This window comes from Grampus griseus (assembly GCF_964374135.1).
Source record: "Grampus griseus genome assembly, chromosome: 10".
NCBI lineage: Eukaryota > Metazoa > Chordata > Mammalia > Artiodactyla > Delphinidae > Grampus > Grampus griseus.
In genome coordinates, this window is record NC_139004.1 from 44,086,609 (window position 1) to 44,230,787 (window position 144,179).

The 144,179-nt window shown below is 38.7% G+C and overlaps 1 long non-coding RNA gene across 1 annotated transcript; it reads left to right on the plus strand.

Annotated features, from left to right (window-relative positions):
• Positions 1 to 41,855: 41,855 nt before the first annotated feature.
• Positions 41,856 to 115,715, plus strand: LOC309828960. Its single transcript, XR_014297373.1, has 5 exons — positions 41,856 to 42,067; positions 105,453 to 105,633; positions 107,347 to 107,497; positions 111,450 to 111,515; positions 115,591 to 115,715. It is a non-coding gene; the product is annotated as an uncharacterized lncRNA (long non-coding RNA).
• Positions 115,716 to 144,179: the final 28,464 nt, after the last annotated feature.

Here is a 144,179-nt window from a genome sequence, read left to right on the forward strand (position 1 = left end):
CCTTCTCCATGTTGGGTGGGTGTACCTTTCTCCACCTTATCTGCAGGGTGAACCTTAGGCATCTCCATGTGTGTGAATTCTTCAGATGGAACAAATCATTCTGGACTTCATGCATGTTTTTAGTATAATCACATTGCATTATTATAATTTATCCCCCACTATGCAGTGACTTTATGAAAATAAGTGTTGTGACTTGCAGGATCCCCAATGTTAAGTACAGAGTGTGCCTAGTACTTAGGTATGTTCAGGTAATATTGGTTGAACTAAACAGAATGATTTTAAAGAAATGTAGGGTTCAGACCTTCCATTCCATTTACAAGGGGTTAGCCGAGTGCCCTTTTATTTCTGTATGGCAGAGAGAAACACTCTTCATCCTCAGAGTAGCCTGAAACAGGATGCTTGTGGAGAGTTTGGCAAAACGCTGTTATTTATTTAAAAAATTTTTAAATTTTATATTGGAGTATAGGTGATTTAAAATGTGTTAGTTTCATGTGTACAACAAAGTGATTTAGTTATATGTGTTCATTTATCTATCCTTTTTCAGATTCTTTTCCCATATAGGTTATTACAGAGGGATAAATTAGGAGGTTGGGAATAACATATACACACTACTATTTTTTGTTCTTATCCCAAGTAATTCCAGCTGAAGTCAAAGGGGGCCTTGCTGACGTGCACCGCAAGGGACCTGCCTAGTCTAGTGTCTTCCGTGTACTCCATCATGGTGATTTGTGGTGGTGCTGGAGTGGGTGACCCTGGAAGGTGCCTTCCTCATGCACCATTAGGCCAAACTGAGCACTCCGTTAGCTTTTCACTCAAGCAACTGTATTATCCTAATGTGCCTTCACCAAGCACTGATGTAATTTCATTCCCAGAATCATTTCAATTAGATTCCAAGTAGTCTTTTATTGCACTTTGGAAGGTTTTTGAAATGACAAATTATTTCTACATTCAATCTGCTTTTTTTTTCTTTTGTCTGATTCCTCATGGCTGAAAGCCCCTGGGTACTTTGTTTTGTGTGTTTTTTGGCCAACTGAGAGTTGTCTAAAATATAGCTGGACACCACTCCTAAAGAATATTCTCCTTTTGCATTTACTCTCTATGTTTATTCTTTGGTTTCTACTATTAATTAGCACATTCATTTCCGGATAGCCACAATGAGGTTAAAATAAATGTATCGAGTTAGGTATCCAGCAAAGCCCAATGTATTCAGAGTGGTAACAAGAGACAAATTCTAGTCTGATAAACACCATTAAATGGAAAAGATAAATCAAATCTTATTGCCTTAGTCAGCAAGTTTTATTCTACAAAAGGAATCCAAGCTGAACCACAGCTGTAATTTGGAGGCTTAGCTCAAAGTGACTGCTTTGTACTTTTTTCTCAAGGATCAGAAAATCAAATCTGTATTCTGCTGGTCAGACACACCGTAAAGGGTGCCACATTCACCTGGGTTGTTCAGAACTCCCATGAGTCTTGGTAACTTGGTGTATTTCAATGCACAGCCATGAGTTCCACACGGCATTAATTCTGCTCTGTTGCTTGTCCATTTGAAATAAAAAGTGTCGTTGAATACATTATACGTGGGGACCTCTAAATCCCATTTTAGTTTGCTGTCATTCTCAAGGTCCCCCATCTCCTTTGCTATCCTTATTTCAGTAACCAGAGCACCTTTAAAGTTTGCTCCTATTCTGTCCTTTTCTCTTTTATCTTTGACAACTGCCTCAGCTCCTACTCTTGAGGAAATTAACATTCTCTTTTATTCACAAAGCAAGATTATTTGCAAAGGTCAATAGATATAGCACATCACTCTGGTATATTTCTAGAGAGACATGCCTGCTATATTTCAGTGATGGCCTGGGTTAAAGGTCCAGCTTATTAATGGTGAATAGCTATGTAGAAACAATCATTGTAAATTCATCTGTTATTTGAAAGAAACTAATTCCATTTAGAAGATTTTATGAGTGGCTCTATTAGAAGAAAGAGATACAGAGCTGGCACTATGGGGACTGTGGAAGGTATGCCTATTTTCATCCAGCTACCCTCACGAAGACTTCGGTTAAACCATGGTGAATCCACTCTATTTCCTCTTACTTTTTGTAATAGTGGATATTGTCTTATGCTATTGATTCTACCAATGTTTAAGACAGAATACAAATTGTAAAGGGTGGAATTTTTAACCAGGAAAAGTGAAAAACATATGTCAGTAACTCCTGAGGGTAAACACTGTAGAGGTAGATAGGTGTAAAGGGTACATGCATGCTTTACTGAGAGCAGTGGTGGGTCAAGAGGGTCCAGGCTTGTCATATGAATGACAGATAGAAATCAAATGTATAGGCATTATTAACACTTACTCTTTTTTATTTTAAACATCTTTATTGGGGTATAATTGCTTTACAATGGTGTGTTAGTTTCTGCTTTATAACAAAGTGAATCAGTCATACATATACATATGTTCCCATATCTCTTCCCTATTGTGTCTCCCTCCCTCCCACCCTCCCTATCCCACCCCTCCAGGCGGTCACAAAGCACCGAGCTGATTTCCCTGTGCTATGTGGCTGTTTCCCACTAGTTATCTACCTTACGTTTGGTAGTGTATATATGTCCATGCCTCTCCCTCGCTTTGTCACAGCTCAGCCTTCCCCCTACCCATATCCTCAAGTCCATTCTCTAGTAGGTCTGTGTCTTTATTCCTGTCTTACCCCTAGGTTCTTCATGACTTTTTTTCCCTTAAATTCCATATATATGTGTTAGCATACGGTATTTGTCTTTCTCTTTCTGACTTATTTCACTCTGTATGACAGACTCTAGGTCTATCCACCTCATTACAAATAGCTCAATTTCGTTTCTTTTTATGGCTGAGTAATATTCCATTGTATATATGTGCCACATCTTCTTTATCCATTCATCCGCAGATGGGCACTTAGGTTGTTTCCATCTCCGGGCTATTGTAAATAGAGCTGCAATGAACATTTTGGTACATGACTCTTTTTGAATTTTGGTTTCTCAGGGTATATGCCCAGTAGTGGGATTGCTGGGTCATATGGTAGTTTTATTTGTGGTTTTTTAAGGAACCTCCATACTGTTCTCCATAGTGGCTGTACCAATTCACATTCCCACCAGCAGTGCAAGAGGGTTCCCTTTTCTCCACACCCTTCCCAGCATTTATTGTTTCTAGATTTTTTGATGATGACCATTCTGACTGGTGTGAGATGATATCTCATTGTAGTTTTGATTTGCATTTCTCTAATGATTAATGATGTTGAGCATTCTTTCATGTGTTTGTTGGCAGTCTGTATATCTTCTTTGGAGAAATGTCTATTTAGGTCTTCTGCCCATTTTTGGATTGGGTTGTTTGTTTTTTTGTTATTGAGCTGCATGAGCTGCTTGTAAATTTTGGAAATTAATCCTTTGTCAGTTGCTTCATTTGAAAATATTTTCTCCCATTCTGAGGGTTGTCTTTTGGTCTTGTTTATGGTTTCCTTTGCTGTGCAAAAGCTTTGAAGTTTCATTAGGACCCATTTATTTATTTTTGTTTTTATTTCCATTTCTCTAGGAGGTGGGTCAAAAAGGATCTTGCTGTGATTTATGTCATAGAGTGTCCTGCCTATGTTTTCCTCTAAGAGTTTGATAGTTTCTGGCCTTACATTTAGGTCTTTAATCCATTTTGAGCTTATTTTTGTGTATGGTGTTAGGGAGTGATCTAATCTCATACTTTTACATGTACCTGTCCAGTATTCCCAGCACCACTTATTGAAGAGGCTGTCCCTTCTCCACTGTACCTTCCTGCCTCCTTTATCAAAGATAAGGTGACCACATGTGCGTGGGTTTATCTCTGGGCTTTCTATCCTGTTCCATTGATCTATCTTTCTGTTTTTGTGCCAGTACCATACTGTCTTGATTACTGTAGCTTTGTAGTATAGTCTCAGGTCAGGAGGCTGATTCCTACAGCTCTGTTTTTCGTTCTCAAGATTGCTTTGGCTATTCGCGGTCTTTCGTGTTTCCATACAAATTGTGAAATTTTTTGTTCTAGTTCTGTGAAAAATGCCAGTGGTAGTTTGATAAGGATTGCATTGAATCTGTAGGTTGCTTTGGGTAGTAGAGTCATTTTCACAATGTTGATTCTTCCAATCTAAGAACATGGTATATCTCTCCATCTATTTGTATCATCTTTAATTTCTTTCATCAATGTCTTATAATTTTCTGCATACAGATCTTTTGTCTCCTTAGGTAGGTTTATTCCTAGATATTTTATTCTTTTTGTGGCAATGGTAAATGGGAGTGTTTTACTGATTTCACTTTCAGGTTTTTCATCATTAGTGTTTAGGAATGTCAGAGATTTCTGTGCATTAATTTTGTATCCTGCAACTTTACCAACTTCATTGATTAGCTCTAGTAGTTTTCTGGTAGCATCTTTAGGATTCTCTATGTATAGTATCATGTCATCTGCAAATAGTGACAGCTTTACTTCTTCTTTTCTGACTTGGATTCCTTTTATTTCCTTTTCTTCTCTGATTGCTGTGGCTAAAACTTCCAAAACTATGTTGAATAAGAGTGGTGAGAGTGGGCAACCTTGTCTTGTTCCTGATCTTACTGGAAATGCTTTCAGTATTTCACCATTGAGGATGATGTTGGCTGTTGGTTTGTCATATATGGCCTTTATTATGTTGAGGTAAGTTTCCTCTATGCCTACTTTCTGCAGGGTTTTTACCATAAATAGGTGTTGAATTTTGTCGAAAGCTTTCTCTGCATCTATTGAGATGACCATATGGTTTTTCTCCTTCAATTTGTTAATATGGTTTATCACGTTGATTGATTTGTGTATATTGAAGAATCCTTGCATTCCTGGAATAAACCCCACTTCATCATGATATATGATCCTTTTATTGTGCTGTTGGATTCTGTTTGCTAGTATTTTGTTGAGGATTTTTGCATCTATGTTCATCAGTGATATTGGTGTGTAGTTTTCTTTCTTTGTGACATCCTTGTCTGGTTTTGGTATCAAGGTGATGGTGGCCTCGTACAATGAATTTGGGAGTGTTCTTCTGCTATATTTTGGAAGGGTTTGAGAAGGATAGGTGTTAGCTCTTCTCTAAATGTTTGATAGAATACACCTGTGAAGCTATCTGGTCCTGGGCTTTTGATTGTTGGAAGATTTTTAATCACAGTTTCAATTTTAGTGCTTGTGATTGGTCTGTTCATATTTTCTATTTTTTCCTGATTCAGTCTTGGCAGGTGTGCCTTTCTAAGAATTTGTCCATTTCTTCCAGGTTGTCCATTTTATTGGCACAGAGAGACTTGTAGTAATCTCTCATGATCTTTTGTATTTCTGTAGTGTCAGTTTTTACTTCTCCTTTTTCATTTCTAATTCTATTGATTTGAGTCTTCTCCCTTTTTTTTGATGAGTCTGGTTAATGGTTTATCTATTTTGTTTATCTTCTCAAAGAACCACCTTTTAGTTTTATTGATCTTTACAATCGTTTCCTTCATTTCTTTTTCATTTATTTCTGATCTGATTTTTATGATTTCTTTCCTCCTGCTAACTTTCGGGTTTTTTTGTTCTTCTTTCTGTAATTGCTTTAGGTGCAAGGTTAGGTTGATTCGAGATGTTTCCTGTTTCTTAATGTGGGCTTGTATTGCTATAAACTTCCCTCCTAAACTGCTCTTGCTGCATCCCATCTGTTTTGTGTCGTCCTGTCTCCATTGTCATTTGTTTCTAGTTATTTTTTGATTTCCAGTTTGATTTCTTCAGTGATCACTTCGTTATTAAGTAGTGTATTGTTTAGCCTCCATGTGTTTGTATTTTTTACAGATCTTTTCCTGTAACTGATATCTAGTCTCATAGCATTGTTGTCGGAAAAGCTACTTGATACAATTTCAATTTTCTTAAATTTACCAAGACTTGATTAGTGACCCAAGATATGATCTATCCTGGAGAATGTTCCATGAGCACTTGAGAAAAATATGTATTCTGTTGTTTTTGGATGGAATGTCCTATAAATATCAATTAAGTCCATTTGTTTAATGTATCATTTAAAGCTTGTGTTTCCTTATTGATTTTCATTTTGGATGATTTGTCCATTGGTGAAAGTGGGGTGTTAAATTCCCCTACTATGAATGTGTTACTGTCGATTTTCCCTTTTATGGTTGTTAGTATTTGCCTTATGTATTGAGGTGCTCCTATGTTGGGTGCATAAATATTTCCAATTTTTATATCGTCTTTTTGGATCAATCCTTTGATCATTATGTAGTGTCCTTCTTTGTCTCTTCTAATAGCCTTTATTTTAAATTCTATTTTATCTGATATGAGAATTGCTACCCCAGCTTTCTTTTGGTTTCCATTTGTATGGAATATCTTTTTCCATCCCCTTACTTTCAGTCTGTATGTGTCTCTAGGTCTGAAGTGGGTCTCTTGTAGACAGCACATATAAGGGTCTTGTTTTTGTATCCATTCAGCCAATCTGTGTCTTTTGGTGGGAGCATTTAGTCCATTTACATTTAAGGTAATTATCGATATGTATGTTCCTATTCCCATTTTCTAAGTTGTTTTGGGTTCATTATTGTAGGTTTTTTCCTTCTCTTGTGTTGCTTGCCTAGAGAAGTTCCTCTAGCATTTGTTGTAAAGCTGGTTTGGTGGTGCTGAACTCTCAACTTTTGCTTGTCTGTAAAGGTTTTAATTTCTCCATCAAATCTGAATGAGATCCTTGCTGGGTAGAGTAATCTTGGTTGTCGGTTTTTCTCCTTCATCACTTTAAATATGTCCCTCCAGTTCCTTCTGGCTTGCAGAGTTTCTGCTGAAAGATCAGCTGTTAACCTTATGGGGATTCCCTTGTGTGTTATTTGTTGTTTTTCCCTTGCTGCTTTTAATATGCTTTCTTTGTATTTAATTTTTGACAGGTTGATTAATATGTGTCTTTGTGTGTTTCTCCTTGAATTTATTCTGTATGGGACTCTCTGTGCTTCCTGGACTTGATTTACTATTTCCTTTCCCATATTAGGGAAGTTTTCAACTATAATCTCTTCAAATATTTTCTCAGTCCCTTTCTTTTTCTCTTCTTCTTCTGGAACCCCTATAATTCGAATGTTGGTGCATTTAATATTGTCCCAGAGGTCTCTGAGACTGTCCTCAGTTCTTTTCATTCTTTTTTCTTTATTCTGTTCTGCAGTAATTATTTCCACTATTTTATCTTCCAGGTCACTTATCCGTTCTTCTGTCTCAGTTATTCTACTATTCATCCCATCTAGAGTAGTTTTCATTTCATTTATTGTGTTGTTCATCATTGTTTGTTTCATCTTTAGTTCTTCTAGGTCCTGTTAAATGTTTCTGCATTTTGTCTATTCTATTTCCAAGATTTTGGATCATCTTTACTATCATTATTCTGAATTCTTTTCAGGAAGACTGCCTATTTCCTCTTCATTTGTTAGGTCTGGTGGGTTTTTATCTTGCTCCTTCATCTGTGTTGTGTTTTTCTGTCTTCTCATTTTGCTTATCTTAACACTTACTCTTATTTTCATTTTGTCAACAAACCTCCATAATACCCCAGTTATATGACACGATTTTAGGAGAATCAAATGTAACAGCTCAGACTTATAGAATTAATTGCTTTTAGTCTTAGTTCTAATTACTGGGGCTGTAACAGTTTGGCCTTTTCACGGGTTGTGGTACCAGTCCCAGGGAGGATGGTTAGGCTGTGTGAATCAGCTCGTTCATGAGTGCTGGCTATGTGGGAAAATTCCTCTTTGTCACTGGTGAAAACTGGTCTTCATTTGGTCTACAAACAAGGTAAACATAATTTATCCAAAGTAGGAGGGTTTTGAAAGTAAGCAGGGGTGCTATTAAGAAATAAGGTAGGACACAGATAACTCCATATTGTCAGAGATTTTATTAGAAATGAAATGGATTTAAAATATTTCTGTTGTTGTGAAATACTTTCTTCTTGTATAGATTATAACAGAGTATTGAATTCACCTAACATAGACTTGACCCCCAGAAAAGTACTTTTATTGTGGAAATTACTGGAAAAGGAATTTTGCCTAGGAACAATAAATGTTAGGCTATGAAAAGAAATATTTACTTTGGTTTTATATTAATAGGCTTAAGTCTAAGCCTATTAAGCCAGGTTGGAAGAAAGAGACCTGTTTTTCCCTGCTAACAGGTCAGTGACTCAGAATATGTCACCTAGTGGATGGGAAAGAGAAGCTCTTGAAGGACTGATGACAGAGAGTTAGGAGTCTGTCAACTCAGCAAAGGAAGAACCTATAGGAGAAAAGCAAACTTGAACACAGGAAAAGCAGTCAAGATGGCAGCACAGAGATAAAAAGACCTACCATTTCTCCCCTTTGTTTTCTCTGGAAGACACAGAACCATACACAAGACTGACTTACTTGTGGGTTCTGGAGGATCCAAAATGTTGCCCTCAGGAGAGGCCAAGGAGTTTCTTCAGCCCAATGGGTGAAGCAAACAACCTTAAACTGTGATTTTGATGGCAGATGAAGTGTGAAATTGTTCACTTGATATTCCTCATATGGCTTTCCCTGTTCATTATATTTCTTTTTATTTAACTGATGGAAAACATGCCTGACCTGTATGTCAACTATTTTCAGCAGGGCAGGTTGGAGATTGGAAATGGGCTGGGATTTAAGGGGTGAAGTTAGGCAGCTGGTTTGAGCCCTACCTATATATTAGAATCACCTGAAGAGCCAGGCCCCTCTCATTGTCTTACTTAATTGCTCTGGCTGGGACATGGATAACTCTAATTTTAAAAATGTTCTCAGATAGTTCTACTGTGTAGTCGAGCTTGAGAGCCACTAAGTCAGAGTATCTGACACAGAGTATCAGATATCACAAAGTATCTGACACATGAAATTAATTCACTGAACGAATTGAGTTTTAAGATTTCATAGATTTACCTGCAGGTATGTAGTTCATTACTCTGGGTGCTCAGGTACAGGGGTGCTGGTGAGATTTTCTCAGTTTTTGTTGATCTGAACAAGGCTTCATTTGCTTTCACTTTTAGAGGTTAGTTTCATTGAGTATAGCATTGTATGTTGACAAGTTTTTCTTTCATTACTTTAAAGATATCATTCCATTGTCTTCAGGCCAGCAGGGTTTCTGTCTAGAAGTCAGCTGTCATAATTATCTTTTCTAAAAATAAATAATGTGCTAATTTCCCCCTCTTTAGCCTTAAGATTTTCTCTTTATCATTTATTTTAAGCAATTTGATTATTGTGTACCTCTTTATGTTTCTTCTTGGAGTCTGTTGAGCATCTTGGATCTGCTGCTTTATAGTTTTCATCAAATTTCAACCACTATTTCCTCAAATATATTTTTCCCTGCCACTCCTCTTTTATGGGACTCTAATTACATGTATATTAGACTAATTAATTTTACTAATTTATTAACTTAGTTTTTAGTAGACTTTATTTTTCAGGGTAGTTTTAGATGCACATAAAACTGAGGGTACATAGAATACCCATACACCCTTGTACCCACATGTACACAACCTCCCCCACTATCAACATCTCAACGAGAGTTGTTGCTCATTTCAATGGATAGCTATTAACACACCATTTTCATCCAAAGTCTATTGTTTACATTAGGATTCCCTCTTGATGTTGCACATTTTATGGGTTTTGACAAATGAATACTCTGTAACATGACATGTATCCAACATTATTCTATTATACAAAATAGTTTCATGGTCCTAAAAATCTTCTGTGCTTGCCTATGTATCCATCCCTCCCCAAAACCTCTGGCAAGCACTGATCTTTTAACTGTATCCATAGTTTTACCTTTTCTATAATGTTGTACAGTTGGCATCATACAGTATGTAGCCTTTTCAAATGGTCTTCTTTTACTTAGTAATATACACTTAAGTTTCCTCCAGGTCTTTTCATGGCTTGATAGCTCATTCCTTTTTAGCACTAAATAATATTCCATTGTCTGGCTGTACCACCTTATTGAGGGACATCTTGGTTACTTCCAATTTTTGACAATTATGGATAAAACTGCTATACACAGCCATGTGCAGGGTTTTGTGTAGACATAAGTTTTCAGCTCATTTGGGTAAATACCAAGGAGTGCGATTGTTGGGTCTTAGCTAAGACTATGTTTAGTTTTATAAGAAACTGCCAAAGTGTCCCACAAAATGGGTGTACCATTTTGCATTCTTACCAGCAATGAACGAGAACTCCTCTTGCTCCATATTGTCACCAGCATTTGGTGTTGTCAGTGTTTTGGATTTTGGACATTCCAATAGGTATGTGGTGTACTATTTTTCAACTACTTTATTTTTCTTCTGGCTTTTCTTAGAAACTATATATTAGGGATATCAGCTCTGCTGTGATATAAATTGCAAATATTTTTTCATGATTTATCATTTTCATTTGATTTTGCTTATAGTGTTATTATTATTTTTGCCTTACGTTACGAAGATTGTTTATTTTTAACTTTTCAAAATTATCCATTTTTATTTTATTGCTTCTGGACATTGAGTCATGGTTAGGAATTTCTTCCCCTCTCCCAGGTAGCAGAGGAATTTACTCACATCTTATTATAGTACTTCTGTCATTTTCTTCCTTCCTTCCTTCCTACCTCCCTTTTCTTTCTTTCTTTCTTTCTTTCTTTCTTTCTTTCTTTCTTTCTTTCTTTCTTTCTTTCTTTCTTTCTTTCTTTCTTTCTTTCTTTCTTTCTTTCTTTCTTTCTCTCTTTCTCTCTTTCTCTCTTTCTTTCTTTTTCTTTCTTTTCTTTCTTCTTTCTCCCCTCCCACTTCCCTACCTTCCTTTCCATCCATCTACATTTAGATATCTAACTCATTGGAGTTGATCCTGGTGTATGTTGTGACATATAGATCCAATGACACATTCTTCCAAATGACTATTCAGTTTTCTCAATACCATTTATTAATATTTTCATATTTTCCCCCACTGATTTGAGATACCATATTTAATACATAATAAATTTACATATGCACTTGGGTCTATTTCTAGATAGTCTTTTTTAACCCATTGTTTTTCTGATACTACCCATTGATTTCCTGAATAGCACACAATTTTAAATATGGAGGTTTTATAATAATATTTTAGTATCTATTTGAATTAGCCTTTCTCATTTTTTCATCTTTTTTTTTAGGTTTTCTTGTTCACCTTTTTTTTTGAAATGCATATAGATTTATTGATAACAACACATTTACAGGGAAAGTAGGAGGTTACCTATGATTTATATTTATTGATCACTCACTTTGTGCTAAGCACAGTTGTATCACTTGAGAAGAAATGTATTAAAGTTCAGTGTGATCAGTATTTCTAGTTTGCTAGATAAATACTCTTAAAGAAGAGGCTTTATCTGTAATGTCAGATGAGAATGCTGAGTGGCAATCAGGATGAAGGTGTTTTTATCCTGTTTTTAAAAAAATTGCAGTGAAAAACATATAAAATTTACTGACTTAACTAGTTCTTAAGTGTGCAATACAGTGATGTTAATTATATTCACATTGAGGTGCAATGGATTTTCAGAACTTTCCCATCTTGCCTGTTTATTTTTAAATATTAATTAATTAATTAAACATCTTTATTGGAGTATAATTTCTTTACCATGGTGTGTTAGTTTCTGTCTTTTAACAAAGTGAATCAGCTATACATATACATATATCCCCATATCTCCTCCCTCTTGCATCTCCCTCCCTCCATTCCTCCCTATCTCACCCCTCTAGCTGGTCACAAAACACTGAGCTGATCTCCCTGAGCTATGCAGCTGCTTCCCACTAGCTATATATTTTACATTTGGTAGTATATATTACTCCATGCTACTCTTTCACTTAATCCCAGCTTCCCCTTCCCCCTCCCCGTGTCCCTAAGTCCATTCTTGACATCTGCATCTTTATTCCTGTTGTGCCCCAAAGTTTTTCATAGACTTTTTTTTTTGTTTTTTAGATTCCATATATATGTGTTAGCATACAGTATTTGTTTTTCTCTTTCTGACTTACTTCACTCTGTATGACAGACTCTAGGTCCATCCACCTCACTACAAATAACTCAATTTTGTTTCTTTCTATGGCTAATATTCCATTGTATATATGAGCCACATCTTCTTTACCCATTCATTTGTCGATGGACACTTAGGTTGCTTCCATGTCCTGGCTATTGTAAATATAGCTGCAAAGAAAATTGTGGTAGATGACTCTTTGAATTATGGTTTTCTCAGGGTATATGCCCAGTAGAGGGATTGCTGGGTCACATGGTAGTCTTATTTTTAGTTTTCTAAGGAACTTCCATACTGTTCTCCATAGTGGCTGTATCAATTTACATTCCCACGAACAGTGTAAGAGTGTTCCCTTTTCTCCACACCCTCTCCAGCATTTATTGTTTGTAGATTTTTTGATGATGGCCATTCTGACTGGTGTGAGGTGATACCTCATTGTAGTTTTGATTTGCATTTCTCTAATGATTAGTGATGTTGAGCATCCTTTCATGTGTTTGTTGACAATCTGTATATCTTCTTTGAAGAAATGTCTGTTTACGTCTTCTACCCATTTTTGGATTGGGTTGTTTGTTGTTTTCATATGAGACTGCATAGGCTGCTTGTAAATTTTGGAGATTAATCCTTTGTCAGTTGCTTCATTTGCAAATATTTTCTCCCATTCTGAGGGTTCTTTTCATCTTGTTTATGGTTTCGTTTGCTGTGCAAAAGCTTTTAAGTTTCATTAGGTCACATTTGTTTATATTTGTTTTTATTTTCAGTTCTCTAGGATGTGGGTCATAAAGGATCTTTCTGTGATTTATGTCATAGAGTGTTCTAACTATGTTTTCCTCTAAGAGTTTGATAGTGTCTAGCCTTACATTTAGGTCTTTAATCCATTTTGAGTTTATTTTTGTGTATGGCGTTAGGAAGTGTTCTAATTTCATTCTTTTACATGTACTACTTTTCCCAGTACTACTTATTGAAGAGGCTGTCTTTTCTCCATTGTTTATTCTTGCCTCCTTTATCAAAATCAAGGTGACTATATGTGCGTGGGTTTATCTCTGCGCTTTCTATCCTGTTCCATTGATGTATATGTCTGTTTTTGTGCCAATACCATACTGTCTTGATTACTGTAGCTTTATAGTATAGTCTGCAGTCAGGGAGACTGATTCCTCCAGCTTTGTTTTTCTTTCATTGCTTTGGTTATTTGGGGTCTTTTGTGTTTCCATACAAATTGTGATTTTTTTTGTTCTAGTTCCATGAAAAATGCCATTGGTAGTTTGACAGGGATTGCATTGAATCTGTAGATTGCTTTTGGTGGTATAGTCATTTTCACAATATTGATTCTTCCAATCCAATCCAAGAACATGGTATATCTCTCCATTTGTTTGTGTCATCTTTAATTTCTTTCATCAGTGTCTTATAGTTTTCTGCATATAGGTCTTTCATCTCCTTAGGTAGGTTTATTCCTAGGTATTTTATACTTTTTGTTGCAATGGTAAATGGTAGTGTTTCCTTCATTTCTCTTTCAGATTTTTCATTGTTAGTGTATAGGAATGCAAGAGATTTCTGTGCATTAATTTTGTATCCTGCTGCTTTACCAGATTGATTGTTTAGCTCCAGCAGTTTTCTGGTAGCACCTTAAGGATTCTCTAGTATAGTATCATGTCATCTGCAAACAGTGACAGTTCTACTTCTTTTTCAATTTGTATTTCTTTTAATTCTTTTTCTTCTCTGATTGCTGTGGCTAAAACTTCCAAAACTATGTTGAATAATAGTGGTGGGAGTGGCAGCCTTGTCTTGTTCCTGATCTTAGTGGAAATGGTTTCAGTTTTTCACCACTGAGAATGATGTCGGCTGTTGGTTTGTCATATATGGCCTTTATTATGTTGAGGTAAGTTCCCCCTATGCCTACTTTCTGCAGGGTTTTTATCATAAATGGGTGTTGAATTTTGTCAAAAGCTTTCTCTGCATCTATTGAGATGATCATATGGTTTTTCTCCTTCAATTTGTTAATATGGTGTATCACGTTGATTGATTTGCGTTTACTGAAGAATCCTTGCATTCCTGGGATAAACCCCACTTGATCATGGTGTATGATTCTTTTAATGTGCTGTTGGACTCTGTTTGCTAGTATTTTGTTAAGGATTTTTGCATCTCTGTTCATCAGTGATATTGGCCTGTAGTTTTCTTTCTTTGTGACATCCTTTTCTGGTTTTGGTATCAAGGTGATGGTGGCCTCGTAGAAGGAATTTGGGAGTGTTCCTCCCTCTGCTATATTTTGGAAGAGTTTGAGGATAGGTGTTAGCTTTTCTCTAAATGTTTGACAGAATTCGCCTGTGAAGCCATCTGGTCCTGGGCTTTTGATTGTTGGAAGATTTTTAATCACAGTCTCAATTTCAGTGCTTGTGATGTTCTGTTTATATTTTCTATTTCTTCCTGGTTCAGTCTTGGAAGGTTGTGATTTTCTAAGAATGTGTCTATTTCTTCTAGGATGTCCATTTTATTGGCATGTAGTTGTTTGTAGTAATCTCTCATGATCCTTTGTGTTTCTGCAGTGTCAGTTGTTACTTCTCCTTTTTCATTTCAATTGTATTGATTTGAGTCTTCTCCCTTTTTTCTTGATGAGTCTGGCTAATGGTTTACCAATTTTGTTTATCTTCTCAAATAAACAACTGTTAGTTTTATTGACCTTTGCTCTTTTCCCTTCATTCCTTTTTTATTTATTTCTGATCTGAAATTTATATCTTTCCTTTTGCTAACTTTGGTGTTTTTTGTTCTTCTTTCTCTAATTGCTTTAGGTGTAAGGTTAGGTTGTTTACTTGAGATGTGTCTTGTTTCTTGAGGTAGGATTGTGTTGCTCTAAACTTCCCTCTTAGAACTGCTTTCACTGCATCCCATAGGTTTTGGGTCATCATGTTTTCACTGCCATTTGTTTCTAAGTATTTTTTGATTTCCCCTTTGATTTCTTCAGTGATCTCTTGGTTATTAAGTAGTGTATTGTTTAGCTTCTATGTGTTTGTATATTTTACAGAGTTTTTCCTGTAATTGGTATCTAGTCTCATAGCATTTTGGGCAGGAAAGATACTTGTTATGATTTTAATTTTCTGAATTTACCAAGGCTTGATTTGTGACCAAAGATATGATCTATCCTGGAGAACGTTCCATGAGCATTTGAGAAGAAAGTGTATTCTGTTGTTTTTGGATGGAATGTCCTGTAAATATCAATTAAGTCCATCTTGTTTAATGTGTCATTGAAAGCTTGTGTTTCCTTATTTATTTTCGTTTTGGATGATCTGTCCATAGGTGAATGTGGGGTGTTAAAGTCCTGTATTATGATTGTGTTACTGTCGATTTCCCCTTTTATGGTTGCTAGCGTTTGCTTTATGTATTGAGGTGTTCCTATGTTGGGTGCATAAATATTTAAAATTGCTTTATCTTCCTCTTGGATTAATCCCTTCATCATTATGTAGTGTTCTTCTTTGCCTCTTGCAATAGTCCTTATGTTAAAGTCTATTTTGTCTGGTATGAGAATTGCTACTCCAGCTTTCTTTTGGTTTCCATTTGCATGGAATATCTTTTCCAGCCCTTCACTTTCAGTCTGTACGTGTCTCTAGGTCTGAAGTGGGTCTCTAGTAGACAACGTATATAACAAGTCTTGTTTTTGTATCTATTCAGCCAGTGTATGTCTTTTGGTTGGAGCATTTAATCCATTTATATTGAAGGTAATTATCCGTATGTATGTTCCTATTACCAGTTTCTTATTTATTTTGGGTTTGTTATTTTAGATCTTTTCCTTCTCTTGTGTTTCTTGCCTAGAGAAGTTCCTTTAGCATTTGCTGTAGAGCTGGTTTGATGGTGCTGAATTCTCTTAGTTTTTGCTTGTCTGTAAAGATTTTAATTTCCCCGTCAAATCTGAATGAGATCCTTGCTGGGTAGAGTAATCTTTGTTGTAGATTTTTCCCTTTCATCCATTTAAATGTGTCCTGCCACTCCCTCCTGGCTTGCAGAGTTTCTGCTGAAAGATCAGCTGTTAACCTTATGGGGATTCCCTTTTATTTTTATTTGTGTTTTTTCCTTGCTGCTTTGGATTTTTTTTGTATTTAATATTTGATAATTGATTAATATGTGTCTTGGTGTGTTTCTCTTTGGATTTATCCTGTGTGGGACTCTCTGTAATTCCTGGAGTTGATTAACTTTTTCCTTTCCCATATTAGGGAAGTTTTCATCTGTAATCTATTCAAATATTTTCTCAGTACTTTTCTTTTTCTCTTTTTCTCCTGGGACCCCTATAATTGAAATGTTGGTGCGCTTAATGTTGTCTCAGAAGTCTCTGAGACTGTCCTCAGTTCTTTTCATTTTTTTTTCTTTATTCTGCTCTGCAGTAGTTATTTCCACTATTTTATCTTCCAGGTCACTTATGTGTTCTTCTGCCTCAGTTATTCTACTATTGATTCCTTCTAGAGAATTTTAAATTTAATTTATTGTGCTGTTCATCATTGTTTGTTTGCTCTTTAGTTCCTCTAGGGCCTTGTTAAACGTTTCTTGTATTTTCTCCATTCTATTTCCTAGATTTTGGATCATCTTTACTATCATTACTCTGAATTCTTTTTCAGGTAGACTGCCTATTTCCTCTTCATTTGTTTGGTCTGGTGGGTTTTTATCTTGCTCCTTCATCTGCTGTTTGTTTCTCTGTCTTCTCATTTGCTTAACTTACTGTGTTTGGGGTCTCCTTTTCTCAGGCTACTGGTTCTTAGTTCCCATTGTTTTTGGTGTCTGCCCCAAGGGGCTAAGGTTGGTTCAGTGGGTTGTGTAGGCTTCCTGGTGAAGGGGTCTGGTGCTTTTTTCTGTTGGAGGAGGTTGGATCTTTTCTTTCTGGTGGGCAGGACCACGTCCAGTGGTGTGTTTTGGGGTGTCTGTGACCTTATTATGATTTTAGGCAGCCTCTCTGCTAATGGGTGGGGTTGTGTTCCTGTCTTGCTAGTTGTTTGACATAGGGTGTACAGCACTGTAGCTTGCTGGTCATTGAGTCGAGTTGGGTCTTAGCACTGAGATGGAGATCTCTGGGAGAGCTTTCGCCATTTGATTTTACATGGAGCCAGGAGGTCTCTTGTGGACCAATGTCTTGAATTCAGCTCTCCCACCTCAGAGGCACAGGCCTGACACCCGCCCAGAGCACCACAACCCTGTTAGTCACATGGCTCAGAAGAAAAGGGAGAAAAGAAAGAAAGAAAGAAAGAAAAAATAATAAAGTTATTAAAATAAAAAATATTTATTAAAAATTAAAAAATTAAAAAGTAATTAAAAAAAGAAAGAAGAAGAAAAATATCAGACAGAACGCTAGGACAAATGATAAAAGCAAAGGTATACAGACAAAATCACACAAAGAAGCATACACATAAAGAGAAAAAGGAGAAACATATATATATCATTGCTCCTAAAGTCCACCAACTTAATTTTGGGATGATTCGTTGTCTATTCGGGTATTTCACAGATGCAGGGTACATCAAGTTGATTGTGGAGATTTAATTGGCTGCTCCTGAGGCTGCTGGGAGAGATTTCCCTTTCTCTTCTTTGTTCACACAGCTCCTGGGGTTCAAGTTTGGATTAGGTCCTGCCTCTGCATGTTGGTCTCCTGAGGGCATCTGTTCTTCTCTCAGACAGGATGGGGTTAAAGTAACAGCTGATTAGGGGGCTTTGCCTCAGTCAGGCCACAGGGAGGGATGGGTACGGAATGCAGGGGGAGGCGAGCCTGCGGCAGCAGAGGCCAGCGTGACGTTGCAACAGCTTGAGGCATGCCGTGTGTTCTCCCAGGGAAGTTGTCCCTGGATCACGGGACCCTGGTAGTGGCAGGCTGCACAGCCTCCTGGGAGGGGAGGTGTGGATAGTGACCTGTGCTTGCACACAGGCTTCTCGGTGGCTGCAGCAGCAGCCTTAGTGTTTCATGCCCATCTCTGTTGTCCACGTTGATAGCCGTGGCTCATGCCCATCCCTGGAGCTTGTTTAGGTGGTACTCTGAATCCCCTCTCCTCACGAACCCTGAAACAATGGTCTCTTGCCTCTTAGGCAGGTCCGGACTTTTTCCTGGACTCCCTCCTGGCTAGCTGTGGCGCACTAGCCCCCTTCAGGCTGTGTTCACGCCGCCAACCCCATTCCTCTCCCTGTGATCTGACCTCTGAAGCTGGAGCCTCAGCTCCCAGCCCCCCACCCACCCTGGCAGGTGAGCAGAGAAACCTCTCAGGCTGGTGAGGGCTGGTTGGCATGGATCCTCTGTGTGGGAATCTCTTCGCTTTGCCCTCTGCACCCATGTTGCTGTGCTCTCCTCTGTGGCTCTGAAGCTTCCCGCCCACGCCCCGTCAACCTCCTCTCTTCCAGTAAAGGGGCTTCCTAGTGTGTGGAAACTTTTCCTCCTTCACAGCTCTCTCCCAGTGGTGCAGGTCCCATCCCTATTCTTTTGTCTCTGTTTTTTCTTTTTTCTTTTGCCTTACCCAGGTACGTGGGGAGTTTTTTGCCTTTTGGGAGGTCTGAGGTCTTCTGCCAGCGTTCAGTAGGTGTTCTGTAGGAGTTGTTCACATGTAGATGTATTTCTCATGTATTAGTGGGGATGAAGGCAATCTCCACATCTCACTCCTCTACCATCTTGAAGGTTTCTCCTAAATATTAACTTTAAAATCAACTTATCTGTATCTGCGGAAAAACTTACTGGCATTATTTTGTGATTGAAGTAAATTTACAGATTAATTTAGGGAGAATTGATATCTTTATGTTTAGTCTTCCTATTCAAAAACATTGTGTCTTTTCATTTGTTCAAGTCTACTGTTTTATATTTCAGAAATAATATAAAAATTTCCTCATATAAGTGTGCATATCTCTTTTTATCTTATAACAAGGTATTTTTCTTTGCTATTTTTCTGTAAATTGCCTTTTCTTTCATTATATATTCTAACTAGCTATTGTTTGTACATTAGAGAGCTATTGGTTTCTGTATATTAAAATTAGGGTTTCATTGCTAAATTCTGTAATTGTTTGTATTGCTTTTCCATTGATTCTCTTGGTTTTTCTAGATATGTCTCTCATCTGCAAATAGAAATAGTTTTATTTCTGTCTTTGAAAGTTTTCTGCCTTTACTTGCTTCCTTTTGCCTATTGTATCTTGTATCTAATTACTGTCAAATATTTTAGGTCTATCTTATTTTTAGTCTCCACAAATTAGATATTAGTATTATATTATACCATCCCTTCAAAACAACATTAAGTAAGATTTATTATTTTATTTTTAAAAAACTAGTTAGGATAAATTCTTATTTCAGTGTGTTTTAAACTTTCTTTTAAAAATTTAAGTATTTAAGTTTAGAAATTCCTCTCTAAGAACTATTTGAACAACATTTTCCAAGTTTGGATGTGTAGTATTTTCCTTATTACTTAGTTCTATTTTCTAACTACCATTATTATATCTTATTTGATTAATAAATTATATAAAATTTATAAAAATTATATAAAGTTTTAAAATGACCAAATACATCATTTTAAAAATATATTTTTGTTTTTTATTTCCAACTTAATTTTATTTTGATAAGAGGATATCATCTATATAGTAACACAGTTTTGTTTGTGTTTTGTTGAGACTTGGTTTAAAGTCAAGATAATAAATATTGTAAATATTCCATGTGCTTTCTTTACGTAGTTGCTAATTACTGAGTGTTGGATTCTAGGTATATCAGTAGTTCAAATTTGCTAAGTATGTTACTTATCCCTCTATTTTTCCCTACTTGAGCTCTCTTTTACTAAGAATAGTGTTTAAAATCTTATAGTATGAATATTCTTCCGAATTTACCAATTATTTCTTTACCCATATTTTGAAGTTGTATCATTATTTACATACTGACTTAGGATTTTAATTTCTTCCTGGTTAAAGATTTGTATTAACATATATTTATTAATATATTGTGAATCTCTTCATCCCTAAAAATGCTTTTTGCCTGAAAGTAGAAGTTTATGATCCTTATCTGACATAATAATCACTTAGGGAACTTTTAAAAACATCCATGCTCAGTTCCAAACTCTAGAAATTCTGAGTTAATTGGTGTGAGAGATTGGTAATTTAAAAAATTTCTCCAAATTATTCCAACATGCAACTAGGTTTCAGAGCTACTAGGTTTTTTTTTTTTTTTTTTTTTTTAATTAATAGAGAGTTACACTGGTTTTAGTTTGGTTAATTTTTACCCGGATAGTTTCTCCATGCTTTAACTTTCTAACTTTCTCTGTCCTTGGTGTTTTAACATTTGTCTTTCTTAAGTTGCATAGAGCTGGATTGTTTTTTTTAATTACCAGCTTTAAATTGTCTATCTTTTCACTGGCTGGTTTTGTCCATTTACTTTTACTGTCATTCCTAATATTTTGGATTTATTTCTATGACCTTACTGAGTACTTTCACTGGACACTGCTTTTTTTTATGTCCCCTTTTCCTTCCACTCTAATTTTCTGTCTTCCAAAATTATTGCAGTTAAAATTTTAATTATTTATTTATTTTTTATTTATTAAATATAATTGATAAATAAAAATTGTGTATTTTTACAGTGTACAACACGATGTTTTGCTATATGTATCAAATATAATCACAATGTAATTATTCTAAAATGATGTAACAAGCTAATTAACATATCCATCACCTCATATACATATATATGAATATATATATATATTTTTGTAGTGAAGACATTTCAGATCCACTCTCTTAACATATTTTAAGATTATAATACAGTATTACTAACTAGAGTCACCACTCTGTGGATTAGAACTCCAGCACTTATTCACCTTGCATAACTGAAACTTTTTACCCTCTGACCAATATCTCTCCATTCCCCTCTCCTGCCAGCCCCTGGCAACTACTGTGCTGCTCTCTGCTTCTGTGAGTGAGACTTTTTTAGATTCCACATATAAGAGGTCATACAGTATTTATCTTTCTCTGTCTGACTTGTTTCACTTAGCATAATGTCTTTCAGGTTTATCCATGTTGTAAATGACAGAATTTCTTTAAAAAAAAAACTGAATAAGATTCCATTATATGTATACCACATTTTCTTTATCCATTCATCTGTTGATGGACATTTAGATTGATTCTATGTCTTGGCTATTAAGGGATTCCCTGTGTTTCCTGGACCTGGATGTCTGTTTCCTTTTCCAGATTAGAGGAGTTTTCAGCTATTATGGCTTCAATTATGTTCTCTGCCCCCTTCTCTTTATCTTCTCCTTTTAGGACCCCTATAATGCGAATGTTAGTACACTTGATGTTGTCCCAGAGGTCTCTTAAATTGTCTTCCTTTCTTTTTATTCTTTATTCCTTTTTTCTGTTCAGCTTTAAGATTTCCACTACTCTGTCTTCCAGCTCACTGTGAGTCATATCTGTAATTTAAACTTTTCTCATAGACACATTAAAAAAGTAAAAATAAATAGGTAAAACTAATTGTAATAATATATTTTTATTGAACCTAATATATCCAAAATGTCATTTCAACATGTAGTCAATATAAAAAATTATCAATATTTTACATTCTTCTTTTCATACTAGGACTTCAAAATCTGGTATATATTTTACACTTACAGCACATATCAACTTGGAAGCTAATTTTCATCAGAAATTCTTGATCTGTATTTAGATTTCATAAAGTTTATAGTTGAAAAATAACTGAATTAAGTATTAGTCTTTAAAATTAAATTAAATTATAGGTTTCATTTCTTAGTTGCATTAGTCAAATTCCAAATGCCCAGTGGTCACACATGCTGCTGGACAGTGTAGCCCTAGAGTCTGATTTTCATCACCTGTCTACATCTACCACTTGCTAGTTATTTGGGCTTGTTAGTTAACTTGTCTAAGTCTTGGTTTCCTTATTTGTAAAATAGTCTAATAATATAACCTAGTTTATAGGAATATTTTGAACATTAAATCAGATAATCTGTGTAACACACTTAATGCAGTGCCTCCCACATATATGTGCTCATTGATGGTTATTATTGATATTTAGGAATCTAGGAATGGGAACTAGAATGGGGTTGGGAAGAATGGCAAAATCTGTTCTGAGCACCCTGATTTTGAAGTGAAGATGGGAGATCTTAACGGGTTAGAAGAAACAGATTAGGATTCAGGTGAAAGACTTGGGCCCAGAGAAATCACAGGGGAATGAAGGCTTGTGGACACTCTCATGATCACTATCACCCACTTTTCTCTCTTTCCTGGAAGACTGTGAACTATTTCATGTCTCTTAGATGCAATTTGAGAAACTTAATTTTTTAATTTAGTTTTAAGTACTGGAAATTGTGCCTGCACATAGTAGGCATTTAAGAAATGTCTATTGAATTGAACAAATTGAACTCAACAAGAGACTAAATGAAACAAGAGAATAGAGAATTGAATACCTAATCATATGTTCTAAGGTAATGTCATAGTTCAAATTAATATTTTGGCATACTCTCAGATATACCTTAGAAATGAATAAAAAGCATCAATTTTGTGGTAAAAGTTTGGTGTATAGAAGGTACTCCAAGATGTTAGAAAATAATATCATTCTCAAAAGGGCACTGTGTTTTAATTCAAAATAATACAGTCTTTTAAAAAAATCTCTTCTCATTATTTGCATTTTTAAGGCAATCTCTATGCCTTTGAGAGTTTGAAGACTGTGAAAGTCATATAAAATGTACAAAAGAAATTACCCAACACACCTCCCTCCTAGCAAATCTTTCTCTCAAGAGGTACACATCAGAGAATTTTATTAGTGGACGACAAGGAGGCAGTCTCATTAGTGTGACGTCACGTCCCCATTTGGTGACACTTTTCTGCAGCATTCTTCAGGCCATCTCGTTTGACACTTTGGAACGGCTGCCAAGTCCTTCCCTGCTCTCTATAAAAAAGGCTGTCAGTCACAGGGCATCCCTCACTTCAGGTAGGGAACAGAGATTAATGACTTTGGAATGGAAAAGAGAACAACCATCAAAAGGACTTTTAATACCAGGAGAATTATAGGAGAATAATTAAATCAAATAAAATAAGACTATAAATAGACCGTATTACAAGCTGCATTTGTGAAAAGGGTTCATATCAGTTGAAGTTTTTGTTACCTGGGAAGGGTAATAAAAAGAAATAAAATAGACTAAAAATGGTCACCCTTGGGCTTCCCTGGTGGCGCAGTGGTTGAGAGTCCACCTGCCGATGCAGGGGACACGGGTTCGTGTCCTGGTCCGGGAAGATCTCACATGCCGCGGAGCGGCTAGGCCCGTGAGCCACGGCCGCTGAGCCTGCGCATCCGGAACCTGTGTTCCGCAACGGGAGAGGCCACGACAGTGAGAGGCCCGCGTACCGCCCCCCCTCAAAAACAAAACAAAGGTCACCCTCGAGAATCTATTTTCAACTTTTTGGCAGGATTCCCCTGTGGCTGCTGATGCCTGTATAATGTGTCTCATTCTGCCTCTTTTTTCAACTTCAATTCTGCTTTACAAGTAAGACTTCTGATAGTCCTTCCCCCAACCTTAGAGCAGCTTTCATTTATCATTTAATTTAGTGGTTAAAGAAATGAGACAAGCAAGCCTCTGTATCTGGGGCTGATATTTTTAGGCTTCTGATAGGTGGCCTTTTAAGGTCAAATACTCTAAGATGAATCAAGAGTGTTTGAAGGGACAGATCCCATTTAATCTAAATTAGAAGGTGCTGGAAACAGGAATTAGAATTGTAGAAAAGGACTTTTAAGAAATAAACATAACCTTGTACCCACACATTCACAAATATGTGGCTGGTGGCAATGGGAATGTAGTAATTTTGCATTATTGTGTTTCATAAACTTCTTAAGTGCAAGGCATACTGATAACATATGTATCTTTTGCAAAAGAATGACCAGTTTGCTTATAAAGGTCTTTTGAATTTACAGTTCTTAAACGGAATATTTTTGATTCTATGAATCTCATATTGCTTTACCATTATTGTTAATTCAACAAATATTAATAAGGGCTTAATATATTCAGAGCACTGTTCTAGGCACTGAGTTTAGAATGAATAAAAGTGACATGGTGATCTGCTATGGGGTTAAGAGTCTAGTAGGGGCAGATGTGCAATAGACAAGTAAATAAACTATAAAGAACTTATAAAAAGAAAGAATAAGAGACCTGAGATGTGCTCAGAAAATTAGAGACATTTAATCTAAAATATATAAGATAATAAGAAACTAATCAGGTAAAGAGCCTGGTGGATGGGACAGGGGTGAGAGCTCACTTTAGAGAGAATGACATTGGGGACATTTGTTACATAGCAATAGATAATTAATACACCATTATGCTCTTCCCACTCAACAAGTGGCCTCCCCTCTGGGATTTGTTCAATGATTTATGATTTATAATGGTAATTGTGGAGCTCCCAGACAGGAGAGACCATGATTTACTCCAGGAAATAAAAGTTCATGTGATCATAGTTCACAAGTGAGGAGAGTGGCATAGGTGAGGTTGGAGATGTGGGTAGAGAGTTATGAGTTTGTTATTGAGATTGTTAAGTGTCATGTTCCTGGATGATTTTTCTGGCGACTGTATAGGGAATAGAGTGGAGGGAAAAAATCTGAAAAAGGGACATGTTGCAGTATTACAGGTGGGTGGAATTTGACACAAAGTGCATGGATTCAAGACATATTTTGGAGGTAGGCTCTAGAGGACTTGCTGTTGAATTGCATGTGGATGGAGGTTCAGGGAGAGGGAGAAATTACAGAGAACATCCCAGTTAGTTTCAGGCTTGAGTATCTAGGTAGATGGGAATGCCTGAGACAGTAATTTGTTTGAAAATTAAGAGTTATTCCTTAGACATGTGAAGTTTAATATATATGTATGACAAGTAGAGCTCTCAAGCTGACAGTTGGGTATTTGAATCTGGAGGAATAAGTATGAGATTCTTTGGCATTTATAGGTATTTTCATATGTTGGGAGTAGATGAGTGATTTTCAGGAGAGAGAAGAGATGTCCTTGGGCCCTGATAAATGACAATATTTAGAAAGCAGGTAGAAGAGAAGGAGTCAGGAAAGGAGACTGAGGGGAAGTGGCCTGAATGGTAGGAGGAAGAGTGTGATGGTGTGGTGTCCTAGGAAGCAAGGGAGGAGAGGATTTTGATAAGGAGAGAGTGATTACCAGATTGAATATGAGATGGAGTAAGATGAGGATAGGAAAATGTCCAGTGGAAATGACAAAACATGTGGTATTTAGTATTAATTGCTAAAAGTAATATCAATGGAATAATAGAGTCAAAACTTAACTACAGATCTTCCTCAAGAAGATGGATTTACACCCCAATAAACCCATCATAAGTTGAAAATACTGTAAGTCAAAAATGCATCTAATCTACCTACTGAACGTCACAGCTTAGCCCAGCCTACCTAAAATGTACACAGCACAATGACATTAACCTACAGTTGGGCAAAATCACCTAACACAAAGCTTATTTTATAATGAAGTGTTGAAACTCTCATGTAATTTATTGAATAATGTACTGAAGGTGAAAAACAGAATGTTTGTGAGGGTACAGAGTGGTTGTAAGTGTACCAGTTGTTCACCCTCATAGTGGTGTGGCTGACAGGAAGCTGCTGCATTGTACTGCATATCACTAGCCTTGGGAAAGATCAAAATTCAAAGTACAGTTTCTACTGAATGCATATCACTTTCACACCATTGTAAAGCTGAAAAATGATGAGTTGAACCATTGTAGGTTAGGGACCGAGTGTAGGCGGGTTAAGGCAAAAATGAAACATGGCAAAACAGGGACACCAAGAATCAACATCTGCTTTGAGGGCTTTTGGCCAGGAAGGAAATCATAGGCATGTACTAGCAGCCAGAGGTGGTTATGGGGTTAAGAGAGAGTATTTTCAGAGACGTGATAAAAAGACATATTGATATACTTCTGGGTTTAATATAAAGAGAGGGAGAAATTGCAGACCCAGTAAAATCCTTTAGTATTTAAGAGGAGATGAAGTGTGAAGCACACGTGGAGATCTTGACCACAGATTGGAGCATGGGTGGGAGTCCCCTTGTGGATACAGAAGCTGGTGGGTTGGAGGTTTGGTGGAAGGAGAGACAGGAAATCCTTGCCTGGTAGCGTCTATGTTTTTAGTGAAGTCACTGAGAAGGATGATACGGACAGAGGGAAAAAGGAGACCAAGGCAGTGCTGGAGTCTCCAGTAAGTGAGGGTCTCCCCTCACTTACATCACGGCCAGGAGGGCTGTGATGTAAGTAGTAGTGAACTTTACTGGGAACACATTTCTCCCCTTGTAGGTTTTGCTTCCACAATGTGGAGGATAAAATATACTGACTTCTTCCCATATTTTTCCTTCTGTCTGGCTCTTGGTTTGTTAGTAATATTGGGTGGCTCTTGGGAAATTCCATCAGAGTGGATTTAGAAACATGGGTGGAATTGCTAACAGACAGCACAGAGAGCAGGAGGCAGTGTACACAGCACCAGGCTGTTTCAATGAATATTTGGAGGCTCCACCAGAAGGGACATATATGATTTGATTTAATTACCTTGGCAACAAAAGCAGAAACAATTTACCTGAGAAGTTGTCCTACTTTAAAATGCAGTGCCTTGCTCTCATTGAATAGCAAAAATCTCCTAGACAGATTGAAAAAATTGCTCAAATATTGTGATATTTAATTTTCCTCTCCTTAAATGGAGAAATGTAAATCAAAGTCCTACCCAAACAGAGTGACTAGGGTTTGGATTTTAACTCATGCAGCCTGAAAAATCATTGTAAATATTTAACAGTTCCCAGATAAGAAGTAGCTTCCAGGGTGGAAACAGCATAAATGGTATATAGTTATCTGTTACTGTGTAATAAACTTCCCCCGAACCTGGTATCTTACACCCATTTATTATTTCACTATTTTTGTGGGGCAGGAGTTCAGAGTGGTTTGCTGGATGGTTCTGGCTCATGGCCTCATGAGGCTGCAATCAACCTTTCAGCTGGGGCTGTAGTCTCATCTGAAAGCTCAACTGGGAGAGGGTATGCATCCAAGCCCCACTCATGTGGTCATCAGCAAGGTTCAGTTCCATGACACGTGGACCTCCCCATAGGTAGCTTGAGTGCCATCACGACATCCAGTGAGCTTCCCCCGGAATGAGTGATGGGAAAGAGAGGAGGGGCTACCTAAGTTGTAAGTGCCAGGAGGCGAGGATTACTGGGAGCCACCATGGAAGCTGGCTACCACAGATGCTATGTTATGCCTCCACAGTACACAATGCCTTCATCATTTGGCTGTGTGACCTTGGAAAATCTAGTTAACATTTTTGAGGTGCAATTTCCTCATTTAGATGGTCTCTATTAACCTTCTTTCTCTAAAAGAAATCTTCAGTCTAGTCCCCAAATCTTGTTTACCCAGATGGTTAAAAAGTGAAATTGCAGTTCTCACCTACCTTCTTAACTGCTGTGTTTTTCACTGTTGCCATCAATAACAACTTTGACAAGATTATAGGGGATTTATAAGGGAATATATACTAATCAATCAGCCATAGAGAGGGCTTTCCAAATTTTGTTAAGATATTTTAAAGTAAAAGATTCAAATAGATATTTGAGAATGGTTAAACCACTTGCATCAGTCATATTCAGGCTACTCATTACCTTTTTTTTAAAAAAATAAGAACTTTGTATCTCAATAAATCACATACCATGTAATTCACCCATTTAAAGTGTACAACTTAATGGTTTTTAATACATTCACAGAGTTCTGCAGTCATCTTGACAATCGATTTTAAAGCATTTCCATCCTCCAAATAGAAACTTCATGACCATTAGCAGTCCCTCCTCACACTCCCCCACCCCCTGCCATAGGCAGCCAATAATCTATTTTCTGTCTGTACAGATTTTCCTGTTCTGGATATTTCTTATAAATTGAATTATACAGTAGGTTCTCTGTGACTAGCTTCTTTCAGTTAGCACGTTTTCAAAGTTCATCCATGTTGGAGTATCGATAATTTATTCTTTTTATTGCCAAATAATATTCCATTGCATGAAAAAACCACATTTTATTTATCTATTAAACAGTTGATGGACATGTGGGTTGCTTCTACTTTTTGGCTGTTACAAATAATGCTGCTATGTACATTCATGTACAAATTTTTGTGTGGAAATATGTTTTCATTTCTGCTGGGTATATACTTAGGAGTGAAATTGCTGTTTCATAGGTAACTCTATGTTTAACATTTTGATGAACTGCCAAACTATTTTCCAAAGCAGCTGCATCATTTTGCATTCCTCTCAGCAATGTATGAGGGCTCCAATTTCTCTACTTCCTTGCCGACTATGTGTGTGTGTGTGTGTGTGTGTGTGTGTGTGTTTTATTACAGTCAACCTAGTAGGCATGAAGTGATATCTCATTGCATTTTCCTAATGGCTAATAATGTTGAGCATCTTTTCACATGCTTATCAGCCACTTGTGTATCTTCTTTGGAGAAATGTTTATTGAAATCCTGTACCCATTTTTAAACTGAGTTATTTGTATTTTTATTGTTCAGTTGTAAGAGTTCTTTATATATCCTGGATACAAGTCCCTTGTAAGACTTGGTGCCTTCTGGTGGTGTAAGACGTGAAACTAAGGTTCAATATCATATGCTGTCTCGAACCCTGGAAAAATTAAAAGGGCCTTGAATGCCCTAACTCTGCTCCATGTGTCAGATCCCATAACCAAATAACCCTTCTTGTCAAATGGACCAAATGTGGTGCCTGCTTATGCTTGGGTAGCAGGTTTCAATTTCCTGCCGGCCCATGGAATTATTCAAATAAACCAATCACATCCTTTCTTCGAAACCAGAAAACATCCACCCTCTTGATGGCACAAAGTTAAGCTCCAGAGCTCCTGATGGTTCCCTCTGCTCCTCTGTGCAACGCTGTGTGGCCCTACAGGGCAAGTGTCCTCCTCCCTGGGCTGTGAGTGTATGTGGCTCATCAGCTGCTGTTTATCTCATCTGCTCTGTGTTGGGTGTTGCATGTTCTGCCATCCACGTAACTCTAGGGTGGGAATCCTTCCCTTACCACCAGGCAAAGAGGAAACAATCAAGATATATATATGATTTGTAAGTTCTTTTTCTTCTTCTGTGTGTCATCTTTCACTTTCTTTTTTTAAAATTTATTTTTTCCAAGAATAGTTGATTTACAATTTTGTGTTAATTTTTGTTGTACAGCAAAGTGATTCAGTTATGCATATGTATACATTCTTTTTCATATTCTTTTCCACTATGGTTTATCTTAGGATATTGAATATAGTTCCCTGTGCTATACAGTAGGACCTTGTTGTTTATCCATCCTACATATAATAGTTTACATCTGCTAATCCCAAACTCCCAGTCCTTCCTTCCCCCACCCCCCTCCCCTTTGGCAACCACTAGTCTGTTCTCTATGACTGTGAGTCTGTTTCTCTTTCATAGATAAGTTCATTTATGTCCTATTTTACATTCCACGTATAAGTGATATCATATGATATTTGTCTATGTCTGACTTACTTCACTCACTATGATAATCTCTAGGTGCATCCATGTTGCTTCAATGGCATTATTTCATTCTTTCTTATGGCTGAGTAGTATTCCATTATATATATATATATATATCACATCTTCTTTATCCATTCATCTGTTGATGGACTTTAGGTTGCTTCCAAGTCCTGGTTATTGTGAATAGTGCTACAATGAATATTGGGGTGCACGCATCTTTTTGAATTAGTTTTGTCTGAATATATGCCCAGGAGTGAGATTGTTGGATCCCATGGTAGTTCTATTTTTAGTTTTTTAAGGAACCTCCACACTGTTTTCCATAGTGGCTGCACCAATTGACATTCCCGTCAACAGTGTAAGAGGGTTCCCTTTTCTCCACACCCTCTCTAGTATTTGTTATTTGTAGACTTTTTAATGATGGCCATTCTGACAGGTGTGAGATGATACTTCATTGCAGTTTTGATTTGCATTTCTCTAATAATTAGCAATGCTGAGCATCTTTTAATTTTCACTTTCTTTATGGTATGATTTGAAAGACAAAAGTTTTTAATTTGATGAAATCCTATTTATTGTTTTGTTTTGTTTTTTGGTACTTATGCTTTTGGTGCCATATCCAAGAAGGCTCTGCTTAACCCAAGGTCACAAAGATTTGCTCCTTTGTTTTCTTCAAGAGTTTTATGGTTTTAGCTCTTACATTTAGACTTACGCTCCACTTGGAGTAAAGGTTTGCCTGTGGAGTAAGGTACGATTCCAACTTCATTCTTTTGCACGTGGATGTCCAGTTGTTCAGCACCATTTGCTGAAAAGAGTATTTTTCCCCATTGAATTATCTTGGTACCCCTGTCAAAATTGCCCATTACCTTCTGAATTGTTTTTTCTGTATTTGGGGAAGTTTCTATTTTTGAGTCCTACATCCTTAGTGTAGAGTCAAACTTCAAGTTTACAGCCTCTTTTGCAGGTAAAGTGTAGCATGTGTCCTAGGATTCAGCCATCAGAAATACCTATGAGAGAAGCTGTTCCAGAGGGAGAAGTGTGAGCACACAGGCCCAGGTGCAGCTTCTCGCTGACTGGTGCAGAGGTGGCAGTGGCCACAGCAGGCTCCTCTAGTCTTTGGTAGGACCATATTAGTAGGCCATCTGCGCCATGGTTTTTGACATTGTGCCCAAGCTCCTCCTTGGGCCTTGGTTTCAAGGCCTCCCAACCAACATTTCTGTGGATTATCACAATGTTTTTGCTTTAGCAGCCAGTGTCTACTTCTGTTGCTTACAACCAAGAGTCTGACTGATACACATGGTAAGTAGAGAAAAAGTAGAGTTCCGGGGAAATAACTGCACTTTAATTTTGCATAGAACATGGATCTAACAATTCCTACTGGCTTTTGAGATGAAGCTGTAGAGGACATTCTTAAAAACAGTAGAATCTGTTTTAAGCCTGTCAGGTGCAACCCTGGGTATTCTGTCCACTGCTAAAGTAAAGACAAGCAATGGACTCCCCGATCCAAAGTTGCACAGACACTTTATATGCTCATCTCTGACCAGCTGTTCTCCATTCTTCTCCTGCCCCTGATTCTTAGCTCCATCCCATAGTCAGGCCTGTAGGATGTTCTTGGACCTATTTGCATATTGGTCTTGCATCTCATCCTTGAGGAGTGGGATGTGCTGAACATCTCTGACTTATCACATCTGAATTAGCCTGTTGATTTGCTCCTTAGGACCTAATCCCTGGCTCCAGGTAGCCTGGCAGGTGGAAGGTCGCACCAGCTCAATCCATCTTACTCTAGTTCTCTGGATTCGGGGCAGGTCAGTTGCCACATGAAGTAGAGACAAATTCTATCTCATGGGAACAATGACCTGGAGGAGGGGGACACCCACGTTTGAGGAGTGATGGCAACTCTAATGAGAGGGGGTGACAGAGCAGCTGTAAATCACTTACAGATCCCTTTCCTACATTTCTCCTTGAGGGGGACCCCAATTCTACTCCAACTCCTCTCTCCTGGAAAAATTATTATGTAAACTAGACAAATGGTTTTACTTTTCCATGGAAATACAAATCCTTAAGAAGCAAAGCCCACCACCTGTTAATGAGGTCAAAGTTCTGTCTTTTTAAATGTTCTGTCTGTGAGGAGATTAGACTAAATATATGTTACCAGAATTCTCTATCCTCTAGAAATTCCATATTTCCTATTTCTCTTCACCACAAAATTCACACTTCAGGGCTTTGGAACCACTTATATTGACAACTTTAAGAGCTACAAAAAATGGTCTGGAGATTAGTTGGGGTGGAGTGGGTGTGGAGGAGGAGAGAGGTTACTCCAAGGACCTCGTGAGACTGTCAGCATTGTCCCCTTTAGCTGTCATAGTTGTTGCTGGGTAATGCAGTCCTGATGGTTCCTAATATGGAGATGTATTGCATATTTTCTGTCTATCCCAGAGAATTGAATTCTACTGTCATTTTCTTTTCGCCTCATAGATGATCAGCTTAAATCTTTGCCTATGTTGTTAAAAACTAATCAGTGTGAACAGTGTCACTGGGGAAAGTTAGACATTTTTGAGAGCATGAACCAAGAAAAATAGATTGGTAAAAGTAATGTGAAATGGTCTCTATCAAAGTCATTACGTTTGATTGGTTTTTCTAAGGCATTAACCTCAGAGGTGTCTTCAAGAGATGCTTTCAAGATACAGCACTCTTATAAAAGACAGCAAAGTCAGTGGGCTAAAAAATAGACTCAGACCTGGAGGACCCCATCTGAAATTCCATTTTCCTACTGAATCTCTGAGGTACAATGGGCAAGTCACTCAAGCCATCACTGCTTCAGTTTTGCTACCTGTAAATGGGAACAATAATTCTTATATAGTTTAAGAGCTGATCATTTCTTCATATTACAGAAGCATTATACATTTATTCAGGGAAAAATGCAGATGGGCAAGAAGAATGCAAAATACATCCTCAAGCCTCCTTTCTCAGCCCAGAGGAAATCATTACTTCTCTTCGGTGTGTATCCTTTGCAATCTCCAAGTTATCTTCTTTGCATCCTAAGTTTTGGGAGCCATTCTTTAGCAATGACTGATGAGCATTGAAAATTCAATCAAATTTCACCCCATTTAAATCTGTCACCCTTCTTGTTGAAGTAAGGTAAGGTCAATAATACCAAACAATAAAATTGGTGTAAGAAATAGTCTTCATTTTACATCACAAAATTGTGAATTTGTACCACAAGAAGTAGGTAAAATGTCAAACATGGATACATATGCCCAGGGCAACCATATTGACAAACACTGATCTTGTGGAAACTTGTGGACTCTATACAACTTGTTCTTAGTCAACAGTGGTGGGAGAGTAACGCTTCTTAATGGGACAACACAGGGATGAATACAGCAAACTCCTTTGCTGATGGAAAAACCTTCCTAAGGTGGGTTTAAGGATTCAGAAAGACCCTGACCCCTGTGTGATGCTGCATAATCCAGTCCGTGATGACCGCACTGACCCAGTGACCACACTGGGCTGGTCAGTTCATTTAAACCTTGTTGCTCTCATGAAATGGTGCGTCTCCCAACATGCCCAGCGACATTGAGGGCCTCTCTGAGTTTGTTTGTAAGGGTCTTTATGGAGAAGCAAGTGAGGTCCTCCAATATTATTATCTCAGAGTGCAGAGGGGGAGACTGAGATCTGGACTTCTGAGATGGCCTCTCAGTTACACAGACGGCTCATGGATTGGGAACCAGTTGCTGAGAAAGAGGCCTGGGAGGGAAATTTTACACAGAACACCTTGTGCATTTGAGTTTTATACCATGTACAAATATTATCTATTCCAAAATCAAATGAAATTTAACATTTAAAAAAATTTAAAAAGACAAATGACAGTAAATAAAATTCTGGCATTTCAGGTGGCAGTTAAATTGCTATACAACATTTAAAAATCCTGAATGCAATTTAGTTCTCTTGGAAGGATCAAAGGAGTATGACAAAATATTCACTTGTGAAAAATTCTACTTCCTAAGATATCTTGGATTAATGAAACAAATGTAGAGATGTTGCTTTTAGAGCAGAGTGTGTTCCAGTTTGGTGCTATGGCCACAGGACTTAAACCACCCTAAGCCCACCAAGGAATACAGAAGGATATTTCCCAACTCAGCTATGAACTAAGGCTTCCTCCACTGAGTGAAATGTGTTCTATGTTATCTTCTCCACAACAGAGAAGCTTTAATAATCCTGACCATGTTTTGTTATTTTTAAACTTTATAACAAGTTTTTAGGCCAATAGACAATTTTTGAGACTCTCCGAGAGATGGTGTTTGTCTCTTGGTTTATTAGGCTATGCACAATAGTATTTGGAATGTCACTTACTACACTAGTAGGTTATTTATGTAATCTGTCCACATGATTTGAATACATGTAGCTAGTGGTACTAGATTAGAGCCTGTAATTCTTCTCCACAGTAGATTACACCATGACTTAACAAGGCATTAATGTGACTGCACTGAAATAGTCCACGTTCATCCCATGACCTATATTTATTTTCCCAATATGTTGCATTTTATGTTTAATTTGGGCAAGGAACGAGCTTGCCTGTAGCAAACACACTTAACATAGATGGTATTCTGATAACTTTTCTTTGTTTAGAAATTTCTTTTATGGTTCTGGGCAAGTAAATGTTTTGAATTTTCTACGTACCTATCAATTATTGAGATATTGTGAGGATTATCCAGAAGTTAATAACTGAAAGTGAAATTGTTTCCATGTTAATAACGCAAGGCCAGATGTAAGCATACATTTGTTGTGTACCCTTTTGCATCCACATGCCTTTGCAATACTAAACTTGGTTTTGTGTATTTCTGAAATCTCTTTTTAGCTTCCGTTTTCATGGTCACTATGCCCTCTTGCTCAATCACTCCATCTCTTTCTCTGTGTTCTCACCTTTCCTTCTATTCTCTGGGCCAACGAGATCACCTACAGGCCTGTAAACTGATATTCCTGGTTCAATCTCACTATAATTAGAGGAAACAGTTTTCAACAGTCTGGATTTCTGCTTTTCTCTCCAAACTGTATGAGGTTGATTAAATTATACACTTGACATCTGTGTTCTTAAAACAGAAGCTCATCTAATGGGATGTGGCAGTCAAGTAAAATTTCCCCCTTACTTTATTTTTCTCTGATCTGTTTTTATCATGAACAATGGCAAGCACACTGTAAAAATACATGAAGCATAAATGTACAGCTTAATAAATTATTATAAAGCAAAGAATACTGAACCATCACCCAGATAGACAGGACATTGCCAGCACCCCAGAATGCCCTCCCTTCCCATAAATTAACCACTCTCCTGACTTTCATGCCAATTTCTTCCTTCTTTTTCTCTATAATTTCACCACCTATGTATGCATTCCCTTGAGCTGTAGTTTAGTTTTGTCTCTTTTTATATCAGTGTAGTTTGTAAGCATTTGGGTCTGGCTTTGCATGGGTCAGATTCCTGGCAGGAAACAACATATCCAAAAGGAGGATTTAGAAGAGTTTGATAAAGAGACTATATACAAGGTTTGTGCATGATTAAAGGAAATCAACAAGGTGGGGGTTACAGCATTGATACCAACAATGGGGGAGTGGGGAGACTTCCCGAGCCACTGGTCTGAGGGGCGGGCAGTCACACGGACCCTGAGCCCTGTCTCTGTGTTGAGCTGCTCTGCAGCAAACATGGGACTGGCCACCCATGCCCTCCACGCCCACCACGCCCGGGCAGAGGGAGACAAAGGAACGGACATCCTCTCCTCTGTCCTCCTGCCCTCTCTCCTGCTTCTTATAGGTGGGATCCGACCGGAAGCCAGAGAACAAGAGATCCTTTTGGAGAAATCTGTGCTGGTCGGGCTCCCAGCACAGAGATGAGCAGAGAGGGGTGGAGATTGGATCTTCTGGGCAAGTGAAGCATGTCCAGAACAGTCTTCTTTTGCTTGACATTATTTTGAGAGATTTATTCACATTGTGTTATGTAGCTGTGTTTTGTTTATTTTTCACTGTTATGTACTGCTCTATTGTGTAAGTTTATCGTTATTTATCCTTTTACTGTTGGACATTTGGGCTGAACCATGTCTTTGGCAATCATAACTGATGTCTGTCTACTGAGGCACACATATATGTTTTCTATTGTTAGAAATCATAGAATATATCCAGGAGCAGAATTGCTGGGAAATGTGGCATGGATATATTCAGCTTCAGGAAATAATGACGAAATGTTTTCTAGAGTTGTTGCACTGATTTATACTCCCACCAGCAGTTCATGAGATAGAGTTGCAAATCTTAGGTATTGTCAATCTTTTAAATTTTAGCCATACTGTGTGTGGTATAGTGTTATTCAATTTGGATTTCTTTCATCAGAAATGAGGCCACCCACTGTACATATTCATTGACTCTTTGGGTAGCTTTATGTTCTAGTTTCTTGTTCATTTTTCTTTTCTTTTCTTTCTTTCTTTTAAAAAAACAATACTTCTGTAATTCTCTTTCTCTTTGATGATTAATACGAAGACATTTTTGCCTGAAAGTTTTCTAATATGCATATTTTTACCTACTAATATGGAACTCCACTCAACATAATTTCTATGTATGTGTTAAAAATTTTGTTCAGATATTCATTTTCCTCTTAGAAATACTACAGTATGTTTCCTTTAAGCTTTAGCAGTCTGTTTGCTTTTAAAATATTTTATGACTTTCCCCTTTTACTTCTTGAAGTTTGGATCTTGTCCTTTTTTCTACTGCATTATGTATTGTCTGTCTTTTCCTTATTTTTATATAATATTCCTTATTACAATCATATATATATATATATATATATATATATATATAATGTCTTCCTATCTTATGGTTTGTTTTTTTCCCTGTCTTAATCATGTATTTTTATGGCTAGAAGCTTTAAAATTTAATACAGTCTAGTTTATCAATATTTTCTTTTGTAATTAGTACCTATATGTTCTATATAAAAATAATTCCCTCTTTATTTAGATTTTTTTCCAATGTCTCTTAATAGTGTTTTATAGTTTTCTGTGTGGAAGACTTGCATATCTTTCATTATTTTTATTCCTAGGTATTTTATATTTTTGACACTATTGCAAATAGTATCTTTTTAAAACTTCATTTTCTAATTGTTTGTTGCTGTTACAGAGAGGCAAAATTAATTTTTGTATATTGATTTTGTATTACATAGCACCTTGTTTTCCAACCACAAAAACAGAAACTATTTTAAGTATTTTATATGGAAAGAACTTAATATAAGAGACTTTTAACAGGTGAAAGAGGAATTGAAAATTGAAAGAGGAGAGGTAATGGGGCATCCAAATTATAAAAAAAAACAGTAAGTTGCTTCCATTTCTAAACTGGAGGAATTAAAAAAGAAGGTAGCATTACTGAAGCCCAGAGACCAGTATCACTCAGCAAAAGTGGAACCATAGACAGCCGTGCTGCAGGAGCTAGAAAGAATCAGTATTTCCCTGAGATGCCACAGAAATCAGAGAGAAAAACACCCTGGATCCACTCCCACCCCCACTACTATTCAGCCAGGCCCTTCCATTGGCTGAATGAGTGTAGATAGAAGCCAGGGGACAAAAGTAGTATTGTAAAAAGTTGTTCCCTTCAATACAGTACAGGACAAGGGAGAAATGGAATAGATGGGGGATGAATAGATAACTGACCAGCTTATTTGTTACTTATTCTGATAATTTCTCTCTCTCTCTCTCTCTCTCCTTGAATACACGCAATCATATCTTCCACAAATGAAACAGTTTTATTACCTACTTTTCAATTCTTAGAATGTCTATTTATTTTTCTTGCCTTATTGCACTGCCAGATGTGGGTGGATTTTTAGGCTCAGAGACCATCAAGTCGTCCTCATTTTCTGGGTCTATCTGCTGTTTCTTCCTGGGCATGGCAAACCCATCTGCTAAGACTAACTGCCTACCTCAATTTTAGAATCAAAGGTTCATGGGATTTCAGAGCTGGAAAGGATATAAAAAGTCATCTTGTCCAGGCATTGGCAAACTACAGCCTAACAGCCCTTGGGCCACATTCAGCCTACTATTTGTTTTGTAAATAAAGTTTTATTGGAACATAGCCACACTTTGATTATGTATATCTGTGGTTACTTTTGTGCTACAATGGCAGAGTTGAGTAGTTGGACAAAGACCATGTGGCCCTCAAAGTCCCAAATATTTATTAATTTGACTCTTTACAGAATAAGTCTGTAGACCCCTGATCTAGTGCATCCTCTTCATTTGAGAGATGAGGAAATTGGTTACCACCCATGGCCACGCAGCTGTTATTAGGGGGGTATGGATTAGATCACAGACCTCCAGACTCTTAGACTAGTGTTCTTTTCACTGCGCCATATAATTAAATGCTTCTCTGGATCCAACATGAAAGTCTGTGTTGTAAGATGGGGCAGGGTGGAGGTCCTAACATGGTGATGGTCCGTGGCCTGGCCAGTCAGATGAGAGGCCAGCACAGACTCAGTGGGTGTGACCCTCCCATCTGTCTGCTTCTCTCTCTCATGGATAAGACCCTGGTAATAACAGCTGTCTTTTGCCCTTGAGCAATAAACACAGGGAAAAATGTAAAGAATGAGTCTCTTCTCCTCTTGTCCAAAACCCTCTCCCCCACATTCAGTACCACGACGATGTTAGTACGCTTACTGAAAGTCGTAGACAATTTAAATTTGTTAATTTCAACTTGGAAAGTATTGTGAATGTTACTGTTTGCTTGAAAGTTAAGATTTGCAAAGGACCTTGAATTATTATTTACTCTCCTTGTTGCCATTATTCACAGCTCCCTAGACGTAGAAAATATTCAATTAAATTTTCAAGCAGTGCTGTTCGGTGATGGATACAGGGAGAATTTATGTTGGAAAAGGAATGCCCTCACATTTACTTTTCTCAATATCGAGGCCTCAGCTTTCTTCTATTTGAAAAGGCATAATTATTAAAGAACATGTTAAATTATTTTACATTTCTTTCTTTCTCATGTCTTTAATCTCTCACATCCTCACTGTTTCTTATAAAACACAGGAGACTTCAGATGGAAAGACTGATTCTGGGCTTCAAGTTTGTCCTTGTCCTCTGTTGTCTACCACTGCATTGTTTGGGGTTTAAATGCCAATTATCAAAAAAGAGTATTTACTTAACTAGATATCCCAGAGAGAGGACATTACCGTAAGAGTGATAAAGAACTTAATTTGATTTCTATTAACCTAAACTTATTCTTTTTTACTCTCTGTAGGAGAATTCTCTTTGTTAAAGTTCACTTCAAGTCCTTCCTACTTGGATATTTTGCAAAGCTATGACTTCAGCTGGAAAATTTTAGAACCCAAATGTTAGATTAATTAAAAAAATTATTTATACAGTTAAGGGAATGGTTGTTTTCTTACTATACAGGAGCACCTTCTTTCAGCTTTGATCTCATATCCTTTTCCCCTGGACAAACCATGGGGAGGTGTCTTAGTAACATGGAGGCAGGTATGGACTGACACTGCATCATTTCACAGAACTCCAGTCACCTGGCTTCATCGTCCTCTGAACCATTTTCCTCAGTTATATCTCTTGAGGAAGATTTGCCATGTTATGGTTTTCTAAGCCCTGGAGCGAGCAGTTCTATTGATACATTTTTTTCTTCTTCTTTTATTATTATTATTTTTTAACATCTTTATTGGTGTATAATTGCTTTACAATGGTGTGTTAGTTTCTGCTGTATAACAAAGTGAATCAGCTATACATAAACCTATATCCCCATATCTCCTCCCTCTTGAGTCTCCCTCCCACACTCCCTATCTCACCCCTCTAGTTGGTCACAAAGCACCTAGCTGATCTCCCTGTGCTATGCGGTTGTTTCCCACTAGCTATCTATTTTACATTTCGTAGTGTATATATGTCCATGCCACTCTCTCACTTCATCCCAGCTTACCCTTCCCCCTCCCCATGTCCTCAAGTCCATTCTCTACGTCTGTGTCTTTATTCCTGTCCTGCCCCTAGGTTCTTTGTGTAAGATTTTTCATGATGCCACGGTTCCAAAAAGGCTGGATGCTTCACCTCAAAAGTGGAGAGCGGGGAACAGGTAATATTAAGCTGAGCATGAAATCTAGCATCCTCTTTTCCCTCTTTGACTTGGGTCCCAAGAGCCAACAACCTGAACATTTGATTCCCTGTTGACTGTGTAATGGAAAAGTCATAGGTTTTGCCCACCTATTACTAAAATGAGGCCAGTTACAGTAATACATAAATTTCTATCTCTTCAGATTCCCACTCCTTGACCAAAGACAATTTAGTTGGTTTTTTCCCCCATAGCTCCTCCTTGTCAGTTTCTGAGAATCCTCAGTGGCTTGTATGTCTTAGTTCTGGCTGTCTCCCACAGTTGTGTCGGCAGAAGAAGGGTGTCACAGCATCTCCTCTGCAGAACTCACAGGTACCCTTAGCCCTACAGCCCTGCCTCACTCAGAGGTTCCCTTTCTTCCCAGCACAGGTTCTGCTGGTCAGTTAATCACTGGTGAAGCCAGCTTCAAAGAACCCAATGCCATATGCCACTCTGCTGCAGGACTGCGGTACCTGCAGTGATCAAAGTGGACCATGTGAAGGGAAAAGGACAAGTTCCTTTTATGCTGTGCACCCACACCAGTGCCCCCCACCTCTCTACCCCCAGTATTATAGTTCTCTCAACCTGCTTAATCCAGCAATTCAATTTGGGGCGAGCAGCTCTAATTAAGATCTTGCTGCCTTTATGGAAGATTTCAGCCAATTTGTCTACAAGATCATGATATTATGAGTTGAGAGAACATTCCTTCTCTCTGAATGATGTTTGGTCAGAGCCTATAAGTGTCAGAGTTCTCAATGGTCTAGCTCTTTCCATTCATAAGCTGCCACCCCTACACCCTGCCATTCTCAGTGCCCCTCCCCATAGGGTTTCACATGTGTCCAGAGCAGTTGGACAGAAGCAAGTACAAAAATTAGTTATGTCAGACATGTACCCAGGTGAAGCCTGGGTCTGGACTGAGCCAGGAGGCAGGGCTAGGACCTTTGACTCAGAGAGAAGCAAATACTTTAAAAGATGCTACCTTTGTTTGTTTTTAAAAAAATTTTATCGAAGTATGGTTGGTTTACAATGTTGTGTTAATTTCTTCTGTGCAGAAAAGTGACTCAGTTATATATATATATTCTTTTCTATTACAGTTTGTCACAGGATACTGAATATAGTTCCCTGTGTTATACATTAGGAACTTGTTGTTTATCCATCCTATATATAATAGTTTGCCTCTGCTAATCCCAAACTTGGCAGATGAATGGATGAAGAAGATGTGGTGTATATATATACAATGGAATATAATTCAGTCATCAAAAAGAATGAAATAATGCTATTTGCAGCAACATGGATGGATCTAGAGATTATCATACTAAGTCAGAAAGAGAAAGACAAATATCATAACATATCACTTACATGTGGAATCTAAAATGTCATACAAATCAACATATCTATGAAATAAAAAGACTCACAGATATAGAAAACAGACTTAGGATTGCCAAGGGGGTGGGGGGATAAGAGAGGGAAGGAATGGGAGTTTAAGATGCTACCTTTGATTGCCTTCTCTTGGTATCTTATGATCCTGTATTTCTATTGATCCCTTCATCACAGTCTTAGAAAGGAGTGCATCATATGTTAACTTAAAAAATAGTGTCGCTTTTAGAGAATGTGCCTAGAGGACAACTGTCGCCCTTTCTCACCAGTTACCTTCTGAACTACTTCACTGTATTCAGAACAATGTCCCCTCTATTCATCAGATTTGATGCTGAGTCTGACTTTTAGATCAATTCCTTATTCCTTTATGACCAGCGGCTCTGAATTTTTAGTGCCATGGACCTCTTTGGCAGTCGGGAACCTGTGGACTTTTCTTAGGGTAATGTATTTAAATGCATAACATTAAATACATAGGATTATAAAAGAGCCTAATTGTAATGAAATGCAGTTAACCAAATATTTTAAAAATTTTCCTGCTTCTTTTTTTTACACATTTAATAACAAGATCCAGTGATGAGTCTAATAATGAATTTTGAAATGACGATAAAATATTTTGAATTAACAGTAATAATTGTAATATGATATGAAAATATCTGTGTTTTCTGTTGGTGACAAAGTCATGGGTACTGTTAACACTGCTCTCGTTTGTAATAGAAGGAAATGCTGTGTTGCAGTTAAAGATTAACGAAAATAAAGATGCATTTTTTTTTTCTATTCAAGTTCACAGGCTTGGGGTTTATAGATCTCTGGTTAATGTGTGACCTCTGGGCAGGGTTCCCTGGGCTATTTCTGTGGTTTGGTCTTGGTCAAGGTCACTGCAGTCCATTTAAGATTGCTGTGGTATCTTTGGCCCTTGCAGGGAATCAGAGTTTCTGGCTCCCTGGTTCAAGCAGAATTTTTAGGAAATTAAAAGTACTAATCGATACCTAGAAAGGGGTGCTGCTTGGCTACCTAGCTGAGAAGAACCCAGCCCTCAAGAACAGATGGGCCTGGAGCAAGTTGGGAGCAGGGATGTCCAACTCGTCTCTCTCTGGCAGCATCTTAACCCAGCTGTGGCCCCTGGGAGGATTTCAGGTCTCCTGGTGCATATCTCAGGTCTGTAGGGTGGACAGAGACCGTTCCAGCCTCCCTTTTGTAACCCCTGCATCCCAGCAAATCTGGCTCTATTGTTGTTTTCTCATGTCTCCTTGTGCCTTCCCACTTCTGTGCCTTGTTGTGTATGTGTCCCTCCTCACGAAGGGACCTCCCTCCCATCATGCTCTGTCAGAGGAGCTGGAATCTGGTGGGACTGTGGGTGATTTGCTTTATTCTTTCACTTGATTAAAATATCCCCCCTAGAATGGCTACCATTTATGTTGTGAGTGTACACTAATCCTATGGGGAAATATGTAATATTTATTTTAGACTATTTACCAATCTTTTCAGGGCCCATTCAAATCCAGCTACCTCCTTGACACCTCCTCTGATATTTTTCAGCCCCAGAGGGCTCCTGACCTGGGTTCTCAGGTCTCCACTGTTCTCATCACATTCCATGTTGAATAGATGGATTCTCTTGTCTGTTCTTCCAGATCGTAAGTCCTCTGAAGAGAGTACTTACGTGACTATTTATTGATGTACTCTCCCCAGTACCCAGCCCAGTATCTTGCATGTATATCCTATTTTGTCATATTCTCATTAGTTAATTACTTAATATGCCACATGGTAAGCACTTAAGAAAAACACTTGTGGCAACATTTTGACTGTAAATGATGATTGATAACACTTTGGTTGAATTAATATACATTTTTCTTGAAAAAGCCTCTCTTCACTCTAATAAGAGCTATCTATTGGGAGGGAGGTTTCTACCCATCTTTCTGCAGCAAACTGGCCTCAGCCTAGACCTCTCCTGACTTTATACAACCAAAGGAGAGTTTTTTGTTAACCAAATTGGTCAGGCCATTTGTTGGGCTACATGTTAGGAAGGAAGACACCTTCTCTCTGCGTGCAGGTAAGGCTGTCATCCATCCCTGCTCTGGGGACTCCAACCATCCTAGACCATGGTGGGGACGTGTGAGTGGTGGTGGGGAAACTAGGAGCTCTCTTGGGTCTTTGAGCCTAAACTGTGTTTTCCCATCTAACTTTTACCAAAAAGTCATTGCACTGGGGCTATTGGATGTTTTCCCAGCTATTATTTAGGTTTTACTTTTATTCCCTGTCATCTGTTTTGCACATAACTCACTTAGTCCAGATTTTCTCAGGGAGGTTGGGTGAACAAGGCAGGAACTGGTTATTTCTGGGTCTCTGTCAATGATGCCATCAGAATTTTGCCAAAATCTCACCTCTAACTTAAACATCACAGAGAATTGCTACAAAAGGAAGTTGAGCCCATCCTGTTTATTACACAGGTAGTTGTGTTTTCTGTTTATTTTGGATTTTAGAACATCATGAAAAATCACCCAATTTCATAATATGGATGGTAGGAAGTACTGTTTGTAGGCTTTAGACCTTCATGGCAGGTTTGGGCCAGATTTGGAGATTTGTGAAGTGGAAGGAGATCCAGATGACATAGGCTTTTCATGGTGGCATTTCTCCCTGTGTCAGTAATGAGGAGAGCAGATGGGCTTACCAGGGTGGGCTTGCTCTCCCCGATGAGGTGATGGGAAAAATCCTCGAGCTGAGCTGCAGGTTCCATATCCAGATCCACAGCTGGCAGCCGTGGGATCGCTGTGGCATTTCTAGGTGACTCGCTCTTGGTATACTTTGCTTATGTGTTATTTATCAGCTTATATTTCCTTTTGCTAGAGCTGTGACCTGGTTTTACAGCTTATCCCACTGTGATATAAGTGATATGGTTGAAAATCCATCAACATCACAGAAAAAAATGCATGTACAGAGTATCCATGGCATGGTTCTGTAATATCTCAAATGTTTAGAACTTAAACTTTTTACACAATAAGCCATATTTTGGGTCTCCCCTCCCCACTTTGGAACATTGTCCCTTCAGCAGTAGGTATTAGTCATGGAATCTGGGGACTAGGTTAACCAGTTGGCAATATCTAGGGATTAACTCAGCAGTTTTTCAAGTGAAACTTTCTTAGAATTTCTTAGAATTCAGAAATTTCTTAGAATTCTTAGAATTCTTAAAAATTTTATAAGCCAATGTTTTGGTACAAATCAGGTGAAACAGAAAGGAGATTGTGGTCAGTAGAAAATGAGACATTGATCTCCAAAGACATAATTTTCTTCACCTGTAATAACTTGTTTTAAAGTCAGAGAGTTTTAAAATCAGTCCATGGGCCTTAACTACTCCTAGGGCCAAATAGAGTTCTAGAAATAAACAGGCTTGGTCCTGTAAGCTATTTGTCCATATGGAAATGGCTAAAAGGGAAAATAATGCACTTCCACACTGGGGCCTACAGAAAGTTAGCCAGAGAGCTCTGGACTTCTAATTGCCTTTTTGTGTGTCTCCTGCTGGATATCTCAAAGGCAGCCAGAAACCATACTTGGGGTCTTCTGTCTCAAACTGAGTCATCTTTTTATATTCTTTACCCCAGGGAGTGGTAAGATCAGTGTCTTTTCTCCTCATGCTTTTCCTATCATATCATTTAAAAAAGGTGTGACTTGTCACACAGTGAGAGTCTCAGTGTGAATCCAAGCCTCAGGGATCCTGGCTGGGCCTGAAGCAGAGTGGCTGGGGTCTAAGGCTGGTCTTTGGAAATGGCTTCAGCCAGTTGCAGATGGAGGAGCTGAGGAGGGGAATGGTTTTGAGGACCAGGAGAGAGGATCTCAGCAGGAGACCTGGGTGGCACTTCCAGGCTGCGTCCCTAGGCTGTGATGTCCCTCAGGGGAAAGACTTCGTGTCCCTAGGGAGGCTGGATTTAGCCCCATCAGAGACGCCTTTGAGATGGAAGTAGTAACACTGAAGGAGCCAAAAGGATGAAGAGGACCAGGACCATGGACAGCGACATGGTAACCATGTGGATGGACCACCACGGAACCAGGGAGGATTGCTGGCACAGCCTTGGAGAAAAGTCCCTGTGGCCGAGAGAGGAGAGATGGTGGAGGGTGAGGCAAAGTACGTGTAGAGGGAAACTCTTGGTACCCAGGCCTGCCCTGATGATCTGCTCAGCATGCAGGTTTCTTGAAACAAGAATGCTAGGTTGGTCTCCTCCAACACCCCTCAGGGAAACGGTCCTCTTCCTGAGGGTGAAAGCATGGGGGTCTCATCTCCTCCTGTTCCATCTCCTCGCCTTTCTTTCCCAGCCTTTCTTCCTTCCCCTTTCGTGAAGTAAGCCCAGAACACGTATGTATTGAGGTCTGCCTGAGAAACAGGAGAATCAAGACTCTATCACTCAACAATCGTGCGACTTTGGGTAAGTCACCCAATCAAGCTAAGCCTCACTTTCCTTATTAAAAAAGGGAATAATAGCAGTTTCCGAAGAGGACTGTTTGCAGTCCTCTGGTGGCTGCCAGAGGTGGAGAATACAAAATATGAAATAAAAAATACACTAGAATGAATCAACAATAGATTATATGATAGAGGAATGGATCAATGATCTGGAAGACAAAGTAGTGGAAATCACCCAAGACAAACAGAAAAAAGAATTTTTTTAAAAAGAGGATATTTTAAAAGCTCTCTGGGACAACGTCAAGTCTTATAAGGATCCCAGAAGGAAGAGAGAGAGAAAGAGGCACAGAACTTATTTGAAGAAATAATAGCAGAAAAATTCCCTAACCTGGGAAAGAAAACAGGCATCCATGTCCAGGAATCACAGAGTTAAAAAAGAATGATGTAGATCTATATGCACTGGAAAGATATCCTAGATAAACTGTTAAATTAAAATTTTTTCAAAGAAATACACATAGCATAATTGTTTTTTTTTAATTTTTTTATTTTTTTTGGACAGAGGGATCTTTTATTTATTTTTTTAATTAATTTATTTTTTTAACATCTTTATTGGGGTATAATTGCTTTACAATGGTGTGTTAGTTTCTGCTTTATAACAAAGTGAATCAGTCATACATATACATATGTTCCCATATCTCTTCCCTCTTGCATCTCCCTCCCTCCCACCCTCCCTATCCTACCCCTCCAGGCGGTCACAAAGCACCAAGCCGATATCCCTGTGCTATGTGGCTGCTTACACTAGCTATCTACCTTACGTTTGTTACTGTGTATATGTCCATGACTCTCTCTCGCCCTGTCACAGCTCACCCTTCCTCCTCCCCATATCCTCAAGTCCATTCTCCAGTAGGTCTGTGTCTTTATTCCTGTCTTATCCCTAGGTTCTTCATGACATTTTTTTTCCTTCTTAAATTCCATATATATGTGTTAGCATATGGTATTTGTCTTTTTCTTTCTGACTTACTTCACTCTGTATGACAGACTCTAGGTCTATCCACCTCATTAAAAATAGCTCAATTTCGTTTCTTTTTATGGCTGAGTAATATTCCATTGTATATATGTGCCACATCTTCTTTATCCATTCATCCGATGATGGGCACTTAGGTTGTTTCCATCTCCGGTTTATTGTAAATAGAGCTGCAATGAACATTTTGGTACATGACTCTTTTTGAATTTTGGTTTTCTCAGGGTATATGCCCAGTAGTGGGAATGCTGGGTCATATGGTAGTTCTATTTGTAGTTTTTTAAGGAACTTCCATACTGTTCTCCATAGTGGCTGAACCAATTCACATTCCCATCAGCAGTGCAAGAGTGTTCCCTTTTCTCCACACCCTCTCCAGCATTTATTGTTTCTAGATTTTTTGATGATGGCCATTCTGACTGGTGTGAGATGATATCTCATTGTAGTTTTGATTTGCATTTCTCTAATGATTGATGATGTTGAGCATTCTTTCATGTGTTTGTTGGCAGTCTGTATATCTTCTTTGGAGAAATGTCTATTTAGGTCTTCTACCCATTTTTGGATTGGGTTGTTTGTTTTTCTGTTATTGAGCTGCATGAGCTGCTTGTAAATTTTGGAGATTAATCCTTTGTCGGTTGCTTCATTTGCAAATATTTTCTCCCATTCTGAGGGTTGTCTTTTGGTGTTGTTTATGGTTTCCTTTGCTGTGCAAAAGCTTTGAAGTTTCATTAGGTCCCATTTGTTTATTTTTGTTTTTATTTCCATTACTCTAGGAGGTGGGTCAGAAAGGATCTTGCTGTGATTTATGTCATAGAGTGTCCTGCCTATGTTTTCCTCTAAGAGTTTGATAGTTTCTGGCCTTACATTTAGGTCTTTAATCCATTTTGAGCTTATTTTTATGTATGGTGTTAGGGAGTGATCTAATCTCATACTTTTACATGTACCTGTCCAGTTTTCCCAGCACCACTTATTGAAGAGGCTGTCCTTTCTCCACTGTACATTCCTGCCACCTTTATCAAAGATAAGGTGTCCATATGTGCGTGGGTTTATCTCTGGGCTTCCTATCCTGTTCCATTGATCTATCTTTCTGTTTTTGTGCCAGTACCATACTGTCTTGATTACTGTAGCTTTGTAGTATAGTCTGAAGTCAGGGAGCCTGATTCCTCAAGCTCTGTTTTTCGTTCTCAAGATTGCTTTGGCTATTCGGGATCTTTTGTGTTTCCATACAAATTGTGATTTTTTTTGTTCTAGTTCTGTGAAAAATGCCAGTGGTAGTTTGATAGGGATTGCATTGAATCTATAGATTGCTTTGGGTAGTAGAGTCATTTTCACAATGTTGATTCTTCCAATCCAAGAACATGGTATATCTCTCTATCTATTTGTATCATCTTTAATTTCTTTCATCAGTGTCTTATAATTTTCTGCATACAGGTCTTTTGTCTCCTTAGGTAGGTTTATTCCTAGATATTTTTTTTCTTTCTGTTGCAATGGTAAATGGGAGTGTTTTATTGATTTCACTTTCAGATTTTTCATCATTAGTGTATAGGAATGCCAGAGATTTCTGTGCATTAATTTTGTATCCTGCTACTTTACCAAATTCATTGATTAGCTCTAGTAGTTTTCCGGGTAGCATCTTTAGGATTCTCTATGTATAGTATCATGTCATCTGCAAACATTGACAGATTTACTTCTTCTTTTCCGATTTGGATTCCTTTTATTTCCTTTTCTTCTCTGATTGCTGTGGCTAAAACTTCGAAAACTATGTTGAATAAGAGTGGTGAGAGTGGGCAACCTTGTCTTGTTCCTGATCTTACTGGAAATGCTTTCAGTTTTTCACCATTGAGGATGATGTTGGCTGTGGGCTTGTCATATATGGCCTTTATTATGTTGAGGAAAGTTCCCTCTATGCCCACTTTCTGCAGGGTTTTTATCATAAATGGGTGTTGAATTTTGTCGAAAGATTTCTCTGCATCTATTGAGATGATCATATGGTTTTTCTCCTTCAATTTGTTAATAAGGTTTATCACATTGATAGATTTGCATATATTGAAGAATCCTTGCATTCCTGGAATAAACCCCACTTCATCATGGTGTATGCTCCTTTTAATGTGCTGTTGGATTCTGTTTGCTAGTATTTTGTTGAGAATTTTTGCATCTATGTTCATCAGTGATATTGGCGTGTAGTTTTCTTTCTTTGTGACATCCTTGTCTGGTTTTGGTATCAAGGTGATGGTGGCCTCGTAGAAGGAATTTGGGAGTGTTCCTCCCTCTGCTATATTTTGGAAGAGTTTGAGAAGGATAGGTGTTAGCTCTTCTCTAAACGTTTGATAGAATTCGCCTGTGAAGCCATCTGGTCCTGGGCTTTTGTTTGTTGGAAGAGTTTTAATCACAGTTTCAATTTCAGTGCTTGTGATTGGTCTGTTCATATTTTCTATTTCTTCCTGATTCAGTCTTGGCAGGTTATGCATTTCTAAGAATTTGTCCATTTCTTCCAGATTGTCCATTTTATTGGCATAGAGTTGCTTGTAGTAATCTCTCATGATCTTTTATATTTCTGCAGTGTCAGTTGTTACCTCTCCTTTTTCATTTCTAATTCTATTGATTTGAGTCTTCTCCCTTTTTTTCTTGATGAGTCTGGCTAGTGGTTTATCTATTTTGTTTATCTTCTCAAAGAACCAGCTTTTAGTTTTATTGATCTTTGCTATTGTTTCCTTCATTTCTTTTTCATTTATTTCTGATCTGATTTTTATGATTTCTTTCCTTCTGCTAGCTTTGGGGTTTTTTTGTTCTTCTTTCTCTAATTGCTTTAGGTGCAAGGTTAGGTTGTTTATTCGAGATGTTTCCTGCTTCTTAAGGTGGGCTTGTATTGCTATAAACTTCCCCCTTAGAACTTCTTTTGCTGCATCCCATAGGTTTTGGGTCGTTGCATCTCCATTGTCATTTGTTTCTAGGTATTTTTTTATTTTCTCTTTGATTTCTTCAGTGATCACTTCATTATTAAGTAGTGTATTGTTTAGCCTCCATGTGTTTGTATTTTTTGCAGATCTTTTCCTGTAATTGATATCTAGTCTCTTGCGTGTGGTCGGAAAAGATACTTGATACAATTTCAATTTTCTTATATTTACCAAGGTTTGATTTGTGACCCAAGACATGATCTATCCTGGAGAATGTTCCATGAGCACTTGAGAAAAATATGTATTCTGTTGTTTTTGGATGGAGTGTCCTATAAATATCAATTAAGTCCATCTTGTTTAATGTATCATTTAAAGCTTGTGTTTCCTTATTGATTTTCATTTTGGATGATCTGTCCATGGGGGAAAGTGGGGTGTTAAAGTCCCCTACTATGAATGTGTTACTGTTGATTTCCACTTTTATGGTTGTTAGTATTTGCCTTATGTATTGAGGTGCTCCTATGTTGGGTGCATAAATATTTACAACTGTTATATCTTCTTCTTGGATCGATCCCTTGATCATTATGTAGTGTCCTTCCTCATCTCTTCTAATAGTCCTTATTTTAAAGTCTATTTTGTCTGATATGAGAATTGCTACTCCAGCTTTCTTTTGGTTTCCATTTGCATGGAATATCTTTTTCCATCCCCTTACTTTCAGTCTGTATGTGTCTCTAGGTCTGAAGTGGGTCTCTTGTAGACAGCACATATAAGGGTCTTGTTTTTGTATCCATTCAGCCAATCTGTGTCTTTTGGTGGGATCATTTAGTCCATTTACATTTAAGGTAATTATCGATATGTATGTTCCTATTCCCATTTTCTAAGTTGTTTTGGGTTCATTATTGTAGGTCTTTTCCTTCTTTTGTGTTGCTTGCCTAGAGAAGTTCCTCTAGCATTTGTTGTAAAGCTGGTTTGGTGGTGCTGAACTCTCAACTTTTGCTTGTCTGTAAAGGTTTTAATTTCTCCATCAAATCTGAATGAGATCCTTGCTGGGTAGAGTAGTCTTGGTTGCAGGTTTTTCTCCTTCATCACTTTAAATATGTCCTGCCACTCCCTTCTGGCTTGTAGGGTTTCTGCTGAGAGATCAGCTGTTAACTTTATGGGGATTCCCTTGTGTGTTATTTGTTGTTTTTCCCTTGCTGCTTTTAATATGCTTTCTTTGTATTTAATTTTTGACAGTTTGATTAATATGTGTCTTGGCGTATTTCTCCTTGGATTTATCCTGTATGGGACTCTCTGTGCTTCCTGGACTTGATTAACTATTTCCTTTCCCATATTAGGGAAGTTTTCAACTATAATCTCTTCAAATATTTTCTCAGTCCCTTTCTTTTTCTCTTCTTCTTCTGGAACCCCTATAATTCCAATGTTGGTGTGTTTAATGTTGTCCCAGAGGTCTCTGAGACTGTCCTCAGTTCTTTTCGTTCTTTTTTCTTTATTCTGCTCTGCAGTAGTTATTTCCACTATTTTATCTTCCAGGTCACTTATCCGTTCTTCTGCCTCAGTTATTCTGCTATTGATCCCATCTAGAGTACTTTTAATTTCATTTATTGTGTTGTTCATCATTGCTTGGTTCATCTTTATTTCTTCTAGGTCCTTGTTAACTGTTTCTTGCATTTTGTCCATTGTCTTTCCAAGGTTTCGGATCATCCTTACTAGCATTATTCTGAATTCTTTTTCAGGTAGACTGCCTATTTCCTCTTCATTTGTTAGGTGTGGTGCATTTTTGTCTTGCTCCTTTATCTGCTGTGTGTTTTTCTGTCTTCTCATTTTGCTTATCTTACTGTGTTTGGGGTCTCCTTTTTGCAGGCTGCAGGTTCGTAGTTCCTCCTATTTTTGATGTCTGTCTCCAGTGGCTATGGTTGGTTCAGTTGGTTGTGTAGGCTTCCTGGTGGAGGGGACTAGAGTCTGTGTTGTGGTGGATGAGGCTGGATCTTGTCTCTCTAGTGGGCAGGTTCACGTCTGGTGGTGTGTTTTGGCATGTCTGTGGCTTTATTATGATTTTAGGCAGTCCTTCTGCTAATGGGTGGGGTTGTGTTCCTGTTTTGCTAGTTGTTTGGCATAGGTTGTCCAGCACTGCAGCTTGCTGGTCGTTGAGTGAAGCTGGGTGCTGGTGTTAAGATGGAGGTCTCTGGGAGATTTTCGCCATTTGATATTATGTGGAGCTGGGACGTCTCTTGTTGACCAGTGTCCTGAAGTTGGCTCTCCTACCTCAGAGGCAGAGCCCTGACTCCTGGCTGGAGCACCAAGAGCCTTTTATCCACACGGCTCAGAATAAAAGGGAGAAAAAGTAGAGAGAATTAGTAGAAGTATGAAGAAAGAAAGAAAGAAAGAAATAAAGAAAGAAAGAAAGAAAGAAAGAAAGAAAGAAAGAAAGAAAGAAAGGAGGGAAGGAAGGAAGAAAGAAAGAAGCAAAGAAGGAAAGAAGGCAAGAAGGAAAGAAAGGAGGGAGGGAGGGAGGGAGGAAGGAAGGAAGGAGGGAAAGAAGGAAAAAAGACAGAAAGAAAGAAGATACAGTAAAATAAAATAAAGTATAATAAAGTTATTGAATTAAAAAATACTTATTTAGAAAAAAAAAAGGGACCGATAGAACTTTAGGACAAATGTTGGAAGCAAAGCTATACAGACAAAATCTTACACAGAAGCATACACATACAGCCTCACAAAAAGAGGTAAAGGGGAAAAAATCATAAATCTTGCTTTCAGAGACCACCTCCTCAATTTGGGATGACTCGTTGTCTATTCATGTATTCCACAGATGCAGGGTACATCAAGTTGATTGTGGAGCTTTAATCCGCTGTTCCTGAGGCTACTGGGAGAGATTTCCCTTTCTCTTCTTTGTTCTCACAGCTCACAGGGGCTCAGCTTTGGATTTGGCCCTGCCTCTGAGTGTAGGTCGCTGGAGGGCGTCTGTTTTTTGCTCAGACAGGACGGGGTTAAAGGAGCCGCTGATTCGGGGGCTCTGGCGCACTCAGGCCGGGGAGGGGGGGGGGGGGAAGGGAGGGGCACTGCGTGCGGTGCGGGCCTGCGGCGGCAGAGGCCGGCGTGACGTTGCACCAGCCTGAGGCCCGCCGTGCGTTCTCCCGGGGAAGTTGTCCCTGGATCCCGGGAACCTGGCAGTGGCGGGCTGCACAGGCTCCGCGGAAGAGGGGTGTGGATAGTGACCTGTGCTCGCACACAGGCCCCTTGGTGGCGGCAGCAGCAGCCTTAGCGTCTCCCGCCCGTCCCTGGGGTCCGTGCTTTTAGCCGTGGCTCAGGCCCGTCTCTGGGGTCCGCGCTTTTAGCCGCAGCTCGCGCCCGTCTCTGGGCTTCGCGCTTTTAGCCGCGGCTCGCGCCAGTCTCTGGAGTTCCTTTAAGCAGCGCTCTTAAACCCCTCTCCTCGCGCACCAGGAAACAAAGAGGGAAGAAAAAGTCTCTTGCCTCTTCGGCAGGTGCAGACCTTTCCCCGGACTCCCTCCCGGCTAGCCGTGGTGCACTAACCATTCAGGCTATGTTCAAGCCGCCAACCCCAGTCCTCTCCCTGCTCTCCAACCGAAACCGAAACCCGAGCCTCAGCTCGCAGCCCCGCCCGTCCCGGCGGGTGAGCAGACAAGCCTCTCGGGCTGGTGAGTGCCGGTCGGCACCGATCCTCTGTGCGGGAATCTCCCCGCTTTGCCCTCCGCACCCCTGTTGCTGTGCTCTCCTCCCCGGCTCCGAAGCTCCCTGCTCCGCCTCCCGTAGTCTCCGCCCGTGAAGGGGCTTCCTAGTGTGGAAACTTTTCCTCCTTCACAGCTCCCTCCCACTGGTGCAGGTGCCGTCCCTATTCTTTTGTCTCCGTTTTTTCTTTTTTTCTTTTGCCCTACCCAGGTACGTGGGGAGTTTCTTGCCTTTTGGGAGGTCTGAGGTCTTCTGCCAGCCTTCAGTAGGTGTTCTGTAGGAGTTGTTCCACGTGTAGATGTATTTCTGATGTATCTGTGGGGAGGAAGGTGATCTCCGCGTCTTACTCTTCCGCCATCTTCCCATCCTACCTAGCATAATTGTTTATTAACAGAATATTAGTTTAAAATGTTTTAAGTATTCATGTATGCAAATGCAGAGAAAGATCTGGAAAGATGGACACAAATGATGAACAGTGACTCCCTTTGGAGAATAGAATAGGATGAGAGGGAGACCTGTCAGGCTCATTACTACATAATTTAAACAACAAAAATATTTTCAAGAATTGCTTGCATCTGATTTGTAAAGACTAGTTTTGTCCTCACAGGGAAAGCCACAGAGGAAGGAGCAGTGAAAGGGAAAGCCTCTGGCTGCAGGAGGAGGGGGACCAACAGTGACAAGAGCCCCAAGCTCACCCCAGAGGAAACACAGTAAGAATGGCCCCACCTCTCACCAAGGGGAAAAAAGCCCTTCTAAGGAACCGGGAACAGCTCCAGCTTTTGTGGAGTCTGAACTGAAGTAATTTTTTTTAAGAAAAATAATACAAATTACAATAACAAAATTAAGAACAGGATTTTAAAAGAGCCAGTGCAGGTGGGGGCCCTAGAGATTAAATTTTATTAGCTTCATGGTAAACTTACCTGTATGTGGAATGTAATTAACTATCACAGAGATTTTGGATGAAATAATGTAAGAATGCCCAAATGGAGAAGACAGAGTAATATAACCAATAAATAATCAAGTGTCATCTGTTAGAGGACTCTGTGTTGCCAGTGATTATATTTTAACTTAGAGCCTAAAAAATTTATATATATTCAAGCCATAAACTATTTAAAGTTCACATCCATGTCTTGTTGTTAACTTCAGGAGCAACAAAAAGAACACAGCAAATATTTTTGTCAACTAATTTTTTCAATTGAAATTTCCCTCCTGTTTTAATAAACTTCCTTATGGTAGACTCATTTTTATTTAAGCCTTTGAAAATTACTTGTCATTCTTGAGAGACTCTATTGTAGGAGTATAAGAACATGCTCACTCATGGTTCTTTATATTTTCTAACTCTTTGTTAAACTTCTCACTGTGTTCATCTATTTTTCTCTAGAGTTCATGGAGCATACTTATGCTCCTTACCTTGAACTCTTTATTGGGTAGATTACTTAACTCTACCTCGCTTAGTTTTTCTTCTGGGGTTTTGTCTAGTTTCTTCACTTGGAACATAGTTATTTGTGTCCTCATTTTCTTAATTGTCTATGTTTATTTCTATGTATTAGGTATGTTGCTTATGTTTCCTGATCTTGTAGAAATAGCCTTATGTAGGAGGCATCCAGTGGGGCCCTGTAGCACACTCCCCTCTGGTCAGCAGATTTGCATGTGTTAGGGGTGCCCCCGATGTGGGATGCATGTGCCCTTCTGTTGTTGCCAGGCCAACTACTGTGGGGTGCTGTAGACAGGACTAGCCCCTGCCCAGTAGATGCCAGGTCCTGCCTCATGTGGTGGCTGCCAGCCTGCTGGTGGGCAGGGTCATGTCATGGAGCAGCTGGCTGTGGAATCTGGGGGTCCTCAGGCTGGTGTTGGCCTGCTGGTGGGCTGGGCTGGATGCCCACATATATGTGCGCGTCCTGAGGATGCCAGCCTGCTGGTGGATGGGTAAGCCCCTGACAGTAATAGGCTAGAGGGAGGACTCCAAAGTGGAATTTGCCAGCACTTGTGTCCTCGTGGTAGATTGAGCTCTCAGAAATACCTTCTGCCAGCATCTGTGTCTCCTGGGAGAGTCCGAGTTGCCTCCTGGCTCTCTGGAGACTCTCCAAGAGCAGCAATTGTGTCTGATCCAGGCTCCTTTTAAATTACTGCCTCTGTGCTGGGACTTGGAGTATGTGAGATTTTGCATATGCTTTTAAGAGCAAAGCCTCTGTTTCCCTCAGCCCTCTGGCTCTCTCATACACAAATTTCTCTGGCCTTCAAAGCCAGGCTCTTTGGGGGCTCATCTTCCCGGGCAATGCCCCTAGCCTGGGAGTCTTGCTCCTTGGGGAGAGCCTCTGCAATTGTGATTATTCTCTTATTTGTCTTTCACCTACCTGGGGATGTAGGTCTTGACTATGCTCTGTCTCCGCCCCTCCTACCCATCTTGTTGTGGCTCCTTCTTTATATCTTTAGTTGTAGAAAATCTTTTCTGCTAGTCTTTAGCTTGTTCTCATAGATAGTTGCTCTCTAAATAATTGTAATTTTACTGTGCCCATGGGAGGAGGTGAGCCCAGGGTCTTCCTGCTCTGCCATCTTGGCGAGCTAGGTCCTCCAATTTTGCTTTTCAAAATTGTCTGATCTATACTTGACACTTTGCATTTTTCATATAAATTTTGGAAACAGCCTTTAATTTTCCCCAAAAGCTGTTGGAATTTTTAACAATGTTATTGAAGTATAATCAACATATAATAGACTACACATATTTAAGTGTAATTATATAAGTTTTGACATATAAACACCCATGCAACCATTACCACAATCAAGATAGTGAAGATATCTATCACACCCAAAACTTTCCCTGTACCCCTTTGTAATCCCTCCATTCCATTCCTCCCAGACTCCCCAATCAACTGACAACCACTGATAACATAGATTATATAGATTTGCTTGCATTTTCTAGATTATTATATAAATAGAATCATACAGTATTTACTTTTTTCTTGGCTTTTCTTTCACTCAGGATACTTATTTTAAGATTCATCTATCGTGGTGTTGTTTATTAATAGTACATCCCTTTTTATTGTTCAATAGCATTCATTGTATGGATTTTTTAATTTATTCACCTTTGATGGACATTACGTTGTCTCCAGTTTGGGGCTATTACGAATAAAGCTACTAGGAATGTTCATGTACAAGTCTTTGTATGGAGATATGCTTTATTTCTCCTGAGTAAATTACCTGGTATTGGAATGGTTAGGTCACTAGTAATTTTACTTTGAACTTTTTAGGAAACTGCCAAACTGTTTTTCAAAGTCGTTAACCATTTTCCATCTCCACCAAAAATGCAGAAGAATCCCAACTGCTCCATATCCTCAACTGGAACTTGGTATGATCTGTATTTTTAATTTTACACATTCTACTAGAGGTGAAGTGAATTTAGCTTGCATTTTCCTAATGACCAATGATGTTGAGCATCTATCTTTTTATGTGTTTATATGCCATTTTAATATCTTATTTGCTTAAGTGTCTATTCAAAGGCTTTGTTTAGTTTTTATTGGCTTGTTTCTTTTCTTACTGTTGAGTTTTGAGAATTCTTTGTATATATTGTGGATAAAATGCCTTATAAGATATGTGCTTTTCAGTTATTTTCTCCCTGTTTGTGGCTTGTTTATTTGCTTAAGAATATCTTTTTAAGAGCAGAACTTTCTTAATTTTGGCGAAATCTAATTTATCATTTTTTTTCTATTGTCATTCATACTTTCTTGTTGTATCTAAGAACTTGTTGCCCAATCCAAAGTCACCAAGATTTTCTTCTATACCTTTCATAGTTTTCAGTTTTACATTTAGGTCTATTATCCTTTTGAGATAATATTTGTATATGGTGTGGGGTATGAATCAAATTTGATTTTCTGTGAAGATGCTTATCCAGTTTGTCTATTTTTTTTTTTGCGGTACGTGGGCCTTTCACTGTTGTGGCCTCTCCTGTTGCAGAGCACAGGCTCCGGACGCGCAGGCTCAGCGACCATGGCTCACGGGCCCAGCCGCTCCGCGGCATGTGAGATCTTCCTGGACCGGGGCACGAACCCACGTCCTCTGCATCGGCAGGCAGACTCTCAACCACTGTGCCACCAGGGAAGCCCTTGTTTATCTATCTTGATACCAATTTCAGACTCTCTTGATTACTGTAGATTTTTAAAAATTCTGAAGTCACGTTAGCCCTCCAACTTCGTTCTTTCTCAAATTCATTTTGGCTATTCTATACCCTTTACATTCCCACATGGATTTTAGAATAAACTTGTAAATTTTCAGCAAAAAAAAACCCTGCTGGAATTATAACTGTGATTACACTGAGCCTATAGAGCAATTTAGAGAGAATTGACATTTAAAAAATTGAATCTCCTGATCCATAAACATGCTATATCTCTCCATATGTTTACCTTTTAATGTATTTTAACAATATTTTGTCATTTTCAGTGTACAAGTCTTACATACCTTTTGACAGATTTATCCCTAATTATTTCATATTTTGATGTTACAGTAAATGGTATTTTTTGTTAATTACAATTTCAGTTTGTTCATTGCTAGTATAGTAGAAATATAATTGATTTTTTGTATTTACTCTTTTTTTCCTGTAACAATGCTAAACATTATTAGTTTTGATTACTTTTCTATAGATTCCTTGGGACTTCCTACATAGACAATCAGGTAGTCTGCAAATACAAAGAGTTTCACTTCTTTTAAAATCTAGATGCCTTTTTCTTGCCTCATTGCACTGGCTGGATTCTCCACTACAGCTTTGAATAGAAGTGATGAGAATGAACATCTCTTCTTGTTCATGGTGTTAGAAGAAAAGTATTTAGTCTTTCACCATTAAGAGTGATGTTAGTGGTAGGTATTTATAGATGCCTTTTATTGGGCTGAGGAGATTCTCTTCTCTTCCTAATTTTCTGAGAGATTTTTAAAAAATCAGGAATGGATGTTGGATTTTATCAAATGTTTTTGCTGTGTCTACTGAGATAAACATATGGTTTTTCTTTTTTAGTGTGTTATGTGGTCAATTACACTGATTTTTGCTTGCTGGGATTTTGATTGGTATTTTATTAAATATTGAAAAAAGAAGGGTTAATATCTTTCCAATAATGATTTCTCCAATTTATGAATCTTGATAATGTTTTGTAGTTTTCTGTGTAGAGGTCTGACACATCTTTTGTCCTTTCCCTTCCTCCCTCCCTCTCTCCATCCCTCCCTCCCACTTCTCTCTCTCTCTTTCTTTTTTCTTTGGAACTCTAAGAGTAGATCATCTACATACTCGTTTTAAAATATGTCCACATGTTTTTGACACTCCTTCCATCAAAGATAGTTTCAAGCCCCCTTCTCTTGAATCTGGGCTGGTCTTAGTGACTTGGTTGTAACAATGGAATGCAGCAGTACTGATGCTGTGTGGCTTTTCAGGCTAGGTCAGAGAAAACCAGATCTCATCATGGACATTCTCTTAAATTTTGACATTATATTATCTTTAGTGATTCAGCCTTTACCCTGGTGCCTGGCACTAGACTCTATAAATATACTTAAAATAATTTAAAAAATGGTGACTTGTTCTACCTCTAGGGACTTGACAAAGCTGGAAGTGGTGGGATGGGGATGGGAGTAGGTGGGGAAGAGGGAGTGGAAGCAAACCTCATGAAGGAAATATTTTTATTATAATTCTACACATGGGAAAACTAAGACCTAGAGAGGTTAAGTTACTTGCCCATGTAAAGGTAGTCCCCAAAGTGAAGCCCCCAGGCCATCCCTGGGGATGGCCAGTGTTCTTGGTCCTTCCTCACTATGCCTCACCAAGGAGTATAGGATTAATATGTCATATCTCCCTGGAGGACTTTTTATTGAAAAGTATTTTAAATATTAAAATATGCATGATATATTGTGGAGAATAACAGATAACTTGCCATCTTTTAAAAAGATGAAACAGGAGAATTCAAAGAAAAATCATTCTTGCAGCAGCTTATTTTGGGCTATAACTCCAAAATCATCAAGTTACCTCTTCTCTTTTGGAAGGAATTTTTAAGATACTTCTGATCCAGGGAAACAATGAAGTGTTTTGTGCCATGATTTGCAGGGAACTGATTACACAATTCTAAAAATTACTGACACTCTTTTGTTTGTCAGTACATGCCAAACACTGTGCTTATCATTCTTCCTCATTTGTACTTACTGCATTCCTGAAAAGTAGGCAATATTACATCCTATTTTAGGTGACATACCTGAGTCTTAGGCTAAGTAATTTGCCTACATCTTCACAGAGAGAGCAGGGATTCAACGTCAGGTCTGTCTCTAAGGACTGTGCTCATAACCCCTAAAATTGTTTAACCAAAGGATTTCTTGAACTGGAGCTCCCTGTATGATGCTTAGGGGTGGGAATATTAGTTGCAGATATGGACAATACTTTATTAACTCAAAGAGAGCCTAATTCTGCATTCCAACATGGTTGACAGTGGGACAATTCTGTGCAAGTTGGATCTCTGATCTCCCTGTAGAGAACTCGTCTTTGCTTCAGAATGCAGTTCTCAGCTCCTCTCTGATTGGCCAGCCAATTTGCAGTGAGGTCTCATACCTGGGTGCACATCTGCTCAGCCATCTGTAGTGTAAGATGTCAATCATTCTTACCTCAGGGACAGCATGTGATTTTAGTTTTGGGAAATTATGGTCCTGCAGAAGGATAAAGCAGGATGCCAGTGCTAAAGATATTTTAACAACACATCTTACTTTAGATGAATTCCTGTGTATATGGATTGTAAACTTAGAATTTTAAAGTACACGAATAATCTCCCAGCCTCTGAAAGCAGTTTATTTCATGCCTACTGGCTCACTGGTTTGTATGTTCTCCTTCATAGGACAGACTGTATTATCAAGTCTGGCAGTCAAGGTTCTCAGGCGAGATGAAACCAAAGTGCCATTGGGATAGAATAAATTGTTCAAATCAGCAGCTTCAAATCAGTCACTCTGTGAGCTGTCTATTTTTGGTCGCTGTGGTTGTGGCAGAGAGTGGGTAATGGTGAAAAGGGGTACGATGAGCCATAACCTGGCTGGTAATTCAGCAGTTTCTCAATAAGGACAACAGTTTGGTGAGGTGATAACTCTTCTAGTTGGTGTTTTATATTTTTCAAAAGACCTGAAACTTGTACATGTACCACTCCCTCACGGCCTCTCCTAGGACCAAACCAATTCGCTTTCAACAGCTTTATCTCCCATATAAGTCCAACCAACACAGACGGACTTTTCAGATTTATTTGTGTCCTACATCACAAATGTTGAGGGACAGTGTCCATAGCAAGGTTTTATTTTTTAACGTTTTGCGAGGTTTTATTTTAACGTCTAGTGATGACTTTCAAAGCTGAGGGAACTCGACAAGGTCAGGAGACCTAGGGCTACTTCTTGTTCCAGATTTGCAGTTTGGGCTCATTTGGATGTATTTTCATTATTTCCTGCTACCTCTGTAGACAGAATTCACAGCCTGTGGTTATATAAATGGAAACTATGTCTGGTGACATGATGTGACCTTCCTCCTCACAGCTTGCCCTTCTCTCCCAGTCTCAGTGAATGGGGCTGTCCTCTGCCCAGTGGCTCATGCCAGAAACCTAGGAGCTATCCTGGCACCTTCTGATCCCCTTGGCTGTATTCAATCCATCACCATGTCCTTCTCTTTAGTTCTGAAATAGCCCCTTCCTTGGCCTCCCTGGCACCCTCTTGGTCCCCACTCCCATTAGCATTTTCCACACTGAAGCCAGAGTGATATTCTCAAAAGTTATCTATGAATGTATTAGTTCATCTCATAAATATGTTTTTAGTGCCTACTATGTGTAAGGAATACAGTGGGGAGTAAGATAAATCTCTTCCCTCATGAAAGTGCACAATGAATTATGTCGGGCTCCCAGCTCCTCCTCCTTCACTCCCCACCACCTCATATTAAAACACTTCCACAGATTTCTAGTTGTTCTTAGGTGAAAACCCAATGTCTTTCCAATGGACTTCATAACCAGGTCCCCATTCCTCTGGCCTTATCTTTTGTCAACATCCACTTTGCTCTAACCACACAGTCTTGTCTCTGTTCCTTAATTATGCCACCCTCCTGCTACTTCTGGGCCTTTGCACGTGCTGTGCTTCTTGCCCGAATACTTTCAGCCTCTGCTACTCATCATCAGCCCTTAGGTCTTAGTTCAAATGTCTCTTCCAAAGGGAAGTCTTCCCAGATCCACCAGGCTAGGCCACATTCTTGAATACTATGCTTTCATGGTAACATAAAAACCTATTTTGTGGCAGTCATCACAGTTATTCTTGGCGTTAGTTGATTTGTACTTGACTCCCACAAGTCTTTAAGCTTCATGAATTTTTTTAAATGGAAGTATTGTTGATTTACAATGTTGTGTTAGTTTCTGGTGTACAGCAAAGTGATTCAGTTATATATATATATATATATATATATATATATATATATATATATATATATATATATATATATATATTCTCTTTCAGATTCTTTTCCCATATAGGTTATTACAAAATATTGAGTATAGTTCCTTGTGCTAAATAGTAGGTCCTCATTGGTTATCTATTTTATATACAGTAGTGTGTATATGTTAATCCCAAACTCCTAATTTATTTCTCCCCCCCTTTCCCTTTGGTAACCACAAGTTTGTTTTCTACATCTGTGAGTCAGTTTCTGTTTTGTACATAAGTTTTTTGCCCACCTATTTTAGTCCCAGAGGTCAGTATACATCATGGGTAATAAGTGCTTAAAATGATATTTTAAAAAATAAATCATCATTTGAACAAATGGACAGACTGCATCTTATAGAGTGGGTCTCCACTTGCTAATCCAGTCTTGGGTTGGCCACATATACTGATGGTGTGTGAGAGTACAGGCTCTTGCAATGCATATACCTAAGAAGCCAATTCATTTTCTCTAATTATTAGCAAGTTATTCACCCTCTGGGGGACTCAGTTTTTGCACCAATATCATAGGGCTGTTATAAGGATTAAATGGAATAATGACAAAAACTACTCAGCATAGTGACTGGAATGTGGTAAGCAGTCAATGTGATAGTCAAAATGATAACAACAAATCATTATCACTTAACATGGCTTCTGTCTACATGCTTAAGTAGTAGCCATGGCCTTTACTGCTGTCAGTGAGTTATACGTGAACGAAGTATCTCTTGGGGGAGAAAGCCTTCAGAAATCTCGTGTCATCCTTCTTAGTATTTTGGACTCCACGTCCATGCAGGAGGATTTGCTAACCCTAACTCTAAATACTATTATCCCCCAATGTCCATTCCCTCCTTCTGTTGTCATAAAAGAACTTTTAAGGACCCACACTGCCCAGAAAAAGTCCGCGTTTACTAGTCTTCCTTGCATCTGGGTGTGTCCATTTGACTAAGTTCTGGCCAATGGGATAATGTTTGTGGCAGTTCTAGGAATGTTCCCCAAGAGACAGCTGGTGTATATCCCTATCCTTCTTATTATTCTCCCTTTCTGGTTGGAATGCTGGGATGATGGCTGGACCAAGAGCTGCCATCTGTGACTATAATGTGCCTCTGGGCATGGAGACCATGCAAAGCAGGGCTGCAGGGCAGAGCCTGGATTCCCAGGGCCTTTGAGGTTAAAGACTTGTTCTGTGGAGCAGATCCACCACATAACTCTGAATTCTCTCCCTCCCAAGTTTTAAATCAGAGAGAAACAAACTTTTGTTTTGCTCAAGTCACTGTCATAGGAAGTTTTATCCACAGCCCAAAATGAATCTTAGTCAACACAGTTCTGTACATGGAAGGAACGAGAGTGTCCTTGCCTCCTTCCCAGCCCTGTAAAGTACTGATTCTGACTTCTGTTTTCCTCTGAGACTCCTGAGCACAATGCAATGACCAGGCTTCAGCTTTGTAGAGGCCACAAGTCTTTCTATGCCTTTCCACACCAAGCCCATGTCAGAGTCCCAGTACATCATCTGGCTTGTTCACTCATTCGTTCAGACCTCAAATAGTTTTCCATTATGCACCATGGAGAAGATACTGTCCTAGGTACTTGGGGTTCATCAGTAGGTTAAGCAGCTGAACTGGGCTGTATTTGAATTGATTTCTCTTGTTTAGGTCCTAGTCTTCTCCTAATGACCTTGCGCAGAATGTCCACAGAAGAGAACCTCGCTTCCTCTTGCTTAGCCCTGGCCACTCCACGCCAGCACGAAAGAGGCCATGCTTATCACAACATCTTGGTACTCAGGGTCAGTCTAGGTAATTTTAATGGAGCCAAACTTTCTCCCTTTTTAATGCCCTGAATTGTTGTTTATCTAGTGACTCAGATTCAAGTGGGGCTGCACAAGAGTCTCAAATATTTCTTTATGTTTTCTTTTCTAATTCAAGCAGATAGTACACTTTGTTTTTCCTTGCCTTGGAAAAGTTAGTTTCAGAGGACTCCGGTTCTGTTTTTCAAAAGCGTAAACTATTGCGTGGGACAGGATTGCCAGAGGAAGAAATGTTGTAAGAATACCCTCTGCTTTGATCATACTCAAGATCTGGGAAGACTCAGGGAGACTGCCTTGTGGAGCACCCTGGAGGCTGTGTCCAAGCTCTCCCTTTCCTCAAGTGGCCCAAAAGCAGCAGACCAGGGAACCTGATAGGACCACACAGGTAGGTGCAGGGTAATTTAGAAGTGACCCCTGTGGAGGGATGTCCAGTGACAGGAGGCATCCCCAGTGCTGGGCGCCGTTGTGATCATAGGATTCACGGTGTTAGAGCGAGTGCACAGGGGAAGCCCCAAGAAGGAGCCTGTCAGGATGGAAGCTTGCCATTGAAATGAAGGTGGACTATAGAAAATCAAAGCATGTGTTATTTACTGCATGCCTGTTTGTGCCCCAGAGTGGAGGGGAGTGGAGAAGAGCTGGGCTCAGAACTGGCTCTGCTGCTCACAGGCTCTGTGACTTGGTGCAAATTAGTTAATAATGCTAACTGGGCCACAGTGATCTCATCTGGACAATGGGCAGTTATGGCATTCACTTCAGACCTTTGTTGTAAGAATTAGATTAATCTATATAGTTCTTGGCCCATAGTAAGCATTCTATGTGTTAGTAGTTTTTATGATCACCTGTTTATGGAGGATATGCTTTTGTCTATTAGTTATATTCTTTTTATAGATTCTTCAATAACTCTCAGAGGAAGATACTTTGGAAAAGAAATGTAAAGCTACAGTATAAGGAAAACATTGATCACTGAAAAGCAGTGGAAGTAATAATTTTTAAAGTGATTTTAAAAATCCTTAAGAAATGTTATTGAGTTCACAGAAATTTGACATTTTCTGAAAAACACTTTATTTGGAACAGTAAGAAGTACTTGTAGTAAAGAATTCTGTGTGTTGTAACATCCACTTTAATCTACGGCCAAATATTGTAGAAGCTGCTCCTTCCTCCCCTTGCAAAACAATTCAGGAAAGACACCCTCATGACCCGTCTTCCGTGGGCACCCCTGCCCTCTGGCCTTGGGGACTTTTAGTCAGAACCCGGTGTCTATGCTTGAGTAGCACAGAATAAACATCAATGAATCTTTGTGACTTGGCTGATTATTCCTAAAATCTCTAATGGAGTCGGGAGAAAACTTCAGTTATGTTCTGAATTTTGGTCTGGTGCTTACAAAGTCTAGTTCATGACTTGTAAACCCTTGTGTCCTATTTAGATCCTTAGCCCGATGTACTAGGGCAGAGCGTCTCAAACTGTAATGTGCAGTTGAACCACCTGGGGCCTTGTTAAAATGCAGGTTCTGATGCAGTTCGACTGGGTGGCCAAGATTCTGCATTTTAGACAAGCCCCCAGGTGATTCTCATGGTCAAGAACCACACTTTGAATAGCCAGGACCTAGGTTCTGACTGGAGGAATACACCAGCAGTATGTTGTCAGAGATGGGACCTGTTACCAAGGGAACTTATTGTTTCTTCCTGGAGAACTTAGCATTGAATATGTAACAGTGTGACGGGAATTTCTCTGGAGGCTGCACTCTGACAGTTACTACCCTCTCTGCAGCTTTATGATTAGATTATAGAATCCTGTTGTGTGATATTCAGTTCCATAAACATTCATGTGCCCACCTGTTACCCAGCATCCTACCAGGTGAATAAATTTCAAATCAATAGATTTCCAATATTCTAACATTTTTTATTTTGCTCTGAGTTCACTTATAATATTAACTGATTGAGTGGAAGGTAAAAGTACTGTCATCTGTTTCTTTTTCATTTTATTTGACATTATTCTATAGTATTGAGTAAAATATATTTTTAGATGTAAAGTATGCATGACATGTAAGAATATTAATGCATATCTGTTAGCATTGAAATTGACAGAGAAGCAGAATATCCAGAGGAGACTTTTGAAAGTATCAAATGGAAAATAGCATAAATGTATACAAGTATACTGTAGAATTAATAATTGGGGGGTATATAGCACTCACCACAAGGTACTTCTCTTGGCACCCTAAATTAGGTACATTTGTCCTCCCCTACCCTAAATTATCAAGAATCATGGAATTGCAAAGAACTGATACAAGAGAATTCCAGTTTTCATAATTCATGGGTGATACTGAGGATGGAGGGGTGTGGTGGGATAGGAATAAGGTCTTTTTCCTCCTTAGGACTTTAAAATCATGTTGGAGAGAACACGCACTCGTATGGAACCTCCAGTGAACAGTTTAAGATACCATAGTACAGTGGCTCTCAGACGTTGGTCAGTGTCATAATCCCCCGGGGAACGTGGTAGAAATACAAATACAGAAATACAAATACAAATACAAATACTGCCCTTCACCAGTTTGCCGTCTTGGCTAGCCCTCCAGGTGAGATTCTGATGCCACCACAGTGTGAACCCCAATACAGTAAGCGCTTGAGTGCTCATTCACGTGGCGGTTGAGGTTCCAGAGGAGAGATGGGGTGGGGTGGGGATGGGGGCTTCGGAGAGACACACGGTGAGTGTGAGGAAGGGCCGGGAGTCAGGGATGGAGGCACCCGAGCTTGGACGGACGGGACTGCAGGGATTATCCACATGAAGTGAGGAGATGAGGTGAGACGGACTGTTTAGGGCTCAGCCCGGGTGAGGCAGGGAGACGAGAGAAGCCCAGCTTGGTGGGAAAGTAAGAACAGACTGAAATGTCTGGGGTGGGGGGGAGGTGCGAGGTCAGAGGCTCGGACTTCCTCCTGGATTATGTGGAGTTACTGAAATCTTTAAGCAGAGGAATGGCACGATCCCACTTGCAAGTTAGAAGGATTGCTGTGTAATTCTGTGGCTAGAAAGAGGGGTCTGGGTGAAAATGCTGTGGATACTGCATGGGCAAAAAAGGATGAAATCCTGAACCAAGGCTGTGAGCGTGGAGAGGAGGCGTCAGGAGATGAAAACGCGTCCACGTAGTCTGACCAGAAAGTCAACAGAGCTGGATCAGAGCCTTTTCTTGTTAACAGTTAGCTGTGTGGCCTTGGGCAAGTTACTGAGCCCCTCTGAAGCTGTTTCTTCATATTGAGAATGGCAATCACCACTACATTCCTAGATGTAGGAAATCATGGGACAACGTGCGTAAAAGACCAACGCAGTGTCCAGCAAGGAGGGTGGTATCTATTATTATTACAAAAAACACAACTGGGCCTCCTTGATGGGAAAGGGGCATAAATGAGACAGAAGTGGTTCAACTTCCTGCTTTTCTTCTTTGATGTGGTCTCAACTGGGTTGGCTCCTGGCCCTGTGATGTCAATCTTCATAGCCTTCTGTTGAGCAGTTAGGAGATTTTCAAGTTTTTGAATTTAAGTCCTAAATTGGCTTTCTAGACCTGATCTCTGATTTGAGCTCCATTTTAAAGAGATTTATTGAGCACTTATTATATACTGAAGGCTGTGTTTTACATGCAAAATTTTGCTTAATCCTAATTATACAATATGTATCTCATTTGATTCCCATCATAAACCACCTACTTTTTCTAGCTGTTTAGTTGTGTGTATCTATCCAACAAGTATAGAAAATCTTTTAGAGCTCTGAGAAAATTCTCCTCACCTGGAGCCTAATTTTCTGGCCAAATGTTTGCTGATCTTCTTATAACTTAACCTGATTCTAAATCAGAGGAAATAAGAGAGAGATGAAGGAACAGAGGTGGAAAGTATATTTAGCTTCTATAAATGAGTCTCAGCTAAGTGCCTTATTTTATTTTTTAAAAACACAGATATTCGAGTAACTGTGCAAACAATTCCTTTCCTTCTCCTCCCCCTTCCCAGTTTCTCTTAATACCAAAAATAAGGGAAGTGCTTTAAGTATTTCATTCAAGGTTAAAGTGCTATTACATTTAAAAAATTTGTCCTCTTCTCCCTGTTTACAGAAATCACAGCAGTACAGTTTTAGACAATAAAATGAATTGCAGGGATTTCAGTGGATTGCAAAGCTGGAAAAAATTCATTAACATCTCCTTTATCCAGTAAAAAGCATGTTTGTAGTCACTGGAGAATTTAAGGGTAAAGAAAAAACTTTGAGGGAAAGCCTATTGATTTTTGCTTAATGATACAAGAAAAATGAGGTAGAATGACAAGTTCAAATTTCTCCTGTAATTTTGAAGGGATTAAAAGAATCATATCAGCACAATATTGAAACATATCCAGTAGCTGTTATTGATTGCAAAATGCAAACACAAATCAAAACTATTATAAAATATGATTATTTCCTGACAATTTTTTCACACATATTAAACAACAAACAAACAATATTTCACTTAGTCTGGAAAGATTTGTTTTAAAGCAGCTGTTGGCCTTGCTATAGTAACTCTTGCTTTTTCCCAATGTTCTAGATGGATTATTGCTTTTATAAAACTGAAAAATATATGATTTGTGCATTAGTCAGGTTTAGGCAGAAACATGTACAACCAGCTTTCAGGGCCAAGTTTTTATTCCAACAAAAGTCTAAGAGATGATCGTTGAAGGCTTTGTATTATTTTTCTATGAAATTGAGTTTTTATGAAGGATGTTTTTATTTGATGGAACATGCAAGCTTTTTGAGAGTTATGTGGTACAAAAAGAGAGACCGTGATATGAGATACTGACCCAAAAATGCACATGCCGAACTGATTTAGGAAGTCAGTGGAGAACGTAAGCAAACATAAGTCATGCGTTCTGTATCAGTTTAATATAAAGAAAGATTAATGTTTAGTCCATCTGCAATGCTGTCAATTTGGTCTATTCAGTGTTTAGAATTTAAAAGAATCAAGAAAAAGAAAACCTAAGGAATTCAATGCAAACAGTAAGTTAATCCAAGTCTTTGACCAACTTTTAAAAATAAGCTGTCCAATTAAAATAATCAACTTGGTTGCAATATGTTGACAGAATTGAAATAAAGTCTTCAAGTTTCTATAATGAGAAAACTAGGTTAAATATGCCAGTTTTCTATTTTTTCTTTACCCACACATCTCCCACTGACTGTGTTAACTGCTAGGCTGACGTTTCTGTTATCTATAAAACTATGATGAAACTTTATATATTTGCTTCTCTTGAGTAAGTCACTTATCATTGATCAAATTTGGACTACTATTTAGTGTTTTCCTAATCCAAACTCTCTTTTTTTGGAATTTAGACCTTTTATTACCTAATTACACAAATAGTGGAGTTTTCCTTTATTCTCATATTTCAATTTCATAATTATTTTCGTAATGGAATTTCCACATAGTCACAAAAGCATAGAGAAAAGTATAACAAATTCCATGTGCTTTTCACTCAGCTTCAATAATTATTGAATTATTTCCATTCGTTTTACCTCTATCTCTTCATTTCTCCATCCCTCCCACTTGTCATTGGACATTTTAAAGCATTTTAGGGGTCAATAATTGTGAATGTTCTCTTAAAAAGAAGTTGTCCATTATTTTAGTTCCATCTTATTTGCATTCCCTCGTGTTAGTTATTGTTATTGTTGTTTGCACAGAAATACATCAACCAGTTTTATTACTCTTCTTTGCATTTTGCACCCTGTTCATTCATTTTGGCTTTCATTCCCTTCTTTCTAAACTACATTTTTTAGTAGTTCTTTCAGCAAAAGTGAGTGGTTGTGACTCTGAATTCTCTGAGTCTTCATCTCAATTTTGTGTGTGTGCTCCCTGTTGAATAATATTTATCTGGAAATAAAATACTTGGCTGACAGTTATTTTTCATAACATTTTAAAGTTATTTCCCCATTGCCTTCCAAATTCTACGATTGCTTTTGTGAAATCAGCTATCAATCTAGTTGCTGTTGTATCTTTCATATTCTGTCAGTTCCCTGCGATGTGTACGGCTGTGGATTTTTAGCTGGTTTATCTTGAGCTTCTTGAGTCTGAGAATTCATAGATATAATCAATTTGGAAAAATTCTTAGCTCTTACCTCTTTAAATATTGCCTCTCTCCCATTCTTTCAATTCTCTTTTTCTGGAAGCTCCTGTTTAAAAAATATTGGACTTTCTTAGTTGGTTTTTCATAATTTTTAACTTGTCTTTTATGATTTCCATCTCTGGGCTGCAGTAACTTTTTTCAGATCTATCTTCTAGGTCTCTAATTTTCTTTTCAACTATAGATTTTATTTCCTGAAGTGCCATTTGATTTTTACCAGAACATTACTTATTACCTATTTGTTTTCACAGTTTAACCCCCTGCGGCAGGGCAGTTAATTTCTTGTCTTATCATCATCTTCATCGTGCTGTTTTCACATTCTCTGTCAGGTTGTTTTTTAGTGACTGCATGGTCTTCCAGCTCTAACCTCTTGTTTTTGTTTTTTGACTCCCATGGTGGGTTTGTCCCCAAGTGATTGTGACTCAGTTTAGGGGATATTTGTTTGTTACTTTTGTTTTGTGGTAGAACTCTCCCCTGGAAGCCTGGGTTGTGGGAGAATTCCTCCAGAGCAGTCTTGCATTTCCATTTATTAAGTGATCTGGGGGCAGTACTGATCCAAGACTGACTTTTGTGGTAATTTCTCAGTTTAGAGGTCCCAGACCACAAAAGTAGAAACAATTAAAATTACAAACCTGTGTGATTTACAAATCTGGAGTTTAAATTTCTCAGGGGATACTTTTGTTTCCTTTTTTCTTATCTTGAATTCAGAGTTAGACAAGTTTCCCTGTTGTCTTACAATGTAGATTTAAAATAAATGAATGCCTAGAATTCCTAGGCTGTCAAACATTCTACAGAAGAAATTTATGTTTATTGGAATGAATGTGGAAAATCTAGAAAATACACAAAGAAGAAAACAAAAATTACCTGTTACCTTACCACCAGCTGACCACTTTAACATTTCAATGTTCTTAAAGTTCTATTTTTTGTATACATTTATATATTTTTTCAAAAAATAAAACTAGATCATATATTGCACTTTATTTTATAAACATTTTCACTTAAAAATAATATACTATAATACTTCTTCTTGTCTCTAAGTATTTTTCTACAGCAGGTTTTCAACTAGAGTGATTTTGCTCTCCTAGGGGACATTTGACAATAACTGGGGACAGTTTTGATTGTCATGAATGGGGAGTCCTGCTGGCATCGAATGTAAAATGTAAACATTTTACAATGTGCAGGACAGACACTCCCCAACCCCCACTAAAGAATTGTGGGACCCAAAATGTCAGTGGTGTTGAGGTTAAGAAACTTCTACAACATCATTTTAATGGGTGCTAATAAAATTGTCCTTTTTTAAATTTAACTTTTTAATTGAAGTATAGTTGATTTACAATGTTGTTAGTTTCTCATGCACTGCAAAGTGATTGTTATACGTAAATATATATATTCTTTTTCAGATTCCTTCCCATTATACATTATTACAAGATACTGAATATAGTTATTACAAGATATTGAATATAGTTTCCTGTGCTATACAGTAGGAAAAGATTGTCTTTTTAATTTCTTTTATTCTGATCTTCAGAGTTCTTATTGATCAAAAACTTTTGGAGCCCTTATTGTTCGTCTTGTTACTTAAGCAGTAATATATGTTGTCTTGAACTATCGATCATCTCTTTATGATACCTAACTAGTCTGTGTTCTCTCTAAGGAGCTACTTCCCTGTGCTGTGTTTGTTGATGACAAATAGGCCCATAATTCTTGTCTGACAATAATGGTGAAGGTGATTAGCAGTATAAATAATTAGAGTGCAAGACCACCTTTGTAGATCAGCAAAGTAGTGTGTTGGAACATGCTTGGACCTGTCATCAAATTCAAGCTCTGTTTCTTAACAATTTTGCAGTCTGGACTTACACTTTTCTACCTTTGATTTCAATTGCAAATCAAATATATAATAATACTATATAATAATAATATATAATACTATAAATAATACTATAAATAATAATACTATAAATAGTATTATAAATATACTTTATATATATTTATATATATTTTTATATTTATATATAAAGTATATAAATATACTTTATATATATATTTATATTACTTTATATATATATAAAGAAATATAAATATAAATATAAATATACTATAAATAATAATATATAATAATACAATAATATTATACTGGGTATAATAATACTTAGCTTGCACGTTTTTGTTAGAATTTGACAGCATGTGGGTAAAATGCCTGCTATAGTAGGAAATTAACAGTTGTTTTAAAAGTGATAGAACATGTGTCTTTTTTGGGACCCGTATGAGAAACATCTAGACTAAGATTGAGCTTCCAGTGGGCCGGTAAAAGTCAGACATTACAGAGTCAGACTCTACGCGGGTGTAAAACAATTCCTTTGGAATGAGCCATGCTCTTCACATAGTCAGTAGAGGGAACTGTGGTCCCTCCTTCAGGTCAACTGGGACACCATTCAGGGCACTGAAGCAGTAATTGACTAGCAGCCTGAAAGCAGTATGAATGAGTATTACAGAGCCGAGGGTCATAGGATTTGACATTGTCAGGCAAGATATCTTTATGATAAGATCATTTAACAGAGCTGGCCTTGGGCAATATTGTGAAATAGGCAAGGTTGGTCTTTATTTCTCTCTCCACACCACTCAGCATCAGGCTTTACGGTCACCCCAGGGCAGTAGTCCTGCATTTGCTCCTGGAGAGTGTTATTCTTTGCCAGCTGTCACAGCAGAAATGCTGACACACATTCTCTCTACCCATCAGCCAATAGAGGCCCCAGTGGTATGTGCATTTTAATAGGAATCTTCTAAAGACCAAAAAGGCTTTAGAACTCAAAGGAATGAGTCTTTAGGGGGAATTAAAGGTAATGGAGGAAATAGTAAGAGGTGGGGAACCTTTCCAACACCGCCAAAGTCATATTTAATTAAACTGTTGCTTTTTCATAAGGCTGATTAGGCTTTTGAGGTATATGCAGAAATTCTGATGATCACTTGGAAGGAATGTATTGTACTTGCAGGTACTGTATCTTTATTGAGCATCCCTCCTGTCTGAGATACTGTCACTTTTGCATACATTAGCACCTCAGAGAAGGCTCATATTTATTCTCTGACATAAATAATCTCACTTAGAGATGAGATGGAGGAGGTTGAATGAATACATCACAGGAGTTGTGAAGGAACACATTTTTATACAATTCATAGGAGAAGAGTCACCAGGGGTTCCCTACTGGTCCTGAAAAATGCCAATGGCATTTCTGGGGTAGATCTTTGTGATGAACTAGGAATTTAGGACTTCTGTACCAAGGGATTCTGCCAAGATAAACAGCTTGGTGGTGGGGGAGAAGTTATGGTGGATCATTTCATGTATTTCCTTTCATCTCTATTGCTGGCTGTGGCTAGTCTAGTTCTGAAAAGGATGGGTTGTAAATACATGTATGTGTGTAGGCACATGCACGGGTGTATGTGTGTATGGGCATGTATGGATAGATATACAAATTTTTGAATTGGTTTTTGGAGCGTCCTGCCAATTGACCATACTGAGTTTCACAGTGTCCCAAGTAGTTTTAGAAATGGTTGGTATTGCCTAACTGTACAAAGCATCTGGTCCATTTTTTAAAAATCAACTGTAACTCTAAAGTTGGTGTTCTTCCACTGCTTTCCCTTCCACTTGGTGAGGTTCAGGACATTCTACCCCCAAATATGGCACCTTGGCATATTGAATATTTAAAGCTACAGGAGTTTGAGAAAATAGCAGATGCAGGAAGGTTACTCTGCCCTTCTCTCCTGAAACAGGTCATAAGCCCACATGTGAGAGGTGCTCTCCCTACAGCTGGAGGAAAGCAGCATCCTTATCTCAGAAGAATCTCAACAACCAGGCCTTGCTAAGTTTCCCCTGTGTATTGCACTTACCTCACACGCCTTAACCTGCTTCATTCTTCCAAGACTGCCTCCTCTTCATCAAACCCCACAAAAAATTATCAGGTCTAACTATTTCTCCAGGTCTTCATTTCCTTAGGAAGCCTCTTGTATCATGAAAAACTTATATTGCATAAATCTGTATGTTTTTCTCCTGTGAATCTGTCTTTGCTAGTTTAATTTTCAGAACCAGTGGCCCTAAGAGAGTCAAAGAGAACTTTTTCTCCGCTGCACACTTGGTAAATTTTGTTAGGTTTGCAGGACCTCCTCTGATGGACTTGGAAGAGACTTCTAGATGGGTATCTGGGCACTCATTTCTGCTGGCCACACCCTGCCTCATGCTACTTATATATGGAGAAACAGCAAGAGCTTGGGTCATAGCATAGAGTTTTAACGTTGCAACATACTGACCATGGGACCTTTCAGGTTCCCATCGGTAAAACGGGGAACATAATATCTACCTCTCAGTAATGCTGGGGAATTGGAAATCATACAGTTAAAGCACATAAAACAGTACCTGGCACATAGTAAGAACTTGGAAAAAGGCTTATATTTGTTTGTGTATTGATCTTAAGAATAAACTACTACATGTTGAAAGCATGGAGCATACTGTCTTGCATATAGTGCTCCAAAATTATTTTTGTGGACAGATATGAATATTGTATGTTAGTCACTTTCTGCGTATGGCATACATCCTTTCATGGCATATGACAGAGAGCTGTGGATAGTTGGCCTTAAAGAAGAGAAGTTCACAAGGGTCCATCAAGAAAGGTTGCTGCTTTTAGAACTTCTTCATGAAGCAAGGACACAAAAAGTCTCTCAATTAAAAGTTCCTTTCAGTGTGTGTAGTATTAGAGAGAAGAAAATGTTTGTCTTGGTGTTCACAAATTGATATGCTTTCATATCTTGAAAATTGGAATCAGACGTTAGAGAAGAGATTCTCAAATTTCACAAATATTGGCACAAGCCTCTTAGTTAGCCTCATCCACCAGAGGGCAGACAGCAGAAGCAAGAACTACAATTCTGCATCCTGTGGAACAAAAACCACATTCACAGAAAGATAGACAAGATTAAAAGGCAGAGAGCTATGTACCAGATGAAGGAACAAGATAGAGCCCTAGAAAAACAACTAAATGAAGTGGAAATAGGCAACCTTCCAGAAAAAGAATTCAGAATAATGATAGTGAAGATGATCCAGGACCTTGGAAAAAGAATGGAGGCAAAGATCAAGAAGATGCAAGAAATGTTTAATGAAGACCTAGAAGAATTAAAGGACAAACAGAGATGAACAATACAATAACTGAAATGAAAAATAAGCCAGAAGGAATCAATAGCAGAATAACTGAGGCAGAAGAATGGATAAGTGACCTGGAAGACAGAATGGTGGAATTCACTACTGCGGAACAGAATAAAGAAAAAAGAATGAAAAGAAATGAAGACAGACTAAGAGACCTCTGGGACAACATTAAATACAACAACATTCACATTATAGGGGTCCCGGAAGGAGAAGAGGGAGAGAAAAGACCAGAGGAAATATTTGAAGAGATTATAGTTGAAAACTTCTCTAATATGGGAAAGGAAATTACCACCCAAGTCCAGGAAGTGCAGAGAGTCCGATACAGGATAAACCCAAGGAGGAACGTGATGAGACACATAGTAATTAAATTGGCAAAAATTAAAGACAAAGAAAAATTATTGAAAGCAGCAAGGGAAAAATGACAAATAATATACAAGGGAACTCCCATAAGGTTAACAGCTGATTTCTCAGCAGAAACTCTACAGGTCAGAAGGGAGTGGTATGATATACTTAAAGTGATGAAAGAGAAGAACCTACAACTAAGATTACTCTACCCAGCAAGGATTTCATTCAGATTCGAGGGAGAAATCAAAATCTTTACAGACAAGTAAAAGCTAAGAGAATTCAGCACCACCAAACCAGCTCTACAACAAATGCTAAAGGAACTTCTCTAAGTGGGAAACACAAGAGAAGAAAAGGACCTACAAAAAAACCTCCAAAAGAATAAAGAAAATGGTCATAGGAACATACATATCGATAGTTACCTTAAACGTGAATGTATTACATGCTACAACCAAAAGACACAGGTTTGCTGAATGGATATAAAAACAAGACCCATATATATGCTGTCTACAGGACACCCACTTCAGACCTAGGGACACATACAGACTGAAAGTGAGGGGATGGAAAAAGATATTCCATGCAAATGGAAATCAAAAGAAAGCTGGAGTAGCAATACTCATATCAGATAAAATACACTTTAAAATAGAGAATGTTATCAGAGACAAAGAAGGACACTACATAATGATCAAGGGATCAATCCAAGAAGAAGATATAACAATTATAAACATATATGCACCCAACATAGGAGCACCTCAATACATAAGGCAACTGCTAACAGCTATAAAAGAGAAAATCGACAGTAACACAATAATAGTGGGGAACTTTAACATCTCACTTACACCAATGGACAGATCATCCAAAATGAAAATAAATAAGGAAAAAGAAGCTTTAAATGACACAATAGACCAGATAGATTTAATTGATATTTATAGGACATTTCATCCCAAAACAGCAGATTACACTTCCTTCTCAAGTGCTCATGGAACATTCTCCAGGATAGATCACATCTTGGGTCACAAATCAAGCCTCAGTAAGTTTAAGAAAATTGAAATCACATCAAGCAACTTTTCTGACCACAACGCTATGAGATTAGAAATGAATTACAGGGAAAAAATGTAAAAAACACAAACACATGGAGGCTAAACAATAGGATACTAAATAACCAAGAGATCACTGAAGAAACCAAAGAGGAAATCAAAAAATACATAGAGGCAAATGACAATGGAAACACAACAATCCAAAACCTATGGGATGCAGCAAAAGCAGTTCTAAGAGGGAAGTTTATAGCTATACAAGCCTAACTCAAGAAATAAGAAAAATCTCAAATAAACCATCTAACCTTACACGTAAAGGAACTAGAGAAAGAAGAACAAACAAAACCCAAAGTTAGCAGAAGGAAAGAAATCATAAAGATCAGAGCAGAAATAAATGAAATAGAAACAAAGAAAACAGTAGCAAAGATCAATAAAACTAAAAGCTGGTTCTTTGAGAAGATAAACAAAATTGATAAACCACTAGCCAGATTCATCAAGAAAAAGAGGGAGAGGACTCAAATCAATAAAATTAGAAATGAAAAAGGAGAAGTTACAACAGACACTGCAGAAATACAAAGCATCCTAAGAGACTACTACAAGCAACTCTATGCCAGTAAAATGGACAACCTGGAAGAAATGGGCAAATTCTTAGAAAGGTATAACCTTCCAAGACTGAACCAGGAAGAAATACAAATTATGAACAGACCAACCACAAGTAATGAAATTGAAACTGTGATTAAAAATGTTCATAAGGTAAATAGCTAGAGAGAAGCAGCCGCATAGCACAGGGATATCAGCTCGGTGCTTTGTGACCACCTGGAGGGGTGGGATAGGGAGGGTGGGAGGGAGGAAGACGCAAGAGGGAAGAGATATGGGAACATATGTATATGTATAACTGATTCACTTTGTTATAAAGTAGAAACTAACACACCATTGTAAAACAATTATACCCCAATAAAGATGTTAAAAAAAAAATATTCCAACAAACAAAAGTCCAGGACAAGATGGCTTCACAGGTGAATTCTATCAAACATTTAGAGAAGAGCTAACACCCATCTTTCTCAAACTCTTCCAAAAAATTGCAGAGGAAGGAACACTGCCATACTCATTCTATGAGGCCACCATCACCTTGATACCAAAACCAGACAAAGATACTACAAAAAAAGAAAATTACAGACCAGTATCACTGATGAATATAGATGCAAAAATCCTCAATAAAATACTGGCAAACAGAATCCAACAACACATTAAAAGTATCATACACCATGACCAAGTGGGATTTATTCCAGGCATGCAAGGATTCTTCGATATATGCAAATCAATCAATGTGATACACCATATAAACAAATTGAAGAATGAAAACCTTACGATCATCTCAATAGATGCAGAAAAAGCGTTTGACAAAATTCAACACCCATTTGTGATAAAAACTCTCCAGAAAGTGGGCATAGAGGTAACCTACCTCAACATAATAAAGGCCATATATGACAAACCCACAGCAAACATCATTCTCAATGGTGAAAAACTGAAAGCATTTCCTCTAAGATCAGGAGCAAGACAAGGATGTCCACTCTCACCAATATTAATCAACGTAGTTTTGGAAGTCCTAGCCACAGCAATCAGAGAAGAAAAAGAAATAAGAGGACTACAAATTGGAAAGGAAGAAGTAAAACTATCACTGTTTGCAGATGACATGATACTATGCATAGAAAATCCTAAAGATGACACCAGGGAACTGCCAGAACTGATCAATGAATTTGGTAAAGTTGCAGGATACATAATTAATGCACAGAAATCTCTTGCATTCCTATATATTAATGATGAAAAATCTGAAAGAGAAATTAAGGAAACACTCCCACTTACCACTGCAACAAAAAGAATAAAATATCTAGGAATATACCTACCTAGGGAGACAAAAGACCTGTATGCAGAAAACTATAGGACACTGATGAAAGAAATTAAAGATGATACCAACAGATGGAGAGATATACCATGTTCTTGGATTGGAAGAATCAATATTGTGAAAATGACTATACTACCCAAAGCAATGTACAGATTCAATGCAATCCGTATCAAATTACCAATGGCATTTTTTTTACAGAACTAGAACAAAAAGTCTTAAAATTGTATGGAGATGCAAAAAACCCCAAATAGCCAAAGCAGTCTTGAGGGAGAAAATGGAGCTGGAGGAATCAGACTCCCTGACTTCAGACGATACTACAAAGCTACAGTAATCAAGACAATATGGTACTGGCACAAAAACAGAAATATAGATCAATGGAACAAGATGGAAAGCCCAGAGATAAACCCACACACCTATGGTCAACTAAGCTATGACAAAGGAGGCAAGGATATACAATGGAGAAAAGACAGTCTCTTCAATAAGTAGTGCTGGGAAAACCGGAAAGCTACATGTAAAAGAATGAAATTAGAACATTACCGGGAACACCATACACAAAAATAAACTCAAAATGGATTAGAGACCTAAATGTAAGACTGGACACTATAAAACTCTTAGAGGAAAACATAGGAAGAACACTCTTTGACATAAATCACAGCAAGATCTTTTTTGATCCACTTTCTAGAGTAATGGAAATAAAAACAAAAATAAACAAATGGGACCTAATGAAACTTCAAAGCTTTTGCTCAGCAAAGGAAACCATAAACAAGACTAAAAGACAACCCTCAGAATGGGAGAAAATATTTGCAAATGAATCAATGGACAAAGGATTAATCTCCAATATAAACAGCTCATGCAGCTCAATATTAAAAAAACAAAGAACCCAATCTAAATATCGGCAGAAGACCTAAATAGACATTTCTCCAAAGAAGACATACAGATGGCCAAGAAGCACATGAAAAGCTGCTCAACATCACTAATTATTATAGAAATACAAATCAAAACTACAATGAGGTATCACCTCACACCAGTTAGAATGGGCATCATCATAAAATCTACAAACGACAAATGCTGGAGCGGGTGTGGAGGAAAGGGAACCCTCTTGCACTGTTGGTGGGAATGTAAATTTATACAGCCACTGTGGAGAAAAGTATGGAGGTTCCTTAAAAAACTGAAAATAGAATTACCATATGATCCAGCAATCCCAGTACTGGGCATATACCCAGAGAAAACCATAATTCAAAAAGACACATGCACCCCAATGTTCATTGCAGCACTATTTACAATAGCCAGGTCATGGAAGCAACCTAAATGCCCACTGACAGATGAATGGATAAAGAAGAATTGGTACATATATACAACGGAATATTACTCAGCCATAAAAAGGGATGAAATTGGGTCATTTGTTGAGACGTGGATGGATCTAGGGACTGTCATACAGAGTGAAGTAAGTCAGAAAGAGAAAAACAAATATCGTATATTAACGTATATATTTGTAACCTAGAAAAATGGTACAAACGAACCAGTTTGCAGGGCAGAAATTGAGACACAGATATAAGGAACAAACGTATGGCCACCAAGGGGGGAAGCCACGGGGTGTGGTGGTGGTGGTGTGATGAATTGGGTGATTGGGATTGACATGTATACACTGATGTGTATAAAATTGATGGCTAATGATAACCTGCTGTATAAAAATATAAAATACAAAAATTAAAAATATTTTCACAAAAATTGCATGCAATAGTTTCCCTAATGTCTCTTAAGAATATTTCGGAACTTTTTGGTAATGTTTCTAAAGTTGGATGAAAGATAACCTATAGAGGTCCAGTGTATTTTTCTTTTCTCCAGACTTAGGATGGGCTGTTTCCACATATTAAGTAAAACAAGATATGACTGATGCAGTAAGTTTCAAAAAAACAGATCAAGGTTTTCTGACATTGCTCTGAGAAAGAGGAATTGGACTGTCTTGAAAAAAAACTGAGATGTCAGTCTTCTCTCTTCTACATGGGAAAAATACAGGAAGTTTCTGTTTATTATTTCAAGATCTGAAGACTTACAGACAGTGCAGGAGAGAACTCTGCTTTGGATGCTTCTATGTCTCAGCTCTTTTGGGAGAAACACAGAAGCTGAACTGTTTGTGAACAGGGTGACATGCATTCTCGATTTCACAGTGTCACTTTCATAGCTCAGCACCTACAGGCAGAATATAAAATAGGACCAGGATACCCTAGAACAGCTGTTCTTAAAATATCATTCTAAATGTTCCAAGGAAAAACTCTGTTTGTGTTGGAAATAAGACCCCCAGCAAGGCTTACAAGTAGAAGTAACTCAAATGGCACCAAATAAAACTGATCTCACCATGGTCTCTGGTAAGCAGTGAGAACCAAGTGGATACACATGTGGTCATTAGGTTCTTTGGAAACACAAAATGGCAGTCACATCTCTTGCCACATTGTCAATTCCTCCAGGGCAGGAGGTGTGTATTTGCATCACCTGCAGAAGCTCCAGGACCACGTTCTTCATGTGGTTGGCACTCAATAATTGATTGGATGAGTGAGACACTGTTGACCACACTGACAAGGGACTGGCTTGATGCCACTTTAGTTAGAGTTGTGAAATATGCCATGTAGAGCTCTGGACAGATCCAGTGTCTCTGCATCTTGTCTCCTTAGGAGTGGGGGTGGGGCAGCAGCTGAACCATTACCCACGTAGCTCTGTCCTGTATGAGATCCTAAAAGGAACGTGAGTACATGTGATTTTTCTTTTTGGCAGAAAACTGAGTGTATTACATAATACATAAATTGATAAAATATCTACATTGTTTCTATCCTGATGCATCTTGACTATAACTCCCTTGAGAATCACATCTGTGTCTTGCTCTGTTACATTGAGACAGTGTTGTATAAGGGATAAAAAATAGACTCTGACCTGACTGCCTGGATTAGAGTTCCACATCTGCCAATCACTGTGTGACCTGGGAAAGTTACATAACCTCTCAGTGTCTTGATGTTCTCATCGGAAAAATAGGACTAGAGTGTTATTGTGAGGGTGAAATAAAGTGAATGCACATTAAACATCTAAAACAGTAGTTGGAATTTGTTAAATTCTCAGTGAAAGGTAGCCATTTGACAGAACCTTGTTCTTACACTTTTCCACAGAATTTAAGAACAAAGAATTAAACTTAACAAGCACCTGCTCTTGGTCTGTTGCTTTACATAACTTGCTTATTATGAAGCAAAGTTTCATATAAAGCAGGTCAGTTCTGCCTCCTATACAGGAGAAGTAATAACTGTAGAACTAAAAGACGTGCATTAGTTTCCAAAGCCTGCTGTAACAAATCACCACAAATGTAGTGGCTTAAGACAACAGAAATTTATTCTCTCATCCATCTGGAATCAGTTTTCCTGGCCAAAATCAAGATGTGAGCAGAGCTGCATCCTTTCTGGGAGTTCTGAAGGAGGACTTATTCCTTTCTTCCCTCTCCCAGTTCCTGGTGGCTGCCAGCACTCGGCTTGGAGCTGCATCAGTTTCAGCTGCCCCTGGTCCAACTGCCTTCTCTTCTGTGTGTAGCTCCCTCTAATAAGGGTGCTCGTGATTGCATTCAGTGCCCACACAGACAATCCAGGATAATCTCCTCATCCTAAAATCTTTAGCTTAATCAGATCTGCAAAGACAAGTCTGGGGCCCTATAAGATAACATTCACAGGTTGCAAAGATTAGAACATGGATAAATTTTTTCTTTTTTTTTTGGTGGGGGGAGGTCATTTCTCAGCTTATCACAGCCCTTATAAGGATTTCTCAAACTATGATTTCTAAGATTCTATGACTAGACTCAGTACGCTTATTAAAGCATCCTCAAAATAGGTATTAAATAGCCCAAATAATGATATATCTCAGCACTGAGAACTGCTAAATTTTTTATCATTATTCTTTCTCATTCTTTTTTAATCTTTATTTTTAAACTGAGTTTTAAAAAAACCTTCTGATACCATTTAAACATAAATTAGATTAATCTTGGCATTCTATCATCTCATACTCCCTACAATTTTATTTCGTTGACATAACAGTACTATCTTTATATTATAAATGAGAAAACTGACATTTAGAAAAGGTAGTGCCTTACCCAAAATCAAAACCTTGAGCCGACCAAGGATAGCAGCCAGTCTTTTGACATCTAAGCAAGTATTCTTTACATTTCATCCTAGTGACAAATTGCCTTCTTAGAAAGAATGTCAGTTCAAAAAAATATTTTAGGGCTTCCCTGGTGGCGCAGTGGTTGAGAGTCCGCCTACTGATGCAGGGGACACGGGTTCGTGCCCCGGTCCGGGAGGATCCCACATGCCGCGGAGCGGCTGCACCCGTGAACCATGGCCGCTGGGCCTGCGCGTCCAGAGCCTGTGCTCCGCAACGGGAGAGGCCACAACAGTGAGAGGCCTGTGTTCTGCAAAAAAAAAAAAAAAAAAAAAAAAAATATTTTAAAGAATCTTTAAAGAAACTTTCAAAAATCTTTTTTAAAAGTCTTTCAAAAATGCTTTAATGATGAAGTGGCCATTGTACTTTAGATAGCATAAATATTGCTCTGTGTGAGGTCAAAATAGAGATTAAAGAGGGATTGTTTTGAGAGTTTCTTTACCTTATAGCTTACTTATTTTTAATTTTTAAAATTAAAAAAAAATTTTTTTTACATCTTTATTGGAGTATAATTGCTTTATAGTTTAAACCCATAGTTGTTGTTGTTGTTGTTATTTTTGCAGTACGTGGGCCTCTCACTGTTGTGGCCTCTCCCGTTGCAGAGCACGGGCTCCGGAGCGCAGGCTCAGTGGCCATGGCTCACGGGCCTAGCCGCTCCGCAGCATGTGGGATCTTCCCAGACTGGGGCACGAACCCGCGTCCCCTGCATCGGCAGGCGGACTCTCAACCACTGCACCACCAGGGAAGCCCTAAACCCATAGTTTTAATAAAATATAAATTTGCTATAGCATAAATGCCATGCAGTTATCTGTGTAACTGCTATGACATTATCTCTGTAAAAATCAGACTAATGTTGGTTTTTTGATTTACCTATGTACAATGGAAGCATTAAAACACTGACAAATGTTGCATGGTGAGGCTGAAAGCCTGGAGTGAAATACTGGCAATTACAGAAGGATGGATGGCAAGAAATAGCTGACAGGAGACGGGGCACTGTTGGCAGCCTGGCTGAGAAGAGGGTCAGGTCATCATTATCATAGTCAAGTTTTTGTTTCCTTTGTTTAACCTGTTCTCCCACTGTCTTGAAATATTTGCAAATCTGAGAACAAGCACAGCCATAATTGAAATAGGTTATTCCTAAATTCTTCCTAGTCACAAGAACGTGCTCTAACCATGAAAATTTCCTGTGGATTACATCTTAGTAGGTCCTCCATCCAAAAGACAGAGGGGACAAGGGATGAAGTAATGACAGTCCTTATTCGTGGATTTTAAAATTTGTAATATGGATTGAAGGTGTGGAGAAATCTAGTGGAATTGCAGTAAAAGTAAAAATAAACACACTGTGAGGTTCAGCTTGTTTACCAGTATGTGAGGGAAGTGGAATTTTCTCGGGCTTCTTTGAAGAAATAACATCAGACTGGCAAAGAACAATAAAACGAGGCAAAACAGGAAAAAATTGTCCCACACATTCCCTGGATATCCCTACATCATGCATTGACTGGTAAGTGACTTTCTATTTTAAAATCCATCTAAAGGACGAAGAGGGAACTAAAATACCATCCAAGCTCTCTGATCAGAAGGGGTTCTATAAATGCGACAAATAAACATTCATTAGGTACAATACCATAATTTTTAATGTGCTTTTTAAAAATTTTTTAAAAATAGATCTTTATTGGAGTATAATTGCTTCAAAATACTGTGTTAGTTTCTGTTGCACAACAAAGAGAATCAGCCATATGCATACACATGTCCCCATATCCCCTCCCTCTTGAGCTTCCCTCCCATCCTCCGTATCCCACCCCTCTCTTGCTTATCACAAAGCACCAAGCCATCTCCCTGTGCTATGCTGCTGCTTCCCACCAGCCAGCTATTTTACATTCGGTAGTGTATATATGTCGATGTTACTCTCACTTCGCCCCGGCTTCGCCCTCCAACCCCATGTCCTCAAGTCCATTTTCTATGTCTATCACTTTATTACTGCCCTGCAACTAGGTTCATCAGTACCATTTGTTTTTGATTCCATATATATGCATTAGCATACGGTATTTGATTTTTTCTTTCTGACTTACTTCACTCTGTTGACAGACTCTAGGTCCATCCACCTCACTACAAATAACTCAATTTCATTTCTTTTTATGGCTAAGTAATATTCCATTGTATAAATGTGCCACATCTTCTTTATCCATTCATCAGTTGAGGGACATTTAGGTTGGTTCCATGTTCTGGCTATTGTAAATAGTGCTGCATTGAACATTGTGGTACATGTCTCTTTTTGAATTATGGTTTTCTCACGGTATATGCCCAGTAGTGGGATTGCTAGGTCATATGGTAGTTCTATTTTTAGTTTTTTAAGGAACCTCTATACTGTTTTCCATAGTGGTTGTATCAATTTACATTCCCACCAACAGTGCAGGAGGGTTCCCTTTTTACCACATCCTTTCCAGCATTTATTGTTTCCAGATTTTTTGATAATGGCCATTTTGACTGGCTTGAGGTGATAACTCATTGTAGTTTTGATTTGCATTTCTCTAATAATCAGTGATGTTGAGCATCTTTTCATGTGCCTCTAGGCCATGTGTATGTCTTCCTTGGTGAAATGTCTATTTAGGTCTTCTGCCCATTTTCTAACTGGATTGTTTGTTTTTTTGATATTGAACTCCATGAACTGTTTGTATATTTTGGAGATTAATCCTTTGTCTATTGTGTCATTGGCAAATATTTTCTCCCATTCTGAGGGTTGTCTTTTTGTCTTGTTTATGGTTTCCTTTGCTGTGCAAAGGCTTTTAAGTTTAATTAAGTCCCATTTGTTTATTTTTGTTTTTATTTCTGCTACTCCAGGAGATGGGTCAAAAAAGATCTTGCTGTGGTTTATGTCAAAGAGTGTTTTTCCTATGTTTTCCTCTAAGAGTTTTATAGTGTCTTGTCTTACATTTAAATTTTTAATCCATTTGGAGTTTATTTTTGTGTGTGGTGTTAGGTAGTGTTCTAATTTCATTCTTTTATGTGTACCTGTTCAGTTTTCCCAGCACTACTTATTGAAGAGGCTGTCTTTTCTCCATTGTATGTCTTTGCCTCCTTTCTCATAAATTAGGTGCCCGTATGTGTGTAGGTTTATCTCTGGGCTTTCTATCCTGTTCCTTTGATCTATATTTCTATTTTTGTGCCAGTACCATACTGTCTTGATTACTGTAGCTTTGTGGTATAGTTTGAAGTCAGGGAGCCTGATTCCTCCAACTCCTTTCTTCTTTCTCAAGATTGCTTTGGCTATTTGGAGTCTTTTGTGTTTCCATACAAACTGTAAAATTTTTTGTTCTAATTCTGTGAAGAATGTCATTGGTAGTTTGATAGGAATTGCATTGAATCTATAGATTGCTTTGGGTAGTATAGTCATTTTCACAATATTGATTCTTCCAATCCAAAAATATGGTATATTTTTCCATCTGTTTATGTCATCTTTGATTTCTTTCATCAGTGTTTTATAGTTTTGAGTACAAGTATTTCACCTCCCTAGGTAGGTGTATTGCTAGGTATTTTATTCTTTTTGTTGCAGTGGTAAATGGGAGTGTTTCATTAATTTTTCTTTCTGATTTTTCATTGTTGGTGTATAGGAATGCCAGGGATTTCTGTGCATTAATTTTGTATCCTGCAACCTTACCACATTAAATCATTAGTTCTAGTAGCTTTCTGTTGGCATCTTTAGGATTTTCTATGTATAGTATCATGTCATCTGCAAACAGTGATAGTTTTACTTCTTCCTTTCCAATTTGTAGTCCTCTTATTTCTTTTTCTTCTCTGATTGCTGTGGCTAGGACTTCCAAAACTATGTTGAATAAGAGTGGTGAGAATGGACATCCTTGTCTTGTTCCTGAGCTTATTGGAAATGCTTTCAGTTTTTTACCATTGAGTATGATGCTTGCTGTGGGATTGTCATATATGACCTTTATTATGTTGAGGTAGATTCCCTCTATGTCCATTTTCTGGAGAGTTTTTAACATAAATCGATGTTGAATTTTGTCAAAAGCTTTTTCTGCATCTATTGAGATGATCATATGGTTTTTATTCCTTAATTTGTTTATGTGGTGTATCACATTGATTGATTTGCGTATATTGAAGAATCCTTGCATGCCTGGGATAAATCCCATTTGATCATGGTATATGATCCTTTTAACACGTTGTTGGATTCTTTTTGCTAGTATTTGTTCAGGATTTTTGCATCTATGTCCATCAGTGATATTGGTCTATAATTTTCTTTTTTTGTGACATGTTTGTCTCGTTTTGTTATCAGGGTGATGGTGACTTCATAGAATGAATTTGGGAGTGTTCTTCCCTCTGCAAATTTTGGAAGAGTTTGAGAAGGATTGGTGTTAGCTATTCTCTAATTGTTTGATAGAATTCTAGTGTGAAGCCATCTGGTCCTGGACTTTTGTTTGTTGGAAGATTTTAAATTATGGTTTTAATTTCGTTACTTGTGACAGGTCTGTTTATATTTTCTAATTCTTCCTGGTTCCATCTTGGAAAATTGTACCTTTCCAAGAATTTGTCCATTTTTTCATGGTTGTCCATTTTATTGGCATATAGTTGTTTGCAGTAGTCTCTTATAATCCTTTGTATTTCTGCGGTGTCAGTTGTGATTTCTCCTTTTTCGTTTCTAATTTTATTGATTTGTGTCCTCTCCCTTTTTGTCTTGATGATCTGGCTAAGGTTTATCAATTTTGTTTATCTTCTCAAAGAACCAGCTTTTAGTTTTATTGATCCTTGCTATTGTTTTCTTCATTTCTATTTCATTTATTTCTGCTCTGATCTTTATGAATCTTTCCTTCTACTGACTTTGGGTTTTCTTTGTTCTTTTTTCTCTAGTTGTTTTAAGTGTAGGGTTAGATTGTTCATTTGACATTTTTCTTGTTTCTTGAAGTGAGATTGAATTGCTATACACTTCCCTCTTAGAACTGCTTTTGCTGCATCTCATAGGTTTTGGGTTGTTGTGTTTTCATTGTCATGTGTTTCTATGTATTTTTCTTTTTAACATCTTTATTGGAGTATAATTGCTTTACAATGGTGTGTTAGTTTCTGCTTTATAACAAAGTGAATCAGGTATACATATACATATATTCCCATATCTCCTCCCTTTTGTGTCTCCCTCCCACCCTCCTTATCCCATCCCTCTAGTTGGACATAAAGCACTGAGCTGATCTCCCTGTGCTGTGTGGCTGCTTCCCAATAGCTACCTATTTTACATTTGGTAGTGTATATATGTCCTTGCCTCTTAGTCCCAGCTTACCCTTCTCCCTCCCTGTGTCCTCAAGTCCATTCTCTACGTCTGTGCCTTTATTCCTGTCCTGTCCCTAGGTGCTTCAGAACCTTTTTTTTTTAGATTCCATATATATGTGTTAGCATACAATATTTGTTTTTCTCTTTCTGACTTACTTCACTCTGTATGACAGACTCTAAGTCCATCCACCTTACTACAAATAACTCAGTTTCGTTTCTTTTTATGGCTGAGTAATATTCCATTGTATATATGTGCCACGTCTTCTTTATCCATTCATCTATCGACGGACACTTCAGTTGCTTCCATGCCCTGGCTATTATAAATAGAGCTGCAATGAACATTGTGGTACATGACTCTTTCAATTATTGTTTTCTCAGGGTATATGCCCAGTAGTGAGATTGCTGGGTCGTATGGTAGTTCTATTTTTAGTTTTTTAAGGAACCTCCATACTGTTCTCCATAGTGGCTGTATCAATTTACATTCCCACCAACAGTGCAAGAGGATTCCCTTTTCTCCACACCCTCTGCAGCATTTATTATTTGTAGAATTTTTGATGATGGCCTTTCTGACTGGTGTGAGTGATACCTAATTGTAGTTTTGATTTGCATTCCTCTAATGATTAGTGATGTTGAGCATCCTTTCATGTGTTTGTTGGCAATCTGTATATCTTCTTTGTGGAAATGTCTATTTAGGTCTTTGGCCCATTTTTGCATTGGGTTGTTTGTTTTTTTGACATTGAGCTGCATGAGCCACTTGTAAATTTCTTTTTATTTCTTCTTTGATATCTTCAGTGATCTCTTGGTTATTTACTAGTGCACTGTTTAGCCTCCATGTGTTTGTGTTTTTTATGTTTTTTTTCCTGTATCTGATTTCCAATCTCATAACGTTGTGGTCAGAAAAGATGCTTGATATGATTTCAATTTTCTTAAATTTTCCGAGGCTTGATCTGTGACCCAAGATATGATCTATCCCAGAAAATGTTCTGTGTGTACTTGAGAAGAAAGTTTATTCTGCCACTTTTGGGTGGAATGTTGTATAAATATCAATTAGATCTATCTGGACTATTGTGTCATTTAAAACTTGTGTTTCCTTATTTATTTTCTGTTTGGATGATCTGTCCATTAGTGTAAGTGGGGTGCTAAAGTCCCTTACTATTGTGTTACTTTCGATTTCTCCTTTCATGGTTAGCGTTTGCCTCATGTATTGAGGTGCTCCTATGTTGGGTGCATAAACATTTATAATTGTTATATCTTCTTCTTGGATTGATTCTTTGATAATTATGTAGTGTCCTTCCTTGTCTCTTGTTACAGTCTTTATTTTAAAGTCTATTTTACCTGATACGTGTATTGCTATTCCAGCTTTCTTTTAATTTCCATTTTCATGGAATATCTTTTTTCCATCTCTTCACTTTCAGTCTGTATGTGTCCCTAGGTCTGAAGTGGGTCTCTTATAGACAGCATATATATGGGTCTTGTTTTTGTATCTATTCAGCCAGTCTGTGTCTTTTGGTTGGGGCTTTTAATCCATTTACATTCAAGGTTATTATTGAGATGTATGTTCCTATTACAATTTTCTTAATTGTTTTGGGTTTGTTTTTGTCGGTCTTTTTCTTCTCTTGTGTTTCCTGCTTAGTGAAGTTTCTTTAGCATTTGTTGTAAAGCTGGTTTGGCAGTGCTGAATTCTCTTAGCTTTTGCTTGTCTGAAAAACTTTTGACTTCTCCATTGAATCTGAATGAGATCCTTACTGGGTAAAGTAATCTTGGATGTAGGTTTTTCTCTTTCATCACTGTAAGTCTATCCTGCCACTCCCTTCTGGCCCACAGAGTTTCTGATGAAAAATCAGCTGATAACCTTATGGGGATTCCTTTGTACATTATTTTTTGTTTTTCCCTTGCTGCTTTTTATATTTTTTCTTTGAATTCAATTTTTGTTAGTTTGATTAATTTGTGTCTTGGTGTGTTTTTCCTAGGATTTATCCTGTATGGGACTCTGTGTGCTTCCTGGACTTGGGTGACTATTTCCTTTCCCATGTTAGGGAAGTTTTTGACTATAATCTCTTCAAATATTTTCTCAGACCCTTTCCTTTTCTCTTCTTATTCTGCGACCCTTATAATTTGAATGTTGGTGCATATAGTGTTGTTCCAGAGGTCTATGAGATTGTCTTCAATTCTTTTCATTCTTTTTTCTTTATTCTGCTTCTTGGTAGTTATTTCCACCATTTTGTCTTCCAGCTCACTTATTCATTCCTCTGACTCAATTATTCTGTTATCGATTCCTTCTAGTGTATTTTTCATTTCAGTTATTGTGTTGTTCATCTCTGTTTGTTTGTTCTTTAGTTCTTCTAGATCTTTGTTAAACATTTCTTGTGTTTTCTCAGTCTGTGCCTCCATTCTATTTCCGAGATTCTGGATCATCTTTACTATCATTACTCTGAATTCTTTTTCAGGTAGATTGCCTATTTCCTCTTCATTTATTTGGTCTTGTAGGTTTTTACCTTGCTCCTTCATATGTGACATATTATTTTGGTGTCTCATATTTTTCTTCCTTTTTTTTTTTTTTTTAATGAGTGGGATGTGTTCCTGTCTTACTTGTTGTTTGCCCTGAGGCTTCCAAAACTGGGGTTTGTAGGCTATTCAGTAGAGCTGGGTCTTGGTGCTGAGATGAGGAACTCTGTGAAACCTCACTCTGATGAATATTCCCTGGGGTCTCAGGTTCTCTGTTAGTCCAGTGGTTCAGACTCAGAGCTTCCTCCACAGGAGCTTCGGCCTGACCTCGGGCTCATGAACCAAGATCCCGCAAGCTGCCTGGGGAGGCAAAAAAACAAGAAACAAAAAACAATAACAAAGTAAAAAATAAAATTAGACTAGGAAAGTAACCGATATTTTAGGAAGAATATAAAAATAAAAATATAGATGAATCAACAACTGGAAGCTACATCAGTACCACAATAGTAAAAAAGAGGAGGAGGGAAAAGAAAAAAAAAGGGAGGGGGAAGGCCTTGGCTGTGGAGTGCGGGGCCTAAGCAAGGGCAAAGTTTGGGGGGTGGGCGGGGCCAATGCTCAGGACCTACAGGGCTGGAAAATGCTTTGAGGGCTGTGGGGGCTGGGGCTTAGGCTCAAGGAACAGAAGCGGTCCCGGTGTGCTCCCCACCCCTGGTCTCAGAGGGCAGGGGACCTCATCTGGGAGCCCAGCAGGCTTTCTGGGCTCTAGTGGGAGGGGCAAATGCCCTCCTCTCCTCTCCTGCTACTCCAGTCTGGGAGGGCCCCTCACACCTGCCTCTCCTGATCTCCCCTGCCTCCCTCCTATGCCCCGAGACCCATGCAGCTTGGATGGGGCTTTGAAACGGGGGTACCTTTCTGGGAGCTCAGCAGTCTCCCCGGCCTGAGTGGGCCAGGCGATCACCCTCTGCTTCTCTCCCATTCTTCCTGAAGAGTCCCTCCAGTCTGCCTCTCTTGCTCTCCCTGGCTTCAAGGGCACCGATCCTCTCTGGCTTCCAGTTCTCCTCCCACCTCAGTCCCCCTATGTCCTACTGGTTCACTTTGGGGTTCCTCCTGTCTCCTTGGGCATCAGAGTCCCTTACCAGCAGCTGGCAGGTACCCTAGTTGTGGGGAGATGCTAACTCCGTGTTTCCCACACCACCATCTTGACTCCACTTCCTCCTAATGTGCTTTTTAAGATAAGGAAAGCTCTGTCGATTAAACATTTCTTCACAGAAATATCATAAATATATTAGGTGTCAGCAAGTATGGTTCCTAAAATGGTCAAGCAAAGTACATTATTCAGGGCTTCCCTGGTGGCGCAGTGGTTGAGAGTCCACCTGCCGATGCAGGAGACATGGGTTCGTGCCCCGGTCCGGGAGGATCCCACATGCCGCGGAACAGCTAGGCCCATGAGCCATGGTCACTGAGCCTGCGTGTCCGGAGCCTGTGCAACGGGAGAGGCCACAACAGTGAGAGGCCCGCGTACCACAAAAAAAAAAAAAAAAAAGTACATTATTCAGAAAAACAAGGCAGATGTTATTTGTATAGATGCTGTAGTTTTTGTTAAAATTACACACACATACATCTACACAAAATCCACTACCACTTCACCTCTAACTTTATTATTGTGTCTATCTATCTATCTATCATCTATCTATCTAATGTTTATTTTAAATAACCTCTGTGGCAAGGTTAGTATCTGAGGATAGTGGCCCAGAGCCTCAGACTATCAACCTACAATGGAAAATCTAGTTTCACAAAATGGCTTGGAATTAAAGGGAAGTTTTCTGGGGTAAATCTCAGTGAGATTGTTGGTCTAGAATAGTGAGTCAATTCAGCTTTGGCTGCACCCCAGATCTCAATAGCTCAAAATAACATGGTTTAATCTTGATCTTGGCTACACATTAGGAGGTCCATGTGTCTCTCATCTCCTAAATGCACTATATTCTTTTCAGGGTGATGATGGAAGCCAGAAAGAACAACCCTAAACAGCTGAGCACCCTTGAGATCTCTAATTGTGTTAAATGTGCTAATATCAACTCTGCTAACAATGAAAATTGACCAAGGTGAGTCACATGACCAAGCTGAACATTAATTAAACTGAACATCCCCCTACACCTCCCTAGAAGTAGGGGAAGAGACTGAATATTTCTGAACAATAATCCAAATTATGGCAAATACAAAATCTCACTTTTGCCTTGGGCATAAATGTCCTGGAGATGGACAGTGCTGCCCTAGGAACACCCGGCACTGCTCCCCACATGGCCTGGGTTCCTGGGGAAGCCAAGGATGCAACACAGAGCAGCTGCCACTTCCCAGCCTCTGTGTAGCCTCTGTCTCACCTGTCTGCTATGACTGGGGAAGGGAACCTCGAGCTAGGTCCTGTGCAGTGTAAAGGGAGGCAGCGTCCTGTGGTGGAAGGGCTTGGGCCAGGCTATCAGAGAGCCACAGGCTGAATCTCAGTTTGGTACTTACCACCACGATGATCATGGAAAAAATGATTTCTTGTAGTCTCTTTTCTAAATGCAAGCTGAGAGTAATATCCTTGTGAGAACAAAACTACCATATAAGTGATGTGTCTGGCATGGTGCCAGGCCCAGAGTAGGTGCTCAATGGACCTAAGTTCTCCTCCCCACTGAGGGAGGAGGCTTCAGAAGGAATGGGTAGAATAAGTGATGTCAACTTCTGCTAAGACAATCATTCATCTCAATATTATTACCTTGCCTGGTGCTTAACTCTGGTACTATTGCTTTACTTTTTTTCCCCCCCCACAGAAAGTGTTTTATTGCTTTTAGAACAAAATAAGATGCTCTCAGAACTTTTTTCAGTGAAGAAAATACTTTTAGAACTTCAAAGCTGTTTAGACCTTTTCTAAAACACTATTTTTGTCAGCTGATAAAGTAGGCACTTCAATATAGAAAACTCTCCAGAAGCAAGTGCCTGGGCTGGATGGCACAGCTCACAACTGTGTGGTCCCTGAGCTGTCCTTCTGGATGTGGCCATCTGCTCAGAAGTGGGACTTGAGCTTGCGGCTGGTGTACTGAGTGTCAGGTCGGACCTCCTTGCCCTGCCACCAGCGGTGCTCATTCTTCTCCAGCACTGACTCTTGGCTCTTCCTCACCACCCCCACCTTGCCATCCTGTACATGACCCTGTGCAGGAGACACGGCTGTGAGCAGGTGGACTGAGTGGCCTGGATGGCACCCAGGTTAATCCGGGCAGGGAAAAGTGGGAGCTTCCCCCGAGTCAGGTGGCCTCAGATGCCCCTTCCACAACAGAAGTCCCCATTCTGGACACCCTCTTCCTGGTGACATCTGTGGGGCAGGCAGGCGCCAAGCTACTTTTGGGGTGACCCAGGCCAGGATTGGCTCACAAGAGCCTATCCAAGGAAAGCCATAGACCCTGTGCCCACTGCTGCCACTTAAGGCCCTAGTCTGGCTGTGGGGTCAGTACGCTTGGTACAGACAAAGTTGGGGCTCCCAGCGACTACAAATGTCTGAGGTAGGAAAACAAGGCTGCCCAGCTCGTGGCAACCCTGACAACGATCCTCAAGGGGTGATCTTGGCCTCTAGTCCTGGCTGAGGAGAAAAGGGACCTCCCACAGCTCTATGGGAGAGAGGCACTTATTGCTTTACTTTTAATGTGCGTTTGTCTCTGCAATTACATTAAACAATTTTTGGAGGAAAGGGTCTTATCGAAGGCTCCGGGTCTCACACAGTACTAGCAGCGTCACCCTTGTGAGAAAGAGTTGGGAGAGGAGAAATGAGATCTCTGTGTCAGTCCTGGCCCTGCCACCTTGAGCTGGCACTTCCTTTCTCTGGCTGTCTTTTCCTCATCTCTAAAATGGAGATGGGACTCCAGCCCCTAGAACTGTGCCTGAACCATAGTAGAGGTTCAATGAAAATGCCTTGGGTGAATGAATAATCCCTATTCACTCCAAGAAGTTCTAAAATTCTATAATAAAGTTGGCTTAAGGCAGAGAAATAAGTGGTTGAATTTTTAAAAATAAAATGAATTAAACATTATTTCCAACAATACATCATCAGATTTCATATCCCTCCTTCCCAGAAAAATAGTAATTTGAAACAAATGAAATCCTATTTGCCATGTGAAAAGATTCCTCTCGAAGTCAGTTGTGATTTCTATTTAGCCATGAAAAATAAATCTATTCTGGCAGATATCTTTCTAAATTCATGATATTGACAAATCCTCCAGCTGTACTATGCAACTTGGTACATTTAGTTTGCCTGATGACTTACAGCTTTTATATAACTCAGCAGACCTGCTGGATATTGAATAACTATCATGGGTTCCCCACTGACTTCCAACAATGAAAATTTCTGCATCAACCAAAAACATTTACCACTGAAACACAGGAATATTCTTTGTTGGTTTCCCCCCCAACCCCCAAATTGTCTGTAAACCTAATTTTGCAGTAAAAACTTGAATATACCCACTGAAGCAACTATTAAAGTAGTAGGAGGGATGGTTGAAACCAGACCATTGTCGTGCCTTCTTATGGAATTCCTGGAGGATGATTTATGGAGCTTTAGTCAGTGTTGCTGTTTTTATCATTCCTGACACCACCTTATGCTGGGAAACATTTTTTTCACTCCTATAAGAAACCATGAAGAGTTTTGTAGAGATGAGGAAGGATGCAGTCTCTACTGTCTCTCCCTCTAGCCTTGCTGTCTAGAGAAAACCGTTCAGCAATTTCTTTCAGACCCATAGGACTTCTCTAGTTGTCTAAAACTGGACCTGGAACCAGAGGTGTCTGTGTTTAATCCTGACTCTGCTGAAACAGTGCAGCTCACATGGAACTCGAACACAGTTTAAACCCATATTGGGACTTGAACCCACAGGGTGGGACTCGAACCCAGCCTAAACACACTGTCCTTTTTTTTTTTAATTGGGGTATAGTTCTTTTACAATCTTGTGTTAGTTTCTACTGTACAGTGATGTGGAGTTCCCTGTGCTATACAGCAGGTTTTCACTAGTTATCTATTTTATACATATTAGTGTATATACGTCAATCCTAATCTTCCAATTCATCCCACCCCTCCTTTTCCCCCTTGGTGTCCATATGTTCTCTACATCTATGTCTCTATTTCTGCCTTGCAAATAGTTTCATCTGTACCATTTTTCTAGATTCCACATACATGCATTAACATATGATATTTGTTTTCCTCTTTCTGACTTACTTCACTCTGTATGACAGTCTCTAGGTCTAGCCATGTCTCTATAAATGACCCCATTTTGTTCCTTTCTATGTCTGGGTAATATTCCATTGTGTATATGTACCACATCTTCTTTATCCATTCATCTGTCGATGGGCATTTAGGTTGCTTCCATGACCTGGCTATTGTAAATAGTGTTGCAATGAACATTGGGGTGCATGTGTCTTTTTGAGTTATGGTTTTCTCTGGGTATATGCCCAGTAGTGGGATTGCTGAGTCATATGGTAATTCTATTTTTAGTTTTTTAAGAAAACTCCATACTGTTCTCCATAGTGGCTGTATCAGTTTACATTCCCACCAACAGTGCAAAAGAGTTCCCTTTTCTCTACACCCTCTCCAGCATTTATTGTTTGTAGATCTTTTGATGATGAGCGTTCTGACTGGTGTGAGGTGATACCTCATTGTAGTTTTTGTTTGCATTTCTCTAATAACTAATGATGTTGAGCATCTTTTCATGTGCCTCTTGGCCATCCATATGTCTTCTTTGGAGAAATGTCTATTTTGGTCTTCTGCCCATTTTTTGATTGGGTTGTTTGTTTTTTTGATATTGAGCTGTATGAGCTGTTTGTATATTTTGGAGATTAATCCTTTGTTGATTCATTTGCAAATATTTTTCTCCAATTCTGAGGGTTGTCTTTTTGTCTTGTTTATGGTTTCCTTTGCTGTGCAAAAGCTTTGAAGTTTCATTAGGTCCCATTTGTTTATTTTTGTTTTTATTTCCATTACTCTAGAAAGTAGATCAAAAAAGATCTTGCTGTGGTTTATGTCAAAGAGTGTTCTTCCTATGTTTTCCTCTAAGAGTTTTATAGTGTCCAGTCTTACATTTAGGTCTCTAATCCATTTTGAGTTTATTTTTGTGTATGGTGTTAGGGAATGTTCTAATTTCATTCTTTTACTTGTGGCTGTCCAGTTTCCCCAACACCACTTATTGAAGAGATGGTCTTTTCTCCATTGTATATCCTTGCCTCCTTTGTCATAGATTAGTTGACCATAGGTGTGTGGGTTTATCTCTGGGCTTTCTATCCTGTTCCATTGATATATATTTCTGTTTTTGTGCCAGTACCATATTGTCTTGATTACTGTAGCTTTGTAGTATAGTCTGAAGTCAGGGAGTCTGATTTCTCCAGCTCCATTTTCTTTTTTTTTCCTTAAGATTGCTTTGGGTATTTGGGGTCTTTTGTGTCTCCATACAAATTTTAAGCTTTTTAGTTCTAGTTCTGTGAAGAGTGAAGAATGCCATTTGTTATTTGATAGGGATTGCATTGAATCTGTAGATTGCTTTGGGTAGTATAGTCATTTTCACAATATTGATTCTTCCAATCCAAGAACATGGTATATCTCTCCAACTGTTTGTGTTATCTTTGAGTTCTTTCAACAGTGTCATAGTTTTCTGAGTACTCTTTTACCTCCTTAGGTAGGTTTATTCTTAGGTGTTTTATTCTTTTTGTTGCAATGGTGAATGGGATTGTTTCCTTAATTTCTCTTTCTGATTTTTCATTGTTAGTATATAGAAGAAACACACTGTCTTTTTTTTTTTTTGCAGTATGCGGGCCTCTCACTGTTGTGGCCTCTCCCGTTGTGGAGCACAGGCTCCGGACACACAGGCTCAGCGGCCATGGCTCACGGGCCCAGCTGCTCGGCGGCATGTGGGATCTTCCCGGACCGGGGCATGAACCCGCATCCCCTGCATCAGCAGGCAGACTCTCACCACTGTACCACCAGGGAAGCCCACACACTGTCTTTAATTGCAATCACACACCTGTTCTCAGGACTTAATGAAGCTCAGGTTCTTTATGTCTCATCACAAAAACAATTCAGTGAGAGACAAAGTGAAAGGTAAGAAGTGGATTTACTTAGAGAGAAACACACTCCATAGACAGAGTGCAGGCCATCTCAGAAGGTGAGAGGCCACAAAATATGGGGTTGTTAGTTTTTATAGGCTGGGTAATTTCATAGGCAATAAGTGAGAGGATTATTCCAACTATTTTGGGGAAGGGGCAGAGATTTCTAGGAATTGGGCCACCACCCACTTTTTAAAATAAATTTATTTATTTTATTTATTTAAATTTTGGCTGTGTTTGGTCTTTGTTGCTGCATGCAGCTTTTCTGTAGTTGCGGCCAACAGGGGCTACTCTTCATTGCGGTGCACATGCTTCTCATTGCGGTGGCTTCTCTTATTGCAGAGCATGGGCTCTAGGTGTGTGGGCTTCAGTAGTTGTGGCACACAGGCTCAGTAGGTGTGGCTCACAGGCTCTAGAGTGCAGGCTCAGTAGTTGTGGTGCAGGGGCTTAGTTGCTCCACAGCATGAGGGATCTTCCTAGACCAGGGATCGAACCCATGTCCCCTGCATTGGCAGGCGGATTCTTAACCACTGCACCACCAGGGAAGTCCCTGCCCACTTTTTGACCTTTTATGGTTGGCCTCAGAACTGTCCTGGCAGTGGTGGGTGTGTCACTTATATGCTAATATATTACAATGAGCACATAAGGAGGCTCAAGGTCCACCGGAATTCAAATCTTCCATCATCTTGTACCTAGTTGGTTCTAACAAGTTTTTGTCCTGTCCTATAGATATGCCATTCTTTTAAAGGTTGTGCCCTGCCCCCTTCCTTTCTGTTTCACTACCACTCAGACAGCTTGCTTAACCTTTTTGTGGCTCAATTTCTTCATCAATAAGATGGAAATTAGAATTACTCTTGTGAAAATTAAATGAGTTGCTATACATAAAGGGTTTACAGTAGTTCCTGGTACCAGTAAGCACTATGTAATTACTTGCTACCATTATTATGTCAATAGCATCTTTCCTGGTTTATTGTTTCCACTTTGTTGTTTGAGTCTGGATACCACTGTGGTTACAAGTTGATAGACTTCTTTCCTTTTGCCTGCTCACCTTTCATCTGTTTTCAGAAACATCTATTCAAAACTGGAAAGAAAACCCCATCTTTAATAAAAGCAATTCATCGGGCAGGGAGGAATTTCTAAGCTGTTTAGAGAGGTTACTGTCTTTCTCCAGCTTTGTTGAGTTTTATGTTTTCCTTTGGGCAGCAGACTCATTATGAAATAGTAAAGAGTAGTGTAGTTCTAGTCTTGCATCAGAATGATTTCTGATGCATCCAATTTGCATGTTGAAAGTCATCTTTCCAGAAACACAAAGCCATCATTTGGGGAAAATAATCATTTCTCCAATTCAGTGTCAGTAAAGAATTTCCTGCAGCAAGAATGAAAGACAATCTTAGAAGGTGCATCTGATAAGAAAATAAAAATATCAGATTTTATTTATAATGGAATTCACAATGTATTAGGCACCTTGGGGGCATCATTGTGTTCTTCTCATTAGTTTCTCTTATGTGTTCCATTGTCTTTCATTAAGATAGCTCATCTCTCTCTTTCTGGAGAATCAAAGCAGGAATTTAGACTTCCGGGGCACATCAATAAGCCACCTGTTGTACAGATTATTCATTTATTGGGTGTGAGGGCAAATTGAGAATAAAAAAGAGATACAATATTTTAGAAATTGGGTCAAATTTCTAAATTTGACCTGTAAATTAAACCTGTAAATTAGGTCAAATATTTGCCTTTAAAAGTTATGTCTCAGAATGTAAATGACTTATTTGACAAGTGTCCTAGATGGCTTATTAGAATATAGTACAGGGCTTCCCTGGTGGCGCAGCAGTTGAGAGTCTGCCTGCCGATGCAGGGGACACGGGTTCGTGCCCCAGACTGGTAAGATCCCACATGCCGTGGAGCGGCTGGGTCTGTGAGCCATGGCCGCTGAGCCTGCGTGCCCAGAGCCTGTGCTCCGCAACGGGAGAGGCTCCACAACAGTGAGAGGCCCGCGTACCGCAAAAAAAGAAAAGAAAGAAAAGAAAAGAAAAAAAAAAAGAATATAGTACAGATTGCCAGGACATTTTGCTAAAGAAAATGGTTTGCCTCCCTTGCCAAAATAAATCACCTTAGGGGCAAATAATATGTCCCTAAAAGGTCTATTACAAGGCAGCCTGTGACCTTTGATATGTGGCAGAATTAATTAATGTCTGTAAAAAATATTCCAGTTTGGCATCTGTGTTTGAAAGCAAAGGCTAAGTGGGGGTGGCCGTGGGGGCTGTAGTGAATCAAGAGCGCCTACCTTTTCAGGCACTCCAGGTTTAAAGACGGTTAAAGGAACCCAGTCGGAAAAAACCCAAAACAAAAATATTGTCCCCATGAGTCTGATAGAGTGCAGAAATGTTCCTGTTCTTATATTCACTGATCCCTTTCCTTAAACTGAGAATAGAAGCAGAAAAATGGAGACACAGTCTTGCTGCTGTTGGGTACAATTCTTGTGACCTTTTCCCATCTCTATGAATGTAAATGCAGAAGGTGAGAAGAGCAAGCTTCTATTCTTAGGTAACATTAAAAAATACCTGCCTCTTTTCCTCCATTTTCACAGCCGGATCCTACTCACTTTCCCTCTGGGCCCTGAGAGAGCTCCTGATCAGCTTTCCTACACGTCCTTTCTCTTGGAGCAGCAGAAATAGCTGTTCTCTCCTAAGGGTCATTTTGAACATGTCATTCCTCTTTATTTGAATACAGATTTGCCTCTCAATTGCTTTTTTTTTTTTCCTGTCAAGGAAAAAAACTACAGGCATATTTTTAAAAACTTTAAAAATGTAATAAATCATGAAACATAAAACAAGAGCAAACTACAAACTTAGATATCTCATAATCCCTAAACTGTTTCTAATACTGGTGTGTGTGTGTATGTGTATGTGTATGCCATCCTTACATGGTGGCTCAGGGGTCCAAGAGGAAATTCCCGGAGGCATGAGTGGAAACTGCCAGTGTAGGGGGTGAGGAAATGCACAATGTCACTTCTGCTGTCAAAGCAGAGTCTGCCCAGATTCTCAGGGGGGCGTGGCAAAGAACTTGTGGCTATCTTTAATCTGCTCCCTTGGGTCACAAATTATTTATGATCCTCTCATATGCAAAATACTCCTATCTAAGATCACAAAGTCTCATTCCATGACATCAGAGGTTGGCAAATTTTGGCTCGCTGCTATTTTCCTAAATAAGATTTTATTGGAACATAGCCATGTCTGTTAATTTGTATATTGTCTGGTCTGTGTCAGCTTTCAGGCTACCACTGTAGTGATGAGCAGTTATGACTGAGCCCTCATGGCCTGCAAACCTGGAATATTAACCATCTGGCCAACTGGTGCTATCAGCTCAAAATCTAAGAGCTCATCTTCTAAATTAGAGCAGGTACAGAGGAGGCTCCTTAAGTGTAGTTATTTTCTATCTGAAGACCCGTGAATGCCCAGTACACAATGGTGGCTCAGAGACAGGGTCACCTCAATAGACACTCCCGTTCAAAAAGGAACAGGAGGCACGTAGCTGTCATTAGTCCATTGCAATTCTAAAATCGGGCAACCACATGTTGCCAGTTTGATTATGGCACAGGCCTGCTCCCTGGGAAGTCTTTTCCACAGCTCTTGGCTTTACTCTCTGGGCTTTTGGTTCTGCCAACATTATCCTTCCTTTTCTGTGTAACCCATGTTGGAAGCTGAGTGGTTTTCTCAAACTACTTCTTGTCCATAGTAGGTTGGGATCGTAAGATATCTTTTCCTTTCGAACTGTCTCTGTTCTTTTAAGTCCACGCTGGTAAAATTCTTTTATAAAGTTTTTGGTTTTCTTAGGTATCAATTTATAATAAACTTCTTTAGACAAAAGCCACACCAATATTTCCTTTCTTGGGCCCTTCTCTATCTCTGGCTTCCTGTGAGGCCACTAGGGGATAGGCCCATAAGATTCTAAAAAGCCCTGTTGCTTAACTGAGAAGGTCTATGTAGCAAACCCTTAAGATTCTTAGAAGTTCTACTACGTACACTCTTAAATATTTATGAGGTCTTAACAAGAGGTCATACAGCCATACCTTGAAATCTTTACCCTGAAATCATGCTTTACTGATGACACCCTGGGTTTGATCTTTGCCTTGAATCTTTTCTTGAGAATATTTTGCTGGGAGAGCACGGATATGAAACAATTTTTATTTTCAAACCAAGCAAGTCCTGGATTCCTCATATTTTCTCTAAATTTTGCTTGAAAACTTAATAATTCTTTTAAAAGTTCATCTATCTTCTCTAGTATATTGACAAAAGAATCTGGAAGCAAGTTGGCAGCTTGCACATTCTGCCTAGCCATCTTCCCAGCAGATCTCTGATTTCTTTAGGCATCCTTTCTATTTTCCATATAACCACAGGGGTCAGCCTTGCCAGACTTTCCACCACTACATAATAGTACCTTCCTCGTCTCCTTCAAATCCCCACCAAGTGTCTCCCCAGGACCTTTGAGCTTCTGCCTGTTGCCCAGTCCCAAAGTTAATGCATATATTTTACATTTTTGTTAGGGCAGCATCCCATTTCCAGGTACTAAATTCTCACATATCTTCTATATTTAATGCATAATCACAGGCATGATTCCCTTTTACCTTTCTCCTTCCACAACTTGATATACTCTCTACTGTACAAACACAAAATTTAAAAATTGCCCTTTCTTATTCTTTCTCTGGGTCTTCTGCTTTAAATGACCACGTGTTCTGAATATTCTGACTAAGATTTATGTTAAATAATTCTTAAGTCAGATAAAATTGTTTACACTGAAATTATTTCCTAGAATTGCTTTCTTCAATCATTTTTTTTTTTTTTTTTTGCGGTACGCGGGCCTCTCACTGTTGTGGCCTCTCCCGTTGCGGAGCACAGGCTCCGGACGCGCAGGCTCAGTGGCCATGGCTCACGGGCCCAGCCGCTCCACGGCATGTGGGATTTTCCCGGATCGGGGCACGAACCCGTGTCCCCTGCATTGGCAGGCGGACTCTCAACCACTGCGCCACCAGGGAAGCCCCTCTTCAATCATTTTTAATGCTGAAACTTGACAGGAAAAATTGAAAGAAAAAAAAGGAAATTAAATATAAAGATGAGAAAGGTCACAGGTGGCTACCTCTTTATCTTTGATTTAGTTTATCTAATACTTTTAAGAAGTGCTTCATAGTTACATAGATCAATGGAACAGGGTAGAGAGTGCAGAAATAAACCCATGCACATATGGTCAATTAATCTATGACAAAGGAATATACAGTGGGGGAAAAATAGTCTCTTCAATAAGTGGCACTGGGAAAACTGGACAGCTACATGTAAAAGAATGAAATTAGAACATTTTCTCATATCATATACAAAAATAAACTAAAAATGGACTAAAGACTGGAAACCATAAAACTCCTAGAGAAAAACATAAGCAGTACACTCTTTGACATAAGTCTTAGCAATATTTTTTGGATCTGTCTCCTCAAGCAAGGGAAATAAAAGCAACAATAAACAAATAGGACCTAATTAAACTTAAAAGCTTTTGCACAGTGAAGGAAACCATCGACAAAACAAACCAAAACCAAAACACAACCTACTGAATGGGAGAAAAATATTTGCAAATGATATGTCTGATAAGGGGTTAATATCTAAAACATATAACAGCTCATACAACTCTATATCAAAAAAAATGAAACAACCCAATTAAAAAATGGGCAGAAGACCTGAATAGACATTTTTCTAAAGAATACATACAAATAAACAACAGACACATGAAAAGATGCTCAACATCACTAATCATCAGGGAAATGCAAATCCAAATATTGGGAAAGATGTGGAGAAAATCGAACCTTCCTACACTGTTGGTGAGAATGTAAACTGGCTCAGCTACTATGGAAAAGAGTATGGAGGTTCCTGAAAAAAATGAAAAATAGGACTACTCTATGATCCAGCAATACTACTCCTGGGTATCTATCCAAAGAAAATGAAAACACTGATTAAAAAAAATATGTGTACCTCAATGTTCATTGCAGTGTTATTCACAGTAGCCAAGATATGGAAGCAACCTAAGTGTCCATCAACAGATAAATGGATAAAGAAGATATATATACGGAAGATTAGCCCCCCCAAAATGAAATTTTGCCATTTGCAAAAACATATATGGACCTGAAGAATATCATGCTTAGTGAAATAAGTCAGACAGAGAAAGACAAATACTGACACTGTATGTTTTCACTTGTATGTAGAATCTACAAAATACAACAAATGAATGAATATAAGACAATAGAAACAGATTCATAGATACAGAGAAGAAACTAGTGGTACCACTGGGGAGAGGGGTGGGTGGAGGTGCAGGATAGGGACAGGGGATTAAGAGGTACAAACTACTAAGTATAAAATAAATATGACAGAAGAATGTAATGTAGAGCACAAGGAATATAGCCAACATTTTGTAATAACTTTGAATGGTGTATAATCTATAAAAATATTGAATCACTATGTTGTACACTTGAAACTAATATAGCATTGTAAATCAACTATACTTCAATAAGAAAGTTCAGGGACTTCCCTGGTGGCACAGTGGTAAAGAACCCTCCTGCTAATGCAGGGGATATGGGTTCAAGCCCTGGTCTGGGGAGATCCCACATGCTGTGGAGCAACTAAGCCCATGTGCCACAACAACTGAACCTGCACTCTAGAGCCCATGAGACACAGCTACGGAGCCCGTATGGAGATTAGCAGGTGACTGTGGGCTGTGTGTCCAAAGAAGTAGTTGTTTCTGAGTTGCAAACACTGTTTTATCTCAAGGAGTGTTTTGTTAACTGTCTTAATTCACTGGCACCATTTTTTTCAAACTTACTAGGGTGGTGTTTCTTGGGAAGGCTGTGGAGAGGGGAAGGAAGAGAGGATAGAAGTTAGAGGGAAGTAGGAGAAGGGGTATACATCAGAAACTGTATCACCCGGAAAGCTTTTTCCAAAATACACATACCTAAACATCCCAATAGGACTCAGTAGATCAGGGAGGTGGTTGTTTTCTCAGCGACCCTCCATAGTTTGGTAGGTAGGGTGGCAGTGTATTCTTCAATAACTGGGCTTTGAATTCCATTTGACCAGGCAATTCTGCTTCAGAATTTTCTCAGCTGATGGTTGGGTGCTGGATTTGTGTCAGAAGAACTTTCTAGAACTTTGAACAAGTTACTTCTTTGGGAGCCTCATCTAGTACCCATCCTTCCTAGAGGAATTTAAAATATCACAATGGATGCAAAGTACCTGAAAACTTGAAAGAGACTTGAGGGTCCTTTCAAAGGCCCATTTCCCATGGAAGAGAGATGATCCATGTTGTCTGTGTTCCTGCAGGCAATACAGTTTGAAATGAAATCATCTCAATTTCACTTTCAGCTGCAGCCTCAAGCTTCCCCCGTTCTGAGAGTGAGATATTCAACCACTGTAACAGACTTCCAAGGAGGTCTTCAAAATCCCATCAGACAGCTGTTGGCTCCTCTCTCCCACCCAGGGTGTGGAAGGGTTGAGCTGGAGTCTTGAGGATGATTTTTTGGGGAGGGCTCTCGTGTGTTCGGTCTCCCTTTCCCTGGCAAAGTGGGGCAGGAGGCAGTCATCGAGGATGATCTCTGTTCAGTGGGACCCGAGGAGGGCTGGGCATGCTTCCCTTACAGCTGATGTCTGCTTGGTCCTGACAAGTGTCTTCTGGGCCATCTGGCTGTGACTGTGGAGAGGAGAGGGGGAATGCAGTGGCAGGAAACTTCTCAGAAATTGGGAGTGTAACTGACCAGCCTACTGAACTCGCTCTTCCAGAGTCCGTCTGGCTAAGGATGCAGGAGTGATTCCTGTGGGCTGGATGCAGTCAGCATGGAGGAGACGTAAGAGGGGTGTCTTGGATATTGCCCAAGAGAGTCACGAGTGCAGAACGCTGAGGTGTCCCCTCGATTACATAGATGCTGAGGGAAAGTGAGGAGCGGTCAGCTTCCACCGTGCCAAGGGAACTTCAAGAGAGTTCCAGGGATGGTGGGGTGCAAAGGGCTTCAGAGAATCTACAAAGTGTGCTATGAGAGAAAAGCCCGGTCCTCAACATCTGCCCAGCCCAGACAGCACCAAACTTACAGTACCATGACCTGGAGGAGGTAGAGGCGGTGGCTGGGAGGAGAAGTGACAGGTGGGGCAAGAGAAGATGGTGACACAACTTCCCAATGCAGCTGCCAGCCCGAAGCAGGACAAACTGCCAACAAGCGTAGGAGGCAGAGGAGGAGAAAAACTTTAACTCTAAATGAAGTCGTAAGTTTATTCTTATTAGGGTATATACATACATATTATATTATATTATATTATATCACATTATATTATATTATTCATATATATGAATTTATAGACTAGTAAAGAGAAAAGTCCTTGGAATTTCTCAAGTGTTTATGTGTTTATAGGGGCAGAAAAAGAAAATAATCAGCCCTTTAGAGCAGGCTTAAATGGGCAGTGGGGGAAAAGAATAAAGTTGCTTTCTGTTGCACCTGAGGCATCTTACTTGTTTAATATAATGACTGTGCAGAGGACTGAGGCTAACGTAAAGTGCCATGTTATTCCACACAATTTTCTGGTCCTACCTCCATGGAGGACATATCAGTTTAGCTACTAAAGTGTTTCCCCAGCTTTCACAAATGTAGGCAAAAGTTGATAGTTATATCTCATTTCAGAAACCCTACCGACTCTTTGAGGGAGTGAAAGCACCTGTGGATACTGAGGGCGAAGCCTTCTCCCATGCTATGGACTACATTTCAATTCCCAGCCATCATCTGATTATCCTCAGCTAACACCTGTGGACAGGGGACCTGATGGTCTTCGCATCTGGCACAACATCCCAGAGTCAGTGTCAAGGTAACAGTCTAACATACTCATCAGAAACTAATAAATTCTGTAGGAAGTATCTTTCAGAGCCTGAGACGTCTCTTGTTTTGGAAAGCTCCTCTTTATTGCTATTTCTAGACACAATACTGCAAAATATTTGTTAGCTGAAATCAGCTGATTACTCGTTAAAAAAAGGAGTCAAAGAGTAGAAAAAGAGATGCGGAATTATTTTTCCTTTTTTGATTTATCCTGAGCTTTCTGGAAATGGTCTTGGGGATTTTCCTTTAATTACATGCCAGCTTTCCTTAAATGAAGGAGAAATTGTGCGGATGTTAAAAATCAATATGGACCCTACACTTTAAAAAATTTAAAATAAATAAATAAATAAGATTTTTTTCACTTGTGGAAAAAAAACTCAATATGGACCCCACACTTTCCTCTATAGCCTTCTTAGCTCTGGGGTTGCAGATTATAATGTGGCCTTTTTTTTTTTTAATAAGTTTATTTACTTATTTATTTATTTATTTATTTTTGGCTGTGTTGGGTCTTCATTGCTGGGCGTGGGTTTTCTCTAGTTGCGGCAAGCGGGGGCTACTCTTTGTTGTGGTGCACTGGCGTCTCATTACAGTGCCTTCTCTTTGTTATGAAGCACGGGCTCTAGGTGCATGGGCTTCAGCAGTTGTGGCTCGCGGGCTCTAGAGTGCAGGCTCAGTAGTTGTGGTGCATGGGCTTAGTTGCTCCGCCTCATATGGGATCTTCCTGGATCAGGGCTCGAACTTGTGTCCCCTGCACTGGTAGGCAGATTCTTAACCACTGCGTAATGTGGCCATTTTTTTTTTTTAAAGAAAAGGGAACTAAGGGCAAGTTTTAATTCCTGAGTTTTGAAAAAAATTCTGTTTCATTAATTTCTTCATTAAAATGAACATAAGCTTGACTTATTCTCTGACCTTATAGTCTTTAAATACAAACTCCACCCTAGGAGAGGCATTTTAGGGCATCTGCCCAGTTCACTGCCTTCTCCCCTGAGAGCTTCACTGTGACCGCCCCTCCCCCCACACTGTTTGCACACAACTCTTCCCCTTTGGCCACAGCTGACTGGACTAGGGGTAAACCTCCAACTGAGCCGGGTCAGTTTTGTGTTTCTTTGGGAATTTGGAATCAGGCTCTAGAAATGAGGTTCCAGAATTGAAGACAATTCTTCAATTGTCTTGCCTGAGGTGACACAGATTCCTTAACAGAAGCTTCCATTGTGGGGTGGCCATTCTGAGTCATACTGATTTTCAGAGAAAGAGGAAAGTTAAGCCAACAAGCTGAGAGGTAAAGAGCTGAGACCACACAGATGGGGAGTGTGAGAGTGAGGTCAGGAGAGCACTTGTCTTGGCCTCTGATGCTTTCCTCCTCCTGGTCTCAGTCCTTTGTGAGGCCAACAGCAGGCCTTCGATCCATGACACTCCTCAAGGTCCTCATAACACTTTGCCCTTTTTGTTCTCTGGATTAAGTGGGTTTCTATTATTGGCAACCAAAAAATAAAATTTACTGAGATATTCATCCAATTACAAAAAAAATTTCCGTGGTTCAAGAAATTCTTTTGCTTCTGTTGCCAGTGGCCCATCACTTAGAAATTTGCTTCTGTGGCCAACTTGATAATCTCAAAGGACATGCTACTTACATTCTCCAAATTTCCGTTGTCTGTAACTTTGTCCTGAAACCCTTGTAGAGAACACTCACTTATTATAATTGTAGGAGAACTGACCTTCTCAAGACTACACCATCAGTCACTGTTGATGCCTGGCAGGGCACCAGGGCTCCTCTGCCACGTCTTTTCCCATCATCTCCACAGGGGTCGGGAAGATGAAAATTCAAATGCTCCTACTTACTGGCTGTGTGCTGAGTGGTAAGTTACTTAATATTTCTAAGAGTCAATTCCTGTTATATGTAAAATGGGAAGGAGATATTAATATCAATTCTAGATTAACCAAATTTGAAAAGAAAATCCCTAATCACAGCAAAATCATCATGGGTTATCTGGCACCATGTTACCTGGTTTGTAGTTTGAGGCCAAGCCTGCTGCCGGAGCATCACTGTGCAGCCTCCCCACCAAGGTCAGCCAGCTGAAGACCACTTTTCCCAGCCTCCCTTCTAATAACCACATTACTTATATGTATATAATTTACTTATGTATATAATAAAAAATATATATAATGTTTCTAACTGGGATACAAAAGAGAAATAAAAGGAAATACATATATATTGTAAGTTAATAAGAATTTTAAGGTGTGAACTTATAAGTACCTAGAAGGTAAAATAAAGTGGTCAGATGTTTGTACCCAAACATCCAACCTCCATGAATGCGCCAGTTACACATGCAGACTGATTCAGGAGTGTTGGATGGTAACTCACATTCTGGTAGCTGAGCTGCCACTGACAACATGATACTCCCACACAGTAAACAACTTTTGGTAAAATTCTGAACAAAACAAAATACCACTTCCTTTGATTGACAGAGGTTTTTTATATGAAAATCCTTCAAAAAAAATTTGTTTTCATAGATAAGATATAATTAGGCTTGGATAATAATAAATTTGAAAAAGATGGATTTACTTACGTGATGCCTAGTAGAATATTCTAAAGTCGTGTGGAATGCAGGAAGTTTGTTCACTGTGTTAGCTCCACTCACCGGATGTCAAGGGTAGCCCCCCATCACTGTGACAAACAAAGGTCCATTTCCGAGGGAAGGTACCCCACCCCTGAGAGGTGCTGAGTAGATCATTGTGACTGAGGGAGACGCCCAGGGAGATGTCAGGTCTGGGGTGTCCAGGGAGCCCACCGCCCAGTGGGACGAAGGGCTGAAGCTTCCTCCCTCAGGATCTGGTAGGTCTTTTCATTAACTTTTTAGCCTTTAGCTTCTTAAGTCTTTTGTTTAATGACTACTTCTTAAAAATAGCATATTTTTTTCTAAATCATTTTTAGACCCAATTTGAGAGACATTACCTACACCTTGTTCTCTTGATTGCAAAGTCCTACTGTAAACCCACAAACCAGAGCAGTGCCAGCAAAGAGTGGATGCTCAAAAGATATCTGATAAGTGAATAAATGAACTATTTCTTTACTTTAATCTTTTTCAATGTTTTGGAAGTTATATATCTTGCTTTTCATCTTGTAAGTGATTATTTTAAGTTTTTTCTAAAGTATCATAACATGTTCTATAATTGTCAAAATGATTTAATGGTAAAAACTTTTAAGAGGATTTCCATTTTTCCCTCATCATCTCTCAGCTTTTGTTTATAAAATCTTGGAATTTAGGTCTATATTATTATTAAGACTTCTTTCACTAAGAAACCTCGTTTTGACATTTGTCTCTAGTTTTATAACCAGATTTACAATTATTTAGATACCATATTTTAATTGGTCTCCATGTTCACTGCCTATTCTTTTATGCTGGCTTTCCTCTTCTTGAGCTGTTAATTATACTTCTTCTCTCTGTTTGTCTTAAAATAATTTTTTTCAAGAAGGATAGAAGGGTGGCATCTTCCTAGGGACCTTGTATTTGATCACCTTTAGTGAAAGACCACTTGGATAAACATTGAATTCTTGGGTTAAAACCCTTGAATAATGAGTTTCTGAATAACTGAGAGTTGATTTGAGTGATGCAGTATTTTTAAGAATACCATTTCCAAGAACACTGTTATTTACATTGTTCTAAAATGTAAAATTAGGAAAAGAACAGATGAATTTTTCAGCTTTTTAATGTGGAGCAACTTCTTTATTGCTAATCATGAGATGCCCTCCCCACTTCCTTTTAGAAGTTCAGGTGCAATAGGTATGTCAGAGGGCTTGGCAGTCATTTTTTCTTTCATTTATTCAAGCAAGAATACAAAGGTGTATGACTCATCAGCTTTTCTTGAGCAGTTACAGTTTTAGCTCATAAACATGATTCAAAAGAAGAGAAGATCCTTGACATTTGAAGAAGTTAACTAACTTGTGCGAGAGACACAAAATCCTTAAAAATGATTGGGAAGTCAATTACAAGGCAGTGTATAATCTAAAACTACATATAAGACATTTTTGTAAAGGCTAAGACAAATGTTACATTTCATAGGTAAAAACTATTTTAATTATATATATGTATATATGTGTGTATAATTATACACATACATACTTTATATACATAAGAGTTGTGAAGCTATTTAATTTTCCATTTAGTGTATGCCAATCTCTGTTTAGGATACTGGAAATTTAAAGGTGATTAAAATTGAGTAAGGTATTCAAGGAGCTTCTAGAATGGTGAAGAAGAGAATCAGCTGTCAGAGAAGGTGAAGTAAAGAAAAGACCTGTTTGCAGTAAAACTGGACGGCACAATCTCCCTGGGAGAGGCACATCCTGATGCCATTTCAGAGTGTTATTTGACTAGATATTTAATTGAACAGAGATGGTATAAAACTTCAGGTTAAAGGGAAAATGCCACTGTATTTTTTACTGTTATATAATTTTATCAGCACAGAGGCAGTGTTGGCTTCTGACACTGCATATTGCATATTTGGCATTTAGAATTATTGCTTGACCTGATTTTAATTCAACCTAAAACCTTTTTTTTGTAATATTAACATTTGGGGACTTTCTGCTATGCTCATCTTCAGAGAATAAAACACAGAGATGGCAGAATTGGTAAACTCTAAGCTAACCTGGATTAACCTAAAAGTTTTGTGATAGTTAATTTTATGTGTCAACAAGGCCCGGTACCCAGATACCTGGTTAAACATTATCTTGAGTGTGTTTGTAAGGGTGTTTCTGGATAAGATTAACATTTGTGTTGGTAGACTTAGTAATGTAATAGATGACTTTCCCCAATGTGGGTGAGCCTCATCCAATCCCTTGAAGGCCTAAATAGAACAAAGGTGGAGTAAGAGAGAATTTGTTCACTATGGCTGACTGTCTTGGAGCTGAGACACTGGTCCCCTCCTGCCTTCAGACTCAGACTTGGACTGGAACCATTGTGTTTCCTGGATCTGAGCCCTTTTGACTTGGACTAGAATTAAACCATTGGCTCTCCCAGGGCTCCAGCTCCCTGACTGCAGTTCTTGGGACTTGTCAGTTTCCATAATCACATGATCCAATTCCTTATTTTCTATCTATCTGCCTATGTATATATCTGTACATCTATCTATCCATCCAACCATGTATTATCTCCTATTGTTTCTGTTTCTCTGGAGAATCTCGACTAATACAAATTTTGGTACTCAGAGTGCTTCTAGAGAAACAGGATTTTAAGGATGAATTTTCTGAATTGGTTCTGAAAATTGGCTCTCTGCTCTGATCAGTTTTAAAGACGCTAATGACTTTCTGGTAGTAAAGAGATCACTGGTGGTCCGTGCCTTGATCTAGCAGGAGAGATATGAAAACTATCATCATTAAATCCTCCTAACCAACAACTGCTTCTAAGAAGCAAGGCTCTAGGTGACTGTGTATATGACACTTTCCAACGTTTTTGGCAAACTAATGAGTAGAGTGAGATTGGCTGGTTGCTCCTGTTGTTGCTGGACAAAGTGAGGAAAGAAAAAGCTGAGCTCAAGGATTAAAATTTGACAAAGATCAGTGTCCTGGAGGCTGAGGAGTGGATTATAAGGATCCCATAACCTGGTACTGGAAGTGGTGTTTGTACCAGGTATCAACAGGTTCTATGAGCAATCAGCAGGGTCTTTAACGTTAGGGGCAAGCTTTGTTTACCTTTGAAAATCTTGTAAGTCTCTGGGCATGGTACATTTTTACTGTTATGTACTCTAAAGACTGGTTAAATTGGTCCACATTCTTGATGATGGGACATTTCTCTTCCTGTTTTGATTTTTCAGCAGCAATAGGACTGTCTAACAGCTGATGAATGAGGGCTAAGGTGCAGTGTTCTGTGAACTAATAAGGTAAATTTATCTATATTAATTTGCCTTACCCCAGGACAAACACTTCCTTGGATGGCAGTGTTTGTTAGTTTATAACTGGCTTGACTACTAGTGAGAAAGTCAGGGCATGTAAATTCTAACGATGTTAACTTTAGGGGCGTACATGGCATCTTTTGCCTCTGTTTTTCCCCCACTTCAATTAAGTAGAATAATCATATTAACCAAATCGTCAGGCTGTTATGAAAAATATTTTAGTAAAATATCCCCACACCAGTGCTCCCTTTGGTGATGAATAAAAACATGGCATAATCTTCAGCTCAGTAGGAGGGAGAAAATTGCCACAGGAAGTTCTGAGATTCCTCAACTCACCTGGGAACAATTACAATAATGATCATAATGACAATAATAATAGCAAAAACCCCAATAGTATTTACCATTTATATGATACCAGAGCCAGAAGTTCTTTGTAGGAGGAGGGTGGTGGTCTAGTTGGAAGGAGGTGAGTAGGCTGGGAGACTTGTCTTGAGGTTACATCTGCACAGGGCTTTGCCTAAGGTTGGGAAAATGGCAGCTGTTAAAATCACAGAATGGGTGGGGCACGTGGGGGTGGGTCCTGAAGGGGGAGGGGGGTGTCAAACTGCCTCACTCCCTCTCTTCATTCACCACAAGCTGCTTCTTTTTTTGATTGAAGTCTAGTTGATTTAGGATGTTGTGTTAATTTCTGCTGTACAGCAAAGTGATTCAGTTATACATATATATATATATATATATATATATACATTTAAAAAAATATTCTTTTCCATTATGCTTTATCTCAGGATATTGAATACAGTTCCCTGAGACAAGCTACTTCTTGATGCTGGCAGATACATACTGCTTTACCTTTTCAGAACTCAAAATAATTTATTCACATAAGTACATCTAGTGCAGACATGATTCCTGTGCAGTCTTTGTCCAAAGGAAGTGTTATTGTTCCTATAACTTCTGTTCCACGTCATTGTCTCACAGGATGATGCTAATCTGTGTGAGACCGAGATGCTAAAGGCAGGCCTCCATGGCAGTTAATGAAGCTCTTTTGTGAGGTGCCCTTCACATCATACATGATGTTGTCTAGTATCAAGTATCAAATGTTTGAGTGACAAAGGATTAATACTCCTTCATCTTCATCTACACACATGCTCAAAGTTTGAGTATTACACGTTGGTAATCAGGGAGGATAAATGTGTTCTCCCTGCCCTGGTCATTATAACCATTATGTCAGTGACGGCCTGATTCTAAAGCCTCCTAAACTGGGCTTGAACATTCCCAGTCATCATTCCTAAAAATGAAATATTATCTACTGTGTACATGAGCTCTTGAGAGCTTTCATAGCTGTAATTAAATATACATAAAAGGCAAGTAACACTTTCAGCTGAAACTGTGTGCTGGTTTGTTTTATCAAGCATTTGCAAAGGTTCTTTTGATTGGTGATTAAAAGTGGATTAACAATTTGGAATTCTTCCTTTTGGGGTATCAGTCACATTTCTTTAGTAGTCTCTGAGCCTTGCCTTGGGGCACATGCTCCAAGGTATTAGGTCCCATTTAAAACTCCAGATTGAAGTTTATATATTAAGTGTGCATGTTTGGTTTTGGATTCTTGAGGTTTGCCTGGGGCATCTTCTCTAATTAATCATCCTGTGGGTTTAGAAATCTTCCACCCAGTCTTTTTTGATTTGTCAAAGGAAATAGAGAAGGTCTCAGTCTGAAAAAATCCTTATCTGATGTGTCACATCATACAGGTTTTAAGATTTAAATACATTTTCTTTACCAAGCTAGAAGCATGGAATGTTTGCAGATATCCACCATTCACCGAAATTGGCAGGCAGAAAGCTTGATGCAGTAAAGGAATGGCTATTTAATAGTTCTTTTATTTTCCATTCAGATCACACACACTTTTACTGAAAGAGGCCGCACAGCATGGAATCTGATATTACAGAAGTGGCTTCAGGAAGCAATAATTGAATACTCCTCATTAAACTGGTTCATAAAAGAATCCTATTAAAACCAATACAAATAATAAACCTTGAAAATGCTGCTTTAAATTCCAAGAAGGTGGTGAGGATATGCTACAGTGACAGTCTTCCGGTTCGCAGGGTAATTTTGAAAATCTTGTGTGCTAAATTTTTCTAAGCCAAGCAGTCACCTCACGACTGAATAAAAGACCTGGGGAATATTTTAAACATATTCGATCTAAGCATGTGCCTTTTGGGGACAGTCATCCCCAAGAACTGATCCGTCATCCTGTCAGGATACCCAACCGAAAGGCTGATTATCTTTACTCACTTAATTAATTAATAGGCAATTCTTACAGAGAGGCTGGACACCTGAACCCACTGAGTCCTCTTTGCGTGGGCAAATCCAGCTGGTTCCATGCGTTCATTTCACTAAATGAGACTTTGGCCAAATTGTATATTTTTGCAAATAATAGCAAATGGATCCAATGCAAAAATAATAATTAAAAAGTTATTTGTTTTCCCTTTTAAATCACAGAGGTGGCTGCAGAAGGCCCTGAATGCATAGGGCATACGGCTCCGCTTACCACCCAGATGGTGCTGCGGCTGGTCCTCTCCTTATGCATCTAGGTGGCCTTCACCCTACCCCCGACCCCCAACTCCTCCTGGCCTTCCGGCTGCACCGCTGCCTTACCCGCTGCCTTACGTTGGCCTTTCTCGACAGACTCCCCTTATTTTCTGTTATCTCTCCGTGTTCTCCCAAACTCCTTCCTCATTCAGGTTTCACACCTGTTTATGATCTGGTCTCTGGAGGAGATAAAATTCACATGGACAGGCATTTGTGTCTCAGCCAAGGGCGACTAATGTATTTCTTGATTATGATCTCAGAACTGGGATGATGTGTCTTAGATGTTTATATGCTCCAGTTCAATGGTTTCTCAGTTTTGTTGACCTGAAAAGCATAAGGGACCCCTTTACTAAGCACTTTTTAAAAACTTTTTATCCTCTGAGCCATGTAGTGATTGTTGTCACCAACACAATAGTTATTGAATAAATAACTGGAATGTCTGTAGTATTCCTGATCATTTCAATGAATGCTGTTCTTTCTATTTTTTCCCCCACAAAATATTTCTTGTACCGTCTTAATGACTCCTCAGCCTTTAGATTCCAGACCAGTGGTTCTCAAACTTTACCTGCATCAGAACACCTGGATGGCTTTGATAACTCAGATTGCTGGACTTCTATCCCCAAAGTTTCCAATTTGGTGACCTGGGGTGGGGCCAGGGAATTTGCATTTCCAATAAATTCCCAGGTGATCCTGATGCTGCTGGTCCAGCACCTTGGGAACCATTGCTCTAGAAATAAGCAAAACTAAAGGGGTTAAGTGATCTAGTGTGAGAGTCAGTTATAATCCCTGCTTTACCCGCTTTCCAGCTAGGTAGACTCTTGGCTGATGAAGCTTCTTAAACTTCAGTTTCTTCACTGTTAAAATAAGTTTAACAAAACATCCCTAGCAGGGTTGTTAAAAGGAAGAAATGAGATCATGTTTGTTAAGCATTTGAAAGAAAAGTGATTGTGATAGGTGTTTTGTTGTTATGTTTTATTTCTTCCCTAGAACTCAATTTTCAGGACTTCTAATTGAATCATAAAGTATCCTTTAAGCACCAATTTGGTTAAGGAAAGTGTTTGTGTGTTTGGAAAATAAGAAAATAAAATCCCTTTGGGGAGCACCTTGACAAAATAATGAATTCAAAATTCATCTGGATGTGTACAATAATAGCCAGAGAGTTTTGAAAGGAGGCTCCTCTTTTGATTGTTGTTTTATCCCACCAGATATCAAAACATATTATAAAGTCATGCTAATCAAAACAGCATGGTATTGGCTTAGGAAAAGGCAAATAAGTTAGAGGAGTAGAGTAAAAAAATTTATATCACACACAGATACTCACACTCATATATTTTATATATATATATATATATATATATGATTTCAAGTCAATGATGGAAGCATGGACAATTAATAATGTTGGAGAAATTAACATTGGTTAAAAAAAAACTTTAATATTTGCTTCTATTTTTTTTTTTTTGGCTGTGCTGCATGGCAGGTGGGATCTTAGTCCCCTGACCAGGGATTGAACCTGTGCCCCCTGCAGTGGAATTGTGGAGTCTTAACTACTGGACCACGAGGGAAGTCCCAATATTTTCTTCTTATCACACAAGAATATTTCCTGGATGGGTTTCTAAAACCTAAAAAGTATTGAAATTTCTTTTAATATGTATGATACAGTGTGATGTTTCTATAATTGTGAGGAATAAAAAGAAATAAAAGAAAATGTCACATTTGAATTGACATAAATTTAAAACTTCTATTTGAGAAAGGTGTTTATTATGAATACAGTTGAAGGACATATAGCCTGGAAAAAATATTGGAATCATATAGAATAGAGTTAATATCTGGATGATAAAACCATCTTTTCAAAGTAATAAGAAAACAAAACACATATAATGCAATAGAAAAGCAGGCAATAGCCAATTCAGAAGAGAAAGAAGAAATATAAATTCCTGACAAAGACTGATAAGATTTAGTATTGTTAAGGCTATGAAAATCTGGTTACTGCCACCTAATGTTTGTGGAAATGTAAGTTTATGCAAATTTTTTGGTGAGCAAACTAAAAATCACATACCCTTGGAAACAGCAAGTCTACTTCTAGAAATTTATGCAATAGAAATACTTTCATGTAGGCACAATAATAAGTTCACAGAAATGTTCATTGAGACTTTTCTGTTAATACTGAAACATTAAAAACAATCTAAATGTGCTTTAGAAGGGAAATGGTTAACCATATTATGGTACCTTCACAGTATGGGATAATGTATATAAGGCAGGGTTTGAACATCCAGCAAAATGAAAATATATATCATGAAAAACCATTTTCAGGATAATATATGACAAACATCCTTTTGAAGGCATTGTTTAACTTGCAAGAAGGTAAGAAATATCCACAGATGGTTATTATTAAAAAACCAAAAGACAACAAGTGTTGGCAAGGATGTGGGGAAATTGGAACTCTTGCATATTGTCGGTGGGAATACAAAATGATGCAGCCAGTATGGAAAACAGTATGGAGGTTCCTCAAAAAATTAAAAATAGTACTATCATATGATCCAGCAATTCTACTTTTGGGTGTTTATCCAAAAGAGTTGAAATCAAGTTATTGAAGAGGTATTAGCACTCATATTCATTGTAGCACTATTCATAATATCCGAGATGTGAAAACATCCTACCTGTCCTAGACAGATGAATGGCTAAAGAAAATGTAGTATATACATAAAATGGAATACTATTCAGCCTTAAAAAAGAAGGAAAATTTTGTAGGATGCAACAATATGGATGAACCTTGAGGACATTATGCTAAGTGAAATAAGCAGTCACAGAAGGACAAATACTGCATGATTCTACATATATGAGGTATCCAAAATAGGCAAATTCATAGACTCAAAGAGTGGCATGGTGGTTCCCAGGGGCTGGAGGAGGGCAAACTGGAGTTACTAATCAACAGGCATAAAGTTCTAGTTAAGCAAGATAAATCCTGGAGATCTGCTTGACAACATTGTACCTATAGTCAACAATACTGTACTGTACACTTAAAAATTTTTTAAGAGGGCAGATCTCACATTAAGTGTTTTTCTAATGATAAAATAACATTTTAAGAAAGAATATTATACTGCCACATGAATAGCTAGACCATTGGAAAAGAATAGAAAGTTCAGAAGCAGACCCAAGTATGTACAGAAATTGGACCGAAGTAACTGTAAAAAGTAGGTATATATTAAAGCATATTAAATTATTGTGGAAAAGATTGACTTTTAAATAAATGGTGTCAGAACAATTGCATAATCTTTGAAAAGGAGAACATAGGGTCCATATTCAAACCATCCTTGATAATAAACTCCAAACGTGTCATCTGTTTTTGTGAACTTATGATTTTAATAGGTTCTCTTTCCTAGCTCTAAGAAAGGGTCAAGATGCAGTGGCAAGTAGAAGGCACTGAGAGGTTAGTTTCTCAGTACCACTCCCACTAAACAGAACCAGGTCTCTTTGGAGTACTGGGTGATTCCAGATTTGCACTGAGACAGCATGAGATATGCCTGGAACTTCTTGTGCTAGAAAGCAAGAAAGAACTGAAAGAGTGATGGGGACACGTCAGAAGAACACAGAACAACTGCTTAATGGGCTAAATTTGAGATATACAAACATTGAAAAAAAAAAGAGATAGTAATAGATTATAGCATATTGAATATCAAAAAATAAAGTCAAGGAAACTATCAGACAAATTCAGATTCTGGGGACATTTCCTAAGACTATTGTCACTGACCAAACTTGGGCCTGCTTCCCCCGCACACAATAAATTCAACCTGTAGAAACAGGGTTGTGGTGAAGAAAAGTGTGGCATTCATTGCAGTACAAAGTAAGGGGAATGGGCAGCTTATACTCAAAAGACTCACATTCTCTGATGGCTTCTAGGGAAGGGTTTTTAAAGACAGTGTGAATGAAAGGGTCACAGAGAGTGTGATCATCTCATGTATAATTCTCTGCAATCCCACTCCTGGACATATATCTAGAGAAAACTATAATTCAAAAACCCCAGTGTTCATAGCAGCACTATTTACAATAGCCAAGACAGGGAAGCAACCTAAATGTCCATCGGCAGATGAGTAGATAAAGAAGATGTGGTATATTTATACAATGGAATATTACTCAGCCATAAAAAATGAAATAATGACATTTGTGGCATAATAAATGGACCTGGAGATTACCATACTAAGTGAAGTAAGTCAGAAAGAGGAAGAAAATTATCATATTGTATCACTTATATGTGGAATCTAAACTATGACACAAATGAACCTACCTATGAAACAGAAACAGAATCACGGACATAGTGAACAGACCTGTGGCTGCCAAGGGGGAAAGGCAGGGGAAGGATAAGTTAAGAGGTGGAGATTAACATGTATACACTACTATATATAAAACAGATAAACAACAAAGACCTACTGTATAGCACAGGGAACTATATTCAATATTTTGTAATAACCCACAATGGAAGTAAATTAAAAAAAGAATATATATATTTATATATATGTATCATTTAATCACTGTGCTATACAACTGAAACTAATACAGTGTTATAAATCAACTATACTTCAATAAAATTAAAAGAAAACAAACAAACAAAACCCTATTCTCTGATTGGTCGATAGTGAGGTAACAGGTGATGTTTCAGGAATCTCAGTCATCAACCTTCTGGTTCCAACCCATCTGTGGTCTACATGCTTGTGGTCAGCAGTAACTTCCTCAGCCCAGTGGGGGTTTTAGTATCTGTAAAACAACTTAAGGATATGGCTCAGAATATTATCCATAGTCCTTGAGGAGGAACTAATGTTCCTTGACTTTGTTTTATGGCTAAACTATTATTATTTTGTCTTGTTTGACTGTTTTTCTTTGTTTCTGCCTTTTTTCACTTCTCTGATTAAATCTGTTCTTTGGAACTCAGGGAAGGCCTAGGGGGCTAAAGCTTTTTTTTTTTTTTTAACAAACAAGAGGTGGGGTAGTCTGTCCCAAGGGAGGTCCCTCAGGGTCCTGCTCGATTTTAATATTGACATGGACTTTTCAAAAATTTTCAGTCATGAAAAACAAACAAAAAAGCAGGACAGTGTCTAAGTTAAAGGGGACTAAACAGACATGACTGCTAAATGAAATGTGTAATCTTTGATTGGGTCTTGGATTTAAAAAAACACAGCTAGAAAGGGCATCTTTATAGACAATCAGAGAAATTTGAATATGAACTATATATTAAACAATACTGTACCAGTGTTAAGTGTCTAGGGTGTGATAATGGTGTGTTTATGTAAGAGAATGTTCTGGTTCTGGAGAGATGTTTGGAGCATAATTAGTGGTGAGCTGTCATGAGATGTGAGGTGTCTATGAGAGTGTGAGAGAGATGGGGAGGCAGCTGGATAGAGCACACGTGGGAAGATGGTAACAACTGGTGGGTCTAGACGGAAGATATATGGTGTTCACTGAGATATTCTTTCATTTTCTTATAGCTTTGCAATTTTTAAAAATAAAAAGTAGAGGAATAAAATACAACAAAAGTTCCCCATCAGGCCATTAAATCATCATTTAGATATACAGGAATATTTATAGATCATGCAATTATTTCAAATTCTTTATAAATTAAGGCAATGTAAGGAATAAGTATCTAAGCACATTAAGGAATAAATGACGTTAGTAGAAAATATCTGTCTTTTTACTTGACAAATGAAGACATACATCCACAAATAAATTAAATCCCCTAAGGTCACACACTAATGTGTATAAGATTCCACTTCTGTGAGCTTTATACAGCAACTGAAAATCAAATATGGTCCTTTGAATCCTTGAAATTTTCTTTCCAGGCTGTTGGTTTGAGGAAGCTCATTGTATTACCCTTTATCAGAGAGAACAGAGCTTTCAAGGATTTTCTTTTTTTCTTTTTATATCTGCTATTTTTCTCTCACATTTCAGCAGAAATGAAAATATCAGTAGGGATGCTTTCTACTTCTTAAACCAATTCTTCATAAACTGGTGAGGTGGTTGGAAGTCCATTAGATCTATTGAATAAGGTGATAATGATGTTGAAATTAACAATAAAGCAAGAGTGTTAAAACGGATTCTAGCCAAGATTTAATATTTTGAAATGTACAGAATCTTCTCTGTTCCTTTGAGTTAAGCCAGGATTCATCTTTCAACCCTGAACCATCATGGATCATTATTAGTCCCACCTGCCTGGACAAGGAAATCGACACAGGGCTTGTTCCTGAAGTGTGCTGTGCTGCTAGGTCTGGATCGTGCTCTGTCCCCTACTGGCTGGGCGACTTTGGGCAAGTTTCTTAGCCTCTGGCTTCAGTTTCCTCAGGTGTAACACGGGAATAATAATGGTATCTAATCCACAGATTTATTGAGAAGACTAAATGAGAATGCTCACGGTACAGGGCCTTGTATAGTAAACATATATTTATTTTTTATTAAGCTCTAGCTTGTCAACTAGATAATTCTCAAATGACTGCAGAGTTTAAAATAGTTTATATTTTACAGATATCGTTGGATTTTCTATTTTCATATATGCATATCATGATGATTTGACTAGAAATTGTTGCCCATAAACATTAGACTTAATTTTTTTGGGGGGGTCAGAAACTTCTTTTTTTTACATCTTTATTGGAGTATAATTGCTTTACAATGGTGTGTTAGTTTCTGCTTTATAACAAAGTGAATCAGTTATACATACACATATGTTCCCATATCTCTTCCCTCTTGCATCTCCCTCCCTCCCACCCTCCCTATCCCACCCCTCTAGGTGGTCACAAAGCACCGAGCTGATCTCCCTGTGCTATGCGGCTGCTTCCCACTAGCTATCTATTTTACGTTTGGTAGTGTATACATGTCCATGCCACTCTCTCACCTTGTGAAGGCTTACCCTTCTCACTCCCCATAGCCTCAAGTCCATTCTCTAGTATGTCTGTGTCTTTATTCCTGTTTTACCCCTAGGTTCTTCATGATATTTTTTTCCCTTAAATTCCATATATATTGTTAGCATATGGTATTTGTCTTTCTCTTTCTGACTTACTTCACTCTGTATGACAGATTCTAGGTCCATCCACCTCATTACAAATAGCTCAATTTCGTTTCTTTTTATGGCTGAGTAATATTTCATTGTATATATGTGCCACATCTTCTTTTTTCATTTGTTTGTTTTTTGTTTTTTGCGGTGCGCGGGCCTCTCACTGTTGTGGCCTCTCCCGTTGCGGAGCACAGGCTCCAGATGCGCAGGCTCAGCGGCCATGGCTCATGGGCCTAGCTGCTCCACGGTATGTGGGATCTTCCTGGACTGGGGCATGAACCCACATCCCCTCCATCAGCAGGCGGACTCCCAAACGCTGCACCACCCCTAGAAGTTTTTTTTGTTTGTTTGTTTTTGTTTGTTTTTTGCACATCTTCTTTATCCATTCATCTGATGATGGACACTTAGGTTGTTTCCATCTCCTGGCTATTGTAAATAGAGCTGCAATGAACATTTTGGTACATGACTCTTTTTGAATTATGGTTTTCTCAGGGTATATGCCCAGTAGTGGGATTGCTGGGTCATATGGTAGTTCTATTTGTAGTATTTTAAGGAACCTCCATACTGTTCTCCATAGTGGCTGTACCAATTCACATTCCCACCAGCAGTGCAAGAGTGTTCCCTTTTCTCCACACCTTCTCCAGCATTTGTTGTTTCTAGATTTTTTGATGATGGCCATTCTGACTGGTGTGAGATGATATCTCATTGTAGTTTTGATTTGCATTTCTCTAATGATTAATGATGTTGAGCATTCTTTCATGTGTTTGTTGGCAGTCTGTATATCTTCTTTGAAGAAATGTCTATTTAGGTCTTCTGCCCATTTTTGGATTGGGTTTTTTTTTGTTGTTGTTATTGAGCTGCATGAGCTGCTTGTAAATTTTGGAGATTAATCCTTTGTCAGTTGTTTCACTTGCAAATATTTTCTCCCATTAGGAGGGTTGTCTTTTGGTCTTGTTTATGGTTTCCTTTGCTGTGCAAAAGCTTTTAAGTTTCATTAGGTCCCATTTGTTTATTTTTCTTTTTATTTCCATTTCTCTAGGAGGTGGGTCAAAAAGGATCTTGCTGTGATTTATGTCATAAAGTGTTCTGCCTATGTTTTTCTCTAAGAGTTTGATAGTTTCTGGCCTTATATTTAGGTCTTTAATCAATTTTGAGCTTATTTTTGTGTATGGTGTTAGGGAGTGATCTAATCTCATACTTTTACATGTCCCTGTTCTGTTTTCCCAGCACCATTTATTGAAGAGGCTGTCCTTTCTCCACTGTACATTCCTGCCTCCTTTATCAAAGATAAAGTGACCATATGTGCGTGGGTTTATCTCTGGGATTTCTATCCTGTTCTATTGGTCTATATTTCTGTTTTTGTGTCAGTATCATACTGTCTTGATTACTGTAGCTTTGTAGTATAATCTGAATTCAGGGAGCCTAATTCCATCAGCTCTGTTTTTCGTTCTCAAGATTGCTTTGGCTATTCGGGGTCTTTTGTGTTTCCATACAAATTGTGAAATGTTTTCTTCTAGTTCTGTGAAACATGCCAGTGGTAGTTTGATAGGGATTGCATTGAATCTGTAGATTGCTTTGGGTAGTAGAGTCATTTTCACAATGTTGATTCTTCCAATCCAAGAACATGGTATATCTCTCCATCTATTTGTATCATCTTTAATTTCTTTCATCAGTGTCTTATAATTTTCTGCACACAGGTCTTTTGTCTCCTTAGGTAGGTTTATTCCTAGATATTTTATTCTTTTTGTTGCAATGGTAAATGGGAGTGTTTCATTGATTTCACTTTCAGATTTTTCATCATTAGTGTATAGGAATACCAGAGATTTCTGTGCATTAATTTTGTATCCTGCTACTTTACCAAATTCATCGATTAGCTCTAGTAGTTTCCTGGTAGCATCTTTAGGATTCTCTATGTATAGGATCATGTCATCTGCAAACAGTGACAGCTTTACTTCTTCTTTTCCGATTTGGATTCCTTTTATTTCCTTTCCTTCTCTGATTGCTGTGGCTAAAACTTCCAAAACTATGTTGAATAAGAGTGGTGAGAGTGGGCAACCTTGTCCTGTTCCTGATCTTAGTGGAAATGCTTTCAGTTTTTCACCATTGAGGACGATGTTGGCTGTGGGTTTGTCATATATGGCTTTTATTATGTTGAGGGAAGTTCCCTGTATACCTACTTTCTGCAGGGTTTTTATTATATATCAGTGTTGAATTTTGTTGAAAGCTTTCTTTGCATCTATTGAAATGACCATATGGTGTTTCTCCTTCAATTTGTTAATATGATGTATCACATTGATTGATTTGCGTATATTGAAGAATCCTTGCATTCCTGGAATAAACCCCACTTGATCATGGCGTATGATCCTTTTAATGTGCTGTTGGATTCTGTTTGCTAGTATTTTGTTGAGGATTTTTGCATCTATGTTCATCAGTGATATTGGCCTATAGATTTCTTTCTTTGTGATATCCTTGTCTGGTTTTGGTATCAAGGTGTTGGTGGCCTCGTAGAATGAGTTTGGGAGTGTTCCTCCGTCTGCTATATTTTGGAAGAGTTTGAGAATGATAGGTGTTAGCTCTTCTCTAAATGTTTGATAGAATTCGCCTGTGAAGCCATCTGGTCCTGGGCTTTTGTTTGTTGGAAGAGTTTTAATCACAATTTCAATTTCAGTGCTCGTGATTGGTCTGTTCATATTTTCTATTTCTTCCTGATTCAGTCTTGGCATGTTGTGCATTTCTAAGAATTTGTCCATTTCTTCCAGGTTGTCCATTTTATTGACATAGAGTTGCTTGTAGTAATCTCTCATGATCTTTTGTATTTCTGCAGTGTCAGTTATTACTTCTCCTTTTTCTTTTCTAATTCTGTTGATTTGAGTCTTCTCCCTTTTTTTCTTGATGAGTCTGGATAAACAATTTTGTTTATCTTCTCAAAGAACCAGCTTTTAGTTTTATTGACCTTTGCTATTGTTTCCTTCATTTCTTTTTCATTTATTTCTGATCTGATCTTTATGATTTCTTTCCTTCTGCTAACTTTGGGGATTTTTGTTCTTCTTTCCCTAATTGCTTTAGGTGCAAGGTTAGGTTGTTTATTCGAGATGTTTCCTGTTTCTTAAGGTAGGATTGTATTGCGATAAACTTCCCTCTTAGAACTGCTTTTCCTGCATCCCATAGGTTTTGCATCGTCGTGTCTCCATTGCCATTTGTTTCTAGGTATTTTTTGATTTCCTCTTTGATTTCTTCAGTGATCACTTCATTATTAAGTAGTGTATTGTGTAGCCTCCATGTGTTTGTATTTTTTACAGATCTTTTCCTCTAATTGATATCTAGTCTCATAGCGTTGTGGTTGGAAAAGTTACTTGATACAATTTCAATTTTCGTAAATTTACCAAGGCTCGATTTGTGACCCAAGATGTGATCTATCCTGGAGAATGTTCCATGGGCACTTGAGAAAAATGTGTATTCTTTTGTCTTTGGATGGAATGTCCTATAAATATCAGTTAAGTCCATCTTGTTTAATGTATCATTTAAAGCTTGTGTTTCCTTATTTATTTTCATTTTGGATGATATGTCCATTGGTGAAAGTGGGGTGTTAACGTCCCCTACTATGAATGTGTTACTGTCGATTTCCCCTTTTATGGCTGTTAGTATTTGCCTTATGTATTGAGGTGCTCCTCTGTTGGGCGCATAAATATTTACAATTGTTATATCTTCTTCTTGGATCGATCCCTTGATCATTATGTAGTGTCCTTCTTTGTCTCTTCTAATAGTTTTTATTTTAAAGTCTATTTTGTCTGAAATGAGAATTGCTACTCCAGATTTCTTTTGGTTTCCATCTGCATGGAATATCTTTTTCCATCTCCTCACTTTCAGTCTGTATGTGTCTCTTGTAGACAGCATATATATGGGTCTTGTTTTTGTATCCATTCAGCCAGTCTGTGTCTTTTGGTGGGAGCATTTAATCCATTTACATTTAAGGTAATTATCCACATGTATGTTCCTATTCCCATTTTCTTAATTGTTTGGGGTTTGTTATTATGGGTCTTTTCCTTCTCTTGTGTTTGTTGCCTAGAGAAGATTCTTTAGCATTTGTTATAAAGCTGGTTTGGTGGTGCTGAACTCTTTTAGCTTTTGCTTGTCTGCAAAGGTTTAATTTCTCCATCAAATCTGAATGAGATCCTTGCTGGGTAGAGTAACCTTGGTTGTAGATTTTTCTCCTTCATCACTTTAAATATGTCCTGCCAGTCCCTTCTGGCTTGCAGAGTTTCTGCTGAAAGATCAGCTGTTAACCTTATGGGGATTCCCTTGTGTGTTATTTTTCCCTTGCTGATTTTAATATGTTTTCTTTGTATTTAATTATTCCCAGTTTTATTAATATGTGTCTTGGCATGTTTCTTCTTGGATTTATCCTGTATGGGATTCTGTGCTTCCTGGACTTGTTTAACTATTTCCTTTTCCATATTAGGGAAGTTTTCAACTATAATCTCTTCAAATATTTTCTCAGTCCCTCTTTTTCTCTTCTTCTTCTGGAACCCCTATAATTCAAATGTTGGTGTGTTTAATGTTGTCCCAGAGGTCTCTGAGACTGTCCTCAGTTCTTTTCATTATTTTTTCTGTATCCTGCTCTGCAGTAGTTATTTCCACTATTTTATCTTCCAGGTCACTTATCCATTCTTCTGCCTCAATTATTCTGCTATTGATCCCTTCTAGAGTATTTTTAATTTCATTTATTGTGTTGTTCATCGTTGCTTGTTTCATCTTTAATTCTTCTAGGTCCTTGTTAAATGTTTCTTGCATTTTCTCTATTCTATATCCAAGATTTTGGATCATCTTTACTATCATTATTCTGAATTCTTTTTCAGGCAGACTGCCTATTTCTTCTTCATTTGTTAGGTCTGGTGGGTTTTTATCTTGCTCCTTCATCTGCTGTGTGTTTTTCTGTCTTCTCATTTTGCTTATCTTACTGTTTTGGGGGTCTCCTTTTTGCAGGCTGCAAATTTGTAGTGCCCATTGTTTTTGGTGTCTGTCCCTGGTGGCTAAAGTTGGTTCAATGGGTTGTGTAGGCTTCCTGGTGGAGGGGACTAGTGCTTGTGTTCTGGTTGATGTGGCTGGATTCTGTCTTTCTGGTGGGCAGGTCCATGTCTGGTGTGTGTTTTGGGGTGTCTGTGGACTCATTATGATTTTAGGCAGCCTCTCTGCTAATGGGTGGGGTTGTATTCCTGTCTTGCTAGTTGTTTGGCATAGGGTGTCCAGCACTATAGCTTGCTGTTCGTTGAGTGAAGCTGGGTGTTGGTGTTGAGATGGAGATCTCTGGGAGATTTTCACCATTTGATATTACGTGGAGCTGGGAGGTCTCTTGTGGACCAGTGTCCTGAAGTTGGCTCTCCCACCTCAGAGGCACAGCACTGACTCCTGGCTGCAGCACCAAGAGCCTTTCATCTACACGGCTCAGAATAAAAGAGAAAAAGTAGAAAGAAAGAAAGAAAGAGAATAAAAAATAAAATAAAGTTATTAAGATAAAAATATAATTTTTAAGAAAAAAAAATTTTTTCAAGTAAAAACAAACAAACAAACAAAAACCAGACTGATAGGACCCTGGGAGAAATGGTGAAAGCAAAGCAATACAGACAAAATCTCACACAGAAGCATACACATACACACTCACAAAAAGAGGAAAAGTGGAAAAAATAATAAATCTTGCTCTCAAAGTCCACCTCCTCAATTTGGAATGATTTGTTGTCTATTCAGGTATTCCACAGATGCAGGGTACATCAAGTTGATTGTGGAGATTTAATCGGCTGCTCCTGAGGCTGCTGGGAGAAATTTCCCTTTCTCTTCTTTGCTCGCAGAGCTCCCGGGGTTCAGCTTTGGATTTGGCCCTGCCTCTGCATGTAGGTCACCGGAGGGCGTCTGTTCTTTGCTCAGACAGGACGGGGTTAAAGGAGCCGCTGATTCGGGGGCTCTGGCTCACTGAGGCCCGGGTGAGGGAGCGTACGGAGTTTGGGGCTAGCCTGCAGTGGCAGAGGCCAGAGTGACGTTGCACTCACCTGAGGCGCGTCGTGCGTTCTCCTGGGGAAGTTGTCCCTGGATCCCGGGACCCTGGCAGTGGCGGGCTGCACAGGCTCCCCGGAAGGGAGGTGTGGAGAGTGACCTGTGCTCGCACACAGGCTTCTTGGTGTCGGCAGCAGCCTTAGCGTCTCATGCCCATCTCTGGGGTCTGTGCTGTTAGCCATGGCTCGCGCCCGTCTCTGGAGCTCCTTTACGCAGCGCTCTTAATCCCGTCTCCTCATGCACCAGGAAACAAAGAGGGAAGAAAAAGTCTCTTGCCTCTTCGGCATGTCCAGACTTTTCCCTGGACTCCCTCCCAGCTAGCCATGGTGCAGTAACCCCTTCAGGCTGTGTTCGCACTGTCAGTCTCTCCCTGCGCTCCGACCGAAGCCCGAGGCTCAGCTCCAGCCCCGCCCGCCCCAGCGGTTGAGCAGGCTAAGCCTCTCGGGCTGGTGAGTGCTAGTCGGCACCAATTCTCTGTGCGGGAATCTCTCCTCTTTGCCCTCTGCACCCCTGTTGCTGCACTCTCCTCCGTGGCTCCGAAGCTCCCCACTTCCACCACCCGCAGTCTCCGCCCACGAAGGGGCTTCCTAGTGTGTGGAAACCTTTCCTCCTTCACGGCTCCCTCCCACTGGTGCAGGTCCCATCCCTATTGTTTTGTCTCTATTCTTTTTTCTTTTGCCCTACCCAGGTACGTGGGGAGTTCCTTGCATTTTGGGAGGTCTGAGGTCTTCTGCCTGCATTCAGTAGGTGTTCTGTAGGAGTTGTTCCACGGGTAGATGTATTTCTGATGTATCTGTGGGGAGGAAGGTGATCGCCACGTCTTACTCTTCTGCCATCTTCCCCCTCCCCTGTAGGCTTAATTTTTGACATGAAAAGGAATCTAACAAAAAGATCTCTGTATCTGCTGTCCTTCCAGGATTTTTATTTTGGTCACATGCAATTTTAATATATATTTCCCTCCTATATATAATATCAGGAAATATCACCCATATATATTAATAAGCCAATGTTAGTTTTTTCCAAACATGTTAGATTGAAACTGGTGCCTCAATGACACTTTTATCCTCACATTATTTTTTCTGAGAAGTAGTTTTACATTTGACTGGCTTTTATAATGTATTTAAGAATTTGGAGTTCACACAGGCATTTAGCAATCTAGAGTCCAACAGGAACCCTAGATTCAACAGGAAGCACGTGGACCTGCTCAGCTTGGGCTCCTGTTCTGACCACTTCCCAGCCCTTTACTCCTTGTAAAATCACACTGCACATTGGTGTGTTTGTTCATCCTTCTGTAAGTATTTGTCAGGTACCTGCTTTGCTTGGTGCTCAGGAGAAAATGTAAAGAGGAGGCCCCGTTGTCTAGAAAGAGCCAATATAATTAGAAATAGAACTCATACACCTAAGCATGTATCTTAGAATGGACGATAATGTATAAATGGCCAAAATGAGTGGTTTAGGTAAGCAAAGGTTAGCAAAGCCAGGAATAGGCAGAAAGACTCCTATACCTATGATGAATGAGTTGTTTATTAAAAGATGGGCAAGGATTGTGACAGCACAGACAGTGAATTTAATGCAGAATGCAGAATTCTGGCAGAATTCTGATAGGACATCTGGGAATTGTCCAAGGAGAGATTCTTAATAACTGACCTGGTTCTTGGTTCTTATACTCTCTGAGGCCAGAGCTGAGCATTTGAGCAGATCAACTTCTCCCAGCCTTCCTATTTCTGCCTTCTTACCTGCGAGCCTTCGGTGGCCTCCTCTGCTTCCCTTGGGCGGCAGAGTCAGGCTACCCTTGGGAGAGGGCTGGGAGGGCCTTTCTTCCACAAATTCTGCCCGGGTGTTGGCCCACACCATCTGCTAGGCTTCTCTTACGTTTGGCACTGTGCTCAGTACTTTATATACTTTTCAAAACTGTGAGCGAATTACTATGTGAAACACCTGGTAATTCCAATTAGGGTCTTGACGGCCACTAGGGAGTTGGCTGACAGTTGGGGAACGCACATTTACAGCGGGTCTAGGGAAAGAATAACATGATGAAGCTAGTGATGGCTACGTATTTCTCTTGGCCTTAAGCTACTTAAAATCCAGTGGCTTTTGTATCGAATTCCCTTGCAGGTGCCAAACAGATGAAAGTAACCTCCAAGACACGATTTTCTAATGAATATGAAGTCTTGCCATAAGCAACCTATCTCAATGGAAATACCGGCCTTGTGGAGAGAGAAACTAAGGATAACTTATATCATGTTGTGAAAATCAGGATGATTTTTCCTCTGGTAGTTTGTTTCCTGACCTGAGAAAATATTTGTGTATAAGGGGAATTACAGAAGCTAAAATTTATTTTTTCTGAACATGTGTTAATATAATACTACTAAAATGCAAATGCCTGGCTGTCTGAAAACATTAATAAAGTAGTCCTAAAAACCTTCATATCAAAATTGGTCAATACTTATTAAATATATCTTTATAAAGGAAGAAGAGAAACAAATATCCATGGAGTGGCCTAACAGGTGCAAGTGTGTGCATGTGTGTTCTTTTGGGATACTCTTTCCTCTTAGGAAGAAATATTGTACTTAATCCTCAGAGGTTTATTCTAAGGGCATGATGAAAGCAAACGGGAATAGTTATGTGTAGTTGAAATTATTTTGTTAGATATTTACATCTCTGCCTATGGTTCCATAAGAAAACAAAATGGGCCTTTTAAAAGAAAGGAATAACTCTGAATCAATGAATTTAGATGACTTAATTTTATTAAAAAGTCAGAAATATAGGATAAATGGGAAGCACAACATGGATAATTTAATTTTTGTTGTCTCTGATGAGAGAATATTTCATTCCCCACTCTTGTTGTCTTAGAAGGGAATTAACTGCTGCATGGAGCTTTTGGAAAGCAGCTGTGAACCTGGAGATCCCACTTACTTGCCAATATTTTATGACCAGACAGATGTGTACACAAATCACACCTGTTCTAATTCCAGAAGCCCCGCTTCAGTCAATCACTCTAAAATAACTTATATCTCTAAGACATAAAATGTACTAAAGAATCTTGAGGACTGGACAGTGGAAGTGTCAGCAGCTCCCTCACCAAGGGCATGGCTGGAACGTAGTATGGTCACATTTTCTGTGCTTTTATGGAACCACAGGGAGCACTCAATGACAGATCAATGAAAATTTCTCAGGGACGGGAAAGTGAGAAGCCTGGTGAGTGTGTTTGGGGGACAGTAAGGCTCATCTTGCTCTACAGGTGCTTCCCTTTTGCACCTTTGTTCAGAAAAATCTCAGAGTGGAAATGGCCTTGTGTGAAATAGTAAGAGCAGGTAAATCCATTTGGAGAGTCAAACCCATCCTTTGGGAAGGTGAAAGGTAAAGTAATTGACATTTACTGTTTAGATTACTCTTAGAATATTTTGGTGTCAAATCTGGCACAAACCACGTTTCATAACCCAGGAAAGCAGATGCCATATTTCCTATAATGATGTACTCATAAGGTAAGAAAACCCAGTTTTATTAACCCGCATTCCCCAGAGACCATAGTTTAAGTTAAATCCAGAGTGTTAAGATTTCTGAAGAGTTTTTAAACACAGAAAAACAAGTTGATTTTGAATTGATGATGGGCTTGTTCAGCTGGGTTCTGACATAGGCCTTGTATTCTCTGCTCATGGTCTTATGTTATCTTCGCTTGCTGAAAGCAGGCCATTTGGTATATGGTCAGAATTTACGGGGCTATGTTTGGACCCAGCACAATTAGTTTTCAATGCATTCTTTGCAAACACTTAAGTGTTGGTGAAAGCAACTGTGTCTGTTTTTAATTCACAGAAACCACATTCATGGTAGAGCCTTCTGTAACCTGGACAACTATCTCAGCAGTAGCCACAGTTCTTTGTCACTAAGAGTCTCACATCTTTTTCTCTCATCCTTTGCTTTATTGCCACTATATATTCTTTGATATAGACAGAGGGCATACTCAGATCTTACAATGATATTCCAATTTTATCCAACAGGCTTATTGTGATCTCTTATTGGTAAGTATCCCACATCACTTTTGAGGATCTCAAAGTTTGTACCCAAGATGAAATCTCCATCAATAAGATTCTACTACAATGTTCCTTTTAATTTTTTAATAAGGTATACAATTCCAATTGCCTTGGAAACAAATTTGTGCAGAGTGCAGTCTCAAAAAAGCTACGACTTCAGTTTTACAGCATGGGGATTATTGTGATTCACCACGTGTACCTACATCCGTGCAGGAAACTAAAAGGCCAGGTACAGCCCAACTTCCAAATCCTGGAACTGTTGGTGGGAGTCCGAGGAAGCAGTGCTGCTTTCGCGATCCAACTAGTCCTCTTCTTCGTGCTGTTGTTTCCGGGAGGGATGTGCAAGACTCGGGTCCCCCGTCTTTGGTCCCTGGTGTGCAGAGAGGCTGGCTGTGCAGTACAGCCCAGGGAGAGAACATGAGCGTGAAAATGTTCAATAGGATGTTGATTTCATCATTGAAACAGAATCACAGAGGAATGCTTTTAGAAGAGTCTTCTTAATCTTTAGCTGTTTGCTTCTAGGCAACCTCCTCCCTGTTACTGTCAATTTTCTGTTTCCTTCCCTCTCCTCTCTTCACATAGAAATTCTGTATTACTATATATTTACATAGAAATATAATCAAATAAAACCATTGCAGCAGATTCACCTAAAGCTATTAAGAATTAATGTTTATCATATGTCCTGGCTGAGAGCCAGTCATGTCATTCAGGATTCATGTACTTCTCTGGCCTCTAAAAGGATTTGGGATTAAATCTGTGAACACACCACTCTCGTGGCCCTGCTCTATGGTATCAGACCATGGAAAATAGCATCATGTAACTGTACTTTGTGCTCTGAAAAATGGATGGAAAGGATGCTACTTTAATGCATCTCAGACTGATCTTGGTGGGGCTGGAGGTAACTGGAGGAAGATGAGAATGTTCTAAGAAGATGAGCAGGAAGTGCCATGTGGGAGGGGCTGTGGTGTAGGTCTCACTGTCTTTATTTGATGATGCAGTGGGGATGCTTTGTTTCTGAAACACCAGGAAAAATAAACATACACATAACAAGAACAAAAAAGTAGAGGCCGAAAATTCTGAGCTTGCCTGCAAACACTTGCTTCCTGAGTCCAAACTTAAAAGCACCTTTGAGCACAACCAAGGAACTGCTCAGGGAATGGTGTTATCCCAACTGCGGTGATGTACTTTGGGGAAGGGATCCGATCCGCCCCTACCACCACCACCTCGTCTGTACAATTTACAATATTTTGTACCCAGACTTGAAAATAAGTCAGTAAAATGAATAGAATCCCAGGAATTCTGTTTACCATGACCATTCAGTGAAGTCTTTTTAAGGTGGAGCTATTGGCAGTGGGGGCGCTGGGGGTGTGTCGCCCCCTCCCCTGAGTGCTGATGGTACCAGCAGGGACCAGGTTCTGCTCCGGGGATGTGCAGGCCGCGTCAATGGGTGAGTCAGCACTGGCCAGCTTCACCAGTTACATAGTGGAAACTTGTCCTATAACTAGAGCTGCCTTCTGTCCTGTGACTTATCTGTCTGCAGCAAATCTATGACTCCTCCACAAATTCGTATTGCTCCAAGGAATCAAGAAAAAGACAAGGAAATAGAATACATTGAGTTTATTCAATGTTGGTTTTCAGGAGGGCCCTGAGTTCAGTGTTTGTGTGTTTCTTCTGATTTGTTGTGCTAGTTTTTTGGGTGGAATTTGTTTTCCGGTATAGGCCTTTGCTTTACGACCAGTTTTCATTAAAACATGGAAGTGGAAAATATGACATTTTTTTTTCATGTGAGAGAGTCATAATATGAATTCTTAAAAACTTGACAAGAGACTGGATCTGTGAGATTCCATCCTGTTTAGTGACATAGATAATGATGTGTTGTGTGAATTGCTCTTTCCAAAAGTTCATTGTTTTTCTTGCTCTGGGCCTGTCTTTATCAGAAAGTCCAGAAACATTCTTAGTGTAACACACATGATATGTATTTGTATATAAATTTCTCCAGGTATTTTAGGTTGCAGACTATTATCATTTGGGATTTTGGGAGCTCCCAGAAATATTTTAAGCAGGATAGATATTTTTATGGTCAAATGGAGACATTTATTTAACATAAACCATGTCCTATGGTGTTTTGTATATGAGAGTGCATGCATGTGGTACAAAACCTGAAAGGTACAAAGAGAGAGTCAAGGAAAAATGTCAGTACCCCCAGCCGCCCAGTATTCCCCCGAAGCCACCCCATCATTTTCTTCTTTGTGTTTATACAAATATTGAATCATACACACATTGAATCATACACACATTATATTATATACTATAGCTAGCTGTCTATCCAACTACATATCTATAATTTATTTACTCAGGCCCCTATTGATGATATCTATGTTGCTTTTAATTTGTTATGGACAATGCTGTGAGGATGTGTATTTAGAACACACTTTCTGTAGGTACCTGCTTGGCTCCTTCCTCATCTCCCTCAGGGCTCTGTTTAAATGTCGCCTCCTTACCTGCCTTATGGAGACAGCCTTCTTCCCTCATTACTTCCTACCCCTCTTTCCGTACTTGAATTTTCTTCATGCCACCACTTGACATATTATGCATTGATTTATTGACAGTCTATCTCCCCAACCAATATAAGCCTCACAAGACTCCACTGTTTGCTGTTCCTTCCCCAGTGCCTAGAATGGTAGCTGGTATGCAGTTGGTGCTCACTAAGTATACTTATTAAATGAATAGGTCATTTTTCACATGTGTGAGTACTTTTGTAGGAAAAATTACTAGAAGTGGAACTGCTGTGTTAAAGGGTGTGGGCACTGGTGATTTTGCCAACTTGCTTTCCCTTAGAAATTGTAGAAATGTATCCTTCCATCAGCAATGTTCTAACAACAGCAAACTTAAAAACATTTTTTTCTGAGATTATCGTACTAAGTAAGCCAGAAAAGAAAGACAAATACCATATGAGATCACTTATACGTGGAATCTAAAGTGGTTGCCAAGGGGGAGTGGGTTGGGGGAGGGATGGACTGGGAGGTTGGGGTTAGTAGATGCAAACTATTATATATAGGATGGATAAACAACAAGGTCCTACTGTATAGCACAGGGAACTATATTCAATACCCTGTGATAAACCATAATGGAATAGAATGTTAAGAAAATAAAGTATATATATATGGATAACTGAATCACTTTGCTGTACAGCAGAAATGAAAACAACATTGTAAATCAACTATACGTCAATAAGAAAATAAAATAAATTTTATTTTACTTTCACCAGTGGGAAAATTTTTTTTCCAAGTTGATATAACCTATAGTATCTCATTTTAGTTATAATTTGTGTTTTTAATGAGTGATGCTTCCCAAAGTCTTTAACTGTTACAATGACTTAACATGTATGAAGTGATTTCACCTGCGCTATCTTGAAGACCCAAAGGTCTTCCTGACACTCATGCTCTCAGACCAGACCGTTGCTTGTTATCTCCCTCCTGGACTCTAGGTATGTGGTGGTTCCTGGCTGCCTCAGTTTTGTCTTCACTCACTCATTCTGAAATCCATAACTTATGTGTATTGAACACTGGTTGATAAGATCAGAGATTAAACTTACTTCCTTAATTGCAGTTCCCAAGTTTTCTTCTTCTCATGAAGATGTCCATTTCCCAAATGTTTCCTGCTCCAGCCTTTAACTGCTAGGGAGCAGAGAAGTTTCCAGCATCCAGAGAAAGGCTCTTGTCTCCTGACCATCCTGAGTATCCTTGTCCTACAAAGCGGCCCACACACCAGCCTAATAACTGCATTCAATTTTGGTAGTTACTTTTGACTTCTAGATTTCTTATGCAATAAAATGTATCTAATTTCCCTTTGACCTTGTGCCATTTAATGTTCTCCTACTTTCAAGCCATATTTGTGGTCTCCATTTATACCACTAGGAATACCAACGTCAAGAAAGACATTTTGCCATAACAGTTGAAAATACCAAGAATTTGATGTACAATTGGGCTTGAATAAAAGTGGTATCATTCCATTGTGCTGTTTCTTAGTTAATCGTATCCCAGGGATTCTTTAAACTTCCCCTTTAAAAGTGTTTACATATGCTTGACCCATGTATTTGGACCTTCATGGTTTTACTGGAGGGTGAAATAGGAGTTTCCTGTGAAACTCATTCTTTGGCTTATTGTATGAAATCTCAGTGTATAAATTATAGGATCCTCATAGCAAAAATAAAATAATGTCACTAAGACGATCTTCAACCTTGGATCCTCTTGCTACTATAACTCTAAACCAACATTTGTATAGCCTCTCCCTCCCACCTCTCCAACCTCCCCCAACTTCCCTAAAAAAGAATAAAAGGCATGGATTATTTACCTGTTGTGACCTATACAAAAACGTTGAAAAATGGTGCCATTCCATGAACACTGAGACAAAGACATAAAAATAATTTTTAGGTCTCCTGAAAATTTGTGTTGTCTTGTTTCTAACAAGAAATCAAATACCTTATAAATGTGATTTTTTTTTTGTTTTTGAGTGTTAGCCTAGGATTGTCTGAATATTAATGTGGTTTGTGCTTATAAATTTGTTGTATGATATTTGTTAGATAAGCCTTTCATTCCTTTCTTTTTCTTTGGGTGGTGGATTATGAAGAATCATTGTTTAACACCTATTAAAGGCATGACAAAATCCAATATTTAAAACAGTTTGGTTATATACTGATTGACATATAATAGAAAAATCAGAGGAATATTTTTTCTAAACTTTTTTCTGAAATTCTCAAATCAGTAAATTTGAAGAATTCCATGAACTATAAAACACGTCATGTGTATACAACCAACTAGTCAGGAAAAAATAAGGTGATGAAGGATTTTTATGCTATAATGGCACAGAAAAATGTACTAATATTCATGTGGGACATAACCTTGATAAGTAAAATCTTTAAAAACACTGTCCTTATAAGCAGCAGCCATAACTTTAGGTCCTGATGATTTTGAAAATCTCCAGTGGCTACAAGAAGATAACCTTGGCACTACAAGATAACATCCCTGAAATGTTATGGGCGACTATGGCATATAAATGTAACTTAGAAACATCTTCATGCTGAGATTTAATACTTGGGGGTCAGTGTGCTGGTAAAGCTTGAAAAAAACCAAACATATCAACTAAACAACCTTCATTATTGTGTTCACCAGGGAGTCTCAATATGAAATCTTTTCACATCAGGAATCATTTCAACACTGAGTCAAAAAGCCTAAAGCATACAGGAGGTTGAGCAAGCAATGACAAGATTCTTAAAAGAAACATGAACTCCTGAGCTCTTGTGTATAAACTTTTACATATAATGTACTTAAACATATATCACTTAAAGATGACTTTTACAAGTATATCAAGATATATATTCTTTGACCATTAACTCATTTTCTAAAAAGGCAGTTAGCCAAAAAGATAAAAATATTATTTTATAATCATTACCACATAAGATACACATAGAATTAAGGAATTAAAAGAAGTTAAATAAAATATTCATTTTCTAGATGGAGAACAGAAGATTTTTAGGGTAGCAAAATTATTGTTTGATACTATAATGATGGATACCTGTCATTACACATTTGTCCAAATCCATAGAATGTACACCACCAAGAGTGAACTGTAATGTCAACTCTGGAGTCTGGGTGATTATGACGTGTCAATGTGGGCTCATTGATTATAACAGATGTACCATCTGGTGGGGGATGAAGGTAATGAGGGAGGCTGTGCATGCGTGGGGGCTGGGGGTACATGTACCTCTGCTCAATATTGCTGTGACCCTAGAACTGCTCTAAAAAAGCAATCTATTTTTAAAACCTCATTTTCTTTTATTTATTTTTGTTTTTATATTTAAAAAATTAACAGCGTTTTGGAGGTATGATGGACATATGATAAACAGCATGTATCTGTAGTATATATTTTGGTATGTCTTAACATAACGTTTGCACCAGTGGAAGCATCAACACAATCTGCATAGTGAGCATATCTATGACCCACAAAGGTCTCCTTACTCCCGTGGAAATCCCCCCTCCCCTCCCACCCAATATTAGTCCCCAGACAGCCACCATTCTTTCTGTCACTATAGAGATAAGTTGGCATTTTCTAAAGTTTATATAAGTGAAATTACATAGTATGTGATCTTTTTCACTCAGAACAATTATTTTGGAAATCATCCATGTCATTGCATTTATGAACGTTTCATTTCTTTTTTATTGCTGAGTAGTGTTCCGTAGTATGGACACACTGTAGTTTGTTTACCCATTCACCTGTTGATGAAAATTTGGGTTGTTTCCAGTTTTTGGCAATTACAAATAAAGCTGTTATGAACATTTGTGTACAAGTCTTTGTGTGCACATATGCTTTCTTTTCTCTTGGGGAAATAGCTGGGAGTAAAATGGCTGAGCTCTATGATGTGTGTATATTTAACTTTCTAATAAAGTGCCAAACTCTTTCTCGAGTGGCTGTCCCATTGTACGTTACCACTAGTAGTGTGGTAATAGTGAGTTCCAGCTCCTCCACATGCCAAGACTTGTTATGGTCAGTCTTTAATTTTAGATGTTCCAATAGGTGGGTGGTGCCATGCAATTGCAGTTTTAATTTGCATTTCCCGATGACTAATGGCATGGAGCATCTTTGCATGTAATTATTTGCAATCCATATATCTTCTTGGGTGAAGTGTCTATTAAAATATTTTGTTTTTTGAAATTGGATTGTACCCCAAGTCCCCTAATTGTCCTTTTTTTCATACAACTATGAGACTGAACTTAAACCAATAGTTTGCATGACTATTACCCTACCACAATGTCCGTGGACATATTACATGGAAAAAATACATGTTTGGGGTATCTGGATGTGGTAGATACCTCTGGGAGGTGGTATTTATACTTGTGACTTGGATAACAATTTTGTGTTTTGACACTGCTGAACTGTACTGTTTCTTATCCATCTTTGAGTTCCTGTTACTCAGCCTGGCACTATACATGCAGTACATATCAGTAAATAATTATGGAATAAATGAACAAATGGATACTCTGAATTTCAGAAGAACTGGAGCTAGAGGATACTAACTTTAAACTTAAATCAGCACTGTATTTCTTCATTTAAATTTTTCTTAATATTTCTTTAAGTAGAGGCAATTATTTGTGGAGAAATGCAGGAGTCAGGGTCTCCTAATCTCATATATTGTTTTACACACTTTGCTTTTTTCATATCTACTTACTGCTCCTTCTCTTCCCAGCCACAGACAGATCACAAATCCATCACTTCCCCAGTTAAAAAATTTTAATGTCTTTCCATCAACCTGAAAATAAGTTCCAAACTCTACTTCATGTCTATCAGGCCCCATAGCATATCCTGCTGCCACCCCCACTGCCTGCCTCTCCTGCCCTGTCCCTGCCTCACTGCCCACATTGGCCTTGGTATCCAGACATGTGTCCCACTTGCTCTCCCCTACGCTTGGAATGACTTGCCCCATTTTACCCTACAGTGGTTTGAATAATGTCTCTAACAGATCAAACATGTAAAGCCCCTAGTGGGATACCCTGAAAGATGACTCACATTTGGATGTACCCATCACAGATTAGTTAAAGAGCCAACCACAGTAACTTTAAGTTACAAAGCTTCTGGAAATAAAGGTGGTTACTTTCCTTGACATGTGGGAATGGTTTGCTGTCAAGGGGAAGCCGTTCCATGGCTCATGACCATCTTGGGAGGCAGGCAGTACTGTCTGAACCTGAATTACCCAGCATCTGGGCTGGTGACACAAACAGCTGTCATTCTTTCTGTCTCCCTCTGTGTGTTGTCACTTCCACAGTCAGCTTTTTTCAGCTCAAATGAGTGACCTCAGGGATGTAACACCTAACCTTCCCTCCAAGGTCAAGAGCAGTTCAGTTGACAGGGACAGAGCTATTACAGCTACGTTATACAATTTGTTTTTTATTTGGATCCATTTTATACCATTAATATGGGCATTGCTCTTTTGCTAGAAAAAGGAGGCTCTATTCAGGAAGAAGAACATGAAAAATGACCTGGGGAGAAACAGGCTCTTTCTAACCAAGAGATATATCAGTGTAAGAACTTAATAAAAACATACCATTTGTAATGCATAAATTGTAGTCATCGCAATGGCCATCATTGTTATTCTCAGCCACTTCTCCACACTTTCAAAGGAGACCAGAGTCCTCAGACAGTCTCTTTTGTCAATGATGGATTTTTCTTTTCATGTCACAGTATTATAGGATTTGTTTCTCTGCCTAGTTCAAAGGGCTGCACTTCTGTTCATTCCTGTTTTCACCAATTTTCCTTCCATCTTGTCTCTTCTAAGCTGTTTACAGGAGTTAAGAATTTTTTTCTCCCTTTCTGAAAATAGACCAAAAAGAAATTACCTATCTGCTTCAAGGAATTTAAAACCTCCATAAAAATATGCTCCCTTTAGAATTTCTGTAACAATCAATTTTGTTTCATGTAAGAATGTTTTGACATCTTGTGTTTTAATGGCTTAGACTACTGTGCATTTGTATCATACTCAGGAAGAGGATGCATCCTACCTCAGGTGTACTTTCTTTACATCTACATGAAGAGTTTTTGCAAATATTTAGTTTCTCTTTTTCTGGGTGGAAGTGGCCACTGAGGCATCATTGGAACCAATGCACTGGTAATTGTGAACAATGGCAATAGATGGACAGCATGGTGACTAGACACCAGAAGTGGTATTGTTTGATTTGAAAGAAACAGCTGTGTGTGTCAGTGTGACAAGTCTAACAAGCAGTAGTAAATGGAAGGGAGACAATATGTGGTACAAAAAGAACTATGGATAATGTGTCATCTTTTATTATATAACCACAAACTGAGGATGTAATCCCACTAGTGGCAGTACTTTCCAGTGAAGACATGATTCACAGAGCTCAAGCCATGCAAGGCATTGGATGCTATTTATCGTGGGTCTGGGGCTGTGATGGGCTGAATATTCGTGTTCAAAATTCATATGTGAAAGCCGTGGCCCTCAGTGTGATGGTAGTTGGAGAGGGTGCCTTTGGGAGGTAATTAAGGGGGTTAGAGAAGTCAATAGGGTGGAGCCTTCATAGTGGGATTGGTGCCCTGGTAACAGGAGACACCAGAGCTCACTCTCTCTCCCTCCCCCTCCCCCCAGCACACAAAGAAGTCACCTGAGCACATAGTGAGATGGCAGTCACTTACGAGCTAACTTCAAAGAAGCCTCAGGATGACACCTACCCTGCCAACACCCTAATCTTGGACTTGCAGCCTCCAGAGCTATCAGAAATAAATTTCTGTTGTTTAAGCCACCCAGGCTATGGTATTTTGTATGTCAGCCTGAAGAGAGAGGCTATGAGAGAATGTGTGTGTGTTGTGTGTGTGTGTGTGTCTCAGTTTGGCATGGCGAGGGGCGACCCAAGTGTAGTAGTTTTTATGTTAAGACAGTTGCAATCCCTCTCAGATCACAGCTCGTTGCAGGTTGAAGTGGACCTACCTCTATCTCCCACCACAGGATAAGTTACAACTCGCAAAGGATTTCTGAATTGTGAATTCTGCCCCCCGCTTCATCAGTGCCTATTATTTATCTTATCTTGGATCGCTTTCTTGTTATTGCGACTGGCTTTTAATTTTTGTTTTCAAAACAGTGGGGTCTCAGAAGATGGAGAACAACTCACCATTTTCACATATGGGCAACTCTGACAAAGTTTTGGATTAACTGAAGTCAAGTTCAGTAGTAATGAAGGAAAGTTTTACCTCCCCTGGGAAGTTCAGAAATTAGATAGCAGCTGGTTACTGTTGGAGAGAGTGGGGGTTGGGAGGAGAAGAGTAAACTGGTCCCAGGAGCTGATGTTGCTGAGTGTGGGGGACCCAGGTGCCCCCCAGGCATAATTTGTCTCCAGATCCTATGGGTTTGTCTGGTTCCAAGACTCATGCCTCCCCTCTGCCTCCTTGTGAGCCATTGTTTCAATGTTGAGCCCCACTGGGGAAGAGAGTACCTAATGAAACCAGAGGTACTCTACCTCCAGATATTTCAGAGGAGATGGCTTTTTTGTTTTAGTGGTAACTTTGAGTTATTTCTCTTTTCCCCATCCCTGTTACACATAAAGAAGAGTTAACAGTATTCAATAGCAGATGTTTATTGAATCACCTCCACATATTAGGCATTGTGTTAGGTCTCCAAGTACAAAGACAAGCAAGACCTGGCCTCTGAACTCAAAATGCTTCCATTTCAATGTAATAGAGGGGAGTGGGTGGAGTAAGGCAATAAGTAAAGAAACAATAATAATAATGTGTTATGTTTTCCAGTTGTGGAAGAAGAGCTTCATTCAGGCAGGGTCAGAGGGTGGATTTATAGCATTTCACAGAAAAAGTAAGAGTTAAACTTGGAGCTTGAATGATAAAAGTCTGACAAATGGGATTGGGTAATAAGAGCCTTCCAAGGCAGGCAGGTGTGAAGAGACTTGCAGTATTCAGACAGCTGAGACTCTGGCTACAAGGTCAGTTAAGTGGATTTATGGCAAGGAGGGGGCAGGAGATGTCCTTGGAAATTTGGGTTGTATCTAGATTGAAAAAGCCCTTGCAAGACAGGGCTATGGGGTTCTCCTACCCCAATCTTGCCAAAGGGGAACCACCAAGAGTTTTAAGCAGGAAAGTATTATGAGAGTTTGGTGGAGTGACAGGGCTTATGGAGGTCAGACTGGAGCCTGCTGTAATGTTTGGAGAGAGGGGGATGCCACGATTAAGGCAATGGGAATGAAAGAAGGGGCCAGAGAGGATTGACAGGGCTTGGTGGATCTGAAAAGGAAGGACAGTTGGTTGAGCTTGCCTACCTGTAAAATTGTAGAACTGGTGATTTTGGAACTGGTTAAAAAAAATTAAGAAATCCATGTCTTCAGTGGAGTATGGTGAGAACAGACTCTGATATGATCATTTCTACCTGAAAACACTTAGATTTATATCATGTAAATGTTGAGTTCTTAGTGCATTGGTGGAGACGGATACCCAATTTCTTTTTGTATCTAAATAGTTTTAGTCAGTTTACCCTACGTCCAAGAACTATATGGTGGAGTAACTGGTGTCATACTGAAACTCATGAAACAAGTGAATTCCAAAGTTAAATCTTATTTAACCTTGGCTTTTTAATGGAATTGTTCATTTAAATATACTTTGAATTAACCAAAGGTATCCTTTCAATAAGTAGTAACCAAAGACCATACTTTAGAGAGTTCCCTCTCCATTTCTTTCCTATCACAATTGTAAATTGACCTTCACATTTTTTAAAGAAAGAAATATTAAGTTGCTAAAAATACTTCCCAAGGAATCCTGGGAATGAACATGCTTTTCAAGTTCCAATTAAAACAAAACAAACAAAACAAAACGAAACAAAACATCTCCCTTTTAATTCTGAGAACCCATTACTCGTGAGTTTCTGAGGTTTTCATGAATTTCTGAGCCTGCAGATTCTCTTTGAGACACAAAAGTAAAAGCTTTGTGACATTTTTTCCCTCAGTCTTAATTAAAACCACATAAAGTTTTATTTTGCTAGCATTTTAAGGCTCAGACTCCCTTCTAGAAGAGCATTTAATTCCTTGCCAAGTGTTTTCTCTCATAGGACTGTGTAAAAGCAAAGCATGAAAGACAAAATAGTTTAGCATTTTTCTGGCAATATTATAAAAAGTCGTGCATTTTATTCGTTAGTAAAATTCTCACCCAGGCACCATTTTTTTCCTGTTTCATTCATTTATTGAGCATTTACTATGGACCAAGACAGTGCTCAGTGTTATCTCCCTGCTTTTCTGCTAATAGCGTCCCCTTCCTGCATGTTCCTCTCTTCTAATCTCCTTTCCATTTTGCCAGGCAGGCTACTAGAGCTGGGAGTAAAAATGATGAGTAAAGGATGATTTTTGTTTTTGAGGAGTTCATGGAAAATACACTGACATACGTGTATATGCAGGTTATTCATACTTGTGATTTCTTTGTAGTTATGTGAAGTACATTAATTTTTAACACTAAAATAGTTATTATATGCAGTTGCAAAAAGAGATATTGGATGTAAGAATATGTGAAATTATGCCTCATTTAAATTGGCAAAAATTATATTCCTTGCTTAGTGCTTCTCAAATAAAGACAATTATTTCTCACAATTATAAATAAATTTCAAAATTTATTTAAGTTAAGTTTTCTTTGAATGTATATTTTTGTATTGGAAATAATGTTAGAAATTTAGAGTGTTAAATTTAGTCTCTTAAAATACTTGACAGAAGGGATTATTTAATCAAAGATTTTTGCATGTAGTAAGGCACAGTGAAATAATGAATGAATGTTACTTGCCCTTGTGATCTCCAAATATTTTTTGAATCATTCATTTAACTCTGATCCTGTGTGCTTATGTTCTAGACAGCTTTCTAGGCATTAAGACATATTTATTGACAGAAAGATGCTTATAGTTTAGAAAGCATGACCTCAAAAAAAAAAATAGATGCTATATAGAGACATGTAGAATGTATTACAATGTGGAACTTGTACTACTTGTATTTAAATATGAAAATACTGGTTGGAAAAGATATACCTTTCGTTTAAAAATAAAAACCAGTGTGCTTATCCTTCTTCAAAATATTTAAAGATATTATTGTTTGTATTATTAGAAAAGTAATTCTGAAAAAGTATTATTTTAAATATATTACTTTTGTTTATTTTCAATTATTAAATTCCTACTCCCAATATATTTATTGTAGACTGGTTATAGTAATTTTTAGCATAGTAACATGATGTGATCAAAATGCTAATTCTTCTGTTTTTGGTGACCACAACACCAAGAGACTAATTTATAGTTAGTTAAACTGATAAATATTCAATCATATTAAATAGATAAAATGCTGATTTTTTTCTTGGAGCTAGTCAAACAGTGCTATGCCAAGGAATATGAAAATCTATATGAAATGGAATATTTTCTAAGAA